This window comes from Myotis lucifugus, unplaced genomic scaffold (assembly GCF_000147115.1).
Source record: "Myotis lucifugus unplaced genomic scaffold, Myoluc2.0 scaffold_216, whole genome shotgun sequence".
NCBI classification, from domain to species: domain Eukaryota; kingdom Metazoa; phylum Chordata; class Mammalia; order Chiroptera; family Vespertilionidae; genus Myotis; species Myotis lucifugus.
The window spans coordinates 1,873,233-2,017,411 of NW_005871264.1; the positions used below are offsets into that span (position 1 = coordinate 1,873,233).

Sequence of the window (144,179 nt, forward strand, 5' to 3'; positions counted from 1 at the left end):
TCTTGTACCTGGTTGCAATTGCTGAATGAGAGTTCAACATTTTTTTGTTTTTGTTTTTTATGAAAGAAACACTGCTTTTTAAATTTCAACCATTAAAAAAAATTAAACCTGCATAGTAATCATTTAAAATGTAATTATTTAATGTTCCACAATTAAACTATGCACAACCTAGTCCTGAGACATTGAAGTCATGACATTTTCTAGTGTGTTAACATATAAGACAAAAGTGACACCCCACAGACATAGGTTAGGGTGTGGATTGTTCATGAATGACACAAGTAACTTCTTTTCTAAATCAGATATTAGTTTCAAATATGGGAAGATAGTTCCTCAAATTTTTGTGCTATTTGCAATGTAACAGCCATTGATATGGCACACTTTTAAGTTTAATCCTCATTATTAACATTTTTCATAACTTTCTGAAATATAATCAATAAAACAATAAATCAAACCCTGATTTCTAGAATATGCTGATTTCTGTGGTATAAATATTTTCACCCTGATCAGTTTCAATGTCACTGAACTTCAGGTTGGCAAGACATGTGCGGTGGCCCCTCGTTATATAGTGTTTCCATTTTCAGATGTAATAGCTGTAAATAACCTCAAGAGCATAGATAATAGTATAATGTGTAAAATAATTGGGAAGTGATGGGTTTTGAGCATTTATGACCTTTGTTTTTAATGTAACTTGTTTAATTGTAATGTGTATAATTTAATTTTTTAATAATGTCTATAGTTAACAACTGGTTTGAAAATTTAGAATCAGCTCTCTCGAGCAGCTGGAAGCCGTCTCCAGCACACCACTTGAAGAAGGATGGGAGGGTGCTCTGCTGCCTGTCAGTGTATGCCCAAGGCCACTGGCCGAGGGGACCAGGACGAGCACCAGCTGGGTAAGAAGGCCTGGGCATAACCCATGCTGAGGGACCGAGGGTAAACGTAAGAACATGGATCAGATCCCATGCAGTAGGTAACTAAAGGGTTTGTGTGTGTGTGGCGGGGGGAGCAGGGGTTGTACATCTTTCCAAAAGCTACAGGAAGTAAACAGTGATTATTCAAAGAAATTGAAAGAAAAAAGGAAGGAAAGGGATATAAAAAGGGGAAGAACTGCTATATTTTTAAATGTCCTTTATTAAGAAAGTAATCTGCTGACATGTGATCTCAGGCGGCTTCGTGGGCACTGCCTGGGCGGTGCCACCTGCGTGCTGTGATGGGCACGGTCGGGCCCTGCCCTTGGGCATTCCCTCCGTGAGCACCTGACCTCTTACTGCCTTGGAAGGAGAGGATGAAATTACCAGAGCTTTGGATCCATTTTTGGATCAAATGAAAAAGACAGGCTAATCCTTAGCGTATTCCTCTCCTCTGACAGATGCTGGCCTCGCGGTGGGGGCGGGGCTTCCGAACTCTGACAGTCCCCGCCCGGGACAGGGCAGGGTCACGTGCTGCTCCCCAGTCTGCGGTGCCTCTGGGAGCACCTGGTGCGCCCATCTTTCCACACGACTCCAGCGTCACCTCCCCCGGGAAGCTCTCAGGGAGGGCGCCCCCAGACAGCTACCCACGTTCTCCTCCTTCCTCCCACAGCCTTTTGCTCACTATTTGCTCCAACTTCTCATGTTATGGGTGGGGACACAGAGGGCTAGAGAGTAAATCAGCCGCTCAGGGCCCTTCGCTACTTGGTGTCAGGGGTCATCTTGTTGCTTTGAGATAGAACCGACTTCAATCCTTACTAAGCGATTTGCAGCCACACGGATGATGGCTGTTAGGAATATTAAAAATATCTTGAACTAGAACCACGGCACACCACATCTTCAAGCAGTGGCACCACGCTCCCTACTAGAGGCCTCTACTGAAAGGGTACCGTGGAGAGAGCAGAGGTCTCTCCCATTAATAGTCATGTCCCCTGGGAACTTGAAGTGTTTTCTTGCTGACATCAGGACATGTCCCTTGATGATTTCTGCCTCTCAATTGTAATTGGCCCCAAAGCCTGTCACAGGAGGCCTCCTGCCACAAGCTCTATTTCCAGCAGGGTGTCCTCTGCCCGCCTTCCCATGCTCACAGCAGCAGACGCCGGGCCCCAAAGTGGACCGGGCGCTCAGGTGTCTGGTTCCTGCCTATTTTTATGAGCAAATCCTTGTTTCATCTGTCAGTTGTTTGGCGGGTGCTGTGAGTGCCCGTTACTGCCTTGGGCAGCAGGTGCCACCTAGAGGGCCCTGTGGCCGCCACTTTGGCTTGGCAGGAGCTGGGCAGCCCGGGCCCTCAGGCAGCCTGCAGCCACCCACTGAGGGTTACACCAGCCTCTAAGCAGCCCTGACACCGCGGTTCAAGGGAGGGGGCAGCCAAAGGCACCCAGGAAGGACAGAAGAGGAGATCTGGCTGGGTTCCTGGCACCAGCCTCCTTTCTTGGTGCGGTTCTGATAGGAACTGGGCAGGAACTGTTTCTCAGCCACAAGGTGTCAGCAGTGGGCTGGCCAGGTGCCGTGCAGCCCTGGGAGGAAGGCCCCAGCACACAGACAGGGGGGTGCCAGTTGCTCTTTGAAATTCCTCGTTTGGAGAAACTGCCTTTCTTATTAGTAGGGGCACAGTGTTTAAGTACCCCAAAAGCCCCCTCTGTCTTGCCTGTGGACTGACCACATGCCTCTGTCTGCCTTCTAATGAGTAAAACTGGTGTCTTGAACTGCAACTTGAGGTCAACGCAGGTGGGCATTGGGGAATAACGCCACAAAAAGCAGTGATGTGTAGTGTATGGAGACCGTGGAGTGCAGGACAGTGATTAAAAAAAAAATGGAGCCCTGGCTTGTATAGCTCAATTGGTTGGAGCATCGCCTGTACACTAAGAGGTGGCGGGATCAATTCCTGTTCCAGGTTGCGGGTTCGATTCCCAGTCAGAGAGGCAACCGATCTATATGTCTCCTCTTTCTCTCTCTTGCTCTTTCTCTCTCTCTCTCTCTCTCTCTCCTCTCTCCCCTCCCCCCCTTCCTCTCACTCTCAAATCTATAACAACATGTACTCAGGTGTATATATACACACACACATCTGGACATAGGGACATAGTTCTGGCTTGTTTGCTTACTAGTTATGGCTTTGAAGTCTGGGTTTGCTTCCCCATCTGTAACTCACCATATTCTTCACTTTTCAAATGGCAGTAGTCATATGTGGATCAAATAAGACAAATGATTTGCAAACTCTGAGTTTTGCAGTTGTTGGGGTTCATCTTTGGACCCAAGCGGCGTCCCTGAGCTTCCTCTGAGGGGGGAGCAGACAAGGAAGCAGGAGAAGGAGCCAGCCCGGGCGAGCGCTGCGGCCATGAACTCCTGATCTGGCCTGATAAAGTCATCTTCCAACGAGATTCTTCCTGGATGTCTTTCCATGGCTTGTTTCCAAGCAGAAAGCTGGCAGGGGCTGCTCCTCTTCCTTCTTCACTGAGCCTGCTTTTCCATATTAAAAGGAGATGAAGTGCACAGTTTAGAATGTGAGTTTTTTCTGCAGGACGCTATCCCCAGTGGTGGAGCGATGGAGAAAAATATTAGATGAAGTCAGGGGATAACTGAGTAACGTACTGCTTTATAAACTCACGGAATGAAATGAGGTGTTTTTTCCACTGGTGGGGTTATTTATTGTGGCCTGGCTGGCCAGGTTCCAGGGTGGAACAGCTTTGGTTCCTGAGCAATAGAAACAGCAGGAACCGATTTTCTTCATTGCTCCTCTTTCAAAAGCACAGAACGCAGCTGATGTCAACTACATCCCAATCGTAGGCCCAACCCACCACTTTGTTGGAGTGAATGGGGACTGAGGCTCAGACCCTAACATCCTGGGATGATGACAAAGAAGAGCTGAGGCTGTTGCCACTGGGCAGGGCTCTGTGGAGCTTTTCCCATTGCTCAGCGGAAATGAATTACTCTGAAAATATCCCATGAAATATCCCCAAATTCCAATGGGGTTTTGATTGTAATTTCATTAAATTATATCTTAATTTGTGGAAACGTGACATCTTTATGAGATAGAGTTTTTCCTGCCATGAATATGGTGTGTCTTTTCATTTATTCAATTTCTTTTTTATATTTCTTAATAAAAATTTGTTTCTTTCTTAAGACTTTGCACATCTTATGCTAGACTCATTCCTAGATAAATTATAGCTTCGTATTAGTATTGTAATGGTATTTTTAAGAATACATACATTTTCTAATTGTTTGTTGCCGATACTTGAACAAATATTTGTGTTTGTGTGGGTGTGTGTGTACTGATAGCAATTGACTGGAGCCTGATTAGTTCTAATAGTTTGTCTTTTAGATTTTCTGTGTAAACAATAGTATTAAAGATATTAGTTTTAGTTTTTCCTTTTTGATCTGTATTTGTTTCTTTTTGTTTTCATACAGTGCTGAGTGGCTTCTGAGGTCATCCTACTACTCATTTTGACTTTAAGGGAAGTAGTTGTTTGCATAAATGTTTTTATTTTTGAATAATTTTAGATTTATAAATAACTTGCAAAGATAGTACACAAAATCCTGGTATACTCCTCATCCAATTTCTCCCCTTGTGAATATTTCACGTAGCCATGGTACCCACGTCAAAACTAAAAAACCAACACTGGTGCGACGATATTAACTAAACTCCAGACTATCCAGATTTCACTAGATTAGCTTACAAATTTTGTTTCACTCACTGTCCTCTACCCCTGAAACACAAGGGATTTTTCCTAAGAAGCCAGGAGTACCTTTTTAATTATCACTAGGGAAGGTTATAAATCTGAAGGTTATTGCCTTTTAAAAGAAAGGAGGTTAGAGAACAGAGAAGCAAGGGGAGGGAGTGGTGACGTGCCGGAGAGGAAGAGGAGGCGTTTGGGCTAATTCAAGCTGAACTCCCCATCCAGCCAATCAAACACCTGCAAGAACTTCCATCATTTTACACCTCATATCCTATCCCACACATCCATTAGAATGGGAGTGGGGTACAAACTTCACACGGAGATGCCTCCACACCATTTGAGAGACTTGGTTACGGAATAAGAGCTCTGAATCCTATGCCCATTGAGCAAACATTTATGTTTGTTTCCACAGGCTTCTGCCCTCCCTTCCTCAGATGACAGCACACTGTCTTCCTTCACAGACCTGCTCCTCCACGCCTGTGTCATTGGTTCTGATGAGCCCAGCAGTCCCTGTACTCTGCCTCATGCCCCACTACAAAGATGGGCATGGGGCCCAAGCTGGGCCTACTCTCTGGACTTAGTGATTGGTCCATATGGTGAACAGGACACTCACGTTGGTTCATGAGAATCCTTCCATGAGATTCAAGGTGCTGGTGGTATTGGTGAATCTCCCTTTCTTTCCTCTTAGTTCCTGGGCTGGAAGGATGTGAGTCTGGAACTGCCTACTGTCAGTTTCCCTTTCCTATGTTTTACACCCCCTTCTCCCAGAGGGAATGTCTTGAAGAAAAACAGAAGGAGATGGACGCAAAGGAAGAAGCTGAGACGGCAAACTGAGAAGTGGTCCTGCTGATGTACTTTGAGCCCCTGCATCCACCCCTGTCCATTCCACTTAGAAAAATGGAGAAGTAACTCCCCGTTTTTCCTTAAGCTATTTTGAATTGTATTTCTTGACTCATTCGTGGTGAAATCAGCTGAATGAAGTCAGGACTGAGGGTATTCATGCTGCTTCTGTGTTCTCAGTTTACAAATCTTACTTGCAGTCAATGCAGCTTGTGACAGTAGTAATGGTTCAAACAAGCTGTGGTCATTCACTGGTGGGCAGGAAGTGGGTGGAGCCCCTGATAGAGACCTGAGCCCAGTTATGATAAAGAAACGTCGGAGCCTGGGCCATGAGAGTAATGAACAAGTCACATGATGGATGGTGGTACTGCAAGTCAGCACACGTGTGAAGTGTGTGTACACTTGGATTGTGCTCAGAAGAGGATGATAAGAGGGTCCTCCCTCAGGTGGCCCTTGTTGCCAAGACTGATTTAATAAAGGAGTGGGGTGGGAGGGCAGGGCCCCTCTGCAGTGAGGGAGAGCCTTGTCTGGCACATAATATCCCTGCTTCCCCACCACCATGACCCAGGCACGCTGATGTACAGCTGGGTTTACTGTCCCATTGTACGTGTCATGTGCAGAAGAGTGATGGAAAATAACAAAGGCCAAGACAGATGTCCAATTAACAAAACGATGATTTCTGTTTATTTTTTCTTGTGATGCATAATGTCACTTTAAAGTTGAGTGATTTATGTCCCGCCAGTGTGACTTAGTGGATTTGAGCATTGTCCTGAGCACCAGATGGTCACAGTTCTATTCCTGGTCAGGGCACATGCCCAGGTTGTGGGAGGTGGCCAATCAATAATTCTCTCTCATCATTGATGTTTCCATCTCTCTCTCCCCCTCTCCCTTCCTCTCTGAAATCAATAAAAATATATTTAAAGTTGAATTATTCATCTAGGACCAAAGAAAAGATTTTTTAAAAATATCTCAATTTTTTTTCTGATATTAAAAAATAATAAAATATTTAAAAACGCAATAAGAATTAAGGAAATAAACATAATCTAAAATTCCATCACCTGGAGATAAACACCATATACATTTTGGTGTTTATCTCCCAGACTTAATTCAATCAAAGAGCAACCTTCAAAGCTAAATCCAGACTAGAATTGAGGTCTCTTGGTGCCTTTTTAAAAGATTTGTTTTTATTTATTATGACATATTTCAAATATATAAGTATAGAAAATGGTACAAAAGTCTGTGAATCTAAGGCCCACGTATAACAAAAGTTAGCATTTTTATGTTTACTCAGATCCCCTTTGTTTCAATAAACACAGTGCTGCAGATTTTTGATAACCACCCCCATCCTCTTCCTCTCTCCTCGAGATAATCACTTTCCTGAAGTTGAGAGTATCTTTCCTGTACATGTGTTTCTATTTTTCTATGTACCTTTGCATACTTAAACCCTTCTATAAGATATCATTTTGTGTTTTTTAAGATTTGCACAATCATATTAATATGTATTTCTTTTTTATCTTTCTGGAATTTATTGGTTTTTTAAAATTTTTTTTTATTGATTTCAGAAAGAAAGGGAGAGGGAGAAAGAGATAGAAACATCAGAGTTGAGAGAGAATCGTTGATTGGCTGCCTCCTGCATGCCCCCTACCGGGGATTAAGCCCACAACCTGGGCATGTTCCCTTTACCAGAATTGAACCTGGGAACCTTCAGTCCACAAGTCAACACTTTATCCACTGAACCAAACCAGCTAGGGCTCTTCCTGGCATTTATTCATGAAGATACATCTATGCTATTTTACTTACTGTATAGTATTCCACTAAATAAATATGAGAATTCATTTATCCATTCCCTTATTGATAGACTTTTAGGTTGTTCCAATGTTTTGCTATTTTAAACAATGCTACCATGAATATATTTGGCTCACTTTCTTGTGAACACCTGTGAGAATTTCTAGAAGTGGAATTTTTATGTTGTAGTATAGGAACATCTTAAACTTTATTAGACACTAGAGACCCAATGCATGAAATTCGTGCAAGAGTAGGCCTTCCCTCCCTCGGCTGCCGGCACTGGCTTCCCTCTGGCACCCGGGACCCGGGCTTCCCTCTGGCCCCAGCTTCATCCAGAAGGACGTCTGGAATGACATCTGGTCTAATTAGCATATTACCCTTTTTATAGATTGTCACATTGTACTAGCCACCCAGAGCCACACAGTCACCTTGGATTTTTAACTACAATTTGTGCTGCTCCATCTGTCGGGATCTAGTTGGCTGCTGCCCCCTCCACCATTGCCGTGGACCAAGGCCTGCTTGCAGGCATCAGGTGGCAATGCTTGCAGTAGGGTATGAAGGCAGCGTCAATGATCCCTGCCATTGCTGCTGTCTGTCTATCCTACTCCTCCCAGAGGCCTATTTCCCCTCCCTTGACTCTGAGCTTGGCCTTGTGACTTCTTTGGCCAATAGGATGTGCAGGAATGACCTCATGCACATGCTGAGAAAGTGTTTTATTTTTGGTTGCCTTCAGTGAGCCAGGTGGCAAAAGATAAAATCTCTGCCTAGTTCTGTGCTGTGTATCTCATTAGCTTTTTAGAGGCTCATATCCCAAGTTCCAAAAAGAAGTAGAAAGAGGCTGCCTAGGCTGAGGACAGGCCTGTGAGAGCTGGTTCCTGCTGAGGACAGAGGCCTAATCACAAGACCGGATCACCAGGCTTCGTGGTCATGGAGGCACCACAGGCCTGACCGCCCCTCTGGTATCCCAGTTTGCCCCAGTAATGTGCCTGAGCCCATCCTCCGCGTGCCCCCCTTGCCCTCCGAGTGCCCCCCGAGCAGGGGCATTTGAGGAGTCAGCGAGATGTTTGCTGCGCATGACGCACCTGGTGTGAGCCTGGCTCAGAAGAAGAACAGTTGGGTGCCTCCTTCCCACCCTCCTGCTTCCAGCAGGAGTCAGACAACCTCTTTCCCAGGCCCCGAGTTTCCTAAGGCCCTGCCCGGAGTTTCCTCCCAGCTCCGATTGCACTCTGCTGGTCCAGTGAAACCCCCAGCTGGGAACTGGCTCACATCTCGAAAGCTGCCTTGTAGAGTGGACGCCGCCCAGCTGCATAACCAAACAGGAGAAATCACAGCTTGGAATTACATCCAGAGCCTTGACCAGCTTCTCAAGTCATAAATCATATCCCGCTCCCCGAGAACAGCGGGTCATGAGGGCCTCCAGCCACCTCACGCAGGAGCCAGTCGAGCAGCAGTCACAGTGTGAGCAATGGGTAGGAAGGGAGGCAATGACCCATCGGGCCCCACACCTCCCTGCCCAGGGGAGGGATTCTGTGTCAGCAAGAGGGGGATAGAAACCCCGGTGCTTGGGCCCCGCCTTCCCGGAGGCCCAGCCCTCCTTCTGGCCCCTTCCCCAGCTCCATGCAGCCAGAGGCCTATTGGGGATGCTCAGAGCTCTTACTGAATGAGTCTTTAAAGAGCCTAATTTTAATGAAGAAATCTTTCATCTGCCATCCTGTTTCCAGGAGACACGTTTGGAAGGAATTTTCACAAGTCACCAAGGCCCTGGAAGTGTGTTTGCTGGTGGAAAATGTAAGGCTGTGAGACACGCACGGAGATGTTCTCACCGGGTTGGGGGTGGAGGAGGCAAGAGGAGGAAATAAAACACCAAGAAGAAGTGCTTCGAGAGCCAAGTGGGGAAGGATGCAGAGGTGCAACCGAAAGGGGAGTGTTTGACTGGAAATGTATGAAGAATGATTCAGCCAGAAAGCACAGTCCTTCCAGGGGAAATTATATGCAGCTCGAAGACATGCTGGGCCCCGGAGGATGTGTGGGAGGGGTGGGCGAGAGGAGTTGGTGGAGGAGAGGGGAAGGGAGGGAGGGAAAATGTCATGACCACTGGAACGAGGCAGAGGACTCGGTGCATACACACAACACCCCGCACCAGAAAAACTCTCAATTTCATCCCTTCCTGAGCTTTTTGAGCTAAAAGGAAAAACAAACAAACAAAACAAAACAGCTGAACTGGAAAGTGGAGCCGTGGTCTGCTGGGCCTCCGTCTGTGAGCGTAGGGCTGGTGCTCAGACACTGGAGGTGATGCTGACCAGAACACTGCACAGAATGTTCTCCTGGCTCCCACACACTTCCTCCCTGCGCTGTGTTTTGCATGCAGAGAACAGCTTTCCTCATCCCGTGTCTGAGGGGCTCCCACGGCGCTTCTCATCTGCTGCATTTTGCTCTCACCATTACACCACCTCCCCTCCCACCGGGGACATGACACTGCTGTCTTGGTAGGAGATCAAGGCTGACGCCACCTGGTTCTTCCTTGGGGTTCTCGGGCCCCACGGAAAAGGGGAGGGTGAAGAGGTATGAACTCAGGAAGAGGAAGTTTGGCAGATGAGGCTGTGGGATTTAAACACCAGCAGGAGCAAAGGGGTGGCTTCGGGAGAGGTGAGAGGTCAGGGAGGCATAGTTCACAGGCTGCTCTGAGGGCCCTGTGATGAGATGCGTAGTGAGAGTCATTGGGGTTAATGGAGGTGGCTTTGTTGAAAGAAAGTGGCTCTCCTGAATCACTTAATCACGGGACAGTCTCCTTCTAGGTTGACGGGAGATGCACCTGAGGTGGGGGGTGACTGAGCGAGGCTTTTGCAAGCTTATGAATTTGCTCTCGGTGGACGGGAGAGTGTGTCTCCTGCAGCTGGTGGTGAACAAAGGAGCGTCTTCCTACCCCTTCCTCATTCACAGTCCACGCCAGCACCAAGCTACGGGGGAGAAGACGAGTGGCAGGCTGACATGATTGCAAATTTGGGGGATTACAAACATCAGGCTGAGTTGCACACAAATGGCATCTTCAATGTGCTTCTGTTTACCCGTTTTCTGCTAATAAGATTCGACTTGTAGATGCTAAGTTTTAAGGATGTTATCTTCAGCCTGGAGAGAAAGAAACTGTAATTTGCAGCTTTTGCTAAGAGTGATAACCTCATTAAGTAATGGGATTTGCTGATTAACTGCCGCTAACAAAACCTCCTTGCCAAACCTGTTAATCTGAAAACACCAACAGAGCTACTGTCAGATCTACTGCCCCCCCCCCTTCACCTCCCAACCCCAGGGGATTTTACAGAAATACCTCCCATCTAAATAGCCTTTGCCTTTCAATATTTTTTATTGTTTCCACTCATGGGTTAACGATAAGTTAGGGGCAACTCCTAGATGGATAGCGAATTAACCTTGGTGAAGAGTTCAAGGAGAATAGCATGTCCGCTTAAAAAATGATTTTTTTATGAAAAGGGTAATGGGAAAACGTGCACGTTCATTGAGCACTATAATGAATGGAAGTTCTTAGCCAGCGATCAGAAGGCAAGATCTGTCTGCGCTCAGAGTGTGCGATGGTGCTTTCGATTCTTCAGATGGAGCAGTAGATCTTCCGCAGTGGTTCACATAGCATGCAGAAAATTCTCCTTTCTGGTGACTCGCCGGCAAAAATCAACTCCATTGTGTTCTCCAGAACTGCTTTCCTTGCAGATTCTTAGGAGAGAGACCCCTGAGGTAGGTTGTCATTTTGGTCTCAGCTGAATAATCTCTGTCTTCCCTATGGGGCCCTGATGGATCCTACCAGCTCAGGACTCTCAAGATCATGGAAAGAGTCTAGTCATAAGGGGTCTGTTCTGCGGCTCAGTCACAGATCCATGGGCTATTGGAGGGGGCCAGGGTGGGGGGTGGGGGAACATGGACCTCAGCTGGTCCAACTCCCTGGGATCTGCATAGGTGAAGGACTTGCCCAATGCCCTCAGCATATCAGTGGGGAGAGCGGGACTAAAACCCAGGTTTGTGATTTCTGATCCAATCTAGCTTCTGGCCCAGAAACAGGGAATGAGGTGGGGGAAGTGCATGTACATACATACTTTCAGGTGTATACATGGTGTACATCAGCTTCACACCTGCCCATGCACACCAGCTGTGCTGTTCCCACCCTTCAGTGATGTCTGCTTCCCACCACACAGATGCTTTAATCTGGGGCCAGATCCTCCCTTCATCATGGGGTCCCTCCTTCCTCTCCAGACCTGAAGGTGTTCAAGTGGCTGTGTTCAGACGTGACAGAAAAAGACAGGAATACATGTAACATTTACTTTGGGATTTCTTCCCCTTGGACCTTTTATGTTCAGGACAACAACGAGGAAAAAGCCATGGAAGCTGAGTGTACAGAGTTTGTGTCTAACTGTTGGAGGAGAGAAGGGATCCTTAGGGTACTTGCAAGTGGGTTTTCTTGGGTGGCTCAGAGACTTTACGAACATATGAGAAAGGCCACCTAGCTTGGACCTGTGTTGGAGGAGAGAGGGGACATGAGCCTGGAAATGGTTTTGTCAGGGCAGAGCATGTAGCAAGGTTAATATTTTCAGGGTCTATTAAGTTGGAAGCAAACCAAGGGCAGGTAGTGAGAGAAGGCTTTGGCGTTTGCACCCAGCTTTCCCCAAGAGCTGTCCTGGGCCTTCCTTGCTGGCCTCAGCCTCAGACAACACTGACTCAGGAGGATTCCTCACCCTCCACCCCCTCCGCCCAATGGTTTCATTGAAAACCATGTAGCCTTTGTCTAGGATCATTGCAAAACACTGGAGTCAGAAGGGAGGCCTCTGAGCAGGGAACTGGTCAAGTGAGAGCAGGATCAAAACCCAGGAGCAATCGTGACCCCCCAAGCAGCTATAGTCACAGGCCAGAAAAAGGACAGGAATACATGTAGCATGCCAACTACCCGGAATCAACAGCCTGGAATAGGATTCTAGAGTCAACAGATACCGTGTGGGGGGCTTTCCAAGCGCTGTGATTGATTTCCATCCTCCAGACTACCAGAGGGGACAGCCCTCTGATCCCGGATGACTGACCAGGAGGAAGGAGATCCTAGAAGAGAGACTAGTCCAAGATGATGACACTGGGAAGACACTTACCTGGGGGCTCTGACCAATCTCAGGTTCCTTCCCTGTCTGGGCTGCCCCTTCTTAGTCACAGGCCAGAATGGGAAGGTCAGGGAGACGGGAAGTATAGTCCATAGAGAGCCCTGGGCTCCTGCAACAAGTCACTCCCAAGCCAGCAGCACTGGCCTGTCCACACGGAGGGCCTCCCTTAGCTGTGAATTAGGCCTTTGAAAGGCTTTTCCTTGCTATCTACTTATGGGAGCTGGTTCTACGGAAATAAGGGACACCAAGAAGTCGATCAGGTAACATATACACAGGCTCATATAAATTCCATTCTTTATTAAAAATACAGAAATACTTTTTACAGCATGAACAGAAAATACTGCACTGTCTTGGAATCTTAAGACTTAGAAATTTTATTAAATCACTCTCAGGCCCAATATACACTGTACTAGAAAAAAAACACTGCTTCCAAAATTAAAAACAAACACGCCCAAATATTAAAATCATTAAGGCCAGTATATTTGATGAAACTGTACATATCTGACTATAGTGTACCTACCAGTCACTGTTTAAGGGAGTACATCAAAAACAGACCTCTCAGTAATGAAAAAATTGGCCCAAAGGAAAAAGTTACAAACAACAGCAAAAAGGCTTTGAAAAATTGAAAGCACATTTTGATATGATGTCTTCTATATAATAGTCTATTCATTAAAACACTGTACATTGTAAAAATGAAATGAGCACATCAACTCACTCCTAAAGAACATGCTTTGCTGGGAGCCTGCTTATTGCAGATGAGAGATTTGTAAATAAATGCAGTAGAATACCTGTATGTTCATACACAGGTAATGTATCTGTATAAACAGTACATGATGAAGTTAAACTAGAGGATAAATACTTTAATAAACTATGCTTTGAGGCACAGGAGGAATAAAATTCAGGTTGTTTCTAAGCTATGGACACAGCATCTTTTCTCTCCCTGGTTTTTGTACCTTAGTGTAATGCCTATTTGCATGTAACCTAGTTATCTTATGTTTGCATGCTTTGCAAACTGAATTACAGAACCAAATTGCCTGTTATAATTTCCCATTATGTGACACAATTACATAGGAACACTTCGAGGTGAGGGGATTGTCCCAATATTAGGAAATGCTGATTGCATCATGCTTACAAAGAGCAAAAATTAAGGAGAGGCTCTTTCCCCAGATGGCAGAGTTCACTGCTCTTTCTCTCCTATGTAAATGCTGTTCCCCATTACAATGAGTTCTATTCACTGATTTCTGCTCTGCAAAATTAGATCCATTGGTATTTTTTTTTTTAAAAAAAAGCTAGGCCCTAACTATACACCATTTCCTAAATTCAAACCTCCACACTTCCGGAGCACTTCTAAATAAAGCATGGAATTGAAGTAACGTTCCCAAATTACATTATGCCCACAAAAGGTGAAAGCACAATGGATTTTCAAGTAATTAGAGGACCCGCAGTACTGACACCAGCTCCTTCTTGCACACATGCCTCAGACAAGCAAAGGATGCACAAGCTTTTGTTGGATGACCATTGTCTCAAATTCCCTAACTCAATCATAAATGCACATATGAATATGTACACACCCACCCTTTAAAGGTATTTAATTAGAAGGGAGGAAAGACCATCTAGGCAGGGAAAAGGAAATGTGGGCAACCCTGTTTTTCTCTTTGGGAGATGAGGAGGTGACCTAGGAGATGAGGCAGTGACATTGGAGATGAGGAGGTGACCTATTTGCACCCTTGGTTCCTGGCTCTTTCATGCAGTGCATGTTAAAGACAGAAGCTTTCCCCAGAGAGAGGTTGCAGCTGCCACTCTCCCAGATGGAGAGAGATCAGAAAGCCTCCTGCCTGGGCATATCGGGGAGAGAGGTAGACTAAAGTGGTGGAAACATGAGATTAACTAAAGCCGAGTTACAGAAAGAAAGAATCTGAAAATAAGCCCCTCAGCTTCCAAAACAAAAGGCATAACTTTTCAATCATCAGCATTCAACCTCACAAGCTTAGAGAACATGGATTTCCGCTTCCTCAGATGCCCTCATTATTTAGCAAGAGCCTTGTCAGGTAATTACAGCCTCTCGTGGCGAGTAAAACACAAACCTTCAGGCCTCATGATGCTTGGAGAGGTTACAATGGCACCTAATTAAGAAAAATTTTTTACTGTGAATGTAAAGAGAAAATAGCAACAGAAGACAATTATGATGAAATGATTTTATTTTATTCATTGATTTGGTTTTCTTGTATGTACAGAATAAAAAGTAAAATTTATCTACAAATGTAGGTAACGTATAAAATCTTTATATTAACAAAATTATTTCTAGGTATTTACAGAAGAGAAACATTCTAATCAACTATGTCTATAAAATGGAAATGTCTGCTATATGAAACAACTGATAATTCAAAATTTCAGGATGAGATGAGCTCATTTTTTTAAAAAATCTTCAAGTGATCAAAGATATTGCTGAACAATGACAGCAAATTAAATTCTGAGGTTTATGACATGATAGAAATGCACACGTGAATATGCACACAAAGAAACCAGTCCTCCAAACTCTCACACGTGGGCAGAAACACTTTCAGTTCCTGTGGAGGAAGCAAGTTTAACTTCCAGAAAGACCTTGAGGGTGTGTGATTGTGCTGGATAAAGGCCAGGAATAGAGCATGCCCTTTCCAAAATGTTGCTGCCTTTGCCCCTCCCCTAAACCACATTTCCTTGTGGGAAATACATCATCATCTTCCCTTGCCCAGACTCAAGTCACTTAATATTGCACACATCTCAGCAGACTTGTAAATGTCTAAAAACAAAACCTTATCCCAGAAATACTTCTGATGTCATCATTGTGCCTCATCTTTGGTCCTGGCTGGACCCTTCTCACTTAAACAGAGGCCCTGGCCTGGCTTTGGTCACTTGTAAATGCAGTCAGTGGGTTTGGACAAAGCTACATGTTCTATAAAGAACTTGGAATGATCAGAATTGCTACTGGGTGTGAGAGTGACTCCATACAGACTGCAGGAGGCAGCATGGCTGGGAAAAACAACTCAACTCATGGTTCTCAAGAGGTATGTCACATGGGCTCCAGGTCACATGACTCTTGACCTTCAGGGCTGAAGGAGGAGGGACACCGAGTGGGATGGGCATTTGGGCTTGTGCTTGAGGAAGGCTGATGACGGTTACTAGTGAGCCATCAGGGTGAGTCACAGAAGAGCAGTCAAAGGGGATTACACTCTTGTTCCCAAACTCAAGGACAGACAGAAAGGACTAGACCTTGAAAATGGAAAGAACAAGTGGACATTGGGCTGGACGTATGACAGAGCCAAGAAGTGCTGTGGGCGGGTGACAATGGGACAGTGGAAGGGAGGCCAGGGTCAGGACTGCCAAGCCAGAGAGAGAAGAGGCAATTTGCTAATTTTTTATTTCTCTCTCTACCCTTTTCCTTCCCAAAAGGCATTTGAGCTGGTGGAATAGAGAAAAAGAGAAAACAAAGAAACATGAAGAGACAGGAGCAAGAAATGGAAAGTAAAAAACAATGAGAAGGGATAGCAAAGTGATGGTTACAAGGCTTTGAGGAGGAGTTATGAGCCCGGGAGAGAAGGTATCTAGATGAGATCAGACAGGAGGAGAGGCAGAACCTAGAAGTCATGAAGCAGAAGAGCGAGGAACCAAAAGCCCCACTGGCCTTTGCTGAAGGTATCTGAGCTGGAAATGCCTTTAAAGGTCATCTGGATGCTGCCTCATTTTCCAGATGCGGAGGTGGAGGGGTGGTGGGCAGTAACTCAGCTTGTTTCTTTTGTATTGCACCATAGACCTGCCCCTACCAAGTGGTGTGGAACCCATGGGAGAGAGGGTGAAGAAGGCTATTCACTGGAGGTGAGCCGTCCAGGTGTCCCTCACGGCTTCTTCCTCCCAGTTCCTCTGGGATTCTAGCACTCTAGGTCTGAGGACTGTCTCTGTGTATTTGCACTTATCACAATATCCTCAGCTAACAATGCCTAAAGATACAGAATGAGATTACTTTAAAGCGAACTTAATATTGGCCTTCAAAGTAGTCTATACATTGCAGCACCTTACACTGATATCTGCCTATATATTTAAATTAACAAATGAATTGTGGCTGTTATTGCATAAACCATTTGTACCCAGTAAGGAAACATGCCAGGAAAAGACCTAATGAGTATGGAGACACATCACTTTACACCTGTTAGTCCACCAGACACCACCCCAGTGGCTGTGGCTCACTCCAAAAGACAAAATGCACCCTCATAGGACCACAATGGGCTTCCAACATCACTTGGAAAAGAATGTGTCCTAGCTTCTAAAGATGCCCCCAAAAGAGATGTACTAAGAATATTCAGAGCAATGACAATGAATTGGAACATGCACTCAAGTTTTTGAGGTGATTTCTTTGAAGGTGAAACACACTACGTTTTGGTGTGGTTATAAAAAAAAAAATTGGTCATGTGATGCTATGCTCAAAGCTCCTATGTAACTATTTGGGGGAAAAGAGAATCCCATGATATTTCTAATTCTGTTTTCAAGGGAGGAGATGAGTGAAAAATGGAAGAGGACCTGGGAAGTTCTCATCTACCCATTCCCCGTGGGCTGCATACTCTCAGTCTTCCTACCGTCAGCACATGTGAGAGTGGCTTACAGGGAAGGCCCAGCCCGACTGGCCTCCTTCCCAAGGGGAGCAAGATATTGGGAGTGTAGGGATCATGAAAGAGCTCTCTGCAGTTAACCAGCTGATGGAAACCCTACTCATTTCTGAGAGGCATTATGGATTGAGAAAAGATGTTTTAAAAGTAAAGGTGCAAATAATCCTTTTTACTCTCTAATACTTGCAGTGGAGCATTAGGCCAAGCAGAATGGGAAATCTTAAGACAAAAAGACACGAGTGAGCCCAGCCGGCATGGGTCAGTGGTTGAGCATTGACCTATGAACCAGGAGGTTGCAGTTCGATTCCTGGTCAGGGCACATTCCCGGGTTTCGGGCTTGATCCCCAGTGTGGGGCGTGCAGGAGGCAGCTGATCAATGATTCTCTCTCATTATTCATGTTTCTATCTCCCTCTCCCTCTCCCTTTCTTTCTGAAATCAATAAAAATATATTTTTTAAAAGAAACGCAACATTTTTTTAAAAAAACTAGTGAAATACAAGTCAGTGACTGTGGAGGTTGACCTATCTGAGCACCTGAAGAGCCAGAGGAAACGAAAGGCCTTGTGCTCCTCTTTTGGTCTGCTCCTTTTGCAATTTTCTTTCAGTAAAGATAATGGACTTCAAGAAAACTGGTGGCTTTTTGGAGAAAATATGAACACTGACCAAGCATTCGTTCATTCAGTCAGCCAAGGCATATTAGTGAGGTGCCTTTTATATGGCAGGTACTAGGCAAGGTTCTGGATAGTATCTACTTTTCCCAAGTACCAAGATGCAAGTATTTTCATAGAGAATATGAATCTATCTGCTCCAGAATCTGCTCCAGAATTTTATCTAAGCAAGCTACATCAACTACATACTTGGCATACTTTTGGGTCTGATTTCTAAATCATGGCTAGGTAGTTCTTCTGACTAAGAGAGAGTGCTCTAAAATGCAAAATCTCCTTTGCAATCCCTTCTCAAACCTTCCCCAATTCCCACTTCTTGTTGCATTAGCTCAAACACACGCTCACTCATGCATGCACAAAGCACGGCATCTAACTTGGGTATGGGGGTCATAAACTGACTCTTTCATAAATTCACAAAAGACCATGTTTACTTTCCTATCATCAATCATAACCTGCTTTCATCTAAACTAAAGCTTCCTTCCTTCATTATATCACCAACCAGTACAATTCAGTGACAGGGCCTCCGCATGCCAAAGCATCTTTTTCACAGTTTAACAACTGGGAGGCGCCTGGCCTTATCGATTCATTCACACAAGCTTATGTAACTTTATCACATGCTTATGTGAAACAGCCAGATTTACAACTATACGGAAAATTCTCCAGGCCACCCTTTCTGTGTGGGTACGAGGCCACAAAAATTCCGCTCGTGTTTTATGACAGGGCTGATGAACCTGACGGCCATGACCTTACCCGAGTTCTACATTTATATCGAGTGTCTGCTCCTCTGTCCTAACGCAGTAGGGCTGGGATCACTTGCCAATGTCAGTTTGTATAATAGGTGTGGTTACTGCATCGGACAAGCTCTGTGAAAAAGAGAAAGATTGCAGAGTTGGCTTCCTCTCAAGCGTCTGCGTCTGATTCACAGACATCTGTGTCTCCCTGAGAAAGAACTTTCACAAGCAGAGCTGTCCAACAAAGAAATAAGCCACTTCCTATGGGAGTGAGCTCCTCCGAATGGGAAGTGGCCGGGCAGAGCCATTTCTCGGGGCTGTGGGAAAGGCACTCCAGCACCATGACAGGGAGGGCGAGCCTTCCTGGGAGTTGAGGATGCTGCATTGGTGAGGGAGGCAGCCTCGGGTCACACACGCTTGCTGTGAAGTGACACCCAGTGAGGGTCTGCTATTCCACAGTGAGCTGTTTGGAGAAGCGAGGCTTTGGGTAGGTTTCACAGGAGGCTCCCATGGAAGACATTTGGGTTGGCCTTCGCAATAAGCCTCTACAGAAGCACCTCTAAGGCTCAGGTCATGAGGTCAAGCTACAGAGCAGAGCACGGTGGGCTGGCAGCCCAGAGCAAGTCTAAGTGGCATTTTAGACCCTTTAGGACAAGCATGGCATGGGAGCGCCTCCCCCCAGCCTCGAGTTTGACGTGCTTGCTTCAGGCAGAAAGATGCTCTGTCCCCACACTGTCTGACATCATTATTCAATGGCTGCCCAGCCAGCTCTGGGCTCTTGAGTGGGTCTCCGCTCCTCTCCTGCCCGTCCTCTCAGAACCAACTCTGGTCCAGCCCCCGAACCTGGAGGAGGGCGTCATTCTTCAGCTCTGCGTGCTGCCTGTTCCTCTGGAGGAAATCACACTCAAGTGCTCAGCGCGAGAACCCCAAGCTCTTCCTGGAGGGCTTCGGCGCAGGTCTGGGGCCCTGCTTGGGAAAGCAGCGAGTGCCGAACAGCAAATGTTCCCCCGAAAACGTGCTTTTGCTTCCCGGGCAGGGGAATTTCCTGGGGCGGGAGAGCGGCGCGGGCTTTCTTCTGGAGCGCAGCGTTCTGGTGAGGTCCATGTGTGAGCATACCGCGGCAACCACAGCGGAATGCGCCACAGGAAGTGTCCCAGCTGCTGTCTATTAGCATTAGAACAAATTACACAAAGCAAATTGTTAGCAGACATGTTTCCGTAATATTTAACTGGCGGCAATAAATAAGAGCGATTCTCTTTCAAGTAAATGCTGCGTTTCCAAAACTCCAGCTTCCAACTGTCCGTGAAGGACTCATCTCCGAGGAGGAGGGAGGACACCCCGGGAGCCTGCACAGCGGGAGTCAGGCCGGAAGCTCAGGTGCTGGTGCGGGTGTGGCCGCGGGACTGACGTCACAGGGCGCCCCCAGGAACGGGCGCGCCTCTGGGCGTCCCACCACCTGCTGGGTGCAGCGCCGGGGCCTCGGCACGTCTTCTCCTGCCACAGGCAAACGCACGAGACAAGGCAGCTCTGCTCGGTGCTTGGAGTGTGTTTATGATCCACACCCACGGGCAGGTTTTCGCCCTTCTCCTTAACAAAAGATTGCATTTTAAAGAATGTATCTACTCCTTCACCATCCCATGTTCTGTTATCTGAGATTTCTTTTTTAATGAGACCCCATCGGAGAAGAGTTGAAAAAGTGTCCCATCAGAACAAACATCGAACAGCACCGCCTTCTGCTCGCACACACGGAAACCTGGCTGTTTCTTTAGAAAGAAAACATAATTTTTCATCTTTCAAGACCTACTGACAATGACTAAATTCCAGTTCCTAGTCACCTCTGAGCATTTCCAACTATCTTCAGATATATGACAAAATTCTCCTAAAGCAATCTCAAAAAAAACAATTTAAAAAATAATTTTAATATTTAAAAAGAAATATTTCATACAGAATGTAAATACAAAAAATAGGTTATTGCAGCTTCCAGGGCTGGGGACTGTTAGAAGAGGTGCCCTCTTCTGGTTTTCCTAAGAAATTTATGGTTTGTCTCCCCTCCCTCACCGATTTCCTTTTCAAGCAAAGCCAACCTCAGCTCGGCACTCCATGTATTTCAATATCATACTTGGTTCTCCGGAGGGGCCCTTCCCTCCTTTTTCTACCGGAAGGAAAAAAGCTTGGCAGCCCTGCTGAAGGGAAATGCCAGGAGCCAGTGTCCACGCTGGCGGGCAGTGAACAAGATGCTGGAGAATATTGCTTTTTGCCTACAGGTCTCCCTGGCTGGGCCTCTCCTCTGAGTCACAGTGAGCCTCAGTCATCTCCGCGTTGGGTAGGCCCAGAAGCCCCCAGCTGCCTCCAGGGCGCTCCCTGCTGGCGATAGAAGGTAAGCATGTTCTGCCTCCATGTTACAAAGCTGGGGACACAAATTTAACCAAACACATGTAGTAGCTGACACACTCCCAGCCACTTCCTAAGGCTCTTCCAACTACAGTGTCAGGACACCCACCCACACACACACTCTCTCTCTCTCTCTCTCTCTCTCTCTCTCTCTCTCTCTCTCTCCCCTCACGTCTTTTACCTGAAGTCTTCACCAAAGGAATAATGTGCTTCATAAAATATTTAAAACACCTTAGGCAATAGCATTGTGTCTAGATTTTTTAAAAAGTGTTTAAAGAAAAGTATAATTGAAAATACTTGGAACAGGAACACACACTCTCTCTAATTTGGAAATACGCAAACTATAGCGTTATTCGTCACAACCTGAAGCAAAGCTATGACAGTGGCATAACAACTACAACATCTGTGCAAGTGTGGGGTCCCCAAATAAGCTCACATTTAGACAAGAGCGACGCACACGGCCTGACTCTTTAAGGTCTGTTTAGAGGAAATGGCCTGGCATGTTTTACATTTGCTAAGCTATTTGGCTGCCTGGTTTGACAAGATTTTTGAAAGGGGTGAAAATTAATTATTATTGCAGTGCTGCTACAATGATTTGGTCGGCTGAGTGCATTCCAGTGCAAAAACAGGCAAGGGAGAATTTCCTCCCCGGGCTATTCTCTGATATGGCAGCATTCGTTTTAAGAGTAATGAAATTTTTAAAAAGTCAAACCTTAAATACCATGGCTTCAGCAATCTGTCCTGCTTAAAGTTTAATGCGAAATGAGATAGCACCTCCATGAGAACAGTTACATGTGAACATGGATCCAGTTTTCTCCTAGACTTGAGATGGAAACATCTCCCACCCCTGAAAACTACCCAAAGTCTCTCTTTGACATTGTTTGGGGATGATTTCAATCTGGGGGCACAGTGCTTGTGTTTTTGTAGTGAGGGAGGTGCTAGTGAGGGTGGGTGGGAAGTTGTGAAAGTCTCTAAATGAGGTATATGTTGATGGAAGAGGCACCATGAGTTTCAGAGGGTTGAGCAGAAACAGTGGAGAAACATGGGTTGTTGTGAGGTTTCCGGACTCTCACAGCATGGCATGGAGTATTTCTCATGATCTTCATCTAATTCTAACCAATTTCTAAAGAATCAATTTACAAAGCTACCCAGGGCTGCCTTGGGGTTCGTGCAGGCCATGTCCTGCACAGGGGCACTGGTTGAGGGGTGAGGGGGCTGAAATCCCAGCCTGTTCCACTCTCCAGCCGAGATTCCTGCTCAGGCTGCCTCCCGGAGGTGGGCGTGCCTTTTCTAATGTATATTTGGGCCAAGAGAAACCCTGAGGTTCTTTTTGATCCTCACCCTTCAGATTGCAAAGTCTGGTCTTCATCTCCTCACCTCCAACTACGGATTTTTTTTTTTTTAAGAAAGTGGATATGCCCCTGGCAAAGGTGAATTCATTTTGAAGATATGTTTTCTGTTCGGTGAAAGAGGAAGGAAAAAAAGAGAGAGGGAAAAGGATAAGAAGAAGAATGAAGACAAAGTTGTCCTTCTGCCTAGGAAATTGTGGATGCATCGTCCTTCCCTGGACACAGCTGCAAAGGGACAGAAAATCAATTTTTTTCTATTACTCCACAGCGAAGAAGGAAAACCTCTCTGTAAATTGCATTAAACCCAATAATAGCATGTCTGCGTATTTGTTAAGGACTAGAAAAAGTAGCAACGATACAACTCCATAATCCAGCAATGTAACTAGCAATCAACACTCCCATTTCAAAGTTTAGATGAGACATTCTTCTTCTTTTTTAAAGAAACACCCATGGCTAAATGTCACTAAGACTGTTTGGCGGGCCAACGTATCGACACCTCAGTAAGGATTCTGGAAGAGAAGAAACTCCAAAGCCCCATCTGGGAAGAATGAACTTCCAATTTCTTGCTTTTGCTGCTGTGCATCAGTCCGTAATAATGATTGGCTAAGAACTAGAACCTTCTAGAAGATGGTTTCTTTCCAATTATCTTTGGGAGGTAATTAGGTCTTCCCAAGTTTGTAATCTGTGGTGCCGACCTTGGAATAAATTCCCTATATGTTGATGGAAAAGGCACCATGAGTTTCAGAGGGTTGAGCAGAAACAGTGGAGAAACATGGGTTGTGTAGGCTAGATCTTGTTCACGGAAGCCCTAACCCTCCTGCTGAGGACAGAATTATCCGCCTGCAGGAGTGAGGGTCCTGAAATCTCATTAGCAGTCTGCCCTCTAGTGGGATAACACAGTACTTCAGATCACTGGGAATAGAAAAGGTTTTTTTCTCTCCTCTTTCAGAGAGCAAACGAATTCAAGTTTTCCAGATAGTGCAAGGGGAGGCATTTATCTTCAAAGACACCTTCCAGCGCTGAATCAAGCAAGGCTCACAATGATAGGTCCCTGGGTCACAGTCAAAGACAGGTGGTGCTGTGGTGGGCGTGGCCACAAGGCCTGCAGAGCAAGACCAAGGTTCTTTTCACACCCATGGAACCCTCCAGGGTTCTCCTTGGGTGATAGCACTCAGTTCCCCACTCTCTCATTGTCCAAATAGGACCCACTCTGATGGCAACCAACCTCTTAGGAATGTTACAGATCATAGGCATTTTTGTAATTTTTTGGCAAATCATTAACACAAAAGAGCCTTTGAAATGGGCCAGGTTGACTTTTTAAAAAGGCAAAGAGTTTTGTAAAAAGACCCCGTCTTTGTGCCTGTTGTTTTGAAGAAGGGAATCTGTTTTTCCATGGTGGCTGGATGTTGGTAAGGCAGAGATGATCTTGAGATCTGCTGGCTGGATTTTGCTTCTAGCTTCTAAAAACCTTCAAAACTTGGCCTGCTTCAGTTTGTCAATATGGTAGCAGAGTTTCAGCGCAGGTCCCAGCTTCAGGCCCAAGTATTTCATAATCATGTCACTCTTCAGCAGCAAGAGAGCATTGCCGTCAATCTCCTGGTGGGACAGGATCAGAACAAAGGAAACCCAGAAGATGGTCAGAGTGATCAAATGGTGGCCAAAGTTAAAGTGTGGTCAGGGGGTGAGGTAAGGGAATGTGGATGCAGTTAGGACGTGTTCTTAGTCGCAACGCAATATCTTCTTTAAAAGATAGAGCAAAAATGTTATATGCTCCTCTCCCTGGGGTAATTTAATACAATGGATCTTTCATATTCCTACTTCATCAGGATTGAAGGAATTAAACATAACTCCAGCATGGTCCCAATATCTCACATATGATGTCTTTCTCTTCACCCAATCTAGGGCTAAATGAGCAAGAAGTGAGCAATGGACTGAGTGTCCCCTGACCACCTCCCCATTCATAGGTTGAAATCCTAACCTCCAATAGGTGGTTACTTTGGGGGTAATTAGGTTACGATGGTAAAGCCCTCATGAATGGGATTAGTGTCCTTATACAATGAGAAGATGACAATCTGCAACCTGGGAAGGGGCTTTCACCAGATGAAGACCAGGCTGATCTCGGACTTCTGGTCTCCAGCACTGAGAAGTGAATTGCTGTTGTTCACAGCCAGCGGCTATGGTACTTTGTTAGAGCAGCCCGAGCTAAGACAAAGTGTCATCCCTTAGACCCTGGAACTAGTGGTTCCCTTCCCACTAGTTTCTCCTGAGCCATGGATTCTCCTGAGAGCCTCAGAAAGAATGTCAGCCCTGCCGGCACCTTGACCTCAGCGCAGTGAGACCCCTGCCAGGTGCTGGTATAAGGCCCTGACTTCCATCCACCACTCTAATCTCTTGTTTCTTTTCTGGGTAAGCCCACCTACCTTTAGCTGATCACCAGATTGCTAATTACACCCTATGAGAGCATTCAAGTGTTTTTTGGCCCTGTCAGTAATGCTGGGTGGCATACCACTAAATAATGCACCTGCTTCATCTCACGGTATAGCACAAAGAACTACCAAGGAAATGCCAATCCCTTGAGGTCCTGGCATTGCTCCCATTTGTCTCTGAAAATGGTAACCCTTCAGAATGCGTGTTGAACTCATGGACCTAGTAGGGCTGGGCTTCCTCGTTAAACATTAGTGCTATTTTCAGGGCACTTGAAATAAAGTGTAGAAATGTGGGGCACTTGGCTGGGAAGGAGGCACAATTACAGGACTCATATAACTGCAAGGGTCACCAGTCCTTCTCCTTCATCTACACTCCAGTTGCTGATGAGGTGCTGACTCTGTGTCACTCTCCATGTCCTTGGCACAATGCAGAGTGGGCCAATCTCATCGTGGGCCCTCCCAGGGGCCTCATTGCCTAAAGTCTCTCTTTACCCCACCCCCTAGACTTTCACCGTCTCCCACCGCTCTGGACCACAGCCAGGCTCCTCCCACCCAGCTCTGTCTAAACATAACCCACCCTGTGGTCCTTGCCCATAAGGCCCACTGCTAGGTGAGGTCCAATATATCCCTAATAAATGTCAGTGTCAGGTTAGATAAAGATCCTCCCCAGATCTGAGAGGATGATTTCTCAACAGAAACACCAAATAAAATGAGAGACAGGCAGGGGAAATTAATAGTAACTGTAGTTGGCAGAAGAATGCTCCCTCTTCTCGCTCCAAGACATCTATGTCCTAATCCCTGAAACCTATGAACATGCTAGGTTACCTGGCGAAGGGGAAGTATGTTTGCAGAAGGAACTAAGGCTGCCCATCAGCTGACTTTATAACAGGGAGAGTATCCTGGGTCAGTGGGGAGTGGAGAGCAATGTAATCACAGGGCCCTTTATTGTGGAAGAAAGGAAGAACAGAAGAGTCAGCAGCCTGAGGAGGACCCTGCTTAATGTTATATCTTTGAGGGTGAGGATGAGGGGATATGAGCCAAGAAATGAGGGTAGACAGATGCTGGAAAAAACATGCAAATGGATTCTCCTGAGAGCCTCCAGAAAGAATGTCAGTCCTGCTGGCACCTTGACCTCACTGCCAGACCCCTGCCAGATTTCTGACCCAGTGGACTGTAAAGTGATAAATTTGTGTTGTTCTTGGTTGGGCGAGCTAGGAGAGGGTAAAGGGGGTCAAATATCTGGCAACAAAAGAAGACTTGACTTTGGGTGATGAACACACAATACAATACACAGATGATGTATTATGGAATTGTACACTGAGACCTATATAACTTTATTAACCAGTAAATTAAAATTTTTAAAGTGTTGTAAGCTACTACATTTGCGGTAATTGAGTATAACAGCAATAGAAAACTGACATAGTAAGCTTGGTAGGTAAAGTATGAATTCTTATCTTTTTTTTTTTTCATTTACCACCTGTACATATTTCAGGATCTCCTAAATGATGATATGAATGCCTGCTAACTGAAGGCTACCTACAAACCAGGCACCATGCTGAACACTCGGGTGCATCTTCTCACTTAATCCTCAAACAGTTTAGGACTAGGCACTAACAGTTTGCCTGGCATATCGTAGGTATACTATAGATGTTTGTTGAATGCACAAACGGGTGGATGGATGGATGGATGAATGGATGGATGAATGGGCAGGAAACAGGCACTCCTGTTAAAGCACAAATTGAAGGAACAGATGGGACAAATATCCCTCTAAAACAAACTAAGTGGTGATTGTGCTCTGAGAAGAACTGGCCTCCTTGAGTGGTGCCCCCAGAGCTTAGTTCAGAACCGCCCCCAGCCCCCAGCTCCCTGAACCTCCCCTTTCTCCCATGCCTCCCTCCCCCCCCCCCCCCGCAACCTCCCCCGGGCCAGGCCCACCACACACATACATGCTTTCTGAAGAGCTCCACGTGAGGCCCCAGAGCCTGCGGGTCAGCGTCTTTCACGAACCGGACCACGTCCTCCACGGTCCAGGTGGACGGGTTCCTGCTCCTTGGCCGCCTGCCGTCCTGCCCGTCTGGAGAAGGGCTTGAGGCTGGATGGGTGAGCATGGAGAGCAAGACCATTAGACACCAGGACAAGGGCCTGAGCCCCTACCTGTGCTGCCTGCTCACACCTGGCCCTCAAGTCCAAGGTGCTGGCCTGAGTGACCTCCTGTGACAGAGAAAGGCTGTGAGTGGCCGCACCCTGGTTATGACCCAGTGTCCCTCCAGCTTCCCTCGTCCACCTTTAGCTGGGGCTTTGGCTTCTGTCCAGGAGACATTTACCCTCCCTCCTTCCCACGGAGGCTCCACCAGCATCAGAGCCCAGGGAGACCCCTTCCCGGGCAGCATGTCTGTGTCCTACCATCTGAATGCCACCTGCCTTCACCTTTAACCCCCAAATCTTCGTTTGTTCTTCTCTTAAGATGCTTTTCAGCCTGGCCAGCGTGGCTCAGTGATTGAGCATCAACCTATGAACCAAGAGGTTTGATTCCCGGTCAGGGCATGTGCCTGGGTTGCTGGCCCGATCCCCAGTGTGGGGCACGCAGGAGGCAGCCGATCAATGATTCTTTCTCATCATTGATGTTTCTATCTCTCTTTCCCTCTCCCTTCCTCTCTGAAATGAATAAAAATATTTATTTTTTTAAAAGATGCTTTCCATTTTGCCTCGCATTACAATTATGCACGTACTTGTCTGCAACCTCCAGTTATATTTTAATTCTTGAGGATGATCTTTTTCACCTTCCCCTCCCGCGGGCACATCCCCAGTGGGATACTGAGCATCTGTCTCTTCTTTACCAGGTCCTGGGCAAAATGTGTGGTGGGAAACGGCGTCCTCTCATTACGGGGTCTGTAATCAATCAATAAAATATATTTTAAAAAAAAAAAGATGCTTTCCATTTTGCCTCGCATTACAATTATGCACGTACTTGTCTGCAACCTCCAGTTATATTTTAATTCTTGAGGATGATCTTTTCCACCTTCCCCTCCCCCCATTCATTCCACAAACATCTACTGAGCATCTGTCTCTTCTTTACCAGGTCCTGGGCAAAATGTGTGGTGGGAAACGGCGTCCTCTCATTACGGGGTCTGTAATCATTGGCTTCTCCATTTCTCTAAGTATATATTTATAAAAACTGGGTCAATCAATGTAAAATAATTCAATATCTTTTGCAGAAACAGTATAAATAACTTACACAAGAGCCTTGTGTGGGTAATCCTTAATCCCATGTGCAGGCCAGAAAAAAGCTGAGGCTCTGAATAACGAGGCCGCTTTCCCACAGAATAAGCCTATATTAGAAGTGGGGGAGCCTTTGCTGTTTCCCTGCTCCAGCCTCAGGGCGCAGCGGTTCTCTGCTGTCCCTTCTTCCCTCCATGCTGTACGGTGCTCGAGAAAAGCACAGCCTCCCATTTCCGATCCATCCTAAATAGGTAATGGTTTGTTTGAGAATGGGGTTTCTTTGACATTCCCCTGCCTTTCCTTTTGCACCTGGAAGAGTCCCCTCAGGTTGTCTGCCACAGGACATTTTTGCCAGGAAACTGTCACTGCCCCCTGGAGCCATCTGAATGCAGATGTGTGCTTATTAGAGATGACTCCACAGCCCTTAAAGACATCTGCACTCAACATGGGGACGAGGCATCACGGAATCGAGTTTGCCTCTGGATCCCGCCCCATCGGAGCTTCGGCATTAGTCAGGGTGATAACAGATGCTCTGATTACAAAGGCTGGAAGTCTACGGTGCCAAGAATGACTTTAGAGTGATCAGAGCAGAGGGCAAATCTAATTTCCTGTATCTGATAGAAAGAAGAAATTCCAGGCCGACTCACAGCCTCATCCATGGGAGCCTGAGTTCCTCTGAGCAAGGCCAGGGAACAGGGCTGAGCAAGGGAGGTGTGTGTCTCTACAAGGAGGTGCACCAGGTGACGGCCCTGGAGGGAGAGCGCCCCCCTCCTGGCGCCTGCTGCTCGCTGCGGGCATTTTTCACTTTTCCAGGCTGGAAGGGCTGCAGCCAGGCCTCGGAGCCTCTCTGAGGGGCCTTTAGTCGTACAAGACAGAGCGCGGCAGGAAGCCTGTCACACCCCTGGAGGTGCTCAAGTTCCAAAGCACACAGACTCCCTCTAGAACAGTGGTTCTCAACCTTCCTAATGCCGCGACCCTTTAATACAGTTCCTCATGTTGTGGTGACCCCCAACCATAAAATTATTTTCGTTGCTACTTCATAACTGTAATGTTGCTACTGTTATGAATCGTAATGTAAATATCTGATATGCAGGATGTATTTTCATTGTTACAAATTGACCATAATTAAAGCATAGTGATTAATCACAAAAACAATATGTAATTATATATGTGTTTTCCGATGGTCTTAGGCGACCCCTGTGAAAGGGTCATTCGACCCCCAAAGGGGTCTCGACCCACAGGTTGAGAACCGCTGCTCTAGAAGGAAGAGAAATGGAACTTTCCGGTAGCAGGTTTGTAAAGCTTTTGCAGAGACCTCTGCTCACAGATATAACGGATCAACCAGCCCCTCCATCTGCTGTGAAGGTGTCAGAAAGACGAATGGGTATGGCCAGGCAGACGTGACTGGACAGTGGTAAGATGTGATGGATGTGAAAAAAATCTTGCTCCTAAAGGAACAGAGCACGCAAAGTGCTCGCCCAGGGCCTTTAGGGAGGTGGCATTCTCCAGCACAGAGGACGCTGTGCATGGTCCTGTCCATTCACTGGGCTGCTGGAGACGTGAGAGTGAAACCCAACTGTGAACACATGTGTCACTAAAGATGGCTGTTGTCATTTCTAAGCAGAACTCACATTCCCCGGGAGTAGAATGACTATGAATCGGGGTTTAAAGCAATCCCGGCATTCTCACAGCACAGGCACTGGTACTGCCGTCTCTGAGTCTCTCCTGCCTCACACACACCCACAAGCACATGCATAATTTCCTTTTGTGCATTCATAAGTCAGAGAAAATTTCTTAGCTAACAATGGAGTCACAAGAAGAAGGGAATGAGCAATGAGCTCGGAGTCAGAAATCCCTACCACCCACCAGCTACATGAGCATCTTTGTGCCTCTCGGGTGTGAAATAAGGGAGCTGGGAATGACCTCGAAGGTCCCTTCCACCTGAGACACTGCAGAGCCGCGTTACACCACAGGCTGTCCTGAGCAACACTCACGGGTTAGCCTCTCACACATCTGAGAGCTTCATCTGTGTCCATGTGCAAAGCCCACGGGATGAAGAATCAATAGCCAGGCTCTTGGTCCCTTTCCTGGCCCTGATCATTCTCTATGGGCCTCTGTTTCTTCAACTTGTTTCTCAAGAGTATTCTAAGAATCAAGGGAATGTGTAGCTTTGGGTGGGAGCCAGGTAAGACGCATCTGAAGGAAAGCCTATCAGTGTCCAAAAGGGAACTAGGGTGCTCTTCCTCGGGCTGCCTGTAGAGCCCCTCGGCCCCCCAGCTAGAGCTGGGTTGGGAGGAGACAGGGTGAAGGCAATGGGGAGGGTGGATCCGTCCTCAGCTCCTCCTCCTCACCTGTAGAATGCACCCTTCCTAGAAACAAGGCATGCAGTGCACAGGTGTTGGGTTAGCCCGCAATCTGGGCAGCATCAGGCCATTTAAAAGTGTTGTTTTTCATTGTTTCTATTACAATAGTCCTCACTATGAGGTGAGGGAGATGCTAGACAAAAGAGGGCCTGCCCAGTTCTTAGATTTTAATCAAGTTTTTCTTTTATTCCTTCAAGACCAGCTGCCCTGCCTGTATGAGAAGAGAGGACTCCTCTAGAGACGAGGAGAGGCCATAGGCTTGAAGTGAGGCCTAGCGGGGCTGATTCATTCTCTGCCACCACTGTGACCTCTGGGCCAGCAACTTGATCTCACCCCTTCTCCTCACTGCCCCTCCCGGCCAACTCCTGCTTCCCCTTCCAGCTGGCTCCACGGTCACCTCCCCGGGAAGCCTTTCCTGACTCCCCAGAGGAGGCCCAGCAATGCCTCCCCACCTGACTCTTTCATAGCATCCATACCTGTCCAGTGGGGCAAGTCACAGTTGTGATCAAGTTTGTGCAGTTGTTCTGTTTGTCTCTCTGGAGCTGCACCCTGTCAGCTCCATCCTTAGACCCGAGAAGATCCCCTGGCATGTTGTGCTCAGTAAGTTTCTGCTGACATCTCTCTAAGTCTTAGTGGGCGCAACTCTTCTCCCCAGAATGAACAGACCCTTGCATGCCTTCAGCCATTCCACCCACATCACATCCAGTGCTGTTCCCACCCTTTTTCTGGCTGATTGTCTCTGTCCGTCACCGAACACCATACACTATGAAAGCAAACTCCAACTCATGGGAAGCATTTGGGTGCTAATAACAATGTCTGATGTACTTTGTGTCTTGATTCTGAAGCTGGGACCTGAAGTTGTGTTTGGGAATTCTACAGCAGGTCCTGTTAAAGGCAAGAGTCGGGACGCTTTTGTTGTCTGCAACCTCTTTCTGGCTCTCAGGGATTATGTCCTGGATGAGAGACAGGAGAGAGCTCTTGAATGTCCACCTGAGTATCAGCAAAAAACAACAGGTAAATGTGTCCTGTGACGACATCCCTTCCGAGTCCACTGACAGAGGTGACAGGTGTGATGTATCGAGACAGCAGGTGGCCGGGGTAAGGTTCACATGAGAGGGAAGGCTCGCAGGTTTGTCACGTCATCCATATCCACTCCCCCGCCTGCAGCCTCACGCAGTGTTCTGGCCTCTGTGGTTTTAATCCATTTTGATTAGCACCACGGGGGCGAAATCCATTGCTAGGTTCCTTCCAGGGTTTATGACTTGGGTCAGACCCTCTTAAAGGGGCAGGGTCCCTTCATACCAACTGCTTTCACCGGGGATGCTGTTTCAGAGCGATATCGAGCAGTTCCTTGGGCACAGGGGAAACGAATGGCCCTCAGAGGGCCCCCAGCAGGCAGCCAAGTGACAAAGGGTAAGGAGGCCAATCGTTTTCTCTCTACTTACTACACTGCCACTCAATCCCCATGGTTTATTTCCACGGTTTCCAAATGTGTTTAGCTGTGCAAATTTTGTTCAAGAAAAGCATACGTAAAGCCCCACTCTGCAAATACAAAGAGGCCCTGGTTAAAGAGATTGGGGTGTTGGAGTCCTGTCTGCTCCCATCCCCTCTCCCCTCCCCTAGAACCTTCGAGGGTTAGTTGCTCAATAACTAGATATTTAGCATATGCCTCGAACAAGCAGGCCCCTCTTCAGGGGCTGCAGAGGATACAAATACGAGCAAGAAACCTCACAAAGCTGGGAGTCTGGTTCCTACCATGGGACTGGAGAGAGGAAGTACTAGAGACGAGGGAACAAAGTGGCAGTGGAGGAAGCAGGAGAGAAGGAACACACCTAATCGTGGGGTGTGGCTGAGGCTGCCACTTGCCTAACCAATATCTTTTTTTCCCCATTTCTTCCTTTGTAATAGAAGCCCTGATTTCCAGCTAGGACCATGTTTGCTTGGAATGGAAACTCTATTTCCCAGCTTCCCTTGCAGCTCATAGCCATGTGACTAAATCCTGGCCAATGAGATGCAAGCAGAAGTGGAAACCTCAGTTCAGAGATGCCAGCACTGCCCTCTGTCCCCTGACCTTCCCCGCCCCCTTCCTTCATCTGGATGCTGAGAGTGTGTACGGCTGGCTAGCTCTTTCTGGTATCTGTGGTTCCATTTCGCACCCTGAAGGAAGCACTGAGTAAAAGGGATTTTTGGAGCATTAAAGAGTTAATGCGGCCACAAAGGGTAAATAATTTCACTTTCTGCGGTGTATCACAGAGGCTCACCAGGAATCTCAGCTGTTCATCCTGCAGCAGCTTTGCTCCAGGGTGGCTGGCGGCTGTGTGATTCTGAACAACCCACAGCCCTAGGGCGTCTGCTGACTATGAACATCTCTAATTTTCAGGGTATCAGGCAAAGTTCTCACTAATATTTCCAAGTTGCAAAAGAGACCTTCGATATTCAGGATACAGTTAGTGGTTTGCTTGGAATGGAAGGCAGTGGGAACTGGAGGGCTGTTTCTCTGACTTCCCCAAGACCCTGGGAGGCAGGAGTCCTGAGCGAGGGGGGCTCTCCTGGGTACAGCCGGGGCTCCGACAGAGAGGGCTTCCTCAGAGCTGGCCCTGCCTCTGGCAGATTACTCAGACAGCGGATCCGGGTCTAATTCCAGGAGAACAAAGGGTTGGTGGAGATCAAAATAAAGGACAGGAGGATGGTTGAAACTGGGGTGGGAGGACATCTCAGGACTCCACAAGAAAGAGGCAGCAAGGGACTTGGGGAGCTGAGCTCCCTTGAGACCCCTCTGACGGGCCCTGGGTCTCCCTGGTCCAGGGGGACCAGATGGACTGGGACGGGGCAGACAATTCTACAGCAAGTGACGGTTCTCTCCACCTAAATCGTGTCTTCCTCCTACTGCTTGAAATCCTACACTTAGGACACAGGGCCTGAGATGTCACCAACTAGAGGCAGCCTCTTAGGATTATGAGTCAACTCAATCAGGTGGTGTCCTGTGATCACCACCCTGAGCAAGTGGGAGTTGGGTTGAGGAGAAGAGGTTGAGAGGAGAGACATGTGAAGGGCAGAGGGACACAGGAATGAGGGTTTTGACAGCCAGAAGCAACATGAGGGCTCTGGGCACCATGGCAGCAGGGGGCAGGTACAGTGAATTTTGATTGAACACCTACTATATGCCAGATGTGACTCTAACTCTGGTGATAAACCTGGGAAATAAATGCTGCCCCCTTACTTTAAGACATTGGTTTGTGCCAGATCTTGTTCCCTTCTCTTGTTCTTAGAGATCAGATGGAACAGCATCTCTCCCTTTTGGAATCTTCTTCCTGGCCAATGGCCCTGAGTGACAGTGCTGGGGAGTGGCCTACAGGTGCCTCTACATTTGGCCAAAGCCCCCATCCTGGCTGAGGGGGTCTATGCTGTGCCCTCAGGACTGCCTCCCCCTTAAGGGGCCCCTGCTTCCCTCTCCATCCTCAGCCAGCAGAGGCTCGTCTGGGATGGGTGAGCTCACTGAGAGGAGTACACGGAGGACCTTGGATCACACAAAGTGCTAATTGCTGTGGCTTCTCAGGGCTGCTGGCGGAGAGAGCCAAGGCTCAGGACAGAAACGTGGCTTGCTAAGGAAGACCGCCAGCCCCTGGGAGGCTTAGAGGAGCAGGATGAAGACTCTGCCTCCTTGGCCTAGGCCTCCTTTCTCAGCAGTTCTCAGCCCCTGAGTTGATGAGCTGTGCTCTGTGGAGGGGTATGTTCATGTGATCTGCAACTACTAACATTTACTGAGTTCTTACTTTGTCCTAGGCTTTGTACTAAATACACACATGAACTTATCTAGTATTTAATCCTCCCAACAAACCTAGGAGGTAGGTGCTATTATTATTACTCCAATTTCACAGGTGAGGAAACTGAGGCACAGAGCTCAGACTTGCAAACGGTCAGACTTGCTAGAGAGAAAGTGGCAGATCCAGGGTTCTAGCCAGGTCATCCGGCTCCCAGTCCATGCGATTATCCACTGTGCTCTATAGCTTCTGGAGTTTGAAATGATTTTTTTTTAAAAGCACACACACACACAATTAGAATGGACACTAAGCTATCCCTAGAATGACAGCACTTTTGTACTTCACATCCCAACAAGCAACCTGTAACAGGTGAGACAGAAGTGGTGTCACAACCAGTGCTGTGGGCATTTGGCTAAACTCTGGTTCTGCCCATCTACCAATTTGAAGCCACCGGTGTCACCCACTACACAAGACAAAACTCTTTACTAACACAAGACAAAACTCTTTACTAACATCTGGTTCCTGGCACAGAGCTAGTCCACGCCTCTCAGACCCCCTTAGAGGGACGTGTGGCCAAATGGCCAGCTCCTGCCAAAGACGTGGGAGCGGGAGGGATGCGACCAGCCCAGGCTCCACCTGCTCCTGCCCTCTCCGCCGCTGGGTGCTTGGGGCTCGGAGGCCTGGGGGTAGCAGAGCCACAAACAGAGCCTGGGCCCCTAGGGATGCACCCACCAACCAGGAACACCCACCTTAGTCTCTTGAACAAAAAATAAACTTCCATGGTACTTGAGCCACCGTAATTTTGGAGTCTGCTAACTCCTACTGCCTCGCCTACTCTCTAATGCATCATTTCCTGTGCTTATCGTCACAGCCTGACCTCAGCTGTGTTCAAGAACGACAGACATTCATGAGGGACTTAAGGAAACTTCTGATTTCCCAGTGTCCCCACGTTCAAACAGCCAGGGTCCCCTCCTCCCCCACCTGCCGTGGTCCCACCCGGCCCAGGAGGGAAGTCACAGGGGGGCTGTGCATGCATTACGTTACCACATCTGTTTCCTTCCAGAGAGGTCCCATTCCTCTTGGGGCTGCAGCCTGGGGGCCTCAGCCCTGGCGCCGAGGGGCCTCCGGAGGACAGGGGGCTGGTGCGGGGGCCGCCGGCGGCGGGACCGCCCCCAAGGGGGCCATCTCCGGAGTTCTGCCTCTTGCAGTACAGCGCGGAGGCGGGGGGCACGGAGCCCCGGTGGCTGAAGGCGGGGCCGGAGGGGTCCAGGCTGTAGCGGCTCATGCCCGCAGCGGTCGCCAGGCGGCACTCTGCGGTGGCGAAGGTCTTGGCTAAGCGGAAAGCAGGGAGAGAGGCGGCGATCAGAGAGCGGTTCCAGGGAGCCTGGCCTCAGTCTTGGCGAACCATCCCCAGCAGCAGGGCCGCCGCCTGTGAGCACAGGAGATGAGGAATGGCCCCTCGGCATAATCCCAGGTAGCTCACCTCCCAGCAGAAGCGCCCGCCTCACCAACAAAGCATATTATCCTCGGGACGGGGAGGTGTGTCCTCGGGGAAAGTAACGATCTTGGTGATTGATGACTTGGAAATAAGATTCAAACAAAAGTCTTACCTCCCCCCTTCCCCCGCCATGGCCCGGCCCCTCTGGCGGTGTCCCGGGCACGTCTGAATCCCCCTGCGCTCTCTTCTCTGGCCCGCCATCACCGCCCCTCACCTGGCAATGCTGGGAAACCGGACCCCTCATATGCTGCGGGTGGGAATGTAAAATGGTGTAGGCTCTTTGGAAAACAGTCTGGCTCTTCCGCAAATGGTTAAAATAGAGCTATCATATGACCCCGCAATTGCACTCCTAGATATATACCAAGAGAAATATTCACACAAAAATCTGTGCATGAATGTTTACAGAAAAGTATTGATACTAGCCAAAACAGACCAAATGGCTATCAACCGATGCCTGATTAAACAAAATGTGGTATATCCACACAACCAAATATTACTCAGGCATACAAAGAAACGAAGGACTGATATAGCTACAGTGGATGAGTCCTAAAACATTATGCTACATGAAAGAAGCCAGCCACATAAGACTGCATATTAGTGGTGCCACTTCTATGAAATGTCCAGGATAGGAACATTTATAGAGACAAAAAGCGGATTAGTGGTCGCCTTGAGCATGGAGGTTGAGGGGATAGAGGATGTTAGCTAAAGGTATGTGGTTTTTGAAGTATTGAAAATGTCCTACAATTGGGGTGGCGGCTGCATACATCTGCGAATATACTAAGAACCATTGAGTTGAACACTAAATAGGTGAATTGTATGATATACGAATTACATCTCAATAAAGCTGTTTTTAAAAGTCATTGCAGAAGTCCAGTGTCAGGTGTGAACACGTTCTTGAGAGTGTTGTACAATCAAGTCCGACAAACACTTTGGCTGCTAGGACATGAGTGAGCAGCCTAAGGGTGTGTGTGCCCTGTGTCTTACCCTTTGTGGCTAATGGAGGGCTGCAAGGTGTCTTCAGAAACCTAGAACTCGGCACCTTCGCCTTGATGGATTATATTGCATCTCTTCCCTCTGGGTCAGAAGGCATCAGTAGGAAGATTCTAAAAGGGACCAGGCTACAGAGCTATGTATGAGCCTGCTTCATGAATGGAGTGAGAAGGAGAAATACTAAACATTTATTGAGCACCTACTCTGAGCCAGCATCATTTTAAGCCAGTGAGTGGTAAAACTGTCATTATATTCTCTTTACAAGCGAGTTCTCATCGTCTGGGACACTAGTCCTTTCTGTGTCCCCAGGGGCAGATGCCCTGATGTACCTGCGGAAGCAGCTCCCAGTGCTTGGCATCCAGAAGGCACTCAATAAATATCTGTTGAGTAGGCATTTGGGCCAGTTTAGCAGGATATGTATTAAAATTCAGACGATAAAGGATTAAATATAAATTCTTCATGTAAATGAATGATAAATAATGAAAAAGAAATTGAACTGAAACATTCTATTTATTCAATATTTTAAATCCAAATTAAATATATCTATGGAATTCTGATAGTCTAAAGTAAAGAATGACATAATTCACCAATCTGCACTATAGTTGGAAAACACAGGTGCAGATGGAAAATTGTTCTCCTATGACAATGTGTGGAAATGGGAAACAAGGGAACAGATGTGATTGGTTTAGAAACCATGGATGAGATCAAAGGGCCACGATCCAAATGAATTCATTAGAAAGCCAAACCGACACGAGAGAGCATCAAGCACTAGCCCTCTCCTCAGCAAAGGCTGAGCCAGTGATTCTGAAGTCAGCTGGTGGGCAACCATGGAGACACCACCAAGCCCCAGCCATGGCTCTGGGAGTGAACATCAAGGTCAGGTGCACACACCAGGGTGCCCTTCAGAACCGATGAGGTGCATTTGCTCAAACCCAATGAAAACAGCCTTCCTCACCTTTATTAATAGGGCGCTGATGCTTACACGGTACCTGACTGATACAATGAAGGCCATCATCCAACCACGGGACTGCAAAGGACCTTCACAGAACACCCAGCCCAGCACGTCCCTAAGTATTACATGTGTCCCTCTGGTGGGACAGGGGATGAGTTTAGGTGGGACTTTGGTGTATTAGTTTCCTAAGGCTGCAGAAATTACCAGTGACTTGGTGGTTTAAAACAACAGAAATGTATTCTCTCACAGTTCTGGAGGCTAGAAGCCTAAAATCAAAGTGTCAGCAGGGCCAGGCTCTCTCCAAAAGCTTCAGGGGAGGGTCCTTCCTTCTCTCTTCTAGCTATTCAAAACCTTTACACTGTTCAAGCCGTGAAGGCATCCCCCATAGAGGTAGATGAATTACAGGTACGCAGGACTTCTAGTAGCTTAAAAATTTAATAAAGTGGGACATATGGATTGTTTGTTACCTAAAACTACTATTTAAGCTGGGGAAAAGAAGCACCAAATCTATACTTGGAGAGAGAACTACACTTTTCAAGCGGTTTTGTGGCTGACTGGTGAGTGAACAGCAGATGGGGCCAGCAGACCTGGGATCATCCAGCCCGAGTGCCCAGCCACTGCACACAGACTCGGGCAGATGACGTTCATGGTCCTTGTCTCCTGGGTTCTTAGAAAGTCCCTTCTCATCTGAAATGAGCTGTCTTGTTACCCTGGCACCTCTCATTAAACAAGAGGAGACCACCAGCTCAGCAAAGCAGGGCCAACAAAAGGTGTTTTATGCACTTCCCTTCTATCACCCCCTCCTCTGTCCTAGAGACTAAGGATGCTGCGTGTAAGTCATTAAATCTTTCCTCCAGAAAAAGGAATAATCAGCTTTTGTCTGACACACAAGCCTGCCTACATGGACAAGCAAATGCACAATGCACGTTCAAAGAAGCCTGCCACCTTTTCAGGGTTTAGTGTTGGAACTTCCATTGCTAATCTGTGGAGCACGGTTTCCCCCAGCCACTGTCTATGAAGCCTGTCTAGAGTGAGGCTACTGAACACTCTAGAAGAGCTCAAACCCACTCAAGCCTCAAGCGATACCTGCTTGCTTCTGAACCTGACGCGTGTCTAAGCCTCTCTGTTGGGGGAGCAAACTCCAGGGTCAGGAGTGCGTGGACTCCCCCTCTTCCCCCTCCCCCACAGAGGCCTCTGCAGAGGCTTCCAGGACGCCTGGTGCAGCCCATTCCTGCTGTCCTGATGGAGAGTCAGGCGTGGCACCCAGAGAACCTCCAAAGAAGAGCAGAAGAGGTAGATGGACAAGAAGAAGAAACCAAGAGCCAGAGAGAGAGAGAAAGTCCCAAAGCGGCAGGAGCAGCACAGAGGGAAAAGGGGTCCCCGCATATAACACCACAGACACTCCTGACCGAATGTCAGTTCAGCTGGCGGTGACCCTTGTCATTTAGAACCCGAGACCTAACGTCTCACAGTTAAGTGAACTTGGACTTGAAAAATTAAACTGGCCCTTTACTTGGATTCTCTAACCAAATGAAGCCCTGAAGAGCAAAATACCTCCATCTGCAAAATTATTCTTCAATAATACCTATTCATGCAACAATAACCACCAATTCCAGAGCTTTAGACACTATTTTCGTACAGATCTCTTCGTCTCTCTCGTGCTCTCTCTCTCTCTCTCTGTCTCTCTCCCCACACACCCACACACACAACACATACACACACCCCCACACACACCCTTCTCTCCCCACCTTATCTCCCCACATGGGTCATAACCTCCCATTTGCAGGAGCAGCTGCACAGGCTGCACCCTTTCTACCATCGTCACTGCCGCCTTCCCCAGGCTGAGCAGGTGCCTTCTTGGGATCAGTTGCCAGCAGGTCTGCCCAGCCCAGCAGACCACACAGCCCTGCCCAGGTTGGCAAGAAGGTCAACCCCCCCCACCCCCCCCCCGCCCCACCCCCCGGGGCCGTGTCCAGAGGGCTCCATGTGTGAACAGCTGGGCCGGGCTGCTTGAGAGAGTGCCGCACCACAGACCTCTAGCCCGCAGACCCAGATTAGAAAAGCAAGTACTACAGCCAGCCTGATAACACTGCCACTCGAGCAGCTGGGAGTAACTTCCCCAGCTTCTCCTGGTGCCACCACCTGAGGAGCACGGCAGGAAGCTCTGAAATGCAAAGAAAGAGACCTGTGAGGAGAGACGCAGAAAGAGGAAGGGGCAGGAGGGAGAGGCCCCAGGGAACAGCAGCCAGTCCCCAGCAGAGCTGCGCCTCCCTGCTCCGATCAGGGACACGGGGCATTGTCTCCTACCTTGGGTGACTCTGCCACCGGGCAGCCACACACGCTCCTCTGGGCGCCCGCGGTGCCCGCACCTGCTCCCGCTGCCGTGGGAGGCAGAGAGACCTCCCTCCCAGGGCTTCCTGTGGCAGAGACAGCAGCTTCCCTCCAGCCCCTAGCCGCTCTCAGGAGGCTCTGCTGGAGGTTTGCAGATTTCCTTCTCTCGGGCAGTCCCGCCCCTTGTTCTGGCTCAGATAAGCTGTGGTGTTTTCCCTGAGGGCCCTCGGTGGCCTCTGTCCCAGCCTTCCCGGTTCAAAGGGCACCAGGCCACACCACCTATGAGGCTCAGCATTTCATTTGCTTCAATTACATTTCCCCTTCACTTGGTCTCTGGACAGTATAGATTTTCTCTTTAAGCTTGTCTCTAGGTTCAGGTCCCTCAGCCCTCAGCCCTCAGAATGAACCTATGACTCCCCTCTGGTCCATTTACATACGTTTATATCCTTTCTCCCCTAATGAGGTGCACAGAAGCCAACCATAATTTTAATGCCTGACACCTAAACTTCTTTACTCCTCCTCAATGGTTCTGGTTAATCTACCCAATATTTCTGGTTTGCCTCAGACTTTGTTCTCAGCCTATAGGTTGATTTCCTCCTGTGGAAATTTTGCCCAAAGGCAATTTCGCCCAAAGTTAGCTGTTTGGAATCATGAATGGCCTTTCATTCTCAGGAGGAGAGCAGGTTTTGTAATCACCCCTCCACTTGCAGCTTTGCCGAGCCTCTGCCCCAAGGCCCATGGGAACTTCCCAGAGGAGGGGGGGCGGTGGAAGGGGGGGACCTTAACAGTCCCCACACTTTGGGGACTTTCAAAGAACTCTGAGGAAATTAAAAATGATTCTTAATCAGAGAAATGTTGAGTCCTGGAATAGAGAGAGGACGCCTTCTAAGTTTCAGTTCTAAATGGACACCCTGACTTTTAGGAGGGCTCCCAGTACTTCCCACTGTTCCTCATGCTCGGGGAGCAAGCTGCCACGTCTCGGGGTGCTCTGTGGAGAGGTCTCTACCACAAGGAATCAAAGCTTGTGGGAAACAGAATCCTGCCCACAGGCCCGTGCGTGAGCTGGGAGCGGATCCTTCCCTAGCTGGGCTTTGAGGTCCTTGCAACCATGTGGGAGACCTAAGGCCAGAGGACTCAGGCTGTGCCTCGACTCCTGGCTCACGGACACTGTGAGATAATAAATGCTATTTTAAACCACCAAGTTTTGGGGTAATTTGTCACACAGCAAAAGGTAACTAATACAGATGGGGAAAGGGGACTTGTTTCATTCCTCTTCACTCTGCATATCCCAAATGGAAGCTGTAATCATTGATTCAGTAGCAGCCAGGCTGTATCTGCTCTGGACTAGCTGTCCAATTCTCTGCCAGGAAAGTTATGGGGTTGCTTTCAGCAAAGGGTTTATGGCTTAGGGATGAGACCCAGAAACTGCCCACTGAGAGGAGAGAGTGTGTGAGTTTATCTTAGAAGCTTACGGGGTTACTAAGTTACTTTAGCTCCTCTTGGCATGCTTTGCCATTTTTACCCTCGTTCTGATGCCCCGCCAGCAGATACTGGTGTGGATACTCGAAGCGGCAGATACTGCCTTAAGGCCCACCACAGGGCCACAGGGTATCGGTCCAGGGGAACAGCCCAAAGGGGTGGATAGAGTCTCTAATTATAGCTACTGTGAGCCCTGAGGGTTTGGGGATGGCTATATCTCATATACTCAGTCCTTTGTTCCCATCTGTCTTGCGTTCTGATGTATGAGTCAGAGAACTTGGTCCCCATCTTCTTGGATCTCCTTCGAGACCTGGCCCATCCCCTACATCTCTCCCATCACAGGCAGGAGCCTCTTTGGACAGAGGCCTCTGCAGCTGACCCAGGAGTCCCCAGCCTTGTCTGGCCAGTTAGGGACTGAGGGGTGGGGGTGTCACAGGCACAGTAGCCTCACAGACAAAGAAGCAGATTTCTAGTAGATTTTTATTTGAAGAGAGAGCATGGGGCAGGGGCAGGGGTATGTTTCAGAGAATTTCTGAGACCAGCCCTGTAGGAAGAAAGAGTCCATATGGCCTCTTTCTATGGGCTCCAGTTTTCCTCCACAGTCCCTCATAGAAGGAGCTCTCCAAACAGCCAAGAGCCTCGTGGGCATTTGCTGTCGCCACCATTCTGCTCCTCTGGTCTTGGGTATTGGCATTTTTAATTCACAAAATGATTTCTCTTGTGATCCTAATTTTTTAGTTGCATTTTAATATAAATATTTTATATTAAAATATTATGAAATTGGTCAACATGATTCAAAATCATGCCCTTTGTCCCATATTTGACGTACTGTGGGAGGTTTCAGCAACTTAATTGGAACATTCATTCATTCATTTAACCAATAATTATTGAATACATATCTTGTGCTTCCTCAGTATCTACAGGACTCAAAGGAGAACCTAAGCCTTCTCATGTAAAGGGATCCAATAAATTAGTGAACATTGTAAAAATCTATTTTAAATTCTACAAAAGCCAGGCTTTTCTCTAGAGGTTATATTTTTCCCTTTGACTCAATGTTTTAAAACATGTACTGATATTAGAATGTAATGAATAACATCATTGAAAATATAATTAATAGCTTTCCCTAAAGAAATCCTATTGGCACATAGGCAGAACTCAGATTAGGAACCCCGCATTGGCAAATGCTCTCTACTCCGTGCTCGGAAGGTACAGGAGGCCTTAGAATCTGCTACAGAACTTGTGGACACACTTCTTTTAAGCTTCCCATCAAAACTCTCTGTGAGGGTTCTTCAGACCTGAGCTTGACACTGATACTTTGTTCTCCTTCCAAATGACCCCCTTGGCCTGAGACCCAGACAGCTCACCTCGTTCCCATGGCCCTTGGCTGTGACGGGACGAACACAGCTCTGCAATGTTCCCATCAGCAGCCTGCACCAGGAGACGGCAGCTGCGGCCAAATCTGGAGACACACTCTTTCCTTCATTTCCTTTTTCCCATCTCTCATTTTATACATCATTTAAAATGTCAGATCAAACTGTGCCTCCTGTCTGGGGGAGCAGGCCACATTGTGTGGGTTTTGCAGAGCAAGTCCTCCTGTGTCTGGAGTGACGGGCTCTGCCTGCCCCCTGGATGCCACCCAGCAAGGACACAGCTGGAGCACAAGGACGAGGATGAAACACTCCTGGGGGCCGAGTTAGAGAACCCAGGAGAACAGAGGATCGGTGTACTTGGAATGCAATTTCCACCTGTGAGATTTTGCTGAATGGGGGTTGGGGTTGTTTTGTTCTTTTAATTCTTTGCTAGAAGAAGTGACACAGGTGTACCTACCACAAGCCACTTGTGAACACGTGTTTTGTGCATCAAGCTTCTCCGCTGGGAAATAGGACACACACCCCACCCAGCACGTGTTAGGGCCCTACAGACAGACCAGCTGGGGAGGAAGAGCAAAGGGCCAGGGAGGAGAAGACCTGAGTTCAGGGTCCTCCCCACTTCTGCCTTTCTGTGTGGCCTCGGCTCTATGGCTTTAGGGCATCACAAGTAGGGGGAGCCCAATACAGTAAATGTTTGCCGACTCATTCAATGGATGCTTCTGTATCAAGGAACTCATGCTTTGATAAACTCTATTTCCTCTTTGGAATAAACAGTCTTTTGTAAACATAGATGTTCTCCGTAGAGCTATGAGATTAAACAGATTTGTAGTTCAACATGGAAGCAGATTTGATTTCTAAATGCCGGGTGCATAAGTTCCACCATAAGGAAACACACTGGGGGTGTCTGCTTCTCCAATAATTTTCTAGCTCAAACACCACAGCCAAGGAACAAAAACATCAGGCCTCAAAAATAAATGTCCTTCCTTATCTCCCACCCCTACCACCTGCGTATCAAAAGAGCTTCTCAACAAAAACTAAACAATTTGTTCCCATCATGTCACACCTTCAAAAGGCAGGAAACCAATCTCTACATTAGATCTTGCAGAAGAGTTCAGCTACCACGGCTGTGGTTTCCAGATCACCCCTGCTCCTGGCGAGGAGACAATTTGGTCTGTTGTGTTGCACACAGTTTAAGTCAGTAAATATTTACCGCAGACTCGTTATGTCTCAGGCTCTGCTGGGGACTATGTGGAACTCTCCCCAAGTCCCTCTAGCAGGGAGATGAGATCTGGACCCAGATTCCGGAGAGACCGGCAGAAACAAGTGCCACTGTGGATGTGTGCACAGGGCTTGGGGAACAGAGACCCTGCTGCAGGTGGTTGCCAGCCCACACTAAGAAATTCGCTTGTTGTCATTCTTTCCTTTCTTTCAACCTCCTCCCCAGCCCTGCAAACATCCTCTTTTTCATCTGGATTTGGACACGTGCCATCCCCCTGGCCTCTCTGGGCCCTCATGACCCTATCTTCCTTTCTAGCCCATGGTTACCTCCATGGGACACTGGATTAGCTTTAGTGGCAACACTTTTACAGGGGAGGCATTGTCCTAGCAGAGGAAAACTTATTTTACTGAAAACATGAAATAAATTTTCCTATGTAAGCAGGACTCGGTCAGCCCACCCTTGTCGCTCAAGGTGTGGTCCCCAACCAGCAGCAGCACCAAGAGCACCTGGGCACTCACTGGAAATGCAGACTCTCAGGCTCACTCCAGCCCCCTTGAGCCAGATTCAGCTTTTTAACAACATTTTCAGATGGTTCCTGAGTACATTAAAGTTTCAGAAGCACTGGCTAAAGCTTATTTATAATTGAGATTTTTTTCAATATTCAAAGGTAAGGTAAACTTTTCCCCTTAATCATTTCATGATGTCTAACAGAACCACAAATGCTATCAAGTTCATGTTTCTGTCTCCATTCTCCTGAAGCACCCAGAGAGCTGCTCTATTTTCTAAAACACAAACCACGGATGGCCATCAGTTAACAGAACTGGAGAAAAATGACTAAGTCTCTGGTCTCAAGCCAAGAACTACCTTCCAGACTGAATTCAGGCAGCTGAGTAGGTCTGAAGCCTGGTTTTCCTTGGACACAGGAGAAAGATCATTTGGTGAAAGAGTTTATATTTCAAAGGTCTGAGGAAGGAATTTGGAAGAAGCCCTTTCTCGGGTCCAATGGGAGCCCTCTCTCTTAGTTTCCTTACCTTCACCTTGAAAGGCCCCCTCGCTGGGGCTTCTGGGGCACCCTGACCTCCTGCTGTCCAGTGCTATCCTCTGACACTTCCAGAGGTGACTCTCAACCTGGAAGGGACCAGAAAGAACATCTTGCCAGGGTTCCCCCTTCTGGCCCTACGTGGACACCTACACGTGTCACCAATAATGGGGACATCACTACCACCCAAGCAGCCTTGGCTGGCTTTGACTTTGAAAGGGTCTTTACAATGTCAACTCCACTTGACTTCTAAGGGAACTATCTTCTGAGAGTTCCACCTGGTTGTTCAGCTGCCAAGCTCTCCGCCTAGAAGAGTGTTCCTTCAATTTCTGCTTCCCAAACTTCGCTGTGTCTTCGAAACACCTGGCACCTGTGGTTAAAGAGTGTGGGAGGCTGCTGAGCTTTGGCCTTTCTCAGGTGGTGACATTGCTTCTGACCAGAGTTTGAGCGGCAAGACCTCAGGCTGAATTAAATCCACCTTCAGGACCACAGAGAACAAACCCACATGACCTGCTGTTTTTGATACTGGAACAGAAAACCATGTCTTGCCCAAATCATCCATTTTCAGCCACAAGCATTGTCGTTCCTTTGATAGACCCTATGTGCCATGGCTTTGTGTTTTCTTATGGTCTTATTAGCTGTCTCCTGGAAGTGCTCGCATGAATGTTGACACACCCTCCAACTATGTGGCAGCAAGCCTGCAACACTCCAGCTTTGGCGGAACAACCTCAGGGCAAAGCAGGACCTGCTTCAAATGAGCTCCAGACTGCACAGTCTTGTTTAGGAATGTGGTCATATGGACAGATAAGGAGCCTAAGCTCAACAAAGACCTCCATTCCTCCCCCTTGTAAACACCCTTGCCTTTCTTGACACAATGGTGGGAAAACAGGTGATAAACTAATTCCTCATGTAAAGTAATAATAATGTGACGTGTTACCCTTTAAGGGAATTTTGACAAGGTAAGCCTAAAGAGGCAATGTCATAATCTAAAGACAAACTCCTAAATGGTGTCATTCTAGGCCCCATGGCAGATTGGTGGGAAAGACGTGTGACACGGGGGCTGCTTAGAGCATACTGTGCCATAGCTGCCTCCTCCCACTCTCCCTGACGTCCCTGGACACATGAAACACATGGCACTCTGTTCTACAACACTTGGCATGAGGAACAATGTCCATGAAATCGGTTGATTTAGAACAATTCAGTTTTTCAAAGCATCCATGGGCTAGGGAAGGGCTCATGAAAACAATTGCAGTCATTACTTCCAAAGCCAAGCCAACTAGGAATGAAACCAGCATTCAGGTAGAAATGCCCGCCCCAGGCAAAGGAAGCAGTGAGGCAGCTACACTACTCCAGGGGAAAGACTGGAACCTCATTCAGCATGGTGAGCTTGGAAGGGAGAGAATAAGGTGAAAACCAAGGCAAGAGTTTTCTCAGTGATCACTTAAAGGCAGCTGAAGGGGGGCTCCTGGGACAAGATGTTAAAATAAAACTATTTTAGTTTTCATTTTGGCTGAGGCTGCAAGACAATAGACACCCCATACCAGAGTGAAGGGTTCCAATCTTGCAGAAAGAGATGGTGGGAAGCCAGTTCTGCACCTATAGATGACAACCCACGTCTAGTCTACAAAATAAATTGTAGGGGTTGCAAAACAGGTTGAATAGAAGATGAATTATGGAGAGAACTGTCCAGTGGGTTCCCAGGGGCTTCAATGCGGCCATGTGAAGAGCTTGCTGTCTGCCTCTGGAACTTGCAAGACACAATGGATCCCTGTTTGGTTCCCATGAGAAATCTAAAAGTCTAGCTGCTCTGATGGTAGAGCAAAGGAGAGGTGCCTGCAGAGACCTGCCTGCATGCCCACAGTTGGTTTGAGTAGAGAATGTGTGTTTCTCAGGGGCTGGATGGAGCCATCAGAAGAGGGGTCTGAAATAAGATCTTAGATCCTTTCCACAGGACTGTCTGGGGGCACATAGGGGCCTCAGCAGAAAGCAGTTAGAGATTTACTCACAGGTACCTGAGGCTATGGAAGGAGCTGTAAGTAAGCAGCCAGAGAGGAGTTACATTTGTCCATGTGAGAGATGGTGGAATCACCGAAAGACCCTTGTAAAAGCCCACAGGATGAAGGATCAGCTTTAAACACCTGCCAGAATCAGGGAGCATGATGCCAACTCACAGCAGGATTAGCCAAGTAAAAGCTCTCCTATTCTTGCCTCTCCTTCAAAATCATGAGCTAGATATGAGAGAGGGGCAAAAACACAAGGCTGGGCAGAGGGTGCAGGGAAGCCAACCAAACCCTCCTTTACTGCTGTAGGCAACTGGCAAAGCAGGCCTCCGCTGGGAATGGGGAGTAGTTATATCTTTGAGTGAAATTTAAAGTTTGATGATCACACTGACCTGGACATATTAATTATTGGCTAGAGAATGTTTTGTTACCCGAAAGGAGCCAGAAGAGTCACAAGATTTGTCCTAAATGTATTCATGGATAAGAAAGAAATGGTCCCACAGGATGCATTTAAAGGACAATGGGAGACATGGATTATGTGGCTTTATGGTTATGTCCCATGGGTCATTGGTTGTTCAGTGAAACAACGATTCAAGAGTTTGAGAAGTCAAATTAGACAATTCTGCTCTTCTCATTGCAAGATTCACTAGAAGGATATTAGCTTTAGAATGTTTCTGAGTGAACTAAGTTTTACAGGAGAGCCAGATCCATACTGTCAGAACCAGAAGGAACATTAGACATGAGCAACTCCAAGCCCTCATTTAGGAAACTGAGGCCCAGCCCTAGCGGGTTTGGCTCAGTGGATAGAGCTTTGGCCTGCGGACTGAAGGGTCCCAGATTCGATGGGTTGCTCCCCAGTAGGGGGCATGCAGGAGGCAGCCAATCAGTGATCTCTCTCATCATTGATGTTTCTATCTCTCTCTCCCTTTCCCTTCCTCTTTAAAGTCAATAAAAATATATTAAAAAATAAAAGAAACTGAGGCCTAGAGACATCAAGAAAAACAGGAAATATACAGCATCTGCTCACAAAGGCCAAATTTAATTAGTTACCTTTCTTTGTAAAGGCAGAATTTCCCTGGTTTCAGAGAGATTAAAGTAAAACTGTAGACAATGTTTTGACAGTATTAAAAAAAAATCTATGCTAAGACTTTGTTGGCCCCAAATAGCTAAAGAAATATTGATAATGAAGAACAAAGTTGGAGGTATCACACTACCTGGTATCAACTATACTTCAAGGCTATAGTACTCAAAACAGCATGGTACTGGCATTAAAACAGACACATAGATCGATGGAACAGAATAGAGAGCCCAGAAATAAACCTATGCCTATTTGGTCAATTAATCTATGACAAAGAAGGCAAGAATATACAATGGGGTAAAGACAGTTTCTTCAATAAATGGTATTGGAAAAACTAGACAGATAGATGCAAAAAATTGAAACGAGACCACTTTCATATACCAGCTACAAAAATAAACTCACAGTAAATTAAAAACTTAAATGTGAGACCTGAAATCATAAAACTCCTAGAAGAAAACACAGGCAGTAAACTCTTTGACATCACTCTTAGCAATATTTTTTTGTTCTGTCTCCTTGGGCAAGGGAAACAAAAGAAAAAATAAACAAATTAGATTACACCAAACTAAAAGTCTTTGCACATCAAAGGAAACCATCAACAAAATGAAAAGACAATGTACTGAATGGGAGAATATATTTGCCAATGATAAATCCAATAAGGGGTAAATATCCAAAATATATAAGGAACTCATACAACTTAAGCCCCTCTTTCATCCCCCCTCCCCAGTAATCCAATTAAAAATGGGCAAATGACCTTCATAGACATTTCTCCAAACTGAACATACAGCTGGCCAACATACAATGAAAAGATGCTCAACATCACTAATCATCAGAGAGATGTGAATTAAAACCACAATAAGATATTACCTCCCACTTGTCAGAATGGCTAAATCAACAAACAAGTGCTGGCAAGGATGTGGAGAAAAGGGAACCCTAGTGCACTGCTGGTGGGAATGCAGATTGGAGCAGCCACCAAATCTGGGAAAACAGTATGCATGTTTCTCCAAAAATTGAAAGTAGAACTACCATATGACCCAGCTATCCACTTCTGGGCATATATCTGAATACATCTAAAACACTGATTTGAAAAGATACATGCACCCCTATGTTCATAGCAGCATGATTTACAGTAGCCAAGATATGAAAACAACCTAAATGTACATGAATAGATGAATGAAGATGTGGTACATATATACTGATACAATGGAATATTACTCAGCCATAAAAAAGAAATGAAATCTTCCCATTTGCAACAACATGGACAAACCTAGAGGATATTATGCTAAGTAAAGTAAGTCAGACAGAGAAAGACAAATGTCATATGATTTCACTTACATGTGGGACCTAAAAAACAAAATAAATGAACAGACAAAACAGAAACAAATTCATAGATACAGAGAACAAATGAATGATCCCATATGAGAGGAGGTTTTGGGAATGAGTGAAAAAGATGGAGGGATTAAAAAGTACAAATTGCCAGTTATAAGAATAGTCACAGGCACATCATGGCAAGTTTGCCCATGTGGCCTTATGCCCTTCCCACTGGGAATGGCCACTTTCCCATGCTGAGCTATTCTGGGGCTGGGGGTACCAAAGGCACTCAGCCCCTGGGTCACTTTCCATTCTGCGATGAAAAAGAAACACCAACTCTCACTGGAAGACATATTTGGTGTCTGGTCTGGTCAAATTCTTGCAAGACACTCGGGCACACCTTTTATTGAAATTGGTAGGCATCTGAGGTCCCCAGGCAGGACCAATGTAATTGATTCTTAGCCCTAATTTTTCCAGGATTTCTTATTTCCTTAGTTTCTTGGTTTTTCAACTCCTCAACAATGATGAATAAATGCCCAGGAGTCTTAATTAGAGGAGTGTGAAGAAAATCACTCTTTATATGCAATGTGGTCTCTTAAATTCCAATAGGCCTAGAAGCTATAATGGAGTGACCTCTTCCCACTGCAGCCAGGATGCGGACCATCTAGGTATCCTTGGTCCTGACAGGCCCTGATTGCTCCCAGGGCTTCCAGAGAAGCAGCCCGTGGGCCTCCAGCAGGAGAGCTCCGAGGAGTTGTGGCAGCTCCCTCCGCAGCAGCCTCATCTGGCCCGGGAGGGCAGGTGCCCCTGGGGCCACCTGCAGGCAAGGGGAAGACAGATGGACAAAGCCTACCTGTCTCCATCCTGCCTTCCTGGTTCTCCTGGGCTTCCTCGGAGGCACTGGAGCGCCTGGGGAAGGGCTGGTGGCTGAAGAGGTCATCGCACAGGAGGCTTCGGCACAGCTTGGCGAGGAAGCGGAGGACGTACCCGATGCTGTTCACCACAGGCAGGCTCCGCAGGTGCTGTTTCCCGTCAAAGGACGCCGAGACTGGAAAACCAGACGGCAACTCAGAGCCGGGCGCTGGAGAAAGCCACACGCCTCAGGCCTGGGGCAGAGGGTTTTGTTGGCTCAGTTTTGTTTCTAGCTAGCCTATGTTTGGGTTCCACCTGTTTGTTTATTTTTGTTTGTTTTTTCACGAGTGTCCTGTTTCTGTTCCAGGATGTCATCCAGGAGACCACATTGCGGGTAGTTGTGGCGTCTCCTTAGACTCCTCTGGTTTGTGACTAGTTCCCAGCTTTTCCTTGTTTTCCACGACCTTGGTAGTTGTTAAGCGTACTGGTCAGATAGTTTGTAAAATGTCCCTCAGTTTGGGTTTGTCTAATTTTGCCTCATTATTTGACTGGGGTGATGAGTTTTGGGGAGGAAGACCACAGAGGTGAAGTGCCTTCCTCATTGCAACAGGTTAGGTGTACATGACATCACTGGGGTTTACTGGGGTTTAACCTTCACCTGGCCACCACAGTGTTTGCTACACTTCTCCACTGTACTCCCCAATTTCTTATTGCCTTACAAATAAGTCACAAGGTCCTGCCCACTCCAGGGTAGGGGAGGGATTAAGCTATACCTTCTGGAAGGGGAGAGTCTCTGTAGCATTTGTAATCCTTCTAGAAGGAAAAAGTCTCTTCTCCTCCATTTATTTATTTATTTATTTATTTATTTATTCAATCATTTATTATTACCAGTACAGACTCATTGTATTTATTTTGTACTGTGGTTATCCAATACTATGTTATTTACTTTGTTGATCAAATTGTTCAAGCTTTTAGGATGAATCCTGTGTCCCTATGACATGCCCTCATTTTTTAGCAACTCTTTAGTTACTGTCACTTCAATATGTTCCAGGTTCATCTTGTCTTTCTCTGACCCAGCCCTAAAATCAGCCGTTTCTTCAGCAGCCCTGGTTCCATTTACTGAAGATTGATATTTAGAAACCAAGATTTAGGCATTGATGGTGATTGGAAACTCAGCAAGGCTAAGCTTTTGGGAGATATAAGAGGTGATCAGAGCTAGTTTTTATTTCAAAACTAAAAATAAACAAAATACCCATTTTAATTAGAAATCAAAATAATCCATTTCTTTTGTGTAGCTCTTTATGTGTGACAAGAGCTTTCATATCCATGACCTCCTTTAGGTCTCCTGACTGTCCTGTGAGGAAAGTGAAAAGGTTGCCCCGTGTTACAGATGAGGACACTGCAGAGGGCCTGGTTTTTCCAGCTCCTGTGGCCTCTAAGTGGACTTGCCTGTCATTTTAATGCTCCAGGTGACCCTGATTAAGAGAGACAGCCAAGGAGCTCCCAAGATGCTCACCAAGGAGTCATCTTGGTCATTCAGATGCCCTAGCAATTCCTTCCTTGTGTGGGTACTGTTACCTGCCTCCAATACCATGGAAATCTGGGTGTGTTGGAAACTGAACACACAGTGGGAGGACCTGGGGCGTCAGGTCTATCCCATAAATCAGTGTGCATACTTTCCTGGAGGAGCCTGGGAGATCACATAAGTGGGAAGATTCCACCTCCTGGAGGAGGACATGGATTTGTAAGATCAAAAAGTCTAGCCCTGTGGGAGAGGGCTGTAAGGCGGAGCATCCCAGCAGGTGTGCAAGGAGTGGGTGTGGGGCACAGCAGGACTGCTCCCCGAGGCCCAGCAGTTTGGTTCCTTTGGCCATTGTGCCAGCACCAGTGTCACCATTCTTTATGTATTCTGCCATGAGAATATTTGGAAACCAGTGCCCCAAGGACCAACTTCTTGTTTGAGAGTGGGGGCGGGGAGTGGGGGGGGGTCTGGCTATTTCTCCTGAGTCCTTCCCTAAACCACCTCAGTGCTGTCACTTAGCCTTGCTGAGCTTCCAAGCACTGTCAGTAACATGAAAGACCACCTTGCCACTTCTTGGCCTCAATGTGGTGGCACGAGGAGTCCCCTCAGTGCTACTGCATTCCCCAAGACACTAAGACCAAGTGCTCAGCTCTGGCCTTCCTGGGAATCCTTCAGCCAAGGGAAACTTGGCGAGGCTCTGCCCACACTCACGTTGGTGCCAGGCAGTACCGAAGCTCCTCCCCAGCACCAAGGCCCCTGAGGCCACAGAAAGGCTGAGCAAGAAAGCAGGGAAAACGGGGTCAGCTCTCCCAGGTTTGGGGGAAGGAGCCATAAAGAATCAGCCAGGTGGGATTTGCTCAAGAAGGTGGGCACACAGTACAGGAGGGGCTTTCTCTTAGCACCTGAGTGTTGAGCCCCGATATTTAGCAGGGAAAAGGACAAGGCCTTTGATCTCAGGTTGCAGCCCGGACAGAACCTGGCTCTCAGACAGAAGCTAGGAGGAGAACGGCCAAGAAGCTCTTGGAAGGCCTCACAACAGGTCTCTCCTCCTGGCCTCTCTTGGTGCAGTACTTCTATCTCTGCTCACATCTGCTAAAGTCTCTTAAAAGTCACCCTGGGTCAGACACATGCGCTTGGACCTAGCCAAGCTCTATTTTAATCCACTACCAGCAAGTCAGGCCCAGCTTCCTGCTCAGAGGAAGCTCTAGAAGGTGGGCTGAAACAGTCAGAGCTGGGGAGGCTGTTGGACACCCTGCCCAGCCCAAGCCCTAGGGATCTGGAGTTATGGACACAGACAATAGGGTGGTGAAGGCCCAGGGCAGGGGGTGGGGGCAGGCCAGAAAGGGGGGGGGGGGGCATATGTAATACTTTCAACAATAAAGATTAAATAAATAAATAAATAAATAAATAAATAAATAAATAAATAAAACGTGCTGCTTTGATTCTTCAGGATAGAGCCAGATTGGAGTCTTCTTTCCCCTGTTCTTAGCCAGCCAGCAGGGTCACTTGCATGGACCCGTTGCTGGGAATCTTATTCCTTTTCCTTGCTGATATGGAGGCTGTGCCCATGATGTTGGGCCAGAGAAAACACCAAGCTATCCCCTTAGAGTCAAGACATCTCCAGGGCTTAAGGACAGGTGGTGACAACCACTGTGCAGACAGCCTCCAGTAAGACATCTGAAGGGGGCAGAGCTCCTGATTCCACCTCTCACTTGTGGTGACAACTTCTGCTCCCTCTGGAAGCTGTTGGGTTGGGGCTGAAACTGGAGATGGGCAATGACAGTGAGAGAAGGGATTGACTTGGAAGGCTCTTGTTTAAAAAAACATGCCCTGGGAGATGGAGTTGGCCTGCAGGGTGATCAGTGCCATGAAAAAGGAACGCAGAATAGAGAGTGACAGGGGCTGATATTTTAGACAAGCTGGTCAGGAAGGAGCTCTTTAATAAGGAGGCATTCGAGTAAAAACCTGAAGGAAGTTCAGGAGCAAGTCACATGGACAGCTGGGGAAGAACATTCCAGAAAGAGAGAATAGGAGGTGCAAAGACCCTGGGGCACGAGCATGGCTGGAGGACACGGGAAGAACAGCAAGGAGGAAGCTGTGGCCAGGGCAGGGTGGGGGACTTGGGAGAAGTGACCAGGAGATCCAAGAGGTGGCCAGGACCAGGTCACATAGGGCCTGTAGGCCCTTGTAAGGACGTGGGCTTTTTCTCAGAGTGAAATGGGAGCCATTGAGGGTTTAGGGCAGAGTACGGGCGTGATCTGGCTTATATTCTTAAAGAACCAGAGTGGTTGCTGTGGGTGGTGAAAGGGGCTGGATTCCGGATGTATTTTAGTTAGAGCAATAGGACTTACTGAAGGGTTGGAGGTGGGGGTGGGAGAAAGAGGAGTCAGGGGTGAGGTTTCAGATGTCCGGTCTTCTTGTCCAAGTGTGGGAGCATCTTCTCCTTGAGCTCTGAAGGAGGCCTTCAGCACACAGGCTCATGAAGGGCTCTGGAGCCCAACAGATAGAGACCAGACCCTAGCCACAACCACTGTCCCCCTAGGGCAGTGATGGCGAACCTTTTGAGCTCAGTGTGTTAGCATTTTGAAAAACCCTAACTTAACTCTGGTGCCGTGTCACATATAGAAATTTTTTGATATTTGCAACCATAGTAAAACAAAGATGTATATTTTTGATATTTATTTTATATATTTAAATGCCATTTAACAAAGAAAAATCAACCAAAAAAATGAGTTCGCGTGTCACCTCTGACATGCGTGTCATAGGTTCGCCATCACTGCCCTAGGGCTAGGCAGAGCATGGCTGCTTTCATCTTCAGAGATACCCATGGCCCTCCTCATAAACCTGCCCCAGAGCCTTACCCGAGACCATCTCACCACCATAGCCCTGCTTGACCAGGGAGAAGACCAGCTTCTGCTGGTGGGCACAGTCGATGCATGCTTGCACGGCCTGCTGCAGGACCGCCGACGGCCTCTCAGGCCCGAAGTGCTCGGGGAGCTGCTGCACCTTCCTCCTCTCCAGGTAGGGCCCGGCGTTGGCCTGCTTGTTGATGTAGAGGCAGACTGTGGAAACAGACCCACAAGCCCTCAGCAAGTGCACATCAGCCAGGGAGCTGCTCCCCATCTGCCCCTTGGCCCTGGCCTTGGAAAGCTGAAAAGGGGCAAAAGTGGGAGTGATTCTTCCTACTTAGTAAGTAAAAGAGACGAAGAAGCCAATTGCCCCAACTGCCAGGGCTTGTTCCCAAGAGGGCCTCCTGGTTGGGGACAGATGGACAGGTGGGTCCCCTGTGATGTACTCAGATCTGACAGATACGGAGGCCCATGTGGACAGTGTGTATAAATGCATTTTCGTGCTGGGCATGTACCCAGACAGAATCTTCCCTTCTTCTCCAAGGGAGCTGTCAAGCTACACATACTGTCTGCCACTTTTGATGAGTAAAAACATCAATATAATGTTGATTGCTCCAAAAACTATGTACTCAACTGCTGAAAAGAGTGCTATTTACAATTTCAGGGAAAATAATCACTCAGCCACTATTTAGGTGAGCACAATCAATGGTTTTCCACAGATCTAAAGTAAAAATAGTTTGAGCACATGCCCCAAAATGTATCTATTTATTTATAGGGCATATACAGTCTTGTCTGTATTAACGTATTGTTTACATTTTAAAACATAACCAAGAAAAATAAAATTTTTAAAGGATGAGATAAAAATATATATTAATAATAGGTATCATATTTTCTTCTGTACATCGACTCTCCTCTTCTGACTCCTCCCCCTGCCCTGCCCCTCCCCCAGCCCTACCCCAGAGCATGAGCACCTCGCCTTGGGGGACACTAACGCAAAGGAGAGTGGAAGAGGGACTTTAAGAGGACACCAACAGGGTTACTGAACAGTAATAACAATTGTGAAGAAAATTAGTTTTCATTGCCCGCTTATTATCTTCCAGGCACTTTATATATTTTATCTTGTTTCATTTTAAGACAAGCTGGGAATTAGGTGTCATTCCTCCTTTACTACTGAACAAACTGAGGCTTCACGTGGTTAGAGAGATTAGTGTTTGTAATTAGTGGAGCAACAGGGATTTGGACCCAAGCCTTTCTGAGGTCAAAGCCTATGCCCTTTTCAATCTATCAGGCTGCCTTCTCTTCTACTCATCCCAGGCGATTAAGTAAATATAATTAATAAGAACCTTCATGCCAGACACCATGCTAGGCCTTACAGAGAAAATGGTGACCCAAACCGATGAGGTCCCTGGCTTCACAGGGCTCAGTGGGGAGGCAGGCCTTCTCAGAGAGTCACAGGGACTGATGTGGGGCTGGGACAGTGAGAGTCACAGGGACTGATGTGGGGCTGGGACAGTGAGAGTCACAGGGACTGATGTGGGACTGGGACTGTGAGAGTCACAGGGACTGATGTGGGGGTGGGACAGTGAGAGTCACAGGGACTGATGTGGGGCTGGGACAGTGAGAGTCACAGGGACTGATGTGGGGCTGGGACTGTGAGAGTCACAGGGACTGATGTGGGACTGGGACTGTGAGAGTCACAGGGACTGATGTGGGACTGGGACAGTGAGAGTCACAGGGACTGATGTGGGGCTGGGACTGTGAGAAACTCTGGTGCTAGGAGAGCCCTGAGAGAAGCCTTCAGCACACGGGCTCATAAAGGGCCCTGGAGGCCTACAGATGGAGCATAGACCCTGGCCACCACCACTGTCCCAGCCTGAGACTCCCTGAGGACCCTGGCAAGAAGCCCATGAAGGAGGCAGGTGTGCCTGAGCTGAGAGACAAGGGAGACATAAGACGACCAGAGGGAAGATCATTCCAGTTGGAGAGAAGAAACTGTGCTGAGATCCTGCGGTGGGCCCCAGGGACTGGAGAGCCGTGGGCTGGGTCACAGAGGGAGGGAACTTACAGGGCCTTGTTGGCCATAAATGGGAGGAGAACGAAGGAATTTAGGTGGAAAGGGAGAGGGCAGTGCAGTGGGGTTGTGATGAGGAGGGACTGTGTGTGTGTGTGTGTGTGTGTGTGTGTGTGTGTGTGCTTGACAAAATCTGATTGCTGCTATTCTTACATTGGAACTGCTGGTTGCTGAATGTCCCATGAGAGACACTGGGCTGAGTGCTACCCTGACTGAATTGGAGGGAGCCAGGTGGAATTAAAGATTAGGATCCTTGGGAGATCTGGAGGTGCAAATAGGGGTGGAAACTCTTCAAGGTGCGCAGGCTCACTATTGGTGCAGAGTAAACCTGGCTCTGGAAAGAAAAATCTAGGCCACCAACTACTCTTTCCAGTCCCACCCCAAGGCAACCAGCTGAACCCAAGATACACTGAAAACCAAGTTTCAAATAATCCAAACTATGAGACATTTAAACTCATGTTCTCAGAGATTCTGGTCATGCTATCTGCTGTCTAGCTAAGAGACTAAATCCTTTATTTGAGCTATGTCCGTGACAGCTCTCTAATTCATAAAGTAACTGTTAAATGACAGACAGGCCATCACAGCCTTGGAGTTCGTTCTCCTGACCTACCTGTGAGCGCCTGAGGGACTCCCAGGCTGGGGATGGTGGCTGCGTCCTGAGGGATGGAGCTGAGGTCGGGCTCTGGCGTACTCCGCGGAGGTGAGAGGGCCAACGGAGTCAGGAGAACCGGAGACTTGAGCTGCAAGAGAGAGCCCATTTGGTCAATGGAAATCTGGAATGCTCTCTACACCCTACCAGAATATTTCCTGGGTGGCAGTTACACAACTTGGGTAATCAAGAAAACTTCAGACTGTGAATTTAGTTTAAAAATCACTCAATCTGACAGTGCTCCTCTCCCCTCTGTACCCGCCCACCACCCCCCAACACCACCTGGAAAAGTAAATATAAATCATCTCTGGAGAAAGGTCTCACCCCCCCCCCCCCGCCAAAAAAAAATCAATGAATAGCACAATCCAAAATATCCAAACACACAAGGAAGCAAGAAACCAAAATAAGCAATAAAAACACGTAGCAAAAAACTGACAAATAGATTAAAATTTTCAATGATCAGACTTATATAATAAAAACAACTGTGATATGATGTATAAAGATATAAAGGACAAACTTGAAAATATCTCTGGAGAACAGAAAACTGTAAAAAAAATAGCATTGCAAATTTGAAAAAGAACCAAATTTAACTTCTATAAATGAAAAATACAATAACTAAAATTAAAAGCTAAATGGACAGATTTAATGCATATGAAACATAGCTGAGAAGAGAATTGGTCAGCTGGAAGATATGTCAGAGAAATTATCCAAAAAGCAGCATAAAGACAAATACATAAAAACTATGGCGGAGAGGTGAAAAGACATGGCAAATATAAAAAGTTGTAACAAATGGAATATCTTCAATGTGCTGCAAGAAATAACCGACAACCTAGAATTCTACACCCAGAAAAAATATTTTTTTTCCAAAAATGAAAATAAAATAGAGATACTACCAGACAACAAAGCTAGAGAATTCATCCCCAGAGGACCTATATTAAAGGGACTTCTAAAAGATGCACTTCGAGCAAATGGAAAAGTGATCTGAGGTAGAAGGTCTGATAAGCAAAAAAGGAATTTTAAAAATTTAAATGGCAAATACACAAGTGAATCTAAATGAAAATGACTATATAAGAATAATTATGTCTTGAGGGATTATAAAAGCAAAAGAGAATTAAAATGTGTGACAACAACAGTACATAAGTGGGAAGATAAGTGGGGTGAAAATGTCCTAAGGTCTTTGTATTATCTAGGAAGAAGTAAGAGAAAGGTTAACTTTATAAAACCGTAGTAAGTAAGCATGCTGCACTTTCTAAAGCAACCAATAATGCAATAGAAAACAGAGTGCTTAACTTTCAATGAGTAGGGAAAAATTAAACTTAAAAAAATATGAAAGAAGACAGAAAAGACAGGTAAAAGAAACATAGAATGAGTGGGACAAACACAAAATAAGATATAGAGTTAAACCCAAACTTACCAGTAATTTCTTTAAACATAAATGGACTAAACGCCTAGTTAAAAGACAAAGACTGTTTATTATGCTGGATGCTGTGGGTTGAAATGTGTCCCACGAAAGATGTTGAGGTCCTAACACCAGTACCTGTGAGTGTGATCTTATTTGGAAAGGGAGTGGCTACAATATGATCAAGTTAAGCTGAGGTCATTAAAGTGGGCCCTAACCAATATGACTTATTCTTATTAAAAGGGAAATGTAGACTCTGAGACAGACACATACGGAGGAGAGACGATGGGAAGACACGGAGAACACCATCTGTGGAGCCAAGGAACACCTGAGGCCACCAGAAGCTCAGAGAAAGGCTGGGGACGATTCTCCCTCATAGGCTTCAGAAAGAACCAACCCAGCCAATGCCTGGGTCTCAGATTTCTAGCCTCCAGAACTGTGAAACAATAAATTTCTATGATCCGAGCCAACAGAGCAACCCAATTTGTTCTTTTATTGTTACAGCAGCCCTAGCAAACTAATATTCCAGATTTTTTTAAAATCATGTTCTCCCTCCCTTCTTTCCCCTCCCCATGCTTATTTGATAAAGACAGCGTTGTCCATGTCCCTGCCTATAGTTTTCCTTGGGGATTCCTCCTTTAGGCTTACTCTTTCTTCATACCCCCTATCCCCTGGGCAGGGTTCTGAGGAAGTGCTGTAGGGAGCAGAGTTTGGGGAAATTGAATACCTCACAGTGTCTAACCTCAGATTTTGGTCTAAAAACCTACCTGTTGAAAATGCAAATCAGCTCCAATAACAAGAAGTTTGTAGCCAAGAACTTAATTCCATTCCTAGGAGTCAGCTTGCTTTGGGGCCGACTCATACCTTTTCCTCCCTGCATTTGGGGGAGAGGTTAAACACCAAAGGAAGGAGGAGCCAGTATCCTTTGGCCTTGAGACCTGCTTGGGCAACATGTCAGTCAAATCTAAGATCCTAGTTGAGAAGCATTTGCACTAAAACTTCCCTAGGAAAACATATTATCCCAATACAATGTACTGCTTGCATCGCAGTGAAGACAGAAGGGGGTGCTTGGGTGTGGGAAGGGAACGGCCCGGTGTCCTTATGCCTTTCAGAGGTGCACATGGGGTGAGTAGAGGGTGTGAAAGCTGGAGCTTTTCCCCACCAACACTGCATTGGGTTCAGATTCTCCTCTGGGCCCTAATGGCACTGAAACTGCTGAGGTACAGCAGGGGTGAAGGGGGAGGGAGAGAGGATGGGGTGCTGCTGCTCTACCTGAGGTGGGCTGGGAGGAATGGTTGCATTTCCTCCTGACAGAGGGAAGCCAAATGAGGAGACAATGAAGTCAGTACTCAGTGGGTATGCAGAGAAAGATGGAAGAAAAAGGGAAAAAAAGACTCCATCACTGGATAAAGTGGAATTCAAAACACCAGATCTGTCTGAGAATTATTTGGTGGTATCCTGTCCACTCTGTCCTGTGACCCCAACAATCTTCAGTAGAGACAACATATTTCAAGGAATTGCTTGGTGTGACTGGGTTTCTTACAGAAACTGGTGAGGGGCCAAGTTCTGTGTATCAGCAGGCATGGGTCAAAGCAGCCAGCCCTGCAGATGAAGAGGGGACAGGGGACATCCAGCTACAGGCATCGTGCACAGCAGAACTCCGAGCAGGGGGAGCTGGAGCCAGCTTATATGGGTCCACAGAGATGATTGTTAGGTTTTCAGTCATCTTGCAAGTTGAATGTTAAATACAGCCATTATTTAAAATGACTGAATATATGTACTTAGAGTATTAATTAAAGTCTATTAAAGACAAAGATAATAGATACTCAAAACTCATCATTTTCCAATTATTCTACATTTGCATCTGCATGGAAATACAGATGCAAGGGTGGGTGGCTGCACATCTTTTCCCAAAACCATGTTCAGAGACGTCACACTGGTGACTTGAAATTGGCCATATTGGGAATATTTAGACCTTGGAAATTGGTAAATGCTACAAATTAGGACTGGAATTATTATCTTACTGATACATAGATTTAAGAAAATGTTAAAAATCCAGGTTAAACTTAAAAGTGTATCTTGACTGTAGCTGTTACACTGTAAATAGGACAAGATATTGAAATATTTTGTGAGTTCAAAACTATATTATCCAATTCAGCAAAGAACTCACATCCTTGACAGATGAAAGAAGTTCCAACATACAACTTCACTGATCACATTTGTCTTACTCCTTAACATCTGTGAAAATATCAGCTAACATTCACCCGGGAGCTACACTCAGAATGCTAGAAACATCTGCCAGCATACCACTGCCCCTGACCTATGGCTGAGCCCAATACTGACCCCCGCTCCAGCCCTGGGGTGGGGACTGGGGGGGCTACAGAAGTCCAAGGAGAGAGTCCCTGCCGTTGGTGCTGCACACTGTCCACCCAGAGGGAATGGCCCCTGCCTTGTGCCTGTGTAATCATTTTCCACCATGAACCACAGGTGGCACTCCATACCAACTATCAGCAAGAGGGGGGCCTTAAAAATAGGCACCGGAAGTTATTAAATATCAATTCTTCCCTGGCCTACTATTAAGCTGCATTTAGTGCTCATATATATGATTTTAAAGCACATAAGATCTGTATAATCAAAGAAGCATTGAAGCCAATTCAACATTTCTAATGAAAACACATTTTAGAAAGATGCTTCAAAGAAGTATTGAAACAAACAAAACCCTGTCTTCTTAAATTTGAACATTCTCCTAATTGAGATTTTTGTGAATTTGACTTCTTATTACTCAGTGCCAAGAGTATATACTTTGGGGTGGAAGGGGAGATGACAGTAAGAAAAGGGAAACAAAACAAAATGTTGAGTTTACCCATAGTCATTAAAAAATTACTTTCTTTAAAAGTAAAATTTCCAGTAAACAGAAGACTGTCCTTTAAGTACTTAGTTAGCCAAGGCTGCTGATTATTCGCAAATATCCATGCTCCATATTCCTTTAATAATGGAACCCCTGAAGTTTAGCTCATCACCTGGTCACCAGCACTACACTTTCACATCTTCCTTGGAGCTAAGTAAGGCTAAGTAAATAAGTCTGGCCAGCTAGATGCAAGTATAGGGTTGTGTGCAACTTTGAGGGCTGGGCCCTTAAAGGGGAAAGACATGCTTCTACTAGCTCTGTCCTGAATGAGTGGGATAGTAGGAACTGAAGGAGCCATTTAAGAGCATGAAGCAGGGACTTTTGTTAAGATGGCAGAGCAACAATATAGAAGGAGCCTGGGTCCCCAATACCATCAAGCCATTGTAACAGTACCAGATGGCCTTCCCAGACTTTAACATGAGAAAGAAATTATTAGCTTCTATTGTCTTTAAGCCACCATTACAGCAGCTGACTTTGTATCCTGAATAATATAACTGCCAACACTTAAGAACATTTTAACCTTTTTTTTTAATATTTCAGGAATGAAATTCTTTCTAGAACATGTTACACTTTTCTAACTCATTAAACAGAGCAGACAGAACATAATTTACTTATTTTTAATCAGAAAGCATAATTACTACAAAGAGATAGTGAAAAGGTAGAGGGCTGCTAGCCTGATAGTAAGTGGCCTCAGGCTCTGGGGGTTGGTTGATTCATGCCTAATTCCTGCAGTTTTTCTAACTCCCCTTACTATCAAACCATCAAGGATCAAATAAGAAAATACACATAAAGTGCTTTGGCTAGAACCACAAACATAGAAGTGCTCAACAAATGTTACATATCATTGCTATTAGTATTCATTATTATTATTATGTATTGGAGACAAATGGCTATTTTAAAAGTCCAGTACTTTTTTTCTGCTTAAATCAGAATTCCAATCATAAAGACACAGAAATGGAAAATCCCGCTATGTGGAGACACGGAGTCATCTGCGTCTACAGAATGGGAGCCAGGGCTTCTCCTTGGTGCAGACCCTCTCTCTTTATCTCCTAAAAAAGACTTCGATGGTTTTTTTAGTCATGGAGTCTACCTGTTGACCTTGGGGAGTCTCTGAACAAAGGACCTAAATCAATAGCAGATGCTGCCAATGAGATGTAAAATAACTTTTTGCATGGTGGTCAGGTTACAGCTCTTCAGAGAAAATTAATGGTAAGAGGTGTTTGCTTCCTTTGACTTGGATGAGAAGGGGACAGTAAAGCCATAATGATCCTCTCACAGCAGCGAGCTTGTCCCAGCAACATGGCTGTCAGCCAGGGCGAAGAGAGAGGTGGCCAGATGGGCCCTGGGAGGAGCCACGACCTATGAACTCTGGAGCACTGACAGCCAGTTGAACTTTCCCTTTCCTGCCCATAATTCACTCATGTTCTTCTCAAGACTCAGAGAAGGGGTTAAATGTCACCACCTGTATGATTGGTCTTAAAGGAGAAGCTTGCTTCCTACTTGGGCCAGAGAGAGTTTCCACATGTGCAGGAGCACATGACTGACAGAGCAGCTTGGGGTAGCACCAGGCACGAAGTGACAGACAGCAAGCAGCACAGACCTGTGATACAGTCAGCACCGCCAGCTGTTCTCAGAACCTCCCGGGGGCGAGTCTGCCGAGTCTGCCCTGCCGAAGGCTCAAACACTTCTTATTATGATAATATTGGTAGTATAAATATGCCATAATGTTATTACTGGTATGACAAAATTATGTTATTTATTATTTTATAATGGTAATATTATTGCATACTTTATTGTTCTATATTATTAACACATTATCATAGAATTATGATGATAATTATTATTATCCCCTCGGTGTCCAGCTGTGTGTGTAGTCTTCTCCCCCCAAACATCATCCCCTTCAAATCTAAGGCTATTAATAAACTGCTGTAATCGAGCTTGTAAGAAATGTGTCTACAGTAAAGTAAACAAACTCAGGGAGGGCTCGAAAGCATTTTCTTAGTAATAAAATACGAGAACTTTAAGAGTAGACCAAGTAATATCTCATTTTGCTTGCTCAGCAGTTTTTTAACAACTTCTGGCTCCCCAACTGTTGTCCCAGATTGTTAAAATTGCCAAATTAGTGGTTATTTGGTAAATGTAATGAAACCGTATAGTTTCCTTGCCAGCTTCTCCACAATTAAAACCTTTTTGTTAATAGTAAAGGGGGCTTCAGGGTCTAAGAAACTGTCAACATAAAACTGGAGAGACTTAATAGTTTGCCAACTTTATTTCGCCAAATAGAACCTTTTTAAAATTAGCAAATCCTGACAACATACAACACTTAATAAAATAAAATAAACTTTAACACCAAAATGGTAGGAAGCAGATATGTCAGAGTAAAGGATAATCCTTTAAGTGGAATCATTTTGGCTTTATGAGCCTTTCAGATGGTTCTTATTTTTCCCAGGTCATGAGTGGGTCGGAACTTCATGCAGACGGGCACCTGGTTTGGAGCCATTCTTCTCTGACGCTTGGGGAGCTGTCTGGGAGCTGCTGGCCTGAAATAATTCCCACCCGTTTCCCCAAGTGTATGGGAGGTGGACTCAAGGAAGAGCTGTGGCCCGTTGTCCCCAAAGCAAAACCCTGTGAGGCATGGGTGTGAGACCTGCCTACTTAGTGCAGGGCCCACAGTGCCTACTTAGCATCCCCAAAGCTTTCTTCCTGCCCTGAGGTGTCTCTGAGTGTTAGGAGCACTGAAAACTGCCCTTTTTAAGGAGACAGGAAAATTGCAAAGTCGGGTTCATTCCATGGAGTGAATTTCCATTTTTCCTGGCTCCAGAAATGCTGTGTCTGTCAGTAATTTTCATTCTTGGGTCACAGCTCCCAGGGGAGTAGGAGAAAGGCCAAACAGAAGAGAAAAGTTTTCAGTGTGTTTCTTCTTCGGCTCCTGGATTTGCTCCCTGGCTCTATAAACAGAAAGGCTGCCCGGTCCAGCCTTCCAGATGCAATTCCCAGTTGTGGGCCACTGTGCAGGTAGCTGAGCAGGAGACCTGCCCCGGGCCAGCTTCAGAGACACAGTTCTGAAGGTGTGGTGACCATGAGGAAAAGGGGGCTCCCTTCATTAGAAAAATAACCAGTGACAGACCTGGCTGGTTTGGCTCAGTGGATAGAGCATCGGCCTGTGGACTGAAGGGTCCCGGGTTCAATTCTGGTCAAGGGTACATGCCCAGGTTGTGGGCTTGATCCCCAGTTGGAGGCGTGCAGGAGGCAGCCAATCAATGATTCTCTCTCATCATTGATGCTTCTATCTCTCTCTCCCTCTCCCTTCCTCTCTGAAATTAATAAAAATATATTTTTAAAAATAACCAGTGACAAAAGACTTTACCTAAAAACTTTTATTAAAACCAACAACCCCCAAACAACTTTGAGTCACTTCCCCCCACCTACCGTTTTTCGTTTCCAGCAATTGGAAGAACTGCAGAGAACCAAAAGGATAAAGGCTGAATTCATAACCAGCTCTTCGGAAGCTTCGTCTTTCTGCTGACCTGAAATAATTTCCATACATTTCCCTAAATCTATGGGAGTTAATTGCCAATTTGCATTTTGGTTTGAGCATTCAGATCTCAAGATGGAAACATAAGCTCTTTATTTCAAGACAAGTGAACGAAGGGAAACTTCTGAAGCTCATTTTCTGATGCCCAAAGGCTTATGGGGCACAAGCTCATCTTTCCTCTCCAGTAGCATCTGCAAACATATCTCATCCGCAGGTCTGGGTTGCTTTATGTGACTGCAGTTACAATGGAGAATTTACCCTCCACCCCCAGCCTCTCCAAATCTTAATGTGTAAAAGGGTCACAGGATTTTAACTTTGCCTGAGACACCTCCTTGGAGCCAAATGACGTCAATACCTTTTACAAGCAGGAAACCATGAGTTCACACCCAGCATTTTCAGGATGAGTCCCTGACTGAGGCTCTAGTGGGGAACACTCGTCTGTGTCCTTTGACACTAGCCTGCTCTCATGATTAGTGTAAGTGACTCGGGGCCATCATCTGCTTCTACTAAAATAAATGACGAATGAGTTCTGGGAAGTGGTTTCCAGAGCCGCCCCAAAAGACAGTCAGGGGAAAGCTCGGTGTCCGAAACATTAATTTAGATGTGAGGCTGCATAATGTGTCTTTAGCTCTGACCCTAAAGTGGTCTCGCCTTACAGCTTCCCCCATCTGGTGTAATTTGCTTTGTCCACTTGTGAAAATGCACATGACAGCAACAGCATGCATCGTGTAACCACGGGGCCACGTCCCTTACAGCTCCATTGACAGAAAGGCATTGATCCTGCCTTTACTCAGCTCCCCACCTTTCCTCACATTCCCCTGCCCACGCACCCGTGCCCCAGCCCGATAGCACTTTGGAGAAAGGGGGTGATGGAGCCATACCTTGTACCCAGGTTTCCGCCCTCTTTTCTTTGGGATCTTCACTGCCGGTAAAGAGCCAGCTGACGCAGAATAAAGGTTATGAACTGCCATCTTCACAGGCGTTGAGTGAAGTGGGGGTCGGCCTCGCTTTCTCCCAGGGGTCCTCTGAGACTGCATTTCTGCTGGTGCCAGTCTTGCAGAAGAAGTGACAAATCACTCACAGGCAGAAGAGGCGCTAAGAATCCGTCCAGACACAAAGCAAAACAGAAACAGAAGTGTTTGTTTGGTTTGCAAGGCAAACATGGATCCGGTTTGGTGATTTTGGCCAAACCACCCCTTATTGGAGGGAAGACCAAATACAGGAGAGAGCCAGACACCACGAGGAGCTTTTATGGTGCTGTTGAGCTCCTGGTCTAATTTCAAGGATAGCACATTTCCATGGGTCTCTAGTGAAGTAGGAAAGGTACTGGCTAGGTGGAGAGGACAACAGATTCCCAACGCCAAACACAATTGATAGCATTACCAGCAACAAGACAAGTTTATCTATCCGTGTCTCACTTTCCCCAGTTAGTTCAACTTTGCACTGATATAATAATAGTATTAAATAGACATAATCATTCTCTCATATTCACTCCTATCCCTTTGGTTGGGTTGTGAATTGTTACAACCTTTTTTCCCCATGAATGAAATTTAACAGTGAAAATCAATTGTGTTAAAAGTCAGTTATATCCCTCAATCCAATTGTGGGCAGAGATTTACATACAGAAATATTTATTTTAACCTGATTTGTAATTGCAAAAATAAAATGGACACAACCCAAATAACAAACAATAGGGGAATAGTTGATTTATCTACAGAATGAAACAATCAACTAGTTAAAAGCCTTTAAAAATACCCTTAATAATATGGTGTTGAGTGAAAAAGCATCACATAAATTGCACATAAACATGACCTCAATTACACAAAAATGTATATGGTGAAGAAGTAAAAGGAAACATGCTAAAATGTTACCAATGGCAAAGATGGCGGGACTCTGGGTAACTGTTCACCAAGTGAAAATCCACTCTTCCAAGTGAATAGTACCACATACTATAATATTTTTAGAATTAAAAATACCAACAATAAGCTTCTCAAGTACAGTTGGCCAAATCTTTCAGCAAGAGCTTGTTGCTCATCCCCAACCCAGAGAACACAACCGATATCATGAGCTCAGGGGTCAGAGTTCCTGGAATGTGGCAAATGAGATAAGCGTTTGCCTTTTACTCAGGAATGATGTCGTGTAATAACATTAATTTCTGAGAATCAGTGGTACCTAACAGTGGAAATGAGAGGCTCTTGCTCAAAAGGTGGCAGACGGAGTTGGGAAAGATGATAGAAGCAGCCCCTACGCCCTGTCTGGGCAGTATGCAGGCACCAGACTGAGTTTTTATGCTCTTGAGGTGGTGACGCACTCTCTAATTTTGGTGGAAAACTTAGGAAATCTGAGTATGACGGAAAGATTGATAGACATGACTACATAGAACTCAAATGTCTTCATATAGTAAAAGTAAAATCTTGAAAATAAATGAAAATCTGAGGAGTCTATTTGCTACATTTGGGCCAACAAAAGGTTAATACAAAGAATTTCTTCAAATTACTAAAATGAAAATAAGAACTCTGATTTAAAAATGTGAAAGAGAGAGGATAAACAGAAATAAATGGCCAATTATCACAGGAAAAGATTTTAAACTTTACTGGTAACCTCCCCCAAAAGTGAATTGATATCATTTGTGGCTCTCAGACTGATAAATGTGAATAACCCTGACAATACTCTATTGGTGAGGGGGGAGAGGAATAGACACTATTATTTACAGTTGGCAGGGGTAGAAATTAGCCAACCTTTCTGGAGGACAATTTGAAAATCTCTTTAAAACTCACACATGCACATTTCCTGATCCAGCTATATTATTCCTAAGGATTTGTCTTAAGAAGATAATCTGGGAAGAACACAAAGATATGTGGCCAAGGATATTTTTTGCATATTAATTATAATAGTGAAATACTGGATGCAAGCAAAATATCTTTCCAAACAGCCTTAGTTTAGTAAACTATTTCATATTCATAAAACAGAATACTTTGTAATTTTAAGTATATATGCATGTATGCATACACTCATGCATATATGAACACTGCAAAATAGTATATATAGTAGGATTCTAGTCATGTCTTTTTATGTATATAGATATAGATAAATTTGCATATGTTCAGGCATAGAAAGAAGTCTTCTCTGATATTTCTGGTGATAAAATCGTCTTTGCCTTTTTGTAACAATTTGGGGTATTAAAGCAGTGACCAGGGGATCAAAAGCCAAAACCACTAGAAAACAAGAAAACAAAAAAGGCTGAATAAAAAGTACACATTTCCAATAGAAACTTCCATAGAATGGGAATTATTCCCTCATTGTTAATTTTTTATACTGTTTTTCTACCTATGGTTTAAAAAATGGTACCAAGAAGAAAGCAAAAACAGAGGCAACCACCCTCCTTAATACCACCTTCTTCCAGGTGGGGTCAGGTGGCAGCTGGGTTACTGCCCTTCCCCAAAGATTTCCCATCATCTCCAAAGACCTCAAATGCTCTCCAAAGACATCCTAGCCATGGACCACAACTTGATACAACCGAGTATATAAATCATTTCAGAACTGTCACAGCCCTGGAGGTGGACATGAGACCTCTGAGTTTCTCTGCTTTCAGTTGTGCACTTGGAAGCCATCTTGGAGCAAAGAGCTTTAGCAAACATTAGGAGATTCTGCTCCTAGTACAGCCTAATCATCAGTCTCTGGATCGCCAAGTTTTGCCTCGATGAAGTTGTTAAATGATGACTTGACGTATTAAATCAAGTGATTTGCAGCTGGTTTCCCAGGCAGGTCTCCCTTTTCTTATCAAAACAAGGCTTGGCTAGAAATAGTACAACTGAAACCAAGAGAAACTAAGATCTGGTCTATGAATTTAGGGATGACATTTTACCTGTTCGTCTTGCCAATTTAATGCATGTAAATTAATGGTAGCTCTATCAAGGTCAAAAACAAGGAATGACCAAATCCAAAAGCATACGTCAATGCCATGGAGTCACCTGGGAGTCAATCCTGAGGCATGTATTCATGTATCCACTCATTCATTCACTCATTCATTTATCAATTCATCCAACAAATATCTGTTGACTACACAGTGACTGTAAAATACTGTGCTTAGACACTTGGATTACAGATGAAAATACATAAGGTACATCTCCTAACGTATTCACAAACTATGAAGAAGCAGACAAGTAGAGAGACAATAATAATATGTGAGATAGATAGTGGCACAGAGGTTTCATATCAAATGCTGTGAGAACACCATGGAGGAAAGAAATCAGTTGGGAGCAGTGGGAAGAGGAAAGCACACGAAGGTGACACCAGAGGCAGGATATTCCCAGGCCGAGCAGAGCAAGCTAAATGCACAGAGCTGGCAATGGAACAGGTACGTGCAGGGGCATTTGGTGGTACATGGAGAAGGATGGGCCAGCCAGACAGGACGCAGGATCACTGGCCTTCTGTTGTTTCTAAACGCATTAAGAGGTAGAAGTGACAAGGGTCTCTAGACTCCTAATGGACTCTAAAGCATTTCCTTCTGTGAACTGCATGGAATGGGTTTCTGGCCTTGCTATAATGCTCTTTCTCATTGCCATTTCAAAAGGACAACAAAATCCTATTTTCTCTCATTCATGGGCACCATGTTAAATTCCCCACATGCCAGTGTCTCTATTGTGATTCTTTTGTCAGCAGCCTCATATACAACCTAACACCATGCTCCACAGGATGCTTAATTCTGTGTGGAAGGTGGTTTCCAGTGATAAGAATGCACCTTGGCATTTATCTAAAGTTCAACCATTCTTCAAGGTGGCCCAAGCCCTCCTGCTTCTCCTCACACTCTCACTTCTCTCAACTCCGTCACCACCTATTGCTTGCACCACCAGTTTCAGCAAGCTCTGGTTAAATGATGGTTTATATCACTTTCTCATTGTTTCACCCACATAAATGATTTCTGTACATTCCTGGAGGCCATGGGCCGTATTTCATATGTCACTTTGCTTTTCACAGCACCTGGTGCAATATCGCACCCACAGAGTGCACCTGGCACCTGTGGCAACACCGTTCACCAGGGAGTCTGCCCGTCTCACCTGGGCTGACAGCCCACAGCTGGGCTCAGAGGTATTTTCAATTCTGGGTGTAAATACATCAATATAAACGAACACCTTGATGGCCAATAGAAACCTCATACTATAAGAAGAGGGACAGCAACATGTTCTGTTAAATTGAGGAAATACATTCTCTTAATATACATTTTTCCCAGTTCTGACACTAAAATTGGGCCAACAGAAGCAAAGCCAGCACTCATCTGTACTCCTACCTAGTGCTCACATGTTTCTCTCTGATGATTTAAGAATATCCAGGGTATCGTGGACTGACAGTTGTCAGAGGGGAGGGGGTTGGGGACCGGGTGAGAAGGGTGAAGGGATTAAGCAAAGAAAAAAAAAAGAAAGACTCATGGACGCAGACAGCAGTATGGTGATTGCCAGAGGGAAGGGGGTGGCTAGCAGGAGAAGGTAAAGGGGAGATGACTGGTGATGGAAGGAGACTTGGCTTGGGGTGGTGAACACACAGAGAATGTGCTATGTACTTGAAACCTATATAATTTTATTAACCAATGTCACCCTAATAAATTTAATAAAAAAAAAGAGTGTCAGGGGTAGTGTTAAGAGGACAAAGAAGCAAATTGTAACAATTTATGAATCAACAGCAACAACAACAATGGTAATATAGTGAGTTGAAGTAATTGTGAAAGGCTAAGAGTTCTTTATGAGACTCAGAAGACAGATGGTGACAGAGAGCCGAGCCTCATATATTTAAGGGGGAGGAGGAAACACATAAACCAAGAGCAGAGAATATGTGTAGTGAAGTGGGAGAAACACCATTACCACCTGCAGGGTTTGGAAAAATGTTACAGTGTCTGAAAGCATGAGAGACAGCACACCACAGAGCTATGAATAATTCACCGGCTGGGCTGTTCCCTAAATCTCCCTGTTTGCTGGATCTGCCCTCTCCTCATCCAGCACAGGAAGAAGAGAGAAACCGCATCCCACTCTAGCCCCCCCACCTGGGCCCACAGCCGCAGCTGCTCCTCAGCTGCAGCTGCTCCTCAGCACGTGGTCTTCAGAGAGCAAGAGAAAGCAGGTGCGGGCCCAGGAGGGACTGGCTGCCACCTTCTTTCAGGCACCCTGACCACCACACTGACAGGCCTTCCCTTTCAGGTGACATCCTTTCAGAAGACAGCCCTCGAGAGACTCTGTGGGCTGGCCCTCGCCCTGTCTCCCTCAGCTCCATCCCCCCTCCTGCCCCTGCAATTCTCTGTGTGAAAGGAGCAGCCCCCCACCCCCACCTCCACCCCCGAGCTGTCCTCCAAGGTTTCTTGACAGCTGCTTGCTGGATTTGCCCAAAGGGGGTGCTGGTCTGAGTTTGGAGGGTGGGGTTGGCCTGGGTAAGACAAGGGAAGCTGTCGCCCTCTCTCTTTGCTTTGCTAGCTCCCACTGGAGAGCCTCATGCTGCACACCCTGTTGGGTGACCTGGCCCTACCTTCTGCTACACCCCTCCTTCCTCTGCGCCTCTAGCCTAGAGGTGGCTGCAACCGCAGGGACTATGGCTAATCGTCCAGTCTCCTGTTTGGGCTTTTTCATCATCATACGACCATTTCCCAGAATTAAATTCCTAGTGTCTTACACTTGGAGTGCGGGTGAATTTCCCGCCAAAATATAAGATGACTCTGTCTTTTGGTTTTGTTCCATCCACCAAAAGGGTGGATTACAAACAAATATTTGGTAATACGCAGTTACAATCGGCCCGAGTTTACACGTTTCCCGCACTCCACCGCAAATCTATATGAACCGAGTTAAAGACGGCTCCCGCGGAGTACGCGCAATTCACGCGAGCCGACTTAACTCGTTTCCCGCACTCCAAGTGTTAAATGCTGAAGAGAGTTCCTAGTTAGATCCCGACAGACAGACATGGAAAAGGATGGCGGGTCAGTTAATGACCCGGCAGAATGGGAAGCTTGTAAGAAAGCCTCCTTTGGAAACTTCCTGTCTTTCCTACTTCCTCAAAAGATAGAATCTGCCTACCTGTGTCCACACCTGGGAGCATGCCTACATGCATGGTTGTGAGAAGGGACCTGGAGGAGGCAGGAGAGAGGATGCCGTCTGCCGTGCCTGTGGCCAGCAGAATCATAGCTAAGAAAAACGAGAGCGAATGGTCTTCAAGATCATTGTTTCAGTTTATCTTATAGCATGGATGGCATGCTACCATATGGTAGGTGAGGAAGATACATGCTACAAATGCATAAGCACATATGCATGCATGTATGCTCATATGCATAAAATATCTCTGGCAGTGTTTTTAAATTGTAGGAGTCATCTTTGAGGTAGGCAGCAGCGGCTGGAATTCTAGGAGCTGGAAAGGGAAAGGGACTTTTCTTTGTGTGCTGGTTCCTACCTCTTGTATTTTGTGTGCATTCAAAAACCAAACAATTGAATAAGTCTAATCTACTCTCTCTCACTCTAGAGTGAGTGGCTCTGCCATCTGCATGACTGGTCGGCCAGGGCTGGCTGCGGGGAGGCAGGCTAGCCAGGCGCTCTGGACCCTGAAAGGACTGAGAGGCAACAGCCAGTCCGTGGGTGCTGCACTCCGCTTGTGCCATGGTTGTGTGCATGTGACCTGACCAGACCAGCAACCATCTCAGTGGGCATTCATAGCACATGAGGAATAGTATTAGGTGGTGGAAATGACCCTGGACCTCAGGGCTGGACCCCAGTCCTGGCTCTACTCCTAATCAGCTGACAGACGAGGACAAGTCACTTAATGTCTCTGGGCCTCAGACTCCCATCTATACAGTCTAGATCGCTAAGCTCCCTGTCAAGCACAACTCTCAGGTATATAAAGTGACTAGAAGCCCTTCTTAGATTTAGATAGTTTTTACTTACATAGATAGCAAAAGCAAGAAGAGACCTACTCTTACCCCACAAGACAACACAGAAACCAAAGGGGCCAGGTGAAGCCACGAGTGGTGTGGCACCCTGGTGCTGAGGAGCCACCATGCTGCAGTGAAGCAATTTCGTAGCCCACAGCTGCCCCCTAAGGGAGGGCCAGGCAATGTCTCATTGCTCATCAGTACCAGGAAGAAACGGTCCTACAAAAGCCTCCTGGACAGACATGGGAGGAGGGTAGCAAATGGCCTTGTAGCAGCTCTTGTGCACCCCTGCTCTGGGAGGATCCCAGGGGTTCTGAGAAGACTTGGGTCAGCTTTAGGTCAGCTGTGGGCAAGCCTTGCCTGTGTGGCCTATGGGGAGCCAGGCAACGTGGCCGGGCTGCCCTGGTGGAGCCAGTCCCCTACTCGTCCCTCCTGCCTTTGAGAAGCTCACCACGTAGGAGGGGAGAAGAGATATGGTGTGGCAGGAGGGCAGTTCTGAGGCAACTAGTGTCTTGAGGATGAAGACCAAAGAGCCAGGATACTCGGAGAGAAGAGGTCCCGAGGGACTAAGATTCTTAGGGTCAAGGACCTGAAAGGGAAGTTGGAGCTTGGGGCCTGCCAGCTCCTCTCCACCTCACTCTCACCAGGTCCTTGCCACCTGGCACTCCGTACAGGATCTTAGCACCCTCTCCCTTTACTGCTGACCCCAGAGGACACCCAAGCTGAAGGGGCCCCCTGTATGTAGGCCCTGAGGATTTCCTCCAAAACCTACTCTTCTCTCATTCCAGGAGGTTCTCCTGGGCTTGAACATAATAATGACACTGACCTGCTTCCCATCTGAATGCAGGTAGAAGGAGAGCTCAAGGCAAGTGCATCACACGGGTCTCCCGAGAAGCTTCTAACTTGGTGCCCGCTCAGTTTTCTCTAAGGTGGATTCAGAAAAGGGGCATTACTGGACCTTTGCTCAGCTCTTCAAGAGAGAGCTCTACCTCTCCCCGAAAGGCATCAGCTTCTGCCTGAAGTGGGAGGCCTTTCCCCGGGGCCAGATGAAAAGGAGTCACTTTCAAAGACTGTGTTCCTCCGGAGGTGGCTTTCCCGAGGCTCCTCGTCCACAGCTCTGCCTGGACAGCATGTTTATATTCCATCCTTCCCTGTGGCCACGATGGAACAATTTCTATCACAGCACCTCCAACATGTCATTCTATTTATTGGTATCGTTTTCTATCTCTCCCGATATACGTGAACTCCTTGAAGGAGGTGCTATGTCTTGATCAATGTATCCCACCTACTAGTAATTCAGCATCTGGCACATCTTATCAAATGTTTGCTAAACCAAGGATGTATGAATGAATGGAAGAATGAATGCATGGATGATCAGTAGGCCATCCCCTCCTCCAGGACTCCCCCACTCCCCACACTGAGGCAACAAGACCCAGGCATTTGTTACCATCAGGCTCAGAACTCTATCCCATGATAACCACTTTCCAAAAATAAGGCCTCCCCAACAAGACACAGTGTACCGCCCAGCTGGTGTGCTTCAATGGTTGAGGTCACGGTTCGGTTCCCAGTCAGGGCACATGCCAGGATTGTGGGCTTGATCCCCAGTAGGGGGCGTGCAGGAGACAGTGGATCAATGATTCTCTCTCATCATTGATATTTCTCTCTCTCTCTCTCCCTTTCCCTTCTTCTCTGAAATCGATTTTTTAAAAAAAATTTTTAAAGCCACAGTATACCACATGCTGCCAAGATGAGCCTTCACCTACTTCATCTCTATTGATTTTCACAACTCTGTGAAATAAGCATTATTGTCCTTGGACTTACCGTTGAGGAGCTGAGACCAGAGAGTTTTCATGAGGTCACTCCTTAGTGGGAAGAACTCAGATTCCACCACAGGGCTCTTGGCACAAATCCCTACAGCTGCCTCTCAGGGTCAGGCGTGGGCAGCATGGGGGAGCTGGCAATGTAACTGGTTAGAAGGGACAAGAGGGAAACCTAACCCTTTGAGCCACATCTCCCAAGTATCTATAGGATATGAAGAGACGACACTGGCAGATGAAAGCTTAGGTGGTATAAGGCAACCCAGTCAGTTCGCTGAGCATGTGATGACTGGGTGGACAGAAGAACACCCTTCCTTAGTCAGGGCCTATGGCATGCAGACTGATCCACATGTTTTAAAAGATCATAAAGGTAGCGTTTGCTAGAAGATGCTTGTCTCTGCTAGGAGGTGGAGTCAGACTTTCTGTCACTCCGTCTCAGAACTCACATTCTATACTGTAAGGAAAGGCACTTTTCGGGCAGCTACAAGTATTTCTTTTTTCTTTTTTTTTTCTTTTTTTGCAAACCACTATTTCCTGTTTTGTTCTCTATTTATACTTCACATTTAGTTTTGAGAAAGTACTGGCGGTTTGGTGTTTTGGTTGTTTCTGGCATAATCTTTATCTACAAAGAAAGTCTCTTTTCAAGATGATTTTCTTGTAACATAAACCAATTGTACACCTAGATTTCTTAAAAATACTTTGCTGAGAAAACTTCTTAAAGCTTTAACATGAAAACAATGAGATTCATATAACACAAATCACAGCTCTCTAAGTCAACACCTCACACAATGCAAATCCATCCACCAGTCTTGGGGATTTGTGAATTTCTCAAGGATTTCACACACGGCTTCTTTAGGCAGTGACATTTCCAACACAAACATTTTCAAACAATCATGATTGTTTAGACTAAAGTAGAGAAATGTGTAACTATGATATCTTCATAATAATACTCTTTGCAAAACCTTGAAGTATCTAAGGCTTTCTCTAGTGCTATGTAAAGAGACTAGCAACCCAATGTTTGCCCTCGAAGAACTCACTATGAAAAACACCACCTTGGACTCATGTATACACGACACAGCAGTCCGCAGAAAACAAGTGACAGCAACCCAGAAACCAATGCCCTCACTTCTTGGGCAAGTCAAGGAGAGATGCATTTTAGAAGTGAAAGTCAAGAGCAAGCACACGGTTATCTTGAAACTGAGTTTGTTTCTCCATGTTTGGTAGCTGAAATTTTTGCTTCCCCAATAGACAAGGACCATGTTTCCATGGTTGAGGGGCCAATAGAAGGAGAAAGTGACCGGGAGCCAGCAAGCAAGGATCAGGAGAGTGGCTTTGAGTCGCAGTGAGAAGTAAGTCGAGTAGCAGCATGATTCCTGGGCACCGGTGTCCTGACCTATTGAATGAGACACCAGTACTTGCCAGGGTCACGTCACCGGCTGCCTTGGGATCCAATGGGAAAATGGCTGTGAGAGCCCATCATATCTGCCGAGCCTTGTGTGACATAAATTGCTGCCGCTCCCGGACAAATGATTCTCATCTTTTATTCCCTCTGCAAAGAACAGGGAGCTGATAGGAACTCTATTTCCCAACCAACTTGTTTGCAGGGGCCCCAAAGACAACACGATACAAAATCATTGATTTCTACTTACCAAGCTAATGAAATACACCCGAATGCATCCAGAAAACACCATGTTCCTCCGCCCTTCCAGCAGAGCATCGCAATAGCCCCACCTCCCAGCTAGATTATACCTGCCTCAGGGGGACCAGGGGTGCTGTTACTGACACCCTGGCATGGGCAGGGGTCAGAGGTCTCAAGGAAGCTGAGTGTCTAGAAGGAAAGGGGGTACCTGGTGTGTGGCACTGTCACTATCCATCATCCGTACATGCAGTCACTACACACAAGGGTCACTCTCTCCCTTATTTTACAAAGGAAAACTTCAGGGTCTTCGATATTAGGAATGCAAACTATCGAGGTCAGGGATAGAATGGGTGAAGGGAGAAAGGATTTGGGACAAGGAGTACCAGAAAACTTTCCAACTGAAGAAAGGAAAACCAGATGCAGTGCTGATTCACTTCTGACCACCAGGATCACAAAGGCTTTGCATTGTCCTGTTAGGTGCGGTCAGGGCATCAGCCCCCCAGGGACATGAGGGGGGACCTGACCAGTGATCCCAATGGCCACACAGCTTAGTGGCCCCGTAGCCTTTGAAATACTACAAGACCAGGGCCAAAAAGCAACTTCTTAGCCCCAAAAGAGAAGCGCTGGCCAGCAACAGACTTTTCTCCTCTTACTCAGTCCTTCCATTAGTCAACGAATGTTTTCTGGGCACCTATCATGTGCTGACCCACTGGGGGCATGATGTCCCAGACACTCTCAGAAGGAGGAAAGAGAAGCAGACCACCTACGGGTCATGGCGTCTTCTCAATACCACCCACCAGACACACACACACACACACACACACACACACACACACACACACACACACACTCTGGCGTATTGTGCAGCTGGATTCTCCATGTCTGTGTTGTCAGCACACGGCTTCTCAGTCTCAGTGTCCCAGGATGGCTCTGAGCTTGGTGACACTAGCAAGTCCCCTGAGAAGGAGAAGCAGCCATACCACACTCAGTCCAGCGGGGAGGGATGGCCACTGGGCACAGAGACGAGGCCTCTGTGTCCCAGGCCGGCCAGCCCACAGCAGTGCAGCAAGTTTACCCCTGGGTCCCCCGGCACAGCCCTTGAGGCAGGATTCCCGACCCCTCCAGCCCTGGTCTGCGACTTCCCTCACACTGTGTCCTTCTGCTTGGGGTGCGGTCCTTAGCAGCCACAGTTACACACAGGGCCCAGCTCACAGAGCCAACAAGGCAACAAATAGTGGCTGAATAACAAATGAACGAATGAAGTATACAGACACACACATTACTTTGTTCAATACTCACTACAAGCCTCAAAGGCAAGTACTGGTAAGTACCCCCATTATACAGGTACAGCGTCTGTCAGCCCTGCTCAGATGGCGGCTCGGAAAGGCTCCTGTCTTGCCAGAGGTTGCACAGTAATGCCCAGCCTCTATCCACCAGCCCAGCCCAGCCTCTGCCTACCACACCTTGTTCGATGCCAGCAGCTGAGATTCCAGGGTGTCGTCTCCCAAGGCCTTTGCTTCTGGCTGGGAGATGTTACATTTTAAAAGCTGACTCCTCAAGACCAAAAAGCCTGGCAGCCTCGCGCACTCCCTGAGACGGTCGGCGATGTCATCACCGCGCAGTACCTGGGCGACTTCCCGGGGCCTCGCAGACAATGAGTCCTCAGCAAATATGATTTGATTGACTCATAAAAAGAAAGGGAGGGAGGGGGACGATACCACGATGCACCTGTGGACTTCCACTTGTCGGTTTCTAAAGGAAAGGTCGGAAAATGGAAAAGAGAATGGCTCTGTCTCGCCCCCTCTCCAGTGGGTCAGCAGTCAGCAAGCAGAGGCTTCCTGGATAATTTCCCAGATCTCCTCCCTTCTCCAAGATTTCCTGAGGCCATGCAACAGCAGGTAAATCCATTCTTAATTAGCTTTCAAAGTTTACCTTTTAAAAACCTATAGCTATATGAATATTTATTGAACACTTACTAGGTGGGAGGCATTTGCACCAGGAGATACAAAGGGGCTCAGGACAAGCACAGACAGAAAAGTGGGTGCAGCTGGTAGACATGCCTGGTTGAGCGAGGACAAACCTCGCATCCTTCCTGCAGGAGCCAGGAAGAGACGTTACCTCGGAGATCGTGCAGAGGAGTGTGGGTGACAGCACTAAAGAAACAGGGGTGTCTTTGCGTGAACTTTGATTTTTTCGACCAAGAACAAGAACAGCATTTGCCTACTGCTTAAAGTAGACCGGGCGTTCATAGGACAGCTCAGAGACTATTACGTTCTGTTTAGAGCAGAAAGGGGAAGGATCTCAAACTGGAGGCAGCAGAACACATGATAAGAGAGGGGACGGCTGCCTGACGCGAGGTGAGGTATTGACAGCTGTCAATCACTTCAGTGAGCTTAAACCTCTCTAGACTCCAACAAAATACCCCTCCTGCCCAGCAGGAGTTTACGGATAGGGTCTCAGAGCTGTTGGAAATTTCTAAGAAATCCTAGAAAGGAGAGAAGTACAGGAAGAACAGATGGGCATATTTTACTCCCAATTTTCAAAACAGATTGGATTCTGAATGAGAATAATTGGTTACAGAATCAATTGTCAAACACATTGCTAAGTTCCTGTAAAGGAACTTGGTCATCACTGATATTGGAACATTGGCTCCCAGGAGCAAATTCCCTTAAAGATTCAGGATAGCCCTAACTGGTTTGGCTCGGTGGGTAGAGCATCGGCCTGCGGACTGAAAGGTCCCAGGTTCGATTCCAGTCAAGGGCACATGCCCGGGTTGCAGGCTCAAGCCCCAGTAGGGGGCATCCAGGAGGCAGCCAATCAATGATTCTCTCTCTTCATTGATGTTTCTATCTCTCTCTCCCTCTCTCTTCCTCTCTGAAATCAATAAAAATATTTTTTTAAAAAAAAGATTCAGGCTAAACCTAACTACTAGTAGATTTACTGGACAAAGGTAGGGGCGTGGGAATTAGGTTGGAAATCGGAGGAATGCTAGAACTATGGGCTGTCTTGATTACCGCCAAGTATTTGACAAAACTTCCCAAGATAATGTCATGGAGCAGATAGTAAATGTGAGCAGAAGGCTGTTACTTTGGGGTCGAATCATAGCTAATGAGACACCACCCGGCTCCCAAGCTGCATGACTAGGACAGCACGGATCTGTAGTTGTCCCTGGTGGCCTGCCAGTCTTTAGTTTTCCTTATATTCTCCCTGACTACGTGTATGAAGATTTGCAAGGCAGGAGGGCTATCAAATAAGCAGGTGACACAAGTGTGGGAGGGACAGCTAATGTTACAGATGATAGACTTAAGACTCAAAATTTTTTAGTCGGATAGACCCATTCAATCAAATGAAAGTTTAAAAAGATAGAATATCTGAAATGTCACAACCCGATGTACAGGAAAGGTTTCCTAGGTGGAAAAGATCTAGGACTTTTAGTTAATGACAAGTCTTCTTTAGACTATGGTGTGGGCCATGTTATCAGAAGGCTCATGGGAATATAGATTGTATAGTGTCCAGATCAAGGGAAACAATCACCCTTTGGTTCTCAGAACATCTGGAGTTTTACACTTGTTTTCAGGGACAAGAATTAAAGTAAATATTGGGTTCAAAAGGAGGGGAGAAGGCACATGGGAACTTTCCTTCATGGGACAATTGAAATAACTGAGGGTTTATCCTGCAGAAGCGACAGATCGTTCCTATGGCACCACAGGCAGAGCCAGGAGATACAGGCAGCTTCCATGATGGTCCCCAACAACCCAGCTCCTGTGGGGTCCACTCTCACATTGCATCAAGAATTTAAATTCAGTTAAAAGAAGGATCCCTCAGAATTCTCATTATCTAAGATCCATCTAACCCAAAGGAGGAAAGCAATAGTTCAAGGGCTTCCTTATGTCAGCAGCGAGATGAACTGAATGGCATACCACATACTACAGCCAGGGGCTATTATTCTACAGGACAGGTAGCCCTGTGTGCACATGAAACCCAGCCCCAATAATTGGGAAACCACCCTGGCTGGTTTGGCTCAGAGGATAGAGCATTGCCCGTGGACTGAAGGGTCCCAAGTTCAATTCCTGTCAAGGGCGCATACCTGGGTTGCAGGCTCAATCCCTAGCCCCAGCTGGGGTGCCTGCAGGAAGCAACCAATTGATGGTTGCCTCTCTCTGTCTCTCCCCCTCCCTTCCACTCTCTCTAAAAGTCAATGGAAAAATATCCTTGGGGGAGGATTAACAAAAGAAAATAATAATAATAATAATAATAATAATAATAATTGGGAAACCCATGAAAAAGCAAATACTTAACACAAGCCAAACAATTGCAGAATAGGCCATTTGGGTTCCTCCTCCCTGCTTCGAGGAGGGTGTCTTTCTCACTGTGAACCAACCAGTTGGGATCCCATTCTTTCTGCTTTCATCTCTTGTCATTTCTTTACAGGGTGAGTTGCATCCTTCTATCTGGGGAAACCCCAAATTCTCAGCAGCCCAATTCAGTAAAGACATTAGAGCCTATTAGAGTTGTTGGGTCACGGGGTTGTGTTTCAGTGGTATTCCAAACAGTATTCCAGGGGTTGCACCGTCTCCACTCCACCAGCCAGTCGCTCCATGTCCTCACCAATTGGTTGTCAGTCTAGGGGGTGGAGCTTAGTTTGTATTGCCTAGATGAGCAGACAACGTGATGGGCACCTTTTTATGTGTATATCGGCCATTTGTGTATCTTCTGTTTAAAGTTTTTGCCCAAATATTTATTGCCTTTTTTATTATTGGGCTATAGAAGTTCATTACATATTTTGGATACAAGTCCTTTGTCTTCTATACAGTAACTGCAAAACTTCTGTCCCAGTCTGTGGCTTGCCTGTTCGCTCTTCAAATAGTGTCTTTTAATAAGCAGATTTTTATATATACTTTTGTTATTTTTTAAAAATGTATTGTGGTTGATTTCAGAGAAGAAGGGGGTAGAGAGATAGAAACATCAATGATGAGAGCAAATCATTGATAATAAGCAGATTTTAAAAAAACTTGTTATGAAGTCAAAAATAGCAACCTGTTGTTTGATGATTAGTAGTTTGTGTGCCCTCTCCTAGAATTTTTTCCCATCCCACGGTCGTGAAGATATTCTTCTGTTTTCTTCTAATTTAAAAAGCTTTGTGGTTTTACCGATTATTGTTTAAGGTGTATGATTCATCTCAAATTAATTATTGTGTGTGGTGTGAGAAAAGGTTCAAGATTCATTCTTCCCACATACAGACATCCAATCATTCCAACACAACTTGTTGAAAATACTTTTTTTCCCATTGAAATGCTTTGTCACCTTTGTCAAAATCAATTAATCGTATGAATTTGAGTCTATTTCTGGACCATTTATTTCATTGAAATATTTGTCTATACTTATGCCAATACCAAACTCTCATTTACTTTATAATAAGTCTTAAAACCAGGTAGTGTGAGTCCTCCAACTTTATTTTCCTTTTTCACGTTTATTTCATAATTTACATGTAAATTTTTATATAAGTGTCGTAAACCTGCTGACATTTTGATTGGGAATGCATTGAACCTATAAATTAACTTGGGGAGAATTGAAATTTGGCCAATCTTGAGTCTTATAATCCAAACACATTGTATATTTCTCCTTTTATTTATGACTTCTTTAGTTTTTCTCAGAAATGTTTTGTCTTATATTTTCCTTTTTAGTTCTAGAATTTCAATTTCTACTTGTTTTTATTTATTTTTAGTTTCCATTTCTCTCGTAAAAATATCCATTTTTTCTTATATTATTTAACATATTTATAATAGTTATTTTAAAATATTTATCTGATCATTCCAATAGCTGGGCCATCTGTAGATATGTTCCTGTTGTCTATGTTTTTTTCTTAATCATGAGTAACATTTTTTTGCTTCTTTGTACGTGTACTTTTAAAATTGTACTCCAGGAACTATGTGTAGAAGAACAGTGGAGAATGGAGCATCATTTTTTCCTTAGTCTTGTTTATGCCCCAGAGTTGCAAGCCCTTTCTTCTGTGGTTATTCCATTTTACCGGGAATGAACTGACCTGCAGCTTTATACACGTTGAGTTTGCCTGCGATTTGCCCAGCTCCCAACCAGTTTCCTCTATTTCCTTGTTTACCTTTGACTTCAACTCTTTCAGGGCCCCAGAATCCAAAAACCAGGAGAACGTTTGAAACCTCACAATTTTTCTCTGCCTAACAGCCACCCCCCACTGATGCTGTCTCAGCAGGATTCAGAAAGGGGGAGATGAATGTACTGGGGTTTTTATGTCTGTGTTTTTGTGCCACTTTATTAAAGTATTGCTTGTCAGCGACAAACCCACCCTTCTTTGCCCTCCTCTGTGGTACTGGATCCTACAAACTGCGTGTCTCTCTGCCAGGGCGGGATGTCAGGGCCGTCAACAGAGGGCATTGGAGACACTGCAAATAAGAAGGGACTTTTCCCTCTTCTGTTTAGCGTTCCTAGTTGGTGGCAAGTGGCTCTGGCTGCAGCAGTCCTGGCAACGTTGCCGGGAGAGGCGGGCGGTTCTCTGGTCGGGCAGCAGACTCTCCAACGCGTGTCCACGCTGTCCCCACAGAGGTCTGACTCAGTTTCCTCACTACCTCCTTTTCCTCCAGCTTCAGGGATCGTTGCTGTTCTCTGTAGTTACCACGTTAGAGCTCTCCGCTACTGCTTTCAGCAGCCATCCACCTTTTGCACAGTTAGCAATTCTTTATATTAAATCTGCCCTATTCAAATTTCTGGTGTGTTTTTATGTCTTCTGACTGAACCCAAGGGTGTTCCAGATTCCAGTCCCTCCCTAGCTGCACCCACTGTCACATGCAGGTCCACTCCTCCATCCCAGACCCGAGTCCCACTGTCACTGGTCCCCAGACAGCTCGCACTGCTCCCCACCCCCGCAATCCCTGCCCCACCGCCCTCCCGGGTCTGGCGCACTCGAAGTCAGCCTTCCAGACGGCTCACGGAGCATCTCCTTGGGGAGATCCCCACTCCTGCATCTACCGCTACCTGCCCATTCCCCAGGTGTGGGAGCTCAAGTTCTCCGCTGCTCATTTCTCTCAGGAACATAGTTCATCAAGGTTTGTTTGTATCCATCACTTTTCGCCAGTGCCGTGGAAAAGAACTGTTTATTTTTCCAGCTTATTCTTATTGCTTCCCAGGACCAAAAGCCTTTCGCATCCTTCTATGTCCTACCTGGACGCAGAAGCCTCTAGGTATTCTTGCAGATGCAAAGAAACATTTCAGAGGGATATGCTGTTACAGAGCTAAGAACTGAGAAATGTGGAATGGGGGTGAGAGAGCACATTAAAGGGTGGAGAGAGAAGTTCTTACTTTTTATTATAATCTTCAGTGATCCATTCATTTATTTAACAAATATTAAGTGCTCAGTGCTACTATGGGCTAGTGTTCTGGACACTAGGACTATAGTATCAACAATAACAGAAAGTCACTGATCTCATGGCACTCAGATTCCAGCGGGAGAGACAGACAATAAGCAAACACTGCGTAACTAGCCGGGGGTGACACATGCTGTAAGATGGATTAGTCTGAGGGAGATAACTGAAGACAGCAGAGGTGCTCTTGTAGACTGATGGTGGGAAGGCCTCGCTCTGAGGCAGGGCTGGGGGACATCCAGCCTGCAGGTTGCACGTGAAAGCCCATGGTCTGGCCCTGCCAAGACAACCGCAGGCAGGACTCGAAATTCAATAGACCTAGGAGCTTTTCATAGCAACATAAATTTATATGAAGTGAATTCTATTAAGTGAATGATGTTATAAATATCCAAATGGCCCAGAAAAAGGTTCCCCGTCCCTGCAAAGGATACTTAAGCAGAGGCCTGAAGGAAATTCGAGAGTGAGACACAGGGCTGCGTGAGTGACAGGCAGAGGAAGCGGCAAGGGCGAGCCCTGCTGTGGGTGTGCATTTGGTGTGTTCCGGGCAGTACGGAGGCCAGGGGACTGGGCTAGGGGAGGCCAGGGGACTGGGCTAGGGGAGGCCAGGAGACTGGGCACAGGGGAGGCCAGGGGACTGGGCACAGGGGAGGGAGACGAGGTGAGAGTGAGAAGGGGGCTCTTAGTGCCCTATAGGCACTTAGGAGCACTGGTTCTCCCCCTGAGTGAGGTGCGGGGCCACCGCCCATTCCTGAGCTGAGCAGAGAAGTGACGTGGCTCACATGGAAAAGGCTGGCTCTGGCTGCCGTGCTGAGAGCACAGCTACGCGGGTTCTGTACTAATTTGCTCATTTTCATTTTAAACACGCGTATGTGTGTGTACAACTTGTATAACTCAAAAAATAATTTAAAAATAAATAAACAACCCTCAACAGCTTGCTACAAAATTAAGTCTTGGCAGAATGCCCACCTGGTCTGAGGCCAGGCCCCATGGGAAGCCAAGGTGGCCCAGGGCTTTGCTCTTCAATTTTAATTTCAGCCTTTCAGATGCAAGATGCCCAAAGGGGAGTCCAGAGGGGACAGAAGAGAACGTGAGCCAAATCCCAATCGCAATACGTTGCTTGAGCATTCTAAGTAGACCTCACAGTTGGGATCAGAACACAACACTTTATTTCATACCTATGGATATGTGTACCCACATCCATTTACTTTTTAAAATTAGCTAGCTCTCCAAACTCTTGCTAGCAGGGAATATCATCCAGTTGTCCTATTTTTTCTATGCCTCGAAAGAGAAAAGTGTAGCAAAATTGGGGTTCTCGAGGCAGCCCAGAGCTGAGCTGGACACCAGCCCATGTCTGGGTGTAAGCCCTGCTCTCTCCCTGTGTGAGAGCCAGCACAGGCCAATTGAGCAGGATGAGGTGACCTGGGGTGGGGGTGGGCTGGGAATCAAGTTCATCCCCTCCTCAGCCCATTTGTGAGTTCTCTCTATATTTGCAGAGGAGGCACAGACCCACGCTCACTACCCCCACAGGCCCTGGTTCCTGCTTGCACACTGGGAGTAGAAGCACGTGCAGTGCTGGACATGACTGAGCGTGACTTCTTCCTAATCTTGAGCTGAGCTCTGCCTCCCAGAAACATCTCTCCCCTGGCCTTACCTCTGTCCTCCGGATTGACCTGGGGCCATCCGCTGTGCCCTCCGCGTGGAAAAATACACCTTAATGTTCCTAGAGGAGGAGTAGGTGAGACTCGCTTTGGCCTACCTTTCTCCCTACCTCTCTGCAGTCTGACCCGGGCAGCTCCCACTGGTCCGCAGACAGCGCTGTCCTGCACAGAATCCCTTCCCGCCTCCCTCTGGCCCTGGCACACTCCAGTCATCCCTCCAGGTGGCTTAGAGGGCATTTCCTTGACAAGACACCCTCCCCATCTTGTCCAGCAGAGGGCCGCTCCCCACCTACATCGTGGGCACTTGGTGGGCACTCCCTGCCGCTCCCTCTCAGGGAACAGGGACTTGGTGGGACTTGCCTGGCTCCTGTCTCCAAACTCCCGACCAGATGGAAAGCTTCCCATAGACAGGAACTACCTTGCTATCCCCCAGCCCTTTCACAGGGATGAACATACAGCTGATACTGAACAAGCATATGTTGAATGGATTAATTAAGTAATTAATTGTTGATGGGATCAACTGGGCCCCTGTCCATTTTTACATCACTAGAATCTCACATGACAATCACAAGGGATGGTGGCCACGGCAGGAATGTTTAATACAACACCTTACAACTGGGACCCTGGACTGATTTTATAGGCCCCGATGTTTCTGTGAGATGAAAGCTGCCAGACCCTACCTGAAGACCCCAGTTATGCCCAGACCCAGCCAATGTCACATTTTCAACTTGACTATGTTCTTCTAAGCTATAAATTTCCCAACTTAGCGAAGAGTGACGCAAAGTCTCACATCTGTGGTGAGTTAGTTTATGGGCCCTTGGACCTACGAGCACACGGCAGCTGTAATACTGTCAGTGATACCTGAGGAGAAGTCAGCCTGAAATGTAATACTCCCAATTATACTAAGGACAAGGGAATGGACAGTGACAGACATTATCTCCTGGGAGAACCAGGAGCAGTGGGGGCCAGAGCAGGAGAGCCCTGGATTCACACGGAGGAGGCCACTGTCAGGAGTCTGGGTCTCTATATTCCCATCAGCCCCAGAAGAAACTAAAGAGATGCCCCTGCTTTGCTTTGCTTTCCTTGTTGAATGAAACAAGATTTATCCCATGAAGGGCGGGGGGGTGAGGGCTTGAGGTCAATGGGGGGAAAAAGGAGACTCATGTAATACTTTAAACAATAATTTTTTTAAAAAAAGATTTATCCCATGGCCAGGTGACATCACGGAGAGTCCTGTGCCTACTGCCTTCTCGACTTTTCCCTAAGCAGCTTTCAACATAAGAGGGCCCCATCTCAACTCAGGAAGCACAGACGGTCCAAAAGGGATTTGGTCCCTGACCATGTGCAGGGGCTCAGCTGACAACCCATGTGCTGAGGGATATCACCGAATAGCTTCCATTTATGGCGTTCTCCCTGGGGGCCAGGCAATAGACCAAGCGCTGGACACATCTTAGCTCATTTGCTCCTCGTAGCAACCTGTCATAGAGGTGTTGTTGTCTGCATTTTAAGTGGGAAAGCTGAGGCTCAGAGAGATGAAAAGAGGTGATTTTGCCACCTAGGCAGTGGCGGGGCTGGAATTCAAACCCTGGGCTGCCTGGACACCAACAGAGTTTGCCCTAAGTGAGGAGAACACACACACACAGAGAGAGAGAGAGAGAGAGAGAGAGAGAGAGAGAGAGAGAGAGAGAGAGAGAAGATAGTTAAACCCCAGCCTAAGGGAGCAGAGGTTGGAGGTACAGACCTGAGTGGCCCTCTGAGAGGAAGCACATAGGTGGAAGAAGGGCAGAGGCTCCCCTAAGGTGAGCCTTGAAGGGCAGGAGTCCAGCCCTGGCCCGTGTGGACACTCTCCCCTGACTCTGTCTAACTTCAGGGCCAGGAAAGTCATTCCATGTGCCTCACCCACTAGAGGAGCTCAATAATTACTCGTCAAGTTCACGAACAAATATAAGTAACACCACCAATTGGTTTCTACCTCACTGACATAGTGAGCCCGATGACCGCCATCCAGGGCCTAACCTGGGAGGTTCCGCTCCTTGATGCCGACCATCTGGAGGGCCCACCCTTCTGCACATTGTCCTCCAGGATGTAGCACAGGCCTCCAATGCCAGCTCTCGCTTTCCTGAAGCGTCACAGGGATGGCCGGCTCTGAGTATGAACTCGCCACCCTGGCCTGGCAGTGGGTCCCTTACCTCCAATTACTCCCACCATCTCCCACGGACGCCCACCCTCCCAGCCCAGGCGAAAGGTGAAAGAAATGGGGAGGAAGCTCACTGCGGATGGACTCTGTCATGTCCAAGGCCACATCACTGGCCTGCGGGCAGTTGCCATGTCTTTCTCTGTGGCTCTTTGTCCAGTGGTGTTGGAAGGCGGGCAGAGCTCTCCTCTCCACCCCATAGCCATCAACCAGCTTGTTCCGTGGTAAAGAGCTGTCCCTGCACCCTGGGGCCCAGGTGCTCCTAGGCATGCATAGCTGGCAGCCAGTGATCTTCATTAGCAATCAGGAGGGAGGGGAGGAAATTTAAATGCGTCTTAGGGGATTGGAAAATTATGTGCTGAAATGTTTCTAAGCATTTTCTGCTTAATACCCATAAATTTCGGGGGCCGTGTGTGCTAACAGCTTTTGATTTATGATGTCTTTATTTTTGCATTGTATTTAAGCCAAATTATGAAAAGGTAACAAGAGTAAAAAGAGCCTTTTAAAAAATGCTTGGAGATCCATCATGGGGTTAAGCCCTTTCTGTCAAGCTTTGCCACCACTTTGTAAAACAAGGCCTCTGGTGCTGACAGCCGAGGAGCTAATTGGTATTGGACGCCAGCCTACCAGGGGCCCTGCTCTTCTAAGAAACATTTTCCTCCCTTCTCCCAGCCCCCTGCCTCCAGTAAGACCTTTTAATGGCTGCCGAGGGCAAGGAGGAAAGCACGCCTTGGGTAAATGTTGGGGGGCCAGGTCTCACTCAGCTGCCTTGACACAGAGATATTCCCAGGACCTGTAATTAAAACGCCTGTAGTACAACCAATACGCTCCTGCAAGGCTCCTTGCTAATGCTGAATGCAAATTAATAAAACGCTGTGTCAGCCTTTCTTAACCCATTACGATGTTATTGTCATGTTTATTTGCACAGTTCCCTGTAGGACACTGGTTGGAAAATCTAACAAGTGAGTTAAGCTCTCTCCTCAGCTATGCTTGCCATCTCCCCATGTGGCACCCATAAACTTTGCAGTATGTGCTCACAGCAACTCCTCCCCACCCCCAAGACAAGCCATCGGGGTCTGGCCCTGGATGGAGACATTCTCTCAAACTGTAATTATCTTCCATTTATGCTACTGTAAAATGACTAGGTTGTTTGTTTCAAAGAACAGTTCCATTATCTTAGTTTACTAAAGAAAAAAAAAGTTCAGCTACAGCATTTCCATAAATTAAATCCAGTCTGAGGGGGAAACAAACACAAACCTCACCTGTAGTTATGTTGTAAATCACATTAGCCTAATTGCTTGTTATCAGAATTAAGTTTCCTTTTGCCGTCTCCCTCAATTATTCCCTTCCCACTTTGTGTCTGTCTGGCTGCCTGCTTCCACACTCATTGCAGGAGACATATTTTACTTAGAGTAATAGAAGTTTGAATGAAGGCAAAAACAAAACAAAGCAAAAAACCCCACCTCTTTGGAATGTTTGACTGGGAAGGAAAGATATATTAGTGTTAAAATGTTGTTCTTGGCAACCACATGGACATACACTGATACCTCCCTTCTTCTTCCACGAGTCATTCAGCAAGAGAAGGTTAAGGATCATTCAGCAAGAGGAGGTTAAGGATCTAAATGCCCTATAAAGAGGGCCCATAGAGGACGTCTGTGTGAGTCGGGGTCAGGGGAGTCATGTGTTAGCGATGTCTTGAAAAGCACGCAGAATCTTATCACCTGGAGAACTGAGGGAAGATAATTCCAGGGCACAGAAATCCAAAGTGAAAAGATGCAGAAGCTGTGTGAATGTATGGGGAAGGCAAAAACCTCCTGTGGCCTTTTCTTATTTCTGCGTTTCCGTATGTTTATAATATATATGATGCACTAATATTTGTATGTATATAATTATGAATATACATGTATTGGAGATGTGCCCTGAAGAAGTTGTTTATAATGAAGAACACTGTCCAAACATTTGGCAACCGTTGATGTAAGCAATGGAATCTCTCTGAGATATTTAAGCAGTTGAGTGACTAGAGGGATCTGTGTCTTACAGAGATGACCTTGGCACGGTGCATGAGGTGGGTGCATGGAGGGGGGACTGCAGGCAGAGAGGCAGGGCTGAAGGCCATGGCTATGATCCAGTGAAGGGGCTGAGAAAGGCCGGAACAAGGGCAGCAGGGGGTGGAGGGAGAAAGAAGTGACGTGCAGGAAACTCTTGGAAGTAGCCTCTATTACAGCGGTTCTCAACCTGTGGGTCGCGACCCCTTTGGCGGTCGAAAGACCCTTTCATAGGGGTCACCTAAGACCATTCTGCATATCAGATATTTACATTACGATTCATAACAGTAGCAACATTACAGTTATGAAGTAGCAACGAAAATAATTTTATGATTGGGTCACAACATGAGGAACTATATTTAAAGGGCCAGAAGGTGAGAACCACTGCTCTATTGGGACTTGGTTTTCAAGTTAAAGGCATGGCATGAGGAGAGTTGGGGATTCTGAAACTGTTATTTTGGATAGCTGAGAACGCAGTTTGCATGAAGACAGAATAAAGGAGAACGAGAAGATGTGGGGAAGCGTGCAAATGATGGGTCTGATTTTGAAAATGAGTTTAGGGTGCCTATGAAACATGTAGATGGAGATGTCCAAGTTGAAATTTCAACCTGGAACTCGGGTAGCTAGCCAAGCAAGCCTTTGGGTGCATAACCCCTTCACATAATCACCTGCTCCTGTCCATATATCGCTAATCCATCCAGAAAACCTGGAGAGCTCGTTGCTATGCCAGGCCCCACGCTCACCTGGTTGGGGGGAGGGGCAGTTAACAAGCAGAGGCCATTCCTGGCTAAGGAGAGCGCTGGTGCTAGCCACCTGGGGCATGGGCCCCTGCCCTGGAGGCTCGCACAACAATCTTAATGCCATCACTATCAGGGGAGGAACCCAAAGCCAAGGGCACTCGCTCTTACAACCTCTCACTGGGGCCTTCCCTACACTGCCTGCCACTCAGGACCCAGAATCCTCTGGAAATCTTCAGTCAGGGGTATTGGGTGGGGTGTGGGTAAAGAAAGCCACCAACAAAGGCCCCAAGACAACCTCTGGAGAGCCACAGTGACTCTCCTGGTGATTTCTCTCAATGCCTGCGATGTCAGCCAAAACTGTGACAGGCCAAAGTCAAAGTCAATTCACACCATCAAGTATGAGTAAGGAGAGTGAGTTCTATGTTAAAAGCAATGTTTGTTCAACCTTCTCCATGCTCAAGCATCACATACTGCCTGTCCTCAAACTGGGGGTTCTAGGAACACGTTACAGGTCAGTAGACAACGGCTTTGGCCAATGAGTCAAGAATGCAAGGTTTTTATCCTAACCTGATCTGAAGCAAGATATTTAACTTATGGTACCTCAGTTTCCTTGCAATGAAGTTTGTTAACCATATCATGGAAAAGGTGCATCTGAACATCAGTTTTAAAACTCAGGCCACAATAATTGTTATTCATTTTCAGCAGGTTGATCTCTCAGGACTTAGAGGAAAATTCGAAATTGAAAAGTTCAAGAAAATCTAGTTAAAGGATGATAATAAGATTAATACATTTCACTCAGAATCTGTATCCTCAAGACTCCCTCTGCCAACTGCTGCACAAAGCATTTTGGGATGTCCCTGACCACGGGGGAGGGGGGGTGCATGGGGGTCACTGGAGGGGTAGGTGCATAGAAGGCACAGGTGAAGCTCTGTCAGCAGCATAAGCTCGGGGTGGAGACTAACTACCAGTACAACCCTCCTTGTTGAGTTTCATCATTGTATGGACTTTGTGAACTTGCACTGCTGCGGGGGAGGAGAGAAGGGGAGATTTCAGTTGCCATTTAAAAGGGATTTGGAGATATCCGATCACCTCCCCTGCCCCAAGAGGAGAGCTGGAACCTTTTTGAAGAACATCCCTTGGCCATCTGGAGCAAGTCCAGCAGAAATGTGACTGACCTAACATGGAAGGGAATGTCGGTGTTTGCTAAGTCATAGGAGACCATGATGAGGCACATTCACCGCTGACAGTTTACAGGGAAGTACATGAACGCTGTTAGATGAAATCTGAAGATAAGCACTGTTATGCAATAAATTGTGTACCCCCAAAATTCACATGTTGAAGGCTTAACGAGCAATGTGACTGTACTTGGAGACAGGGCCTTTATAGAGGCAATCAAGGTTAAATGAGGTCACAGGGTAGGGCCCTGATCCAATAGGTATAAGAGGAAGAGGGAGAGACCAGGGTGCAAACATGCAGAGGAAAGGTCGTGTGAGGACACAGCAAGGAACCATTTACAAGCTCAGGAGAGAGGCCTCAGGAAAAACCAAATAGCTTGGACCGCTCGCCTCCAGAACTGTTAGAAAATAAATTTTTGTTTTTTAAGCCACCCAGCCTCTGGTGTTTTATTATGGTGCCCCTAGCACACGAGTGCAGGCACTAAGAACACATTTTCTCCTCTAGTGCAGGAAACAGATCACTGCTGTCTTGTTTCTATAAATATGTGATCAAAATAAACACAACTTGTTTTGTGAACGTGGTTTTCTCTGCTGCATTTTGTGCTTCTTTTTGTCTCGTATTATTTCCGAGTCCACCTTCCGCTTCCTCTGAGACCTACACAACTCCCCCGTCCCAGGCGGAGGCCTCCATCCCCTCGGACACCTGGCCGTGCTGGATTGCAGCACTTTGTATGAACTGCCCCAATTGAAAGCCATGGTTGTGTCTCCTTCAATCCCCCTGAGGCACCCATCGCTGACTTTCTGTTCTGCAGTAACACTTCAGGTCAAAGAGGCCAAACAGATAAAACTGTGTTCTAAAGATTTTTATCCTACTTCGGAGGGCAGTCTGGACACAAATTCAGAGGGCAGAAGGTGGGTCCGTGAAATCGATGGTGGCACACAGCATCATCCGGACAAGCAGGGCCCCGGGGGGGACATGGAAACGTCCAGCTGCCTTCACAGCCATGAGACATGGGCTATCATAGCTCCAATGATGTCATAGCGTATACATCACAGCTGAGCTCCTTGTCACCATTGAGCCAGACTTAACATCAGTGAGACAGGGTGTCGAAGGACCCTGACTTCCAGGGCAGACGTTTTCTCACTAGAGGACCAAGCTTGCTGTGACGTGTGATGCTGTGTGGGAGCCAGCAGGGACCCTGAACTGCAGCTACCGAACTGTGGGCAGCCCAGGGCACTGGCGGGAACCAGCGGCCAGCTGAGGGAGGCTGGGGAACGGCCACTCCAGAGAGGGCAGCTGGAAATCTGAAAGGTGGCTCCACCTTCCCCAGAATTAGAGTCACACAGGGACCTGTTCTAAAAAGCTGCTCTGAAAGCTGAAGGATAACTTTCTCAGGAGAAATGATGGGAAGGACTCAGAGGATCACAATCCTGATGAGCGGAACAATATCACCCAGATTTCAGCTCCAAATCCTCAGGCCAGAGACAGGGTCAGCCTAGGGCGCAAAGGAGTGTTTACCAAACTGCAGACCCTTAGAGACAACCTGTGCAGCATTTGTCCGGACATCACCTCTGATGGTTAACTTTATGTGTCCACTTGCCTGGGCCGTGGTTCTGAGTGTGTCTGGGGTGTGCTCCTGAGACTCACATTTGGATCGGCAGACTGAGTGAAGCAGTGTCACCTCCCCCACTGTGGGTGGGCCTTGTGTAATCTTTATAGTCCAGTTATGACATGACACTGATTTCTCTTACATGACGGGTGTGAATGGGTTATGTTATCTGGGAACTTCACTTCAGGATTGAAAACAGGGAGTTAAACAACATTTGTAATAAAAATGAGGGTGGAGTCTGGCCGGACCGAGGCCTACCGCTTTAAAAGAAGTTTGCTGTGGATCAAAAATGTCTTTCCAAGTGGAAACACCAGGGAATCATTTCCTTTCTGGAACCAGCTGGGCCTGGAAACAGCCCCGCGAGGCCGGCGGGAGCAGCTGGATCGGCTCGCGGGCATGAAAGAGCTCTTTCTCCTCAGGCCTCGCAGGTGAAAGACACGGAAGCCCCATCGGTGTTTTAAAACCAAAGGAAAGACTCGGCAAACTTCACGCGGCCACGTGACCCTTGACACGTTGTGTAACTTAGCCTCAGTTTCCCTAACTGTACAATGGAGGAAAAATAGCCCCTCCCATCTTGACTTCCTGAATGGATTAAATCAGATAAATCAGATACAGCCTGTCTAGTGCTCCCCTCACAACCCTGAGCCTAGGATGCTCAATAAATGGGAGCATGTTATTTATGATCATTGTACAACACTTTACAGTTTGCAAAGCCCTTTTCCATAGACTATTTCCTTTGTACTTTACATACGTTACCCGAAGTGACCTTCCCAACAACTTCTGAAATGGTAACGCTATGATCTAATAAAGTGGGGGTAACGCAAAGAGTGTGCAGCTCTTCCCACAACACCGTGCTGCCTCCACATGCTGACATGGTCTCTCCTTTAACCATTCGTTCATTCAACAAACATTTATTAGGCACTTGCTGCATTCAAGGCACTGGGCCTCAGCAGTGGGGACTGACAGGAATACCATCCCATGGAGGAGAGGAGGGGAGGGAGGCCCAGGGTGGCCACCATACTTGTCCTGGGTCACACTGGTAGCCTTGGAACTGGCTTTTGCCACTTGAAATCCATGCTGCTCCATTTATGTTTATTCTGTGTAGCTCCAAGGACAAAAGGACACCCTCAGAGGAGGAAGTTACTGGAGGAGGACGCTGGGGAAAGTTCTGCAGGGAAAGGTGGCCTTGCTAACTGCTGGAGCTTCCAACAATGAAAGGGGCTGCCTCCTGAGGAGGGAGGCTGTGCTGTCCGCATCCTTTGAAGAAGCGCTGGAGGCTTGCCCTGGGAGAGAGCCTTCACATCCCAGAGAGCCTTCAAAACCCATTCAATCTAAGAATCTGGGACTCACTTAGAGACCGTTTCTCAGGGTAGAGGCTTTTGCTTTTTACTCTTCCCATCAAATGTCACGCGTTTTTGCTTCAAGCTCATTCCTTTGGCTAGTATTTTCACCTTCCAGCTTTCGCAAAGGGGTGAGCAGCTGGAAAATGTTCTGGGACGTCAGTGGCTCCATGGTCCCAGTGTAAATTCTCCCAACCTGCCCTAAATCTGTATTCTCAGGAATGAGAGAGAAAACCCCTGGAAACTGACCGATCTACTAAGTACACAAGCAGAATACAGAAAAATCTTGGCAAAAGTGTTTCCTTAACTTTGGGTTTCCTTAACTTTGTCCAGGAAGTCATGAGACCCACACTTGTCCACTGTTTGAAATCTACAAGGACCAGCTAAGTCTTTGGCCGCATAGAATTTTTTTTTTTCTTCTGGCATGAAAATGTCAAATAGAGTCATAAAAACTTATCTTGTGCCCAGAAATATATATATTTTAAATGATTATACTTCTAATTTATTCCACATTACTCTGGTCTCAGGCCAATTAATAAGAACCCAATTTCTTAGCACTTGACCTTTGCAGAAATTTGGGCTGATTCCAAGGGAAAAAAGTACAAGACAAACTTTTCTGAATGTCCCTTTTCCTAACTCTGCTGTGTTCTTCTTTACTGGGTTCTTGCTAAACAACTTCTAACTAAAAGGGAGGGCAACAGGGAGAACTGACCACTCCTCTATGCCACCACACAGCATTGGCCCCCACACATTGCCACATATATCACACACCAACTTGAGTTTCTAACTCAATTCCCTGGAAAGAGTTTATACTCACCTGGTCTCATTAAGGCAACACACATTGTACAGCTTCCCACTGTGGGACCAATTAACCGTTTCCACATGGGCACCAAAATAACCCCACCATACAGTTTGCCCTCATTATTGATGTTAAGTACTTAATTATGTTACCAACACCCAAAATAAGAGCTATATTATCACATTGTGGGTGGTGATTTCAGACATTAGAACAAGTTGGGTGTGTTTTTCTTTCACCATTCCCATGCTTTGTTCGTAATTTGTGCACCAAAATCTAAAGCTATCTACAGCTTTCCACTTGAAGCATTTTTGCAAATGAGCTGTTAAAGTGACATAATCAAACATGCTTGAGCATCTTCTAGCATCTGAAAGGGAGAGTTCCCCATATAAAGGGAAATACACAGATGATTGGATTGAACCCCAAATCTCATGGCAAACTCCCCAGTACAGGCAACAATGGCAACAGCATGAACCTATGACCCCAGGATCCTGAAGGCTGAATAATGACAGAAATATGTTCCCACAGTGGAGTTTTGTGCTGATCAATAAACTCAATGACGTTCTTGAGTTATACTCTTTAGGATAAACAGCATATCTTAATGGCTAATTATTTGGTTACGCCTTGATACCACCATCATTTCCCAGTAGTGAGGGTACTAAATCCTAAAGGGCTGTGAAGGAGATGGTCAGCCTCTTTTTTGGAAAGCCATAAAGCATGAGCTTGTGATCGGATAGAAACGGTTAGGCCCAAAGAAATTGTTTAAGTTACATGACCCCCAAATCCTGTCTTCCCAAACAGAAAGTCTGAATGCCCCGGAATTGGCTTTCATCTGTGTTTCTCTTTTCAGTTCTTCCTCTCATTCACCAAGGCCACAGTTGCCTGTCAGAACAGGATTAAAATCCTGAGGCCAGTCCCAGAGAGCCTCGAAGGCTACATCCATTTACTCCACAACACACTGCTGGGCGTTACTACCGGCCTGATGGGTGGGCCTGGCGCCGAACACCAGGGAAAAACACACCGTTTGGTGTTCGACCCGATTTTCTCATCAGTGATGCCCCAGGATGACTTGTGGACAAATGTGAAAGGAGAAACTGAAAACCTTTCCTTCAATCCAAGAGAAAAAGACCCATCAGGGCTAAAAGGTGACAGCCGCAGGCTACAGTTGGCTCTCACTGAGTCCTTTGTGACCTGCAGAGGGTATAGGAAGGAGCCACGGCCAGGACCCCTTTTGGAGGGGGATGGAACACACTCTCTCTCCTCTGAGCTTTAGCCCAGCACCTCTTTGTTCAGTGCCTTTCTCACGGGTTGGACTGGGACCCAACCAGGGTAATTCTTCGCTCTGCCCAGCTCAGCTTTTGTTCCAGGTTTAGTGCCATCTTCACCGAGGGCTGCATGTTTCTTTAGGATTACTTTGGAGTCATACGTTTTGTCTTGAAAGAATGGGGGCTTTTGCTCTGTCATGAGCAGCACAGAAAGAAAAAGAGGGCAAAGGCTTTTGTTAACAAATATTTAGCTCCCAAAAGTCGAGTCACCATCATGGGGCTAACCAGACATCACCTCCTTTCAAAGCACAGCATTGACACTGCTTTCCCCTGGCCCCTTCATTTCCTCCTATTGGCTAACTCCGCTCCTGTGCTTCTGGGTCATAATCCTTACGAAGAAGGCAGGGCCACTCCTGGTCAGCCCGGACCCTTCCTCGAAGGGCACGGCTGGCTGCAGGAGAGTGCCTTCGCTTTTGAAGATCAGCAACTCCGGGACTAAGTTCCATCTATCTGACCAATAAATGCAGCTGCTGAGAAAGAAATGCGCATCTGCCTCCCCACAAACAAAAATGTTGGTAGAAAGTGTCTGCATTGGTGGGAGGTTGAGGGAGGAGTTTAAATGGTTTTGTGTCACCAGATTCTCTAAAACACAACTGGTCCAACAGTGACCGTGGCAACCCCGGGACGCTCGCGGTGTGGGTCTCAGAATACATCCCCGTGACTCCAGGGTGTCCCACAGGCTCCGTGGAGCGACTTTTCAGCTCAGTACAACCGAGAACAGCCACAGGGGAATAAATTCCTTTCTGTCCTAAAACAGTAGTCCACGGAGTAACAGTTGTGAGAAGCGGGAGGTGCTTTATCTCCTCAGTGGTGGCAGAGTGCCTCTCCTGATGGACACATTTTCATTGATTCCAGAACACGCAAGTCCTGCTTGCTGCTCCTCTCCATCCCACCCTCCTGAGGCAGGGATGTTCTTGACTGTCAGACCTGCCAGCTAACCCAGCACAGCCTTGTCACCAGCACCCCAGCCTGGCCAGGTCTCTTGGCTGAGAGAAGCAAGAGCCACCAAGGCTAACATTTGAAAACCCAGAGGGAGGGGAGAGAGCTCTGACTACTGAAGATTGACTGCACCTCAACACCACTCACCTTCCAGACACGGCGCACTGTGGCCAAATAGCAGTGCCCCTCATCAGGCTGCCCCTGAATGCCACCCACCAGTGACAGGGAGAGAGAGAGAGAGAGAGAGAGAGAGAGAGAGAGAGAGAGAGAGAGAGTAGAGCAGGCTGCTCCGAAATGCCCAATGCTCCTGTACCCCTCCGGACATTAGGGTGTGGAGGTCAGAACAAGGCGAATTTCAAACAGTCCTGAGTGCGTCTGATATGGCCTTTCTGCCCTGCAGCTCCTCTGCTTCAAGTCTCCTTCTCATCTGGCATCGGGACAAACTGGGGTGGGAGTTTGCAGAAATGCTACGGAATGAACCTTGGCCAGAACTAAAACTGAGTCAAATGCACCACCAATAAAAAAAATAAATAAATAAATAAAAACCCCTTAGGACCTGTGGGCTTGCAGCCAAAGCCCTGGAACTTGGTATACGTGTATCAACAAACGCAGGACTTGCCACAGCGACACAGCAGCGATCCTAGCAGAAATTTATAGCCCAGACTAGAGCGAGGCGCTGTTGCAAATGCAAAGCTTTGTTGTTTCTGTTTTTTTTTTTGTTTGGGGGGGGGGGGGGCGGGTTAGAAAAGGAAAATAAAGAAAGAGAAAGCAACAGATTTAAACGCAATCCTAACATCTCGGAAATTCTACCGTGACTCGGGTGATCCCAATGGTCTTTGAACCTTGTCGGAAAATGTCACAATAGATGTTCGAATTAAAATCCAGTAAGTTTGCCAGAAGACCGATTGTTTAAAATTGGCAGCATTCCAGACAACTTACGAGGCTGCACACTGCCCGGGGCTGAGAGAACGGCTAATTCCAGAGCAAGTTCATTATCACCTTATTGATAAAGGGGTAATTTTTAAAGCTCATGGTGTGGGTTTTGTGACTTATTAATTAAAATTTAGAGTAATTTACTAGACACAGTAGTGGCTTCTGTTACATTATTTATGCGCCGTACCATTTGTGTTTTCTCCCAGGGGCTGTTTTTAATCCCCTGGTTTCTCCTCACCTGTCTGCCCTTGAAGGCAACAGAAATCATAAAAACAGGTAAAGCTCACACTAGCCTTTTGGGAAATCACAGAATTAAGAAGGTGTCCAAGGAGGCACTCAATTAAAACTCATTCCTAGACAAGTCACATTTGCCCACGCAAATAAAGAAATGTGTGCTCACGGCAAATGGCCCGGCTTTCAGAAACCTCTTCTTCAAAATGCTGGGCTGAATTTTATGCTCTTTGATAAATAGATGGGGAGAGTCTGTCCTCGTCTTTTCTCCTTCTTTCCCACGGCATCCCTGAACAAAAGCAGAAGGCAGGGGAAAGAGGGGCGGCACTGGGGGCAGCCCCACGGGGCCAGTGTCGCCTCCTGCTCTCCTCAGGACGCGTGGATTGCTCTGAGCGCACCTGGGTGCCAGTGTGACGCTGAGGCTCCCAGGGGTGCAGGCTGGGGTGAGCTCCTCCCGCGGAGCTCTGCCCGGGCCCCAGGGAGCGACTTCCCAGCTGCGGCCCCACCTCTGCCCGCACCCAGTGCTGGCTCTCCCAGGTCTTAAGAGGCAAGAATACAGAGGTATGATGTGTCCACCCGGCACGCAAACTGTAAAAAGACTTGCAAACACTCTAACGTCTAACTCCCCGAATGTCCGGACAGGTCGCGTCTCTCCGAGCACCCCTCGTTTGGATTTAAGGGAACTTTAGTCATGTAGTTCTTGAACGTGCTGAAGAATTTGAGATCCAAAACGGAGACGAACCATATAAAAGCCACCACTCCCTGCGAGCGTGGATGCAGTCTGATGTTCACATCACTTAAAAGTTTAAACATTTCCTACCCTTGCACTTTGAGGCATCGCTTCATTTTTATAGTGAACGTGCTATTTAACATGTTTAAAAGTCATCATTTCTCGTTGGCCACAGCGGGTCTGTGGGTCTGCAGGTCTGCGGGTCTGACCTGCTGCTGGAGGGGGCCCCGGGCGCCAGGAACCAGAAAGTGAAACTGCACCTGCTGCTCGCCGCCTGGAAACACACCAGAAGCAGACAAGGCACGAAGGGGCGGAAAGCAAGCTCCTCTTGTTTTTCTCGTGTTTTCCTTCCCCTTACCACACATCCATTTCTACTTATTTATTTATTTTCACTTTTGACAACAAAAGGAAAGTAGTTCTGGTGGCACGGGGAAGAAATGTAAACATGCTAAACACCCAAGAACTGCGTTTTTGTGGGATTTGCCATTTTCTTCTAATTCCACAAATCAAGCAGATGGATAAATTCACCAAAATATCGGAGCCCCATCCACAGACACAATCTAAAGAGCTAAAGAAAACACATTCCGGTTTTTTAAACGAGGCCACAAATATGTTTAAAAAGTCTCGATTTTGAAACAACCTACACACTTCCCTGACGGTTCCATGCTAACCTTTTACTTGCGTTCGTGGGACCACTCCTGCTTTCCTAGGTCGTCTCCGTCCTTATTTTCTTAGGCTGGTTCTCCAAGCACACCCACCACAGGACTCCGCTTGACCGCGCTGTGGATTCCCTGACAGTTATTGTTACTGCTTCCACTCCAAATATTGTTTTATTTACAAAGAAAAGAGTCTTGGGGAAGAAAAGAACTATGTCTCTCTTTAAAAATGCTCCCTCTGGTTGCAAAGGAAGGAAAATAGAGTAGACAACCAACATCTCCATTCGGAAGCACCTGGATTCCTTTCTCAAGCCACAGAGGCTGAGCCCCACCAACAAGCCACCTTCTCAGAACGCGACTGACGGTCTAACCTCTTGAGGACGGACCCAGAACACAGCCCACCAGGAGCCGCCCCTCGGTGACTGTTACAGGGAGCGGGGAGAACTCTGACCAGTCCCTCAAATATCGGTCCAGGGACTTCCACGAAGCCGGCACCTCGCCCTCCTCCCCGTCCCCTCCTGCTCAGCCCGAAACCTGGGAGGGAGCCCCATGCCAGCAGGAGGGACATGTGAAATCGGGTTCAAGTCACACAACGTCCCCACCTGGGAAAGAGGTGACTCTGAGTATTTGAATTTGGGGAAACTGCTCCTGACCAGCCATAGTCACCTGTGTTTTCTTTTTCCCAAAAGAACTAACCAGAACCAGCAACTAGCAATAAATAGTATTCTCATCTATCCTGGGAAATTCGGAAACACCAGCACAAAACCCGTAAAACATCCCATCTGGTACACAAAAAATAAGATTCAATTTAAAACACTCTCGCCTCTTCACAACACACTGATTTTAAACATTAAATATTAGGTAAATATTTTTATCCCAAGACAAACTGAAAATGTTTTTTATTAAAAAACAAAGCAAAAATCATCATTTCAAAAATAGCTAACCATTTATTTGAGTTCACATTTCGGGGGAAAGACAACTTTCTACATATTTAAATGCAGAGTTAAAGAGTAGTGAACATGTATATACCCTAAATTTATCAACTATATGATTCTATGCTCCGTCTTCCCCCCGAGATCTGATTGAGAAATCAAACATTGTATTTTGAGGAGAAGGCACTAAAGTTACCTGCCGCCTCCGTGGTTTCAGTGCAGAACATTCATGCAGTGCCCGAGGGGGAGCACGCCACCCAGACCAGCTGAGCCAGGTAACCCGTCGCGCTGACGGCGGAAAGAGCAGAACCCCGTGTCCACGGCACACCCTCCGAGTGTGTGTCTCCCTTACCTACAGCGGGTTCACCAGAGCCCTGGTCGGGTTCTTTACCAGGCCGGGAAGGTTGACTCAGAAGGCAGAAGACTTTCGGTACATGCAAACCGGGTACTGCAAAAGCTAAGCGTCCACCCGGGTGTTAGTAGCTCACAGTTAGTCTCCAGCAGCCCTGCTCTCCGGCTGCACACATCTCATTAGACTAATGCATTCAGCACAGGCAGAAACTCGATTTACCATAGCTACAGCAATGAATTTCCATTACGATGACAGCTTCAACCACATCATGTCCGGAAAACCAGCCAACCGCTGGCTTTTAAAGAACACACACATTTTACATGCAGAGAACGCGAGGCATGCGTGTGTGTGTGTGTGTGTGTGTGTTTCATGTTTCCTTCCTCTCAGCAGCCCAACTAAGAGAAATGTGCAGTGTAGCTTTTTGCCGACATGAGCTGCAAGGTAATGACACTTCTGCTTCTCTGGTAGTTACGTCCTTGTAATAAACTGAATTATGTCACAATTGTCAGAAGGGGTGTTTCCAACATTTCGATTTTCATTACCCCTCCTCTGTTGCCATAGAAACCAGACTGTAACATCATCTCTTTGTCCCAGCCCTGCAGCAGTGTGGGCTAGCGCCGGGCTTACGAGATACTGGTGAGCGGAAGGAGTAAATATTTGACTTTAGACAAATAAAAGAAAAAGAAATATTCTCATGTCATCATTGTTCAGGAGAGGATGTGTGTGTGCAGAGGAGTGTGCACACACAGGTAACACCCCGTAGTCAGACGTAGTAACTCTACAGCCGCATACAACACCTTTGTCATCTCACTGAAACAGCGCCTGGACCTGGGTTCCAGGTGTGTGTGTGTAAGTGCGGAAGTGTTTCCATACCATGAACAGGGTCGGGGCCTGCCTGGGCTGGAACAGTCCTGACATAGGAAAAGGGCTGCTATGTATCCCCCATGCTCTATGGTATCGCTTGTAGCAAACCAACTTATCCTGGAAAAGTGACTTTTTCGCCTTTTTTTTTTAATAATAAAGTGGAGCATTGCCCATTTCATTCAATAACCATTCTGGACTATTGTTCCCAGGCATTTCCTACAAGAAGAAACATTCATCCAACAAACATGTGGCAACGTGGAGGTTTCCCCCTGGGGCTGAGCAACAAGCAAATTTAGCCAGGAGTGAACACCACGTAGGGCTAATTGAGGCTTAGGCCACAACTTGGACAGGTACTGAGAGTGAAAAAAATAAAATAAAATCACAACATGAGGCTTTTCTGAATCTATAGGCAGCGTCACATGAGAAAGAATAAGAAACCTCTCTCCACAAAGTATGACCATAGGAAAAAAATTAAATTTTTTTGAAGTCAAAGCATTGTATTTATTGAGCAAGAAGTAAATTCACTATTTAGTTCATTTAATTATCTAATTTTATTGTTTTGTTTTGTTTTGTGTGGGAAAAGGCAAGTTTGGTAGTTTTTCATTTTGGTCATTGAATATAAGTTGATTTCATTAAAGGAGGAGGAGAGAGAGGAGGGAGAGAATGAGGAGAAGGAAAGGAAACAGGACCCAATGGGTGATTTCAGTTTGGCCAACATCTCTCTCAGCCACAGTGGCTGTGTGCATGCAGGGGCCTCGAACACAACCCACACTCCGCTCCACACAGCACCTGGAGGGGTCTGAGATGCTAAGCCAGTCTACACTTTTAAAGGCTTCTTCAGATAAAAAAATAATAAATCTTCCTCAGATAATAAAAAATATTTCCCAAATCCTATAAAAGAAGAAGACGACTTGACAGAATCTGTCTGAAAGAAAGGAGTTTTTGGTTTTCCTCCCCATTTCGAGAATTTGTGATTCTGATTCTCTGTGTCTGAATGTCCTCGCCTCCTCCCAGGTCTTTATTGTTGTGGTCTGTCCTTCAGTGGGTGTGGCTGGGATGCAGGCACTGGCATCACAAGTTAACCACAAAACGGGCCTGAAAACAGAAATTAACCAAAGCTGGTTTGCTTAAAAAATAGATGATAGGTAAATCGATATCAATTGATAGATGCCAAACGGATAGATATGCCTTAAGATATTAAATCCATGTTTTTAAAAATCCTAAATGTTTTTAATTCCAAGAAAAATTTTAAGTTAAACATGTAAGAGAAAAGAAATTTGGTGGAATGGCTGTATACACACTAAGGCAGTGGTTCTCAACCTTCCTAATGCCACGACCCTTTAACACAGTTCCTCATGTTGTGGTGACCCCCGACCATAACATTATTTTCGTTGCTACTTCATAACTGTAATGTTGCTACTGTTATGAATCGTAATGTAAATATCTGATATGCAGGGTGTATTTTCATTGTTACAAATTGAACATAATTAAAGCATAGTGATTAATCACGAAAACAATATGTAATTATATGTGTTTTCCGATGGTCTTAGGCAACCCCTGGAAAGGGTCGTTCGACCCCCAAAGGGGTCGTGACCCACAGGTTGAGAGCCGCTGCACTAAGGGGTCTGTTAAGAAGAAAAGGGGCCCTTCTGAGCTAATGTGTCTATCTCTGAGTCTTGTACATCCCTGGGCTCTGATCAGGATGCTTCGGTTGTGCCACATTGTTAATCTTCTTGTGCCCTGTGGTTTCATCTCTGTCTCAGACAGGCTCTGCTCTTTCCACACGAATGCCACTGGGCTGGTTGCTAGCAAAAGGTGCAGTGGGAGCAAGCAGGTTAATTTGAGGGCGTCCCAAACACAAACTCAGAGGAGCCGCCACTGGAAGAATAATAAGTGCTGTCAGCTGCTGGTAATGAGTTATGGTTGCAGCCCAAGCATCGGGTGGAGAGGGCTGTGTCCTGGACAGGGGAGTCAGTGCTACTGCAAAAACAACCCTTGTTGTCATAACCCAGCTAACATTTCCTGGGGAACTACTATGTATACATCCTATTCGTGTTGTCTCATGTACAACCACCCTATGATGTCAGTGTTGTAGCACCATCTCCATTTTACAGATAAAGAAACTGAGACTCCGATATTAAATAAGTTGCCCAAGGTCACACAGCGCAGAAGTGTTGGGTACGGGATTGACCCAGGCAGCCCGTTCCCCGAGGCACAGTAATGAATCCTATGGCTACATGGCTCCCTGGCACTGCCCCTGGTCCCAGCTCTGTCGTTAACCCAATAACATTGGTCAAATCACCGTTCTTCTATAGCAGGAGGGGGTGGGGTGGGGGACTAGATCATTTTTGTGTTCCCTTATGGCTCTGACATTCTAGAGTTTGATGAATTGTTTTACCTGCAGCTGGAACAAAGCAATGCTTGCCTTGGAGGAGAACCCAGCTGTGGTTGTGGCTATGGCCATGACTACTAACAGGCAAACAGCACCTCTCTGCCAATAGACTAAGACCTGGCAAACGAGTGCTTTGGACGGTCAGGTTGTGATGGAGATTGGGGGAGAGAGCATGGAGAAAGAACAGGGAAGTTTTAAAGGCCAGGATTCCATTCCTGAAGCAGCAAAGGAGACCATTCCCCCACACGCCTGCGGCCCCTGACTTTGCTTCCACATCACTCAACACTAACTTTTCCTCAAGTGTTCCTGGAAGTTTGAGAAGTTTCGTGGTTATGGAAGGTCTGAAGCTTAGGGTCACCATTTTGCCAAAGGGGAACCTCATTAGTCAGACTAGAGGGCAGAACGGAGTGATGAATGCAGACCACCGGGCTCCCCCTACCTACCATATCTTCAGCTCAAAGCCCTAACTTCCATGGGGCCAGAGCTCAGTTTATGCAACCAGGGGTCTTTCTAAATTAAAACCAAGACTGTTCTTTGTAGTGAAAATAAACAGGAACAACCTTTCAACTTCCAATAAAAATATAAAAGAATATACATGGGGGGGGAGGTAGCAATGGGGGGATAAGGACACATATGTAATACCTTAATCAATAAAAATTAAAAAAAGAATATACAATAGAACTACCAAAGAGGAAGTCATAGAAAACTATGAAACTAGGGGGGAAATGTTCTCAATATATACTTGCTTAAAAAATTGCAGGTTAGAAATCTTATTTTGAAAAAATATAATGATTTGTAAAATACTAGAAATATGACCCCTTGGTAATAGGACTATGAATAATTTTTATCTTCTTAATCTTTCTTTTTTATATTTCCTACAAAGGAGGACCTACTTTTTATGATAGATAATACAAAGTCACATGAATTGATTAGTAACAAAATTTTTCCTCTTAACATCTGCAAACACATTTGCTTATAATTCTCATAAATCTTAAGTCTTAAATTTATTTGTCATCAATGAAGTAAAAATAAAACCTTTGTCCAGTGGTTGTAGGCTACCTTCAGCCACAGCCTTAGCCAATGCTTCAAGAGCGAACACTGTCCCCTGCTCACTCAAGTCATCCTGTTGCCCTTCACGCTGGGCTTCCCCAATCATTTAGTACCTTTGAGCCCACGCAGGGTGCTCGGCGGAGCCCATGCAAAATCAAGGCAGACTCCCTGTCCTTCCCCACCGAAGGGCTCCCACAGTCTGTGAGGTCCTCTCAGAGCTGATAACACTCTTGTTTTAACACATAGGTTATTGGGGGAGGGGAGAGTGATCAAATGAAGTGAAAATCACTCCTGTCCAAAGAAAGGATGACTTATTCAAGTTCTCATGGGCCTAAACCATGGCTCCTCTCAGAGGGGGCCTCCTCTCTTTGTGGCTCTGGGCCTGTGGCTCTGGCTGAGATTCAGGGATTGGCTTAGTGGACATATTTGTGTCAAGGTCTGGCAGTTTTAGTGGTAGCAAGCCCAGAGACCCTCAGCCCAGGGCAGTGTCTGGTAACAGGGCTGAAAGGGTCAGGGCATGTGCTGACGGCCAGGACAGCTGAGGGGGACAACAGGAGGGATGTTTTCTTTGGTCACTCAGGTGTAAACTCCAAGATGGCTGGGTGCTCCCCACTGTATTCCCAGCATGTAGCTCAGCGTCTGCTCTGTGATCGGAAATCAACAAATAATTATTGATGAATGAATAGAAGAAACTAGGGGTTAAAGAAGGTGACCAATAAATATTAGTATAGATTTTTAGACTTGATTCCTTCCCCCCTCCCAAAAAAGTGATTGACTTTATATATGTTTAACATCAGAAAAAAAATCTTAATTAGTAAAAATTGAAAAGATGTTTTCTATTTCCTATCTCTGTCCTCTGTTATGTTCTTAAAACGTCAACTCCTTAGGATCGTTTCTGCTTGAGCCATGTGAAACTGTGTGAAACTAATAAACTTGTATTCAACATTTATACAGGTGATCGCCAAGCACTTTGGGTTATTTGCTATGTTTCTCTTTTCCTCCTAAAATATTTTCCCCAAGTTAAATATAAGAGATCAATCTTTGAGTGCTGGGGAACTCTTGGAATTAGAGGAGAGAACCTCAGCCAGACTGGTATGAGCACTCCAAAGAGGCAGGAAAAGCGACTCAGAGTAAGTAAGGAGTACATTCAGTTTCAGCTGACAACAGTCACTGCTTCTGGGCCCAATTTTTCTAGGTGTGTGTGTGCGTTGTGGAGGAGGAGGAGGTGGAGGAGGGGGGGGGGGCGGAGGAGGAGGAGGAATATAGCAACCTAACAGGAGGCCAGCTAAGAGAAATTGTACCTTTTTAAAAATTTCATTTAGAAAATAGCCCTTTGGGGTTTGCCTGCAGTTTTGGTTTCTAGAATAAAGTCATTGATCACCTGGGGCTCCATCTCCCTCTGTTTGAGGGAAGATCTCCAACATGGGCTCCTTAGTTACAAAAGGCAAGAATATCGCCGTGTCCTTGAAACAAAACTTGCATCTGAATGCAAATGATGCAGTCTGGAAATTTTCACTCTCTTTAAAAAAGTAAAATAAAAAGCTGCTGGTTGGTGAACAAGAACTGGTTGATGCATTTCCCTTAAGGATAACCAGCATGTCTTTGCGAAGCCCACTTGGGGTAGAAACGGAACCCAGAAAACTGGGCCTGTGGCCAACAGGAAGGATGAGGGAGTTAAGGTTGCCAGTAACTAAGTTAAAAAGAAAGAGCATTGCCCAGTGGTTGAGCGTTGACCTGTGAACCGGGAGCTTTACGTGGGCATGACCCAACAACTTGGTGATGTCACCGAAGACCCGATCTGCGTCATCCTGCGCCTGGCTCCCCTCGGGGTCACGTTAGAGCTGCCAGCAGCTCCCAGGCCGCGTGCTCCGCCATCACACCCACCGCAGGGAGAGCCTCTCCTGGTACCTTGCACTGGGGAGCTAAGCAAGGTCTTTCCTAGAGCCGCCCCCCAACCTCTCTCCCATCTCATTGGCTAAATTAGGCCACGCCCATTCTCGAGTCCTCCTTTGAAGGGGCAGAGGGCGGAGCAGCTTTGCTTTCTCCCTGGCGAGGAGGGATGGACACCTGACTCAGGTCAGTGCTCTCAGTAAAAAGGAAGAGGAGTGAGTGCTAAAGGAGGGGGGGGGGAGGTCTGGGAGAAGAGAAGATCGCGGGGGCGGGGAGCTGGGAGGATGCTGTGCGCTGCCCGTGACCCTCAACCCACGCAGCCTCTCCCACACTGATCTCCAGGAAAGACCACAGAAAGTGCTCGGTGCTTGATGTGGTTGAATTTCTTGTAGAAACTGGTGAAGAGACGGAGTTTTGCTTCCTGGGTCGATGCAAGTGAAACCAAGATAGCGCAGAAGTCAGGAGCCAAGACCAGAGGGATTCAGAAACTGCTAAGCCTGGGGAAGGGGGCAGCTGTGCAGGACTTCCCTGGCCGCGTGGCATCTTTTAACAGAGGCAGGTAACTCTGGAGAGGAAGAAGGCCGGAACTGGTACCCTCCAAACACGCTGGTTAAAATGAGTTTACACAGGGAGAGAAGTGTGTGGAGGCCTGGGATTACCTTAATCTGGCTGCGCTGTGTGTGTGTGTGTGTGTGTGTGTGTGCGTGTGTGTGTGTGAAGAAGCGGGGGGGGGGGGGGGGCGGTTATAGCCAGGCCCTGCAGGAAGGGGGTTGGTGGGAGGGTCAGTTCTGTCATCCTGAATCATGTGAGGGCTGGAGGCAGGCCTTGGGAAAATGGCCAGGTGAGAACTGAAGGAGCGGGTTTGGGGCCAAGGGGACACCATGGGGACTCGGACTGCCTGCTCTCAGCAGCCACATGGCAGCACCCTCTGGGAATGGGCCCTTGACTGACCTTCCAGTGACCTCAACCATGAATGACCGCTTTGGGCTAAGTACAAAACCCAGAGGGTCGGGGGACTCTCTAGAGAGGAATGCCCGCCTTCCCCAGTTTGTGGGAAGGAGTCCAGCCCAGAGTTATAGTCATAGAAATACCAAAGGAGATGGAAAGAGCAAAAACTAAAATGAAAAGAAAATTTAACAAGGAGTGTACAAACAATTTTTTATGTGAAGCTCAATGGCTTACCCCTCTGTGCTTTAGCTTCTTTCATCTGCAAATGGAGATAGTAATACCACTGTGAGGATTACATGAGTTAGAATAGGTAGATGTTAAGCTGTTGGTTGATATATATATCAACCAACCGGAATGACCGGTCACTATGACGTGCACTGCAGCAGCCAACCGGCCCGATCGGGGCCCTGATCGGCTCCCCCAAACTCCTGCAGCCACTCCCCCCTGGCCGGCCCCAGCCCCAGTCACCCCCCGCCCCCATCGTGGGCAAGTCCAGCCTGCCTACCTCCCAGGTCCCCTCCCCCCGCCAGCCCAGCCCCAATTGGCCTCCATCGGGGCAGGCAGCTGGACCCCACCCAGGCAGCAAATTCGTGCACGGGGCCTCTAGTAGTGCTATAATAAAGAACAGGGAATCTAAACATAAATATAGGGTTGGGCAAAAGTAGGTTTACAGTTGTTCATATGGAAAATAATGTAATAATTAATAAATAATACAAGAATAAACTCTGTTTCACATACTCACAACTGTAAACTTACTTTTGCCCCACCCTGTACACTATGAGAAACAAAAGGGAAAGGGTTGATAAAGCAACAAAATTGTAAAAGCTGCAAAGCAGATGGACACAAGAGGGAACTGACCTGGTGGACCCAAGAAATCTGACCCTTTCATCTGAAGTCGGGGGGAGGGATCCCAAGAAGCACATGGTTCACACCATAAAGGACACTGAAACTGGAGGCTTCTGGAACCTCCAAAAGTCGAAGTGAGGGGAACTAAGAACAAGAAGACCGGACCCTCCCACCTGTGCTGTGGGTGCTGGCCCCTCAACCTGACCCAACGAAGCTTACTCTGTTCTCAAGGACACAGGCACCGCTGAGGGCAGAGGTGCTGAACAGAGAGCAGCACTCAGAGAACATCCTCACCCTTGACGGTGAGACCCACAGCACCACCCACATTGTCTGCAGCAAGGCTGACACCCCCAGGCAGCACGGGCGGATTCCTCTGGGCAAACTGACCGGCCCTGGAGAAAAGATCTGCACGCCTGACAGGTGGGGTTCACACGGGCCGGCCCAGCAAAGCCCCTTCAGGGAAGCTCAGCAGGGATGTGCCTGCCCACACACACTCACACCATAAGGGCGTCACTAACTTGAGCCTTTGACATAAAGGACAGAGACCAAAGCCAACCAAGAGGAAGAAAAGGATCTGGTGAAAACAGGCAAACCTCAAGGAGAAAAAATAAATTTAAAAAATGATGATTAAGTCCTGGTCAGGTGGCTCAGTTGGTTAGAGCATCGTCCCACACACTAAAAAGGTTGTGGGTTCAATTCCCAGTTGGGGCGCATACCTGGGTTGCGGATTCGATCCACAGTGGTGTGAATACAGGAGGCAACTGATCAATATTTCTCTCTCACATCAATGTTTCTCCCTCTCTCTCTAAAATCAATAACAAGCATAATCTTAAGGTGAGGATTTTTTTAAATTTATGATTAATATCCTGGAAGACATAATAAAATATAGCACATCAACAATATGAGAATGGATGGACTGCTACTTTTTAAAACAAGACATTAAAAGGACAAAAGAGTGTTCTTGGAATTAAAAATATGGGAGTAGAAATGGAAATTTTAATAGTAATATCAAAGGAAATTGTCAAGGAAACTCCCAAGATAATAGAGAAAAAAGCTAAAAGCAGGAAAACAGAAGAAATTAGAGAATCATAGAAGATGTAGAAGATGCATGGACGGCGAGGGCCCCTTTAAGGGTTCACAGAGGTGAGACACAGGACCCTGCTGGCCCCACCCCTACACGTTTATCTCGGCCAGTCTTGGGTTGTATTTAGATGTCTTGGTGAAACAAGGGTTTTGGAGCTTCCTAGTCCATTTTGCGGATGTGAATAATCTTAAGTAAATTTTGAGACAGCAGTTTTTGTTCCTGTGCTGTAATATGTGTATTAGAAGCATAGAATAAATTTCTTAAAGCTAATTTACACATCCTGCTAAGAAACCCCGCTGCTTGGGGAAAGTATGCTAATTGGAATACTGTTGCTCTCTCGTTTAAGAAACCTTTAGTAGGGGAAGCACTCTAAAGACACACACGTGGGGTTGGAGCTGACACGGGATGAGGCCCACAGGTCAGAGGGCACCGTCTCCTTATCCTCAGAGCTTCATCTCTCACCAGCCCAGAGCCACCTCATCAACATCATAACCGATAAAACTACACTTCAGGCACCACTTTAATTCTCATTTCCAGATACTGAACCTCCAACCACATCGCAAGGCCGAGGGACTTTCCAACACAGGGCTTACCAACTCCAGGGGCACTCCCACTGTCTCTGGGACCCCAAGCAGCACCCTGGTCACCACACACATCATTATCCATGACATTTTGGAGGAGCGAGGAAAGTCTCCCGGGCAGAAAGGTGTGTTAAAACCTGAAGGCAGACTGCCCAGTGTGACTCAGTGGATAGAGTGTCGGCCTGTGGACTGAAGAGTCCTGGGTTCGATTCCAGATCAGGGCACTTGCCTGAGCTGCAGGCTCAATCCCCAGTGGGGTGGGGGGGGGGAGGATGTGCAGGAGGCAGCCTATCAATGATTCTCTCTCATCATTGATGTTTCTATCTCTCTTGCCCTCTCCCTTCCTCTCTGAAATCAATAAAAATGTGTGGGGTTTTTTTTTAACCTGAAGGCATTGAGTGGGGAGACATCTGAGCCTCAGCTCCTCCACTGGAATCCAGTAGATAAAGGGTGATAGAGGAGTGGGGAGTGGGGAGGTAGGGGGTGGGATCAGTCTGCTCTGGTGGCCCCTTACCCACTGCATGTTGGCAGAGCAGCCTTGGACAAATTACCGAACCTCTGTCGGGGCTCCTCAGAGTGAAAGTAATGACAGTTAACACGCAGAATGGGTATGGAGATTCTAGAGAATGAGTCGGCTCTCTTCTGTGACTTTCGTGATATTATCAGAGAAACCTCCCTCCCCATCTTCTCAGCTCAATCCCCAAACACATCATCTCTCTCCTGTCACTCATTATATCACATCATACAATATAAAGGGAAGGGTCCTCTATATTGTCCAACATCAGAAAATTATAAATAGTTTAAAATGTAGAGTCATCGTCATCCTCCTTTTTGTAATTTATAACATTGTATAAGTTTAAGGTTTACAGCATGTTGCTTTGATCCATTTATGTATTGCAAAATGATTACCACTGTAGACTTAGCTAACACCTCTGTCACATCACATAATTACCATTTCCTTTGTGTGTGTTTGCACGTGTGTGGTGAGAACATTTAAGATCTAGTCTCTTAGCAACTTTGAAGTCACCTTTCTAATAGGCCAAGATTCTGTCCATTTTTATTCCAAAGTGGCCTCAAGTTGTAAATCACCTAATTAACACTCACCCAGAGTTACTGTATGCCAGACACTGTGCTAGGCACAGAGGACACAAATACAGTCACAGATACCAACAAACACTCCTTTATATCTGAGCTCTGAAGCCAGACTGCTTGCATTCAAATCTTGACTTTGTCACTTTTTAGTTGAGTAACTTTTGGCAGATGACTAAATTTCTATGCAATTCAGTTTTTACATCTCTAAAATGGGGGTAGGTATATAGGTTACTAGTAAGGATTGGATGAACTAATATATTTAAAATGCTTACAACAATACCTACTGTCATAAGCTCTCAACATATGTTAGCTTTAAAAAGAACATAAATAGCTTATAATCTTTTTTTAAAGCCTTTATAACATCAAGTGTTCTCCGAGGTCCTGGGTGGGAGAGAGGTAACACAAGTTTGACCTGTGTCATTGATGAATTCCTCCTCCTCCACACATTTCTACTCGTATCCACTGATGTACATAAGGACTTGGGACTCTTCTGGGGGTGAGGAGTGGGTAGGAAGGTTTATCTTTTTCAATGTAATTGCTTTAAACTATTATTTCCTTCCTTCTGCTTGCTTTGGTGTCAACTGATTTTTTTTTTTAGTTTCTTAGAATAGAAGCTTAAATTATTGATTGGCAACATTGTTTCTTTTCTAAGGTAAGATTTAATTGGTATAAATTTTCCTCTAAGCACTGCTTTAGCTGCAACCCACCAATTACATATAACGTATTTTCATGTTTGTTTATTTTTCCCAAAGTAGTTTTAAATTTGCCTTGAGGCTTCATTTTTATCCCATGGATTATATAGAAGTAGTTTGTTTAATTTCTAAGTATTGGGGGATTTTCCAGATATTTTGCCATTGATTTCTAGTGTAATGTCCTTATGCTCCAAAGACTTGGTGTGTGACATATTCTCTTTTTTTAATATTTTGGCCTGCCCTCTGCCCCTGGCCTAGTAGGAATTCTGTTAATGCTCTCAAGGTAACATCACCACTCTTGTCCATGGGCTACAGCTCTGGAAGTCAATAAGAGATTTCCATTTCAAAAAGCGTGTTAAGATTTTCTGTGTGGGCCATTATATGGTTTATCTTGGTGATTATTCTGTGTGCAATTGAAAATAATGTGTATCTGCTGTTGTTGAATAGAGTATTTTATAAGTATCAATTAGGTCAAGTAGGTTAATTATATTATTCAGATCTTTTATATCTAATGATATTCTACTTTTTCTAGCAATCATTGAAGTCTCCATCTATAATTGTGGATTTGTTTCTTTCATCTTTTACTTCTAGCCGTTTTTGCTTTGTTAGGTATATAGATATTTAGGATTGTTGTGTCTTCTTGGATGATTCATCCCTTTATCATGATGTAGCACACCATGTATCCCTGAAAATATTCCTTTCTGAAGTCTACTTTTTCAGATATTAATGTAATATAGCTACTTCAGCTTTCTTTAGTTTTTGCATGGTATTTATTTATATACTTTTACTCATAATGTATCTATGTGAGACAATATCAAATGGTCTAATACATATGCAATTGGAATACCAGAAGGAGAAAAGAGAGAGAATGGGGGGCAAATTTTTTTTTTGGATTAACTATGGCTGAGAATATCCCAAAATTCATGATAGGCACCAAACCACAAATCCAAGAAGCTTAGAAACATCAAGCTGAAACCAAACAAAACATCACATCTAGGTATACCATTTTCAAACTGGTGAAAATAAAAGATGAAAAGGAAATATTGAAGACAACAGGAGGAAGAAAAGGTATCTTACATCCCCTGGGGAAGGCAGGAGATTCTCAAAGAGTAGTCAGAAACATTTAGTGCCCTATGAGAAGGTCATCAATCCAAAAAATTTTTTAAACATACAATTGATTTCATCAAACTTATAGCAACTTCTTTTTGCAGAAATCCTAAAACTGAATAACATGTCCTTTGACCACCAGATATTCCAGAGCACAGAGAAGTGCCTTATTCAAAGTAACCCAGGAAAACAATGCCCCGCACACCGGTATACTTCTGTTACTCACCAACTTCTTCATCAGCCTGCCTGCTCTGCTCAAAGACCTGCTGGTGACGTCTGCACTGTTATCGCCACAGGCCTTACAGAGGGGGTTTCGAAGGAGCAGTAAACTCGAAGGCACATTCAACTTTGGGGAAGAAGGAGACTACATATGTTGCCCACCCAAACTTCCTCAAACAGGTTGTAGGAATGGGAAGGGGACTTTCCCACACCCTGCTCTCGCAAGAGTTAGAGACCAGTATTGAAGAGATTGGCAGTGTGGCACCAGGACTGACAACTTTGACACCTGCACCCTGGTTTCCCTACCCCCGAGAAAGAGGGAGGAAACCAAAGCCCGGGGGGTGGGGGGGGAGCAAACCAAATAAGGGAAACCATTAAGGACCCAGTATCAGAATGAAATGAGTGTGTGTAACATGGTAGATAGAGGAAAATTAAAGAATAAACTGTAAACCAGAACACAGTAAACCAGAACACAGAGCAATTAAATAATGGGAAACATGAATGTTTCTGCTGAGGGAGGAGGAAGAAAACGCACGTGTTGAGAGGGTGGGTGTCTCCTGGGGCAGGGCTGACCCACAAAAGCTGAAGCTGTATGTCCAGAAGGAGGGCACCAAGGAGGGAGGCACAGTGAGTAAGGAGTCTTCTCCACAATCTCTTCGTACCTGAAACATATTGAGAAAACATTATGAGTGTGCTCGCAGTGCAGTAAGAAGCTGCTGATGAGCATGATTGGCAGGTGCTGGTTAGCAGCCACAGCTTCAAACGTCCTCGCGTGTGCGCAGAGGGGATTATGCCCCAGCTGTTCCGGTGGCTCAGCTGGATCAAGGCTTCCTCACTTTACCAAACAGCTTTCTTTTTAAGGACGAATCCAATTCATTCTCCAAACAACTACCTTGGAAGCCCCAAGGTACAGCAGGGGGACTCCCTCCCTGCAGTCAATTCCCCATCCCATTTGTTCACTTGCCAGTTTTGCACACTATATATTTTAGAGAGACAAAAAAATTCATATCCCCAACATAGGGACACAGGGATCTTACTTTGGCAAAAAGAACCATCTGAAATTAGGCTTGGGGGTCAACAAAGTCTGCCCTACCGCAGCAGGACACGATGGCCCTGACTACCACGTTAGCATTGCCGGAGCCTGGGGAAGCTCCCAGCGGGACCGGCAATGGTGGGAGAGCACAGTGCTATTGGCTTGTTTTCACACTGGCCTTGGCAGCTACTGGAAAGGTGATGGTTCTGTGGGAATTACAGGATGATTGACTGGATTCTTTTTCTCCAAGAACCAAAGGAGGAACTGGGATTGTCTCGCTTGCATGGCTTCCTGTTACTAATTAGAATATTCAAATCTTGTGAGGATAAGGTGACCAAAGTCAGAGTTGGAAACGCAGAAGTGACTAAGCTCCCTTAGAAATAAGCAGGCAGGGTATTATTTTGACTCCTCAGATTTCAACTGTGTGTGACAGAACACGGAGCGGCATCAGAGTTTTATCGTCTGAGTAAGGGGAGACTGTGTGGAGGTGGGGTTTTATGAGACCCAAATTACTATGAACGTTTACTACACAAGTTCTTCAATGTTTTCCTCAAATCCCCCCAATGCCTGCCCTTGTTTTTCTCTCCTGGACCTCCTCCCACATTGTTAGACAAACCTGTAGGGGATGCTCTGCTCACAGTCCTCGTCCCGCCTATGGTGAGACAAGACCCGGGAGCCCTGCCTGGGAGAGAGGGGACCCTCCCCAGGGGACAGGAAAGGCTCCCGTGGGAAGCAAAGTGCCTCTCAGACCGAGCTTACGTGTCCAACAGGAAAGCAAGTTCTCCCATGAAGCCAGCACCGCCCGGGTCCCAGGAGCTTCCTGACTAACGCTCGGGCCTCCTAGCCAAGGCCCTGCATCGAGGTGGTGCTGGGCGCCCTGAGAGAGTCATTTTCAGGCACCGATGAGTTGCACCTTCACTCACCAGGTTTCCTTGGTGTCATGGGTTCCACTGTACCTCCCCACGAAAGACACGATGAACTCCTTACCCCCAGGACCTCAGAACATGACCTTATTTGACATAGAGGTCATCAGAGTAAGGTGAGGTCATTAGGGTGGGCTCTACGACAACATGACTGGTGTCCTTACAAAATGGAGAAATTTAGACAGAGACAGACGTGCATAGAGGGAAGACGATGTAAAGACACAAACCAAGGAGAGAGGCCTGGGACAGGTCCTCCCTCACCGCCCTCGGAGGGAGCCAGCCCTGCGGACACTTTGGTCTCGGACATCCAGCCTCCAGGACTGTGAGGCAACACATTTCCGTCGTGTAGGCCATCCAGCCGGTGGCATGTGCTTTCAGCAGCCCTAGGAAACCCATACACTCTGCTTTCTCTCCCCCAAGACCAAGCAGGTCAGGGCCAGGGGGAGCCGGTCTACGTCTGAGCCCGTCCGCTTCTGGATGGGATTCCACAGCGGAGTGAGGGAAACGGCTCAACAAGGGCCACGCAGTGTTCTCAGGATCGTAAAGGATTTGTTCCCTTATCGGGGATTGAGTCCTTGACCCCAAATCTAAATGGAATAATGGGATGGACACATAGTGTGTGTGTGTGTGCGTGCGTGCGTGCGTGCGTGTGTGTGTGTGTGTGTGTGTGTGAATGTTACCCGGCCGCAGCCTCGTTCAGGGAGGTGTACAGGTGGTATGACTTCCGTGTTTCTGCCCCACAGAACAGTTCCCATTTAGCTTGGACTCCCGTCGGAAAGTAAACCTCCCTGCCAAAAAGTCAAAATCCATATTTGCCCATAAAAATAAACCAATATAAAGAGATTCCCCTCCTTTACTTCAAATGGATAAAAGAAATCGCAAGACTGTTATTCTCGAGAGCATTTAAGATCTTGCTCCCTGACACATGTCATCAGTTTAGCTCAAATAAACTCATAAAAATTCAAAATATATATACTAAGCTCCACGAAAGGAAAGGCTCCCCAGATGCAAAGGGCAGCAGCTTTAGCCGACTGCCATGATTGACATGATCCATTGCTTCTTCTAAACTCTATTAAGAAAACTAATGGGCCCTGGCCAGCTTGGCTCAGGGGATAGAGCATCGGCTTGTGGACTGAAGGGTCCCAGGTTCGATTCCAGTCAAGGGCACATGCCTGGGTTGCAGGCTCAATCCCCAGTAAGGGACGTGCAGGAGGCAGACAATCAATGATTCTCTCTCATCATTGATGTTTCTATCTCTCCCTCTCCCTTCTCTAAAAATCAATAAAAATATATTTTTTTAAAAAGAAAACTGATGGCTTGGTTGTACATGAGTTTAACTGAAACAAAACAGAGAGACGTTGGATTTTTTGTTAACTAGCTGGATATTTATAAACGGAATTTAAAATATGTAGATAGGAAGCCATTCAAAAGGCCAAACAGAAATGACTCTCTTATAACAAGAGCTTCCTCCTCCTCCCTCCATATAGTATATTCATTCCTGGCTAGAGTTGCCAGAAAAAAATACAGGACACTCAAGTCCAATTTGAAATGCAGATAAATAAGGAATATTTTGATTCTCCAAATATATTTCCATATTTATATTTAATATAAATATTGCATGGGGCACACTTATACACTAAAATATAACTTGTCTATCTGAAATTCAGATTTCCCTACCATCCTTTTGTGTGTGCTAAATCTGGAGCCCTGTTCCCCAAAGCCAGCCCCACACAGCTCAGATGGACTGCGTGGTGGTGGCGCGTCCTAATGAGGATTACATTAATTGTGGGGGTAGCTGAACCCCCCCTGCTGGGGAGAGACCCTGAAAGTTCACTCGGGAACCACTCTGAGGCAACTGGACTAGGCAGCTGTATTTCTCCCCCCGCACCCCCGCCCCAGGGGGGAGGGTGAAGAAGCTAGTGCCTGGGACAGCGGCGGGGGAGGGGCCCTTAGGAGGCCGGGCGCCAGCTGGATCCCTCGGACGGAGAAACCAAACATTGAAATGGCAATGCCGCCCTAGGGGGCCAGGAACAAGTCGCTGGTCCTGGGTGTGGGCGCAGGGGACCTGGTCAGGACTCGGGGTCGGTGAAATAGCGGTGCCCGGGCCGCCCTGACTCTGGAGTGTCCGGGGCCCGGCGAGTGGCGGTGAGGTCGCCGGCGGAGATGGGGGATGGCACAGGCGCCCAGCCACACCCGCGCAGGCAGCGGGCTGTCCTTGTTCCCCGCCCGCCTGGTCCAGGCCACCTCCCGCCCCCTGGTGGCCACAACTGGAGACGCCACTCACTCATTCAGTTCCCGGTTACAACCCAGGCACTGGGCCTGAGGGCCAGGACTTGGAGGGGGGGACCGGGAAGCGGGAGCGGGGTCCTGGAGGAGCTAGTACTTCCTGAAGCTGAGAAGAGAGTGTTTTCACCTAAGACACCTCATTCACTATCTTCACGGACAAGGGAATCACAGGGATAGATGATAGATAAATAGATAGATAGATGATAGATAGATAGATAGATAGATAGATAGATAGATGATAGATAGATAGATAATAGATAGATAGATGATAGATGATAGATAGATAGATAGATAGATAGATAGATAGATAGATAGATGATAGATAGATAGATAGATATAGATGATAGGTAGATATAGGTAGATGATAGATGTAAATAGATAGACACATACAGGCTTAATAATCGGTTGCATAACTATAATACAGCCCACTGGTTCTGTTTCTCTGCAGAACCCTGAGTAATCAGTAACCCTGGGGCCTGGTGCCCAGCTCAGCCCAGACCCATCCTTCTCACTTACTCCAGAACCTGGCTCCATTAATACCTCTTGTCTTGTCAGTCTTTCTTATCCAATTGATGATTTCCTTTCACATAAAACATTGTTGTTTCCTCTTATCTTAAAAAATAAATAATCTTGATTTCAATGCTCATCCAGCTACTGCTGGGGTTTTGGGTCCTCTTTACAACAACATTCCTCTAAAGAGTTATCTATGCGGTCTGTCCCCAAAGTTCTTTCCTCCCATTCTTTGTTTTCCTTTTTATTGTGAAATGTAACACATATACCAAAAAAATAGGGGAGGGGGGCGCGTAAAAATAGAAGCAGGCAGCTTAATGATTTATCTCAAAAATACCCTTGCTACAACCATGTAGGTCAAGAAACAGCAGGTTAGCAAGAGCACAGAAGCCTTCTCCATGCCCCTCCCACTGCCCACCCCTGTCTTCTCCAAAGGTAACCACCATCCTTTTACAAAAATCATTCCCTGACTTTATTGTTTTACCATTTAGGCATGCATTTCTAAAAACAAACAAACAAAAACCCTGTACTTTAGTTTTACCTGTGGTGGGTTTTTGGTTTTTTTTTACCTTTACTGGAATAATAAAAAAAAATCTTCTGTGGTTGGATTATTTCACTCAATATTGTGTTGGTAAAATTCACCCATGTTGACATATGTAACTGCATTTCATCTATTTTCATTACTTTATAGAATCGCATCCCAACACTAGTTATCTATTGCTGCGTAACAACTTACCCCAAAAGTTAGCAGCTTAAAAATTACATTTATTTATTTATTTATTTATTTAATATATATTTTTATTGATTTCAAAAAGGAAGGGAGAGGGAGAGATAGAAACATCAATGACGAGAGAGAATCATTGATTGGTTGCCTCCTGCACACTCCACACTGGGGATCAAGCCCACAACCCGGGCATGTGCCCTGACCAGGGATCAAACCTATTACCTCCTGGTTCATAGGTTCACTCAACCTGGCTCACTCAACCACTGAGCCACTCCACACCTATACTCTGAGAGTCAGGAATCATTTGTGGCTTAGCTGGGTGTTCTGGCTTGGGATCTCTCATTGTAGTTGCAGTCAAGCTGTTGCCTGAGGTTGTCATCTCTGAAGACATAACTAGGGCTGTAGGATCTACTTCCAAATTCACTCACACGGCTGTTCACAAGAAACTAGTTCCTCACCACATGGGCCACTCCACAGGGCTGCTCATGTCATAGATTCCCCAGAGCCAATAGTCCAAGAGAAAAAAGAGAGCTCTCTCTCTTGTGAGAAAGCTTCCCAGATGGAAGCTGCAATGTCTTTTGTATTTTACATTGTCACTTAGTCTTAGAAGTGACACGTCATCACTGGCTATATGCGATTGATCACACGGACCTTCCTGGTCCAGCGTAGAAGGGGACCATCCAAGGATGTGAGCACCAGGAGAAAGCGTTCATTGGAGACCATCTTGGAGGCTGCCAACCACAACCTTTGTATAAACACAGAAAAATGTATTTATCCATTCTATTATCAGTCCCCATTTAGGTTGCTTCTAGTTTGGAGCTGTTATAAATAGAACATCTGTGAATGGTCTTGTACGTATCTACTGGTACACACGTGCATACATTTCTGTTGGATAAATACCTAGAAGTGTCATTGCTAGATCACTGCCTATGCATAATGTCAACTTTAGTAACTAATGGCAAACTGTGTAACAAGTTGATATACAAATTTATAGTCCTCCCTGGAGTAGATGAAATGTCCAGTTGGTATGTATCCTCAATACCATTTGGTATAGTCCATCTTTTCAACTTCTGCCATTCTGGTGAGCGTGGAGTGATAACTCATTGTGATTTTAATTGGCATGTCCCTGATGAATAAAGAGCTTGAACAGCTTTTCATATATTTTTTCGGCCCTTAAGATATGTTTTATGAAGTAGTAGACCTGGACACACAGCAGTCAGACACTCCTTCAAGGAGGCGGTCAGCCGACAGCCTTAGGCAGCAGCTCCTTTAGGGTCGGCCAGAGAACCACCCTGTCCCAGGTCACGCTGTTCCTGGGAGCCCCGGCCCTGCCTGAGCAAGGCCATGTCAGCCTGACACAGGACACGTTAACAAGCAATATCACTCCTGAGCCACAGCAGATTGGCCCAGGCATTGCTAGGCCTACATCGAAGTTCAAATCCTACCTCTGCCCAATCCTGCTTCCTCCCCTTTTTGTTCAGAATAAACATCTTGTACCACAAACTCCTCCTCAGGGTCTACTTCTGAATGACCCAGCCACCTTTTAAGCCTATTGTCCATTTTCCTATTGAGTTGTCTTTTTTTTTTCCTTACCAATTTGTAGGAGACTTTACTTAGTATGGATTCAAGTGCTTTGTCAATTACATGTGTGGCAAATATCTTCTCCTGTCTGGGTCTTGCCTTGTTCATTGCTTTATTGCGTCTCTGAAAACCAGAAGCCCTTCATTTGGATGTAATTTAATTAATCATATTATTTTTTTTCCTTTTGAGACATGCTCTTTGTATCCTACCCTAAGGTCATGGCGAGATTGTCCTGTATTATATTCTAACAGCTTTTATTGTTTTGTCTTTCAAATTTAGACTTACAAGCCACCTGGAATTAATTGTTGTGTAAGACATGAGATGGGGGCCATATGTCATTTTTTCCCAGATGGATACCCCATTGTCCCAGCACATTTTGAAGATGCCTCCTTCCCCCCACTGTTCTGTGTGCCAACTTGTCACATATGTCAAGTATGTGAGTCTGTCCCCACGTGTGGGTCGGTTTCTGGATTCCCACTGGCCCTTTGTCTGCTCTTGTCCCAATACCACAGTCATAACCCCATTCTCTTTCAAGCCCACTCGGAGTGGGGATTTTGTCTCCAATTGTCCCACTGAAATTGCCCTTATGAAGATTAGCAGCACCTCCTCTTGGCAAATCCAATGGTCGATTCTCAGTCTTCAGTTTGCTTGCCTTCTCAGCTGCAGTTGACACTGATACCCACTTCTCGCTGTCACAGCGTCTTCTGGACACCATTGGTTTTTCTCCGTGGGTGCAACTGGGAGTGCCATTCACTTCAAATCAGAGCTGCAGAGAGGGCGCCGCACCAGTTCTCCACACACTCATACATGTTTTACACACACACACACACACACACACACACGTTCTACACACACACACACACACACACACAGTTCTCCACTCACACACGCACATACACATATTCTCCACACTCACACACACAAGTCCACACTCACACATACAAGTTCTCCACACTCACACACATAAGCTCTGCACATTTACACACACACAAGTTCTACACACACACACTTAACTTCCCACGACAATTCTACCCCATGACAGTGGCTTAAAAACTAAAATCCAGGAATTTTGTTACTATCCCTCCATTTCAGCTCTGCTGCTACTAGGTTGCAGAGGGGCCGGGGGAGGCAGGCACTTGGTTCAATGGGATTACAAAAGTACCTACTAACAAATGCAAAGGAAACTGCAAATCACACTGAGATAGAGGAAGACTTTCCTTGCTAGAGATTTTGTTCTCACTCTAGAAACTATTCTTTTTAACACCCTGACACATTCACAATCTCGGTTTTGGTATTAGCAAACCTAAACGCCATCTGAAATGCACTGCGCTTGCAGTGTCACTCCTGACATTTTGTGAGATACCCTGTCATTAAGTCAGCGCACTAGAAGGATGTGGGGGTTTCCGTGTATAAATGATGCTCTGAATCCTAACACGACTGTCTCACTTCCAAGTCTCAAAAGCATTTTGCTGAAAATCACATCCTTATAATTTCCATGATAACAGGCCTAGATCAGTGTGTTGTGAGGAGGGCTGGGGTAGATAGAGCAGGATCCCTTGGATCCTGAGACAAGGAGGAAGTGCAGCGTTCTGAACCAAGAGTTGGGGGAACTCCAAGACACCAGGAAGGGGTGTCTTGCCTCCCTTCAACTTGGGGCCCCTCCGGATGCTCCCCATCATTCTCTCATGTGTCGAGAAGAGGAATTGTAGGCTTTGGGAGAAATTTGGAAAGTGATGCACAGGATAGCCAGTGACTGGAGTCCCAAGAACGTGGCACAAAATAAATGAAGTTGGGGAAATTTGGATGTGATTAATAAAGGAAGCGGGCTAGTTTTGCAAAGATACAGATGCAGACTGATGTAGAAATGCGAGAGCCTATTGTACTTCAGAAATATTAGTGAATATTGCCTTGGGAATCTGCAATATAGTTTAGAGGTCATGATTTTTTTAATCTCATTGAATTCTAGTCACATGCCTAATTTTTTATCAAAATATCAGCAAATTTAATTGCCCTCTCTATTCACCTGCATCATCTCTAAATAAATACATTTTCACAGCTAGAAACAAACAAATTTCCCCTCAAAGGATGATCAGGTGCCAGCATGACTGTTCAGAAAAATATTTCAGCGGGTCCTCAATTATTTCAACCAAACACTCCCTGGCTTGGCAGCGTCTCAGGAAGGACACGGCCAATGGAACGGCGACTCCGACCAGGACTCAGACTCACGGGAGGCAGACAATCGGTTTGTTGGGAAGAGTGTGGAGGGCTGTTGTTTGGGGGAAGGACAGGCTTTGGGGTTGAGGTTTTGGGGAGGGATGCAGAGAGCAATAAAAAAAAATCTTTTATGGTTACAATATACGACAGAGTGTTCACTTTTTACACACCCTTTTCCATGGTCATGCTGGACCAGTTTCAACTTGGAAAATTCTGGGTATTTTTCAGTTGGTGAACTATCTTCATTTGTAATATAAAACTGTCTTGACAACAAGGTAAGAGGCTTACATGCACATTATTCTCCAGGACGATGACCTCGCTGGTCCTCATGTTCACTAAATAGAACTCACACCCTTTGAAAATATGTGCTCTGCATCTCTTTGTAAATAGAGGTTCTATATATTTTGAACTCCAACTTTTGAGACAATTTCCGTGGATATCTCATGTTTCTGCACACAGCTTTGCTTGCAGATCCTTTAGATTAAGTTTTCTGAGCTCAAAATTCTTCAGCTGTGATACAAACACACTGCATGTGCAGCACCCGCCTGGGCTAATCCACACCCCTCCCCCGCCCAATGGAGCCAGGGGGACAAGAGGAGCAGATGGGGAATGAAGCTCCCTCGGCCTTCGGTGCCTCTGACCTGGGAGTCCCGTCTTCTGCCAGTGTCCGTGGCCCTGTGGTGGGTTAACTCATTAGCTTGCACAGAGTAAAAATCTCAGACCTTTCATAGTTCTTAAAAACATCCAAAAAATTTAAATTTGTAGAATAAAAGGATTTCTTTGTCCTACCTGACTTCCTACCTCTCTCAAGAAAACAATCGAATACAGTTCTGACACAATGAACAAATATGGATTGTCTCCTGTGGTTTGTTGCAAAGCGACTTAATGTTTCCAGCCAGAAAACAGAGAAGTGAATTGAATGTATTAAAGGACACACATAGGAAAGGAAACAGTTAGATAGGAAGAACAGAGATTAAAGGAAAAGGAAATAATCCTAGAATTCAGAAATATAAATGCATTAGAAAGCATGTCTTAAATTGTGGTTCTTAGTCCCACAAGCTAAACCATTCTGTACTTCTGAAAAGTGCAGCGATAGCGCCCTCTACTGGAACCACACTGAAAACTACAGGTAACCATTTGCAGTTGCTTTGTGGACTGCACTCCTCCGTGGCATCCATTGCTGCCATTATCCAGATTTTAACCTCAAGTAGACAGACCTCGGAACCTCAGGTGTTCAGAGGTGAGAGGAACACAGTTCCCTTTGCAGACCCAGCTTGACAGGTTTTGCTGAACCACTTAGTGCTGAAGAGAGTGGATAGCCCTTAGCACACTCACCTTTAATTTGTAGCAGCCACTGATTGTGGGGACCACTAACAGAGCTGCAGCCTTGGCTGGGAATCAACCACCAGCCCTTCTGCCCTTACCTGCCCCACTTCCATTCCATGGGCCTCTCCCTTCTTCCAGTAACCCCCATCACCAAACCGGCTCAGTTCCATCACCAAACGCATCACTTTGCTCCTGGGCCACTGTAGGGCTAGACAGAGTGAATGCCAACCCTTCAACTCCAGCAGAGTAGCACAACTGTGAACTCAAATGGTGATTTACCAAAGGTCCAAACCTTAATTTTAGCTTAAATGTCACCCTATCAGTACTTCAAACACAGAGCTTCCAAATGTTTTTACCATGCATTGACATCAGAAGGAATAATACACCAATAAAATGTATTATTTATTTATAAATTATAGAAGTGTACAATTGAACAATATATTGTGTACATTATAAAACACACAAAAATAGAAATTTTAAAGGATGAGATTAAATACAAATAACCATTTTAACATTTCCCCAGTGGATGGATCATCCCATGCCCTGCGATGTGCACCCCCACCTGAGACTACAGCCCTAGAGCCTGCCAATGACTGCTGCATTTGGATTTTTAGCTCAGGTTACAAAAATGTACAAGATCACAGCTTTTTTTTTTAAGTTTTGCAAAATAGCCCTAGCATCAAGTTTAAATATGTGAAGATGCTTAATGCTAACTTCTTAAGACATATTTGGATTAATCACAACACAGCTGGTAAAATGTCACATTATGGTTCACTGTTAGGCTCTTTCACTTTAAGGCAGACTATAATAGGGGATTTCAAGGAGTTGAGTAAGAATACTTGGGGAGAAAAATGCTTTAAAGAAAGGTCGAGGATTTGCTTTCTTTTTTAAGCCAATAAACAGCTAGCACCTAAAAATATAATCCCTCTGCCTACAGACTGAAAAAAAGACATTCCAAACAATGGATATTAGCTAATGCTAAAGGATTAAAATAGATTGCCACACATCTGCCCTGATACTGGTGAGTCCTTAGGAACACAAATTCTTGCCCTGACTGGTTAGAGCATTGTCCTACACACCAAGGTGTCGGGTTTGATCCCTAGTTACGGGATATACTGCAATCAACCAATGAATTCAGAGGTGGAACAAATGAATGTTTCTCTCTCTCTCTCTCTCTCTCTCTAAAATCAATCAATAAATAATTTTTTAAAAAAGAAAATACAAATTTTTTTTTCATAGCCCCAGTATCCAATCACAGACCCAGGCGCATAGACACTCAGTAAATATGCAATGAATGATGACCAATAATCCCCAAAAACTATCTGAAGTGCTGAATTCCATTTGAAAGAATTGTTGCTAAAGAATGTTCCAATATCTGGTTTTGACTGGCTGAAACAAGTAACCGGATAAGGATGTGGTCAAGAATAATATGCTCAGCCCCAGCCAGTGGCTGTACACCAAAAAGGCTGTGGGTTTGATGCCTGATCAGGGCACATACCGAGATCACGGGTTCAAACCCTGATTGGGGTGTGTACGGGAGGCAGCTGATTGATGTTTCTCTCTCTCTCAAATCAATACACATATCCTCGGGTGAGGAATAATAATATGCTCAGAGCCTCATTGCATTCAACACCTCCCTCCCTTCCCCTCCCCTCCTCCCGCTCTGCTTCCCCCCCCAGGGCCTGAGCTTCCCACCACACAGTGGAGCAATTCGGATCAACAGGCTGGTGCTTCACCTCTCAATGCAAGCTGAAACACAACAGAACATTTATTCTATACAACCTCATTCAATGTGCCCTTAATTTTTAAAAACTGACCAAAAAATTTAAAGGACATGAACATCTGACTTTGAGATTGAGTTATGCACATAGAAGACAGCGTGGGGCCTCAAGTTTTATAACCCTAACATTTACAACTGCTAGACTTTTAATTGTGGTTTCCCCTTGGGAGAGTTTTTTGTTTTAATAGGAACTTCACCAATTACAAAGATAAAAATATTATGCAACTTAATTTCATAATGTTTCACTTTGTATACCCACAGTTTTCATCTATATGTTCATGTATCCTGATGACAAAATGTCACTTTCTTGATGGGAACAAAAACAGGAACTACACTCAATAAGGGTTTCCATTAGATTAAATGCAAACCAGGGTACATTTAAGTCAGTTCTCACTAGTAAATCTCAGTTAAGGGAAAGAAAAATGGGATGCAGTTTCCAGACTTGCTGGAAAGATGAACCATAACCCGAAGGCTCAAGCCTTTCATTACTGTGGTATGGAAAGAGTTTAATGTACTCATTAGAGAAAAATGTACTTATTTTATTGGGAAGTACACATACAGGGTGCGGCAAAAGTAGGTTTATAGTCGTGAGTACAAGAAACAGAGTTTATTATTGTATTATTTATTAATTATTGCATTATTTTCCATATGAACAGCTGTAAGCCTACTTTTGCCCCACCCTGTATATCACCCGAAGGGCAAAGGAAAATCGAGCAGTGGGTTGAGGTGATGCTGTTGTGGTCAGCACTGTGGGGAGTTACTGGGTTGTGAAATCATCCTTACTAGAGTCAAACAGAAAGAAGCCAGTTATTTCAATAAACTGATAAAGCCTCTTTAAGAGAAAATAGCCAATAGAATAGAAATTCCTTTCTTGGAAGAATTTTTCACGAGAACCATGACCTATGCATGTTACACACTGTTTGGTTTTCTCACTTTGCCTTCACACCACACGCGTTCTCTAGCCTCCCCTTTCACTGATGCTACAGGCTGGCTCACTCCCTTCCACCACCACCAGCTGCCTCCCCTGCCACCGAAGCTTCCCAGTAAAACCTGACTCAAAAATTAAACCCACTCCTGACTTGTAAAATGAAACAAATCCTCAATGGCACTCCTGCCTGCCAAGGAAGGGTCTCACACCTTTAAAATGAAAAACAGGTGATGAAAGTTCCAATGGAAAAACTACTTTCACTGTATCTCAGAAAAGACTACATCCTCAATTTAGAACCCCAAAAAACATTCATGTTTCTGGTAATTTTCAAGTTTTATTTCCAATTACTGCAGTAACAAAATACCAGTACTAATTCTGCATGGAAAGTGGCAAACTTTTAAATACACAAGGTCACAAGTTAGTATTCCGATAGTACTTTGGCCTATGAAGATTTTGATAGGAGAGTATTATTACAATCAGTCCTATAATATTAGAAACTTATGCTGCCTCCATACCTAGTCATGAAAATATTCATCTTACTTGAACGATTCATCACGTATACATTCCTACTCTTTATGAGCATTCTCCTTCTAGGATGTAGTGTGAGAGGGAAAGTCCTCCCATTCGTGGGTTTTTCTATGGTATATAGAAAGAGCAGTCACTTCAGCAGTAATGTACAATATTAAATTTTTAGTTGGAAAATAAAAGAATTATCCTATTATATCCTTTCTCTGGGAGTAAAAAGACACACACCATTACAAACGTAAAATGAGTCAAACTTCTATTTTATTGACAGGAGTCCAAAATGAATACAAAAAATGCCTCCTCTGCATTTATATATTTTTTTCCTTAAAAGGCTTGTGATAGAATCAGGTAGATTAAAAGCTATGAATGTGTTTCAGCTTTTATAATGAACCTTTAAAAAAAGGTTTAATAACGTAAGTCACCACATCAGAGAACATATGGTCCCACAATCATTTTTAGATCTATAGCTTATAAAAGAACTAGATCCTGCATTGATCTGCTCAAACAGAGGCTTAAAAATGTTTTAAGCCATTAAAAGCCATTTTAATAATCTGTCTATTAACTCTGGGAAATTAAGAAAGGAAAATCCCAAAATGTAGCCCTCTATTTAATGTGGAATGTGAGAGAATGCCAACTTATGATGATGACAGCTAAAAATAAAAAGTTTAAAGCTATAAATGGAACTGTGATAAATAATCTTGTATCACTGCAAAATGTCAATAAATGATAGCGCTTACCAAGATGAAAACTTGAGCAGATGTTACTTAAAACAGTTGTGATGTTTATCATACTTTGTTTGCTAAAACTAAAACTGAACAAAGAAGTTGCTCATTTATAGACTGTTTTCTTGTACTTTTTCTTTTACTGGGACCATAAATTGATCAGATAACACATAGCCCACACTTCTGGACATTATAACAAAGGGTTTATTATCATTTGCAGATGAAGTAAATGCACCCTCCCATACTTGAAAGGCTTTAACAAGCCTTAAGCATTTTTCAGACTGTACCAAGGCACCAGCACTGCCTATGTTATATTATGCATCCATTTCTAGGAAAGAATACCTCCCTCAACATCAGTTCTGCACTGTTTCTGGTTTATTATACACTTCCAAAACAGCAAAAAATTGCGAACATGTGCAAATATGGTCCATTTGTAGTCTTGCTTAGTCATCATCTTCCTCTTCTTCTTCCTCTTCCTCAAAGCTATCTTCAAAGCCCTCGCTGTCCTCCTGGTCTTCATCCCCCTCTATTGCTGTATCCCACTGTGGATGATTTTCTGGCACAGGCTTAGCCTCATGAACTTCCAACTATAAAGAAGAATTAAATGTAGACAACAGAAATGTTGATAGATATCACTGATTAAAAAAAAAAAAGGTTTTCTTTGACCAAAGCAGTTATAAATAACTAGAGGCCCAGTGCATGAATTCATGCACCAGTGGGATTCCTCGGCCTGGCCTGTGGGACTGGGCCAAAACCGGCTCTCCGACATCCCCCAAGGGGTTCTGGATTGCGAGAGGGCACAGGCCAGGCCGAGGGACCCCACCGGTGCACGATCAGGGCCAGAGAGGAACGTAGGAAGTTGGCCAGCTGGGGAGGGACCGTGGGAGAGCTCCAGAGCGTGTCCAGCCTGTCTCGCTCAATCCCGATCAGCCGGACCCCAGCAGCAAGCTAAACTACCAGTCAGAGCGTGTGCATCCTGGTGGTCAGTGGACATCATAGCAACTGATCGACCAGTCGACTGTCTGCCCCCTGGTGGTCAGTGCATGGCATAGCCAGAGGTTGAGCGGCCTTAGCATATCATTAGCATATTACGCTTTGATTGGTTGAACGAATGACCGGACGACCGGACACTTAGCACATTAGGCTTTTATTATATAGGACTAGATTTTATGGTCATAACTCTAAATTTGAAGTATTTATTTAGAACAGACATTCATCCCAGAAATAAGAAGGTAAATCTACTAACATGTAAATGTAGTTAAATTTCTGTTTGATAGTTTGATTTTATAGAAACTATACTATTTATTCTGTGGCATGAAAGATTAATAATTGTAATTCCTGAGCAAGAACAATGAGTGATGTCTTCATGTCTTCTGCTGAGGGAAAAAAACTCAAATGTGACTTTCAAAGAGGTTATTTTGTAGCCTCCAGACTCGTGAAGCAAAATTCTACAGCCAAGGGAAAGACATATGGTACCCTTGTGGGAAAAGAGGTGTGCCTTTACTGGCTCCCTTTACTCTGGGATGCCAGTCCACATGAAATGATACTGTAGCACAATCTTCCTAAGCCAATAGAATGCTTTCACAAAAATCCTGCAGCGAAATAGTAAACACTAAGGGTAGTGTGGTTCAAATGACACTTACACAGAGTATATGCTCTAAAATGCTAAAGAATAAATTACTTTCAAAATTAATAAACAGCATTTTTATATACCAATAATGAACCATCAGAAAGGGAAACTAAGAAAACAACCCCATTTACAATTGCATAAAAAAAATAAAAAACCTAGGAATAAATTTAACCAAGGATGTAAAAGACCTGACTCAGAAAATTATAAGACACTGAAGAAAGAAACTGAAAAAGATACAAATAAGTGGAAGCATATACTATGTTCATAAATAGGAAGAATTAACATCATTAAAATGTCCATACTACCCAAAGAAATCTATAGATTCAATGCAATTCCTATCAAGATACCAATGGCATATTTCACAGAACTAGAATAAATATTCAAAAAAATGAATATGGAACAGCTGTCCATGAGGAAACTCCTAGCGACGGGGTCTTTAAAGGGTAGCTTTTACTCTTCTGTTTATTCTAAACAACTGTTGTCACTTAGAAGTCCCCACTATGAGCTCTAAGTCTCTGTGCTAAATGTTTTACATACTTTATTTTGACAACGTTGACCTTTATCTGAGCAACACCAGTTGAGAAATTTCCCCATTCTTTTGTGTTCTGGGAGATGACAAAGTGTAAAGGATCCTCTGCCCTCTTAAATGCCAAGGCAGGACCATCTCCATCTTTCCTCATGACCCCATAAAACTTGAGGATGACACCTTGTTTATCGAGAGCCCCTTCCTTTTGATAAAATGAACCTTTTCCCTATTACAGTAACCTAAATAATCTCCTTAAAAGAAAGAAAAATTAATAAACAGGCCAAGAGAATCTGTGGGAAAACACATTATCCTTTTCTAAAGAAAACAGAACCCCTATAAAGTTACAGCACATTAAAAGGTATCACTTAAGTAATTTATAGTCAAGATTCTAAATTATTACAGTAATTTATATCTAAGATTCTAAATTGTTAACACCCCTTTAACTCAACAAATTTGGTTTATTACTGAAAGAACAGTCCATCAAATGTATCATATATAAAGTATGAGATGAACTCTTTTTCCATTACTCTACATTTTAAAACTAGAAATGCTTCCCTAGTATATTAAGCACTTCTTCAAATAGATAACCACATTTACTGAAGAGTCACTATTCTTACCTTCAAAGGTTTTATCTGATCCAAACCCATATAGGAGTCTGATCTCAAAAACACTGTATACTGATAATTTCCAGGCTTACCCGGTGCAGGAAACTTCAGTTCTACCTGGAAGAAAAATTAGCACTTAAAATCTGTATCTTGAGGAGTGGAAAAAACACCACAGCACTCCTGAAATTCCTTCACCAGAGTATTTAATAGCTAGGTGTTTACTCAGATGACAGCCTAACAAATGCTACAAAAGTTCTAACAACGGCAAATATGTATATGATACTTATGTCATACATTATATATACTATACAAAAGGAAATAAAATTAGGCAGAATCAATAGGGTTAATTTGTATCACCATAATTTAAGAAAGTATATTTAAAGCAACAAAGTTCTTTGTTGACCATCACACCCTGACAACTTGAAGAAATGAAGCAGGTAAGGTATAAAAGTAAAATGAAATGTTGAAATAAAATAGACTTCACCAGAAAGGTAATAATTCTTGCCAAATTTACTTATTTCTAAGATAAATGCTGTGAAATAATAGAATATATATATATTGGTCCCTGCTGTTGGTTCCTGGCACAGAGCTCCTCAAATCCCTCTAACTTTCTAAGTGACAAGCACACTAGGAGAATCTTTTGTTCTAATATTTGCTCTCTGACCCTGGTTCGTAAATCCTTTGAAATTTCCTGGGTGATAGGAATGTTTTATTCGAATGAGGTGACTCCTGGTGGACTCCTAGATAAGAACTGGTCACCAGGAAGACAAGCCATGATTAGAGAAGCTTGGAACTTTCAGTCCCCCACCCCATTCTCCAGAGAAGGGCTGGAAATTGAGTTAATGATCAATCACAACCTATATGATGAAGCCTCCATAAAAATTCCCTAACAAGGGGTTCAGGGGAGCTTCCGAGATTGTCAACACATGGAGGTGCTGGGAGAGTGTATACTCAAAAAGAGCATGACAGCTCCATGCCCCTTCCCACATACCTTTCTTATCTATCTCTTGCATACGGATGTTCATTTATATTCTTTATCATATTCTTTTATAACAAAATGGTACACGTGTTTCCTTGAGTTCTGTGAGCCATTCTGGAAAATTACTGAATCCAGGGAGGGAGTCATGGGACCCTGATTTTTAGCCATTTGGTGAGAAGTACAGGTGACAACCTAGGACTTGTGAGAGGCACCTGAAGTGGGAAAGTGGGGGACAGCAGTCTTGTGGGACTGATCTTAGCTGGTGAGATCTGACACTATCCAGCTATACTGGCAGCATTTAGTTAAACTGAAGGACACTCAGCTGGCATGACAGAGAATTGCTTGGTGTGGGGGGCAAACCACACATCTGTGTCAGAAGTGTTGTGAGGTTGTTAGTAATGTGATTGAGTAAAGCAGAAACACAGGAGAAGTTGTGTTTTTCCTTTACAAATGCCCAATGCCTTAAAAGGTCAAGAAGATATTTTATTTCCTATCAAATCATAAACTTCAAATACAGAGTTACAAAGTCTTAGAAGTTTTAATTCTACTTGGACAAAGGAAGAATACATATTTAAGATAACATTTGGAATTTCTGGTTATCTGCCTCCAATCTCCAAAATTCAGATTCTGTAGGCAAGATTATGTATTACAATATGCCATTAAGCCCCAACTGGGTAGCTTAGTTGGTTAGAGCATCGTGAGGATACATCAAGGTTGTGGGTTTGACTTCCTATCAAGGCACATACAAGAATCAACCAATGAATGCTTAAATAAACGAAACAACAAACTGATGTCTATGTCTCTCTCTCCCTCTCTCTTTTTCTCTAAAAGTCAACTTAATTATTATTTTTAAAATTTTTAAAAATATGACATTAATACAAACTAGAAAAATATGATGGGAGAATCTCTTTTTTTATTGATCTCACAGTTTGGTCTTCCTAACAACTAAAATACAAAAACCTAAAAATCATAAAAGAAAAATTACTTAATCACAATATTAAAAAAACTCCAAATAAATAAATGGATAAGCAAATATGTATAATTTTGCTTGGTAAAAACAATCATAATAGTAAAACAAACTGGGGAGAAACATTTGCTATACATATAACAAAGGGCTGTTTCTTAACATTAAAAAAAAATCTAAAACCAACAAGAACAATAGTCACAAACAGATACAAAATGAAATACAATTCAAACACCCTGATTTTCAATCTTCAGACTCACTCATTAAAACCTTCAGACTCACTCATTAAAACTACACTGAATACAACCAGCAGAGTAAAAATTGATGCAGGCAAGAATCATCAATGTATGCTAAAATGAGTGGCTAAGAGATTGTTGAAGAACAGGATAGTCACCTGGTACCCAAGTATCACCTCCCCTGCCTCCCTAGGTTAGGGGGAAAAAAATAGCTTTCACAAGAGAGAAAAGCTTTAACTAAATGATCAACCATAATATCAGCAATATGGGAAGAGCTGTTACATTTATGCCCTTGATGTAATGCACTAAGGTTACAGCATCTGTGTAGTATTTTGGTCAAAAATATTTAAGATGAATACAACCATGAGTAACTAATGAGACAAATTCAAACAAAGGAATATTCTACAAAATGCCTTGCCTAGACTCTTCAAAAATATCAATGGCATGAAAAATTGAAAAAGAAAAAGGCCAAGGAAGTGTTCTAAAGAAGAATGGCAACCAAATGTAATACGTGATCCTTGATTGGATCCTGAATTTAAAAACAAAACTAGCCCTAGCTCACGTGGTTCAGTGGTTAGAGCTTCAGCCCATGCACTAAAGGGTCCCAGGTTTGATTCCCAGTCAAGGGCACATACCTGAGTTGCAGGTTCAATCCCAGACCCCAGTCAAGGTGTGTGCAGGAGGCAACCAATCGCTGTGTCTCTCTCACATCGATGTTACTCTTTCCTCTCTCTATCCCCCTCTGCCCTCCCTTCTACTCTCTAAAAAGCAATGGGAAAAATATCCTCACTCCTTGGGTGAGGAGTAGGAAAAAAACAAGAATAAAGAAGAAAAGTGTTCCCAAGGGGTAAAATATGTTCATCACAACAGTGGCCAATGCCACATAATCAAAAATTCCACACTAAAAATCTAATCACCCATTCTTACATTTTTAGGAAAAGTATATAACTTAGCACTAACCATACATTTTTGTACAATGCAATGAAATTCTAGAGAGAAGGAAAGGCATATGTTCTTAGACACGGTGAAAATCTCCAAAAATAAGTTGAAAACAAGTTTTTTCAAAGACTGACCAAGTTGCCTACCTTAGCCATTCAAACTTTATAAATTTTAAATGACCTCCCGCAGGAGACATCAGAGAATAGTTTAAAATGTCTTAAAATGCAGTAAGCCAAATATGATAAACTGTTTTCTAAAAACAAATTTTATGAAGCAGCATGATGATGAGATGCTGTACATTTGTAAAAACTAAAATACTATTGTTGGACAGTTACCTCTTCTGTATCTTTCAGTGTACACACATGATATGGCATAGATATTAGTGTCTGCTCCTTCCTATCTGCAATATAAAGCCACCACCATTCTTGTTTTTCCTGCAAACGAAAAAAAGAGTATAAATCATCAGAAAGAACTAGAGAAACAGTTTTGCCTTGTTTCAATTAAGAGGTATTATCCTTGTTTTAGTCACTGCTGTACTGTACCAAATAGATGTATAAGAAATATTTACTGAACAAATAAATTTTTCTTATCCATTTGTAGATCTGCTCTCCAAAAGAATTTTGTATCGAACTTTGGGGTTTCCAATGGCCCCTTAGGCCCTATCAATGGGCCTCTGTATTAAAAACCCCTGATTAACCTTAAGAAAACTAAAAAAGAAGATATTCTAAAAAAAGAAAACAGTATAAACTATTACAATAGCATCTAGCAAATAATCTTAGTAATCTCAGCTAGTAATAAGCAAAAGCCAGAAAGTAGGAGTGGAAGAGACTTGGGCAACCAAATGAGAAATCAATAAATTGAAACACATTACTCATAAGAGACCATCTTGAAATCTAAGAGTCTATACCTTTCACTGCACATGATTTTTATATTAATAAGTTCAGCATTTTTAGGTGTACTTCATAAAAGATTAGAAACAGAAAAGGAGCTGGTTAAAAACAAAACAAAAACACCTGTCACCAGAAAGCACAGCAGGGACATCAGGGAGAACCAACGGAGACAGAAAAACTAAAAAAAAACCAAAAAACAGATGACGAAGCAGCCTGGAAGCACTGAACTCCAGTCTGCTTGTTACCATCACTACATTACAGTACATCAGTGGTTGTTTAGTCATCTGCTTAGGACAGATATCTTTATAAAATAGCTTAAAAAATGTTTTGGAGCCAACAATAAAACTAACTCTAGAATATTCTAAATACTTAACCAAAACAACAACAGACTATTCTAAATAATCATCAAAAGAAGGTTAAAAAAATAACTTTTTACTGAAGTTTCATAGGAAAAATGTTTGTGTTTAAGCTAAAATCACTTGCACTTCCCATTTTATTTTAACCGTGAGGCATTAAAATTAAAAGCTCTTTTGTTTAAATGACTTAAAAGCAATTTTAAAAAAGTAATACAACATTAATAAGCAGAATAAATAAATCACAAGTACATGTTACATGATCAGCCCAACCTCAGCTTAACCTGAGGGTTAGGACGACCACAACAGGATATGTGTATCTATATAAGTTTATCTGTGTGTTTTGCACACACAAAGTGGGTAAAAACATAATTGCCTGAAAGTGGAGTATTAATACCTGGGCTTTGTGGGCCATAGAGTCTGTTTTAACTACTCAACTCTGCCATTGTAGCAGGACAAGAATGAATGTGGCTGTGTTCCAGTAAAACATTTACAATAAAACTTCATTCACAAGAGCGGGAGGGAAGCAGATCTGTCTGCATGCTGCAGTTTGCCAATTATGTTTTAAAGCCACACAGGCCTGGATTATTTCATTCCTCTAACCATTGCTTTTCTCTTCTGTTCAATGATGAGTGCCTACCTCAGGCTGTGTAGTAAAGATGAACTGAGATCATACAAGTAAAATATGTTAGAATGTCTAGCATAAAGATAGCAATAAATAAGTTATGATTATTAGTGAAGTGAGGTAAAGGCCTCTGTTATTTAGGTAGTTGTGACATTTCACAGTCAGAACATGCATGTAACATAGGAAGCACAGCGATATGTTCAAGAACATGCATTTCTTCTTTACTTCTCCACTTGGAGAATGCCTCTCCCTCCCTTCTCCCAGGCTACTTATTAAAACGAGACTCATTCCAGAATATTTATTAAGAAGCATGGGAATATCAATCTGTGGCATGGCACCTGTGCCTAAACTCTGATGCACATGGTGAAAGTGGAAAAGATGCTCTACCCAGAGTTATTTGTACGTTAAACAAAATTGTTTTTCTGTTGTGTATGATTCCCAACCATTCTTAACATATTAAATATAAATATAGTAAATGAGTTTCAATAACATGAAAGTCAATTATTAATATAAATCTTTAAGTGGGTAGTGTGGTAGTTAGGGTAGTTGTGTAGATACTTGGGAAGTAGACAGGTAAACATTAGAAAAGTCCTAAATAAATAGTATCTGATAAATGGTACTTTGAGATGCTTAACATGCAGATGCAGATTATATTGGGAAAAGGTATTTTTACTGCTAAAATGTTCTAAGAAAGTGAATGAATATTTTGCCTGTTAACTAAGCATGGTCTAAAATGAAACTGTTACAAGGATAAAAATTATGCAGCTTAAAGAATCCCATGGCACTTTTAAAAATAAATCACTGAGTGAACTTATTTGCTTGATTTCAGGAGCCCTGTGGTTGGCAGACGACCAATGCAATGGGAAAAATGCCCCTAACAGATGGGCTAATGTTCAGGACATGCCATGGATCAGCGTGTGCATTAAGATGGAATCCTGGGCTGACGTCTCACCAAGTCACAACAAAAGTCTGTCAGAGCGACTCATTAATTATTAGGAAAGCCAAATTACTTAGGAATTTGCTTTCAGCAGCTCCCAGCAACTCTGCATTGACAGAGCAGAAAGCAGAGTGATACATGAAATCACCTGCCAAACATGAGTGGTAAACATAGGTTCTATGACAAAGCTGTGAGGCAATCTGCAGAACAGCTTCCCTGAACTGAGGCAACTAGTTCTTAACCTCTAGCCACAGACAGAATCATCCACAGAAGTGAAATGTCAAGCAAATCCCATTCATTTGAAAGACAAATATAGCCTATAAAGGAGATCAAAAGTTGAGCAGCCCACAAGCACAAAGTAAACAAGGACAAGGGAACAAGCAGCATTGCAATGACCTGACCTGAGCCAGAGGCTCAGCCACGCTCATAATTACTGACCTTTAGCTGGTCCCACAACTGCCAAAGTCTGAGGCAATTACTGGGACCACAGCAAGTTTAGTAGCTCTAGGATGCCAGTACAGGACTCACAAAGAAAGCCCATGGGAAAAGTTTAAGAACTTTCATCCTATTTAAAACTTGACAGAAGTGAAAGATTCACAATAGCCACCTAGCTAGAGCCAAAATATGCATTTGTATGAGTAGCTGCCTGAACTGCTAATGAGAAATCATAAAACACAACCCTTAGTAATCTGCACACACGCACAGAGAACCACAAAAATTCTTAAAAAGTTAACAATCCTCTTTTTAAACACATAATTCATATAGAGATATATCCTTCATGGTTCAATACCCTATCAGGGCACATGCCTGGGGTCTGGGCTTGATCCCCAATAGGAGGTGTGCAGGAGGCGGCCGATCGATGATTCTCTCTCATCATTAATGTTTCTCTCTCTCTCTCCCTCTCCCTTTCTCTCTCTATAATCAATAAAAACATACGTTAAAAAAAAGAAATATATGCTTCAGAAATGAGGCCTATCAAGAACAGACCGCATTTAGCACATCTGAGCCAGTACCCACCACAAAAGGATAAATGGCAACTGAGAATATATGAAGAGAAAGTGAATGGAATAAGGAAAACACTAGGCCATGTGTAACTCACCTCGGGAAAGTAAAGACTATAAACAGGATGTGTTATCTTTGATTTGGTTTCCAGTAGAGCTCTTTCCTTTCGCTGTATACTTTGTTGTAATTCTTGCCACTCCTAGTAAAATAAAAATTAAATGAAATCAAGTATGTTTTCAATCATTTTGAGGAGCTTCCATCTTATTCTATACTAGAAGCCCGGGGCACGAATTCATGCACAGGTGGGGTCTGGCCAGCCCGCCCCAGTCAGGCTGGGATCGGCCCAGGCTGTCCGGGGGGAGGGGCCACAGGCGGTTGGCCAGCCGGCCTCGCCCCCTAGTTTAACTCCTGGTTGAGGGGACAATTTGCATATTAGCCTTTTATTATATAGGATTATTCCTGAAAATGCTAACTACTGCTAAGTTCAGTCCCACCAATCTGATCATGTCCCTGCTCAAAACTTACACTACTTTTCATGAATCAAATCTAACCTGTTTAGCATGACCACAGTTCCATTCACAATCTGACCTGGCCCATCTCTCCAGTCTCCAATCACTGCCTTCCTCCTTGCACTCTTTACTACAGTCATTTCAAACTACCTAGACTTCTCTGAACTCACAGAGCTATTTCACTTCTCCTAAACCCTGTTTCCATTTTTGTTTTCCTCTTTCTCTACCTGACAAATTCCTACTCATTATTCTTTCAGGAGCATCTAAAGCAGTGGTTCTCAACCTTCCTAATGCCACGACCCTTTAATACAGTTCCTCATGTTGTGGTGACCCCAACCATAAAATTATTTTCGTTGCTACTTCATAACTGTAATTTTGCTACTGTTATGAATTGTAATGTAAATATCTGATATGCAGGATGTATTTTCATTGTTACAAATTGAACATAATTAAAGCATAGTGATTAATCACAAAAACAATATGTAATTATATATGTGTTTTCTGATGGTCTTAGGCGACCCCTGTGAAAGGGTCATTCGATCCCCAAAGGGGTCTCGACCCACAGGTTGAGAATCGCTGATCTAAAGCCTGAAGTATAAGTCCCTAAATTCCACCAATTTCCCTCTGCTCTCTCCTTGGTGCTATAACTGCACCCTGCTCTAAATGTGCATATTCTTTTGTACTCTAATGTTTTGTTTACTGCCTTGCCCACTACCCTACTATCATTCAAGGGCAGAAACTGTTTCACATTTGGCTTTGCCCTCCTGTCATCTCATGCAGTGCTTGGAATATGACAGATAATGAATAATTATTTGTTATTTGTATAATTTTTGTCAATTGAATGAATGTATTTTTGGTCATCTGAAGAGACTTGAATCCTAAGAATCTACTCTTCTAACCCTAATAGACTCAGAAAGGAATATGTAAACTCTTTCTCAAAGCAAGGCTGGGGATAATTTGATAGGTTTTAATTTTCTGACTATCAGCTTAATTCCCAAAGTATGGCCCAGCCTGCTGGCTCAGTGGTTGAGTGTCGACCTGTGAACTAGGGGTCATGGTTTGATTCCCGGTCGGGGCACATGCTTGGGTTGAGGGCTTGGTCACCAGTGGGGGGCATGCGGGAGGCAGCCGATCAATGGTTCTCTCATCATTAATGTCTCTGTTTCTCTCTCTCTCTCTCTCCCTTCCTCTCTGAAATCAATAAAAATATATATTTTTTAAAAACAATCATCCTTATTTTTCCCCCCACCACTCCCAAGAGCAGGTACATTATTTCCTTTACTTTCATCCTTGCCCTTTACCTTTTCCTCTTTTTTCGACTCTGCTTTTGCCTCACAGATTATTCAGGGAATCTCTTTTTCTCTCCTAAACGACTTATTTTAGATAAATGGCTCAGTCAAAAAGAACAACACAGACATAAAGAAAACAGCTGATCAATTAGAGATCATTTACAGGGAATTTGTAATGACCATTATTTGTCCGCCAAATATTCTTTTTCTATTGTCCTCCCATAAATCATATGCAACTTAATGCAATGCCATGAGATTTTTTTTCTATTCTCTGTAACTTCACAATCTTATTAAGAAGCTCCTTCTCTTAATGTCTAATATACCTCGAGAAATAAGGTGGCTTTCTAAAAAATGTTAGCATTTCCCTTAACCACCTCTTGACATTAGAATTCACAGTAATCTTTCTTTACCCTAACCACTACATTGAACTTTTGAGAGACTCTCCCAGTAACTGCTACCTATTTCATACCCACTTTTCTTTACTCATACTTCCAGTCATCTCTAGAACTGAAAACTGCTTTAAGAAACTGAACTGACGTCACCTCAGACCCGGATCCTAATCTACTTAGCAATCTAAACTTTAAGAAAATTAGCCAGCTGGTGTTACTCAGTTGGTTGAGCATTGTCCCACAGAAGGTCACTGGTTCTATTCCCGGTCAGGGCACATGCCTGAGTTGCAAGCTCAATCCCCAGTAGAGGGTGTGCAGGAGGCAGCCAAGATGTTTTTATCTATCCCTCTCTCTGAAATCAATAAAAATATTTTGAAAAATAGCAAGAAAATTAGCATTTCCAATCCTTGTTAGAAACTATTTTCTTTATAATTCTGACCACTATTCCTCAAATATATTCCTAAAAAACAATACAGGATTATAAAATATACTGGAAGCAAACTGACAAGCAAAGAAACAAGCAAATAAACAATAACAAAAACCAAAATTATCATCAGAGTTATAATTCCAATTATTTAAACCCCTAAGTCTTACTGCTTCATCATCTTTGTTTTGTTTTTCATCTTGCTCTCTATCGGAGTCTCTGTCACTACCATCCTCTTTTTCACTCTGGGAGTCTCTATTTTCTTCTTCTTCAGAATCACTGCCTTTGTCAGAAACTTCTTCTTCATCTTCCTTTACTGCAGCTTCCTAAAAGGAAAAAGCAAACACAAAGGTCCTGAATGTCTCAATGACTATATGACTCTGAGTCCCTGAATGTCACTTATTTAATATAAGCTCAAATCACAATTTCACTACTTCTGTAGAATTTTAGAGAATTATAAACATTCTTATTTATAAATATGTGGGAGTCAGGCTGAAAGGCTTTAACATTTGGCTTATCTGTCTATTGTTAGTAATTTTATTCATTTTTCATACTTTGTAAAATAAAAATATTTTATTCCTATTTGCAAAGTATACTACCACAATGGCTAAGATGGCTCATACTTCAAAAACATATATTACGCAATATATTTATTTGAAGAGGGAAAATAGGAAGTTTATAGAAAAGTACTGTTTTGATAGTTCAATATTATCTTCTATAACTGATAGAGTATAATGCGGTAAGGAAAGCTAATATCCCAAACAAAATACTTACTAGTCTATTTCAAGAAGCAAAAAAAAGAACAGCAAAATTAAACGCAAAAAAAGTATAAATAAAACAGATCAGAAATCAATGAAAGAGGAAGCAGATATACAGAGGGGAAACCCAAACAAAACCAAGTTAGTTCTTTGAAAATATTAATAAAATTGATAAGTGGGAAGCAGGGGCATGCTAGAAGGGGTCAATGGGAAACTACAGGGGATATGTGTAATACTTTCAATAATAAAAGTTTTTTTTAAAAAGAAAGACTTACAAAAAAATTTTCCTTGGATAATCCATAACATGAATAATTCAAATACAGATAAATGAGAGTTGGCAATATATCACAGTGATAATTTTGTATTTTTCAGAAAGAAAACCAAAGTTCTCTTTAAAATAATAGTAAATAAATAAAATTGATAGGCATTATTAGGCAAGACTAACTGACCAGAGGGAAAACAGATAAAAAATACAAATTACCAACATTAGGAATAAGAGACATAACTACAGATCCAAAAGACATTAAAAATTAAGGATATTATTATTAGCTTTATGTCAATAAAGTTGATAACTCAAGAAGAAATGGATAAATTCCTTGAAAAACACAATTTTGAAAATTGATATAAGAAAAAAGTAGAATATTTTGAGGATAAGAACTCTATAACTAAACCCAGATGGCTTCTCTAGATAATTCTTCCAAATAAGAAAGAAACAAATCCAATCTTACATATACTCTTCCAGGAAAAAGAAAGATAAACTACTTCCTAACTTGTTTAATGAGGTAAACCCAATACAAAACATATGAAGGATATTACAAGAAAGGAGAATGATAAACCAATATTTTTTCATAAAAACAGATTTAGAAATCCTAAACAAATATTATCAAATCCAGGTAAATATAAAAAAAGGATACTATGTTATGACAAATGAGATTTGTTCCAGTAATGCAATGATGGTTTAAAAATTTTTAACACGTCAATATAATTCACCATATTAACAGGAAGGAAAAAAATCATAAAATTGTCTCATTAGATGGAGTTTAAAAAGCATTTAATACAATTCAGTATCTGTTCATAAAAATTCTCAGCATGGAAAGAGAGGGGAACACTTTCTTAAAATGATAAAGGATGTCTACAAAAACTCTAGAGCTAACATCACATTTAATATGAAATAATGTTTGCTTTCTCCCCGAGATCAATAAGACATGGATAACCATCTTCACTTCTAATCCACATTACACTGAAAGTTCTAGCCAGTATGTTAACAGAAAAAGGAAGAGTATACAGATTTAAAAAGAAAAAAAAGCTAAACTGTTATTTCCAGATGGCATAATTGTATACATAGAAAATCTTTTTAAAAACATCTACAAATGGTGAGAATTACTGTCAATTCATCAAGACTCTTTGATATAAGGTCAATATTTAGAAAATAACTATTTCTATACATCAACAATTAAATATTGCAGAATGATTTTTTTTTTTTTTGGTAGCTTAAACCAGCAGAAGTTTATTGTCTTACAGCTCTGGGGGTTAGAAGTCTGAAATCCAGGTGCTGGCAGGGCCATGTTCTCTATGACTGTTCTATGCCAATGCCACACTATCAATTAATTAATTATGGTGGTTTTATTGTTAAGTCTTGAAATATGGTAGTGTAAGTCTTCAAACTCTTCACTTCTTCAAAATGTTCTTGACTACCATATTTAGATCCTTTGCATTTCCAACTAAAACAATTTTTTCTTTTTTTTGGTGAAAATTGTTTTAGCTGGAAATGCAAAGGATCTAAATATGGTAGTCAAGAACATTCTGAAGAAGTGAAGAGTTTGAGGACTTACACTACCATATTTCAAGACAACATAAAACCACCATAATTAATTAATTGATAGTGTGGCACTGGCACAAGAATAGACAAATAACCAATGAAATGATTTAAGAGTCCATAAACAGATCTGCACATAAACTGTTATAACCATTTGTTTTAAAACAAATCACCATTGCAATTCAGACAAGAAAGGATGATCCTTTTAACAGATGATGCTAGAATAACTGGTTCATAATCCCTATCTCACACTACTCACAAAAATTAATTCAAGATGTATCACAGCCAAAACCGGTTTGGCTCAGTGGATAGAGCGTCGGCCTGTGGACTGAAAGGTCCCAGGTTCGATTCCGGTCAAGGGCATGTACCTGGGTTGCGGGCACATCCCCAGTAGGAGATGTGCAGGAGGCAGCTGATCGATGTCTCTCTCTCATCGATGTTTCTAACCCTCTATCTCTCTCCCTTCCTCTCTGTAAAAAATCAATAAAATATATTTAAAAAAAAATGTATCACAGTGCTAAATATAACAAGTAAAATAATAATACTTCTAAAAGAGAACAAAAATATCTTCATGTTCTTGGGATAGCCAG

The 144,179-nt window shown here is 45.1% G+C and overlaps 2 protein-coding genes across 6 annotated transcripts in view; both read right to left on the reverse strand.

The window, feature by feature from the left end:
- Positions 1-23,478: 23,478 nt before the first annotated feature.
- On the reverse strand, positions 23,479-101,583 carry SCML4 (Scm polycomb group protein like 4). The gene is made up of 8 exons (XM_006098019.3): positions 101,402-101,583; positions 65,880-66,093; positions 57,118-57,247; positions 54,449-54,649; positions 50,067-50,261; positions 34,994-35,281; positions 26,553-26,698; positions 23,479-23,776 (listed from the first exon to the last, which is right to left on the reverse strand). Exons 2-8 carry the CDS (start codon positions 66,033-66,035, stop codon positions 23,651-23,653), a joined length of 1,242 nt encoding a protein of 413 aa, XP_006098081.1. The 5' UTR covers positions 66,036-66,093; positions 101,402-101,583; the 3' UTR covers positions 23,479-23,650.
- Positions 101,584-128,235: 26,652 nt separating this feature from the next.
- SEC63 (SEC63 homolog, protein translocation regulator) overlaps positions 128,236-144,179 on the reverse strand; it is a 68,011-nt gene continuing 52,067 nt past the window's right edge. For 3 of the 5 annotated variants that reach the window (XM_006098020.3, XM_023761775.1, XM_014463687.2), the window contains 5 exons: positions 141,186-141,341; positions 138,502-138,603; positions 134,933-135,031; positions 131,492-131,596; positions 128,236-129,305 (listed from right to left, as the gene is read on the reverse strand). In XM_006098020.3, the coding sequence (XP_006098082.1) occupies positions 129,162-129,305; positions 131,492-131,596; positions 134,933-135,031; positions 138,502-138,603; positions 141,186-141,341 (606 nt within the window). In that variant the 3' untranslated portion in view covers positions 128,236-129,161. The remainder of the gene's footprint in view (positions 129,306-131,491; positions 131,597-134,932; positions 135,032-138,501; positions 138,604-141,185; positions 141,342-144,179) is intronic. The other 2 variants (XM_023761776.1, XM_014463685.2) reach the window with 2 other exon arrangements.

What these genes read in the sequence shown, in the direction of transcription:
- SCML4 (XM_006098019.3), bottom strand. Translation starts at nt 66,035, where the DNA reads ATGCAGTCTCAGAGGACCCCTGGGAGAAAGCGAGGCCGACCCCCACTT. An exon ending in TCTGGAAGGAAACAGATGTG is followed by an intron (nt 26,699 to 34,993) that starts GTAACGTAATGC and finishes TCACCCATCCAG; the next exon opens with CCTCAAGCCCTTCTCCAGAC. An exon ending in TGGAGCTCTTCAGAAAGCAT is followed by an intron (nt 23,777 to 26,552) that starts GTATGTGTGTGG and finishes CTGTCCCACCAG; the next exon opens with GAGATTGACGGCAATGCTCT.